General features: G+C 37.3%; 10 protein-coding genes and 1 long non-coding RNA gene across 13 annotated transcripts in view; 6 read left to right on the plus strand and 5 right to left on the minus strand.

Annotated features, from left to right (window-relative positions):
- LOC148909275 (uncharacterized) overlaps positions 1–1096 on the minus strand; it is a 3828-nt gene extending 2732 nt beyond the window's left edge. The window contains exons 1-2 of the mRNA XM_089034599.1: positions 1052–1096; positions 1–9 (exon numbers count right to left, since the gene is read on the minus strand). The exon at positions 1–9 is cut by the window's left edge and continues 2732 nt beyond it. The gene's annotated coding sequence lies outside the window, so the exon portion shown is untranslated. The remainder of the gene's footprint in view (positions 10–1051) is intronic.
- Positions 475–3919, plus strand: LOC148909276 (uncharacterized). Its single transcript, XM_089034600.1, has 5 exons — positions 475–2340; positions 2702–2775; positions 2879–2970; positions 3322–3431; positions 3517–3919. The coding sequence occupies exons 1-5, from the start codon at positions 1960–1962 to the stop codon at positions 3895–3897; spliced, it is 1038 nt and encodes a 345-aa protein (XP_088890726.1). The 5' UTR covers positions 475–1959; the 3' UTR covers positions 3898–3919.
- A 7442-nt stretch (positions 3920–11361) lies between these two features.
- Positions 11362–14951, plus strand: LOC116302476 (trafficking regulator of GLUT4 1). Of its 2 annotated transcripts, none has more exons than XM_031711773.2 (5): positions 11362–11738; positions 12303–12337; positions 13027–13247; positions 13865–13984; positions 14696–14951. In XM_031711773.2, the coding sequence occupies exons 2-5, from the start codon at positions 12322–12324 to the stop codon at positions 14831–14833; spliced, it is 495 nt and encodes a 164-aa protein (XP_031567633.1). In that variant the 5' UTR covers positions 11362–11738; positions 12303–12321; the 3' UTR covers positions 14834–14951. The 2 variants fall into 2 exon arrangements, with proteins under 2 accessions (XP_031567633.1, XP_031567634.1); XM_031711774.2 differs by having other exon boundaries at positions 11363–11738; positions 13042–13247.
- Positions 14952–16899: 1948 nt separating this feature from the next.
- On the plus strand, positions 16900–58660 carry LOC116302507 (DNA polymerase epsilon catalytic subunit A). Its single transcript, XM_089033968.1, has 64 exons — positions 16900–17090; positions 17506–17638; positions 18668–18748; positions 19331–19375; positions 20068–20160; positions 20247–20326; positions 20968–21108; positions 21660–21714; positions 22175–22252; positions 22780–22887; positions 23533–23643; positions 24042–24127; positions 24291–24410; positions 24559–24619; positions 25049–25120; positions 25696–25809; positions 26527–26619; positions 27185–27304; positions 27793–27900; positions 28594–28722; positions 28874–28976; positions 29834–29980; positions 30409–30554; positions 31012–31070; positions 31666–31755; positions 32359–32451; positions 33874–33943; positions 34046–34120; positions 34381–34470; positions 34709–34776; positions 35384–35579; positions 36246–36644; positions 37001–37123; positions 37569–37829; positions 38058–38264; positions 38536–38671; positions 39242–39338; positions 39650–39704; positions 41533–41616; positions 41734–41840; positions 42450–42495; positions 42646–42728; positions 42856–42943; positions 43299–43383; positions 43685–43757; positions 43837–43924; positions 44401–44576; positions 44985–45099; positions 45183–45248; positions 45351–45439; positions 45804–45893; positions 46471–46555; positions 46709–46791; positions 47502–47622; positions 47954–48073; positions 48410–48481; positions 48904–49103; positions 50044–50182; positions 51090–51136; positions 51310–51397; positions 57260–57342; positions 57522–57654; positions 57803–57912; positions 58117–58660. The coding sequence occupies exons 1-64, from the start codon at positions 17008–17010 to the stop codon at positions 58187–58189; spliced, it is 6870 nt and encodes a 2289-aa protein (XP_088890094.1). The 5' UTR covers positions 16900–17007; the 3' UTR covers positions 58190–58660.
- On the minus strand, positions 51393–52522 carry LOC116302514 (alpha-1A adrenergic receptor-like). Its single transcript, XM_031711830.2, has one exon. It carries the CDS (start codon positions 52441–52443, stop codon positions 51460–51462), a length of 984 nt encoding a protein of 327 aa, XP_031567690.2. The 5' UTR covers positions 52444–52522; the 3' UTR covers positions 51393–51459.
- Positions 58661–59561: 901 nt separating the features above from the next.
- On the minus strand, positions 59562–65957 carry LOC116302506 (uncharacterized). Its single transcript, XM_089034067.1, has 3 exons — positions 64562–65957; positions 61521–61726; positions 59562–61240 (listed from the first exon to the last, which is right to left on the minus strand). The coding sequence occupies exons 1-3, from the start codon at positions 65955–65957 to the stop codon at positions 59948–59950; spliced, it is 2895 nt and encodes a 964-aa protein (XP_088890193.1). The 3' UTR covers positions 59562–59947.
- Positions 65958–66835: 878 nt separating this feature from the next.
- Positions 66836–69970, plus strand: LOC148909277 (uncharacterized). The gene is made up of 3 exons (XM_089034068.1): positions 66836–66898; positions 67275–67328; positions 69440–69970. The coding sequence occupies exons 1-3, from the start codon at positions 66836–66838 to the stop codon at positions 69968–69970; spliced, it is 648 nt and encodes a 215-aa protein (XP_088890194.1).
- A 2011-nt stretch (positions 69971–71981) lies between these two features.
- On the minus strand, positions 71982–85553 carry LOC116302485 (uncharacterized). Its single transcript, XM_031711784.2, has 5 exons — positions 85156–85553; positions 75975–82085; positions 75632–75856; positions 74009–75411; positions 71982–73703 (listed from the first exon to the last, which is right to left on the minus strand). The coding sequence occupies exons 1-5, from the start codon at positions 85411–85413 to the stop codon at positions 73193–73195; spliced, it is 8508 nt and encodes a 2835-aa protein (XP_031567644.2). The 5' UTR covers positions 85414–85553; the 3' UTR covers positions 71982–73192.
- Positions 85554–91629: 6076 nt separating this feature from the next.
- On the minus strand, positions 91630–92662 carry LOC116302488 (uncharacterized). The gene is made up of 2 exons (XR_004197863.2): positions 92455–92662; positions 91630–92089 (listed from the first exon to the last, which is right to left on the minus strand). It is a non-coding gene; the product is annotated as an uncharacterized LOC116302488 (long non-coding RNA).
- LOC116302482 (uncharacterized) lies at positions 91846–112645 on the plus strand. The gene is made up of 5 exons (XM_031711782.2): positions 91846–92115; positions 99804–100313; positions 100684–109574; positions 110231–111273; positions 111478–112645. Exons 1-5 carry the CDS (start codon positions 91846–91848, stop codon positions 111573–111575), a joined length of 10812 nt encoding a protein of 3603 aa, XP_031567642.2. The 3' UTR covers positions 111576–112645.
- Positions 112646–124706: 12061 nt separating this feature from the next.
- Positions 124707–142864, plus strand: part of LOC116302483 (uncharacterized) — a 19693-nt gene continuing 1535 nt past the window's right edge. The window contains exons 1-8 of one of the 2 annotated variants that reach the window (XM_031711783.2): positions 124707–125057; positions 131391–131635; positions 131777–132044; positions 132762–133139; positions 133663–133986; positions 134060–134371; positions 134675–134866; positions 135602–142864. The exon at positions 135602–142864 is cut by the window's right edge and continues 1535 nt beyond it. In XM_031711783.2, coding sequence (XP_031567643.1) covers positions 124806–125057; positions 131391–131635; positions 131777–132044; positions 132762–133139; positions 133663–133986; positions 134060–134371; positions 134675–134866; positions 135602–142669 — 9039 coding nt within the window. In that variant the 5' untranslated portion in view covers positions 124707–124805 and the 3' untranslated portion in view covers positions 142670–142864. Of the gene's footprint in view, positions 125058–127838; positions 127987–131390; positions 131636–131776; positions 132045–132761; positions 133140–133662; positions 133987–134059; positions 134372–134674; positions 134867–135601 lie in introns of those variants that run through there. The other variant, XM_089033967.1, reaches the window with a different exon arrangement.

The following is a 142864-nucleotide window of genomic DNA, read 5'->3' on the forward strand; positions in this document are numbered from 1 at the left end:
TTCCGTCTCCTTTAAACATAAGCAAATACGATGTATTTTATTCATTCGGCATTGTATAACTGCAACATAGTATAAGATAAAGTGTGAAACCATTATAATACTAGAAAAAAAAATGTCAGTAAAAAAAACCTCATGGGCTAAGGGACCGGTCATTATTTAAGTTGGGGGGGGGGGGGGGGAGAAAAAATTGGGGGGGGGGGGGCCTGAAATTTTTGCTAGTGAAAGTCTTGAAATTTAAAAATGACTTTTAGGGAAAATTTTTAAATTTTTTACTACAATCCATGGGGGGTTTTCGATAAACGTGGATGCCTTCAAATGGGGGGCCTTGAAATTTTTTTGCGTCACTGACAATTTCTCCTCCACCCCCCCCCCCCCCCCTACCTCCAACTTAAATAATGACCGGTCCCTAAATGTATAATTTTGACCCAAATTTTGCTCTGAAAATAAATGATTTCCATTGAAAATAAAATATAAATTTCTAAGTCAGCAAAACAACAATTTATAATTCGTGAAAGAAAAATGATAAATCGAAAATAAAAAACCCAAGAGACATATTAAATAAATTACTTATAATTGTATTTCTCTAACTTGACAAACATGTTTTGCCGGATACCATGCTATCTCAGGATGACCACAGTCATGAATTGATTTGGAGACAAAAATGTACAGCAATATCCATTTGAACATAGTAAATTCTTTTTGGCGTTTTAAATGAGTTATCTCTAGCTATGATTTTATAAACTCTTTGAATGAACCTTTCTGAATGAACACTGAGGTTTTAATGGCAACCATAAGCCGATTACTTAATAATGCACCCTTCTTAAAAGTAACGGTGAAAACGAGGCTAAGATAGAAATAGAAAAGAATCATTTGTACCTCTAACTTAATCTCGCTTCAATAACACTAATGCTTGGTAGTAAATCCAATAGGGGAGCTAGATCATGTGCAAATCAGCCGCTTGTTAAAGATTCAGTCTTTTATCTATGCAGTTTGACTTTAACATTTAAAGATTATATAATCTAATCATCAAATAAACGTATAACATCAATACCTTTTTGTGAAGTAGCTGGTAAGAATTCGTCACTTGATGGTTGGTTTGTATTTGGCACATCAGAGGAGTCTTGATCAGTTTGGTCCAAAACGTTTATCTCGCTGTAGTCATTAGAAGAAGTGTCGTTCTGGCCGTCAATCTCGTGAGTGAAAATACTATCATTTGAGTCTTCGTCGTCATTCCGCTGTAATTGCCATTGATTTGTTAAAGGATCATAAAATTCTTCTTTGTGACGGCAAAATACTCTGTAATGTAAATCTTCGTTACAATGAAAGCAATGATAACGCTTTGACATCGCAGAAGACATTTTGTTTTCCAGAACTATATAATTAAAAAGACGGTGTGTATCATTGGGATAATTACTCAAAATCCAAGCATTTTGAATGGCTAACAGCCATATTCCAGCGTAATAAAGTTCCACGTCCATCAACCACATGCCACTGGACAAAAGCACGCCGGATCTTTATTACCGCGCCCTTTTCCTTAGAGCTGTCACTGTTGGCGGCAGATAATGGTACGATGGTTTTAGAGCTAGAAGCTAATCAAGTTTATTGCAATGATATTTCGTGAATCTAGGCTTTAGAAAAAATTTCATAACTTTATAAAATGGAGCAAATAGCTTTAAGATAATAAATATATTACTTAACATGAATCCTGGATACAACTTCAGCATTTTTATAAGACAGTTATTCCTTTTTTTATTATTAGACTTCATTATATGAACGTATATGTCATCACAAGTCACGTGATACGCCGTGATAGATAGGGGGTAGATTTGTTCGGTGGATGTGCTTATTCGTTCATTCGCCTTTTGGTCACAAACAGGTAACAAACTCTGTCGGTCATCTAGTTTCCCGCACATTCTATATCTTTGCTTATAAATTGCGTTCATTCGTCGCGATCAAAAAATGGGAAGAACATCTACACCTTTACCAGGACGCCCAATGCCAATCCATTCTGTTACTGCAACTACCAGTACAAGCAGTACCAGTAGACATACTGAAAATGGCGCCAATTCTCAAAGGCTTAACATACTTATTCCCTCTGTCCCTGGTGGTAACGAGGATGTGCTAAGAGAACACAGAAATCGCCTATTGCAAGCAACAAGCGAGAATGAGAACGTTGACCCCGACAGCGAAAAAGAAGAAATTTCTTCAAATTTCGAAACGATTGTGAAACAGCTTAAAGAACTGCAAGCACAAAACCGCCAAATACTAGCCGCCTTAAAAGAAAGCCAGCAGAACAAGGACAACAGCAAGACCAAGATTACTGTCTCAAAGGCTGTTGCAGTAAGTAAAGTGGCAATATTTAAAAAAGCAAGCTATTTTTATTGATAATTTTACTGGGAATTCTTGGCGCGAAGAGTAGTTGGTATAATTATGCAGCGGTATAATTTATGCAATGCTAAAATTGGCGGGAAACCCGCCATGGTAGTGGTTAATGCTACCAAACTTTACTATTGATTTCCAATAACAAGACACTGAATGATAATGATAATTTCCTTTTTTGTAAAGGAATTGATTTGATTTCGATTTTTTTCCCAATATTATACAATCACAGCCATACAAATAATGAAAACATTATTACTATGTCTAAGAATAACTTAAGGTACATCTTATGATTTTAATGAATTATATTATGTTATTACAGTCTGAAGTACGCTTGGTAGCAAAGAAATTACGGGACAGGGAAGAAAACCCTCTTATATGGGATTTTACTAAAGCGTAAGTATGAAAATTTAATAAAAATGATCTTGTCTGAATCATCCATAGTTTCTTTCCATATTAAGTTTCCACTTACCACTCAAATATGGCATTTCCTAATTAGTTTCAGAGATGACGTCAACGAACATATTAATAACGCAATAAGGGATAGAGTTCTGAATGTTCATAAGGATGTCTCTGCCGTCGAGTTAGAAGGTATTTATGTATTTTATATTACGAAGTGCGAAAGGCCTTATGCACCTATCAAAGTTAACCCGGGGGGGAGGGGTGAGGACAAAGGGTGGTGGTGGTCCGGGGGGGGGGGGAGGGGGTAACGAAATCCTTTTAGAAATATTCAAATGCCGAAGGGAGGGGAAGCAGTTTGAAATAAAATAACATGGAAAAAAAAAAAAAAAAAAAAAAAAAAAAAAAAAAGAAAAAAAACGAAACAAAACAAAACAAAGCAAAAACAAATGGATGCTAAAGGAGTAATTGTCGGCCAAATGCCAAAATTTCTAACAAATTTTGTCTCAAGTTTTAATATATGGGTACTTGATATAATTTCAGCTGCCCTTAAAAGTCACTTTCTGACGAGAAGAAAGAGAAACAAAAGAGAGCGTTCAGGGGCCCTTGGAAGGCATCAAAAGATGCAGCGGAAAACACAAAGAAAACAAAATGTGAGTAAACTGAATTTGCAACGATTATGACTTTGTTTAATAAGAAACTTTGACTGACGGTGGTTTTTTTTCTTTTTTCTTTTAGCTCCTAAAATCCAGATCCAAGGCAGCGGACTTGTCAACCTCGCTATCACCAGGGGACAAAGAGAAAGTCAAGGCAATTATGAAACTGGAGTATATGTCATCAGAGGAGTCGATGTCAGAGGCGGATGACCAGGCTGATGACGATACAGCGGACAGTGGCTCTAATAACGAAGGGGGCCCTACTAAGCAGAGTAAAGTTTTAATAAAACACCCTCTGCCATGGAGAAGCCCCCTAGCTAATCAGTTCATGGAAAGCATGGACCGAAAGGCAAAAAGGAGGCTGTCAGAGCGCAGTCTCACCATGCTTTTGAAGCGGAAAATCGGGGAGCCGTCAAGACGCCCAAGGCCATCTGGAGGTCCCGAATGGGCATTGAGAGCCTAAAGGTTTTTATCAAATCAAGGGCACTGGGACACCAAACGTGGTTGGGGTTTCTACGAGTTTTATGAATTAAATCTTGTGTCACTGTTCCTCCGTTCCTTTGGCCTGATTTCTAGGGTTTTCGTTCTTCTTTCGATTACTTGAACGTTATACTCGTTTACTTGAAGAAATCCAAAGGTCAAACGGTATAGCAGCGGCTATTTAAGCCTATTGACCTTTGGATTTCTTAAAGTAAACAAGTATAATGTTCAAATAATCGAAAGAAGAAGGAAAACCCTAGAAATCAGGCCAAAGGAACGGAGGAACAGTGACACAAGATTTAATTCATAAAACTCGTAGAAACCCAACCACGTTCGGTGTCCTTAATTAAGTTTTTGCAGTTATAAATGAAGTGTACTACTACAGAATATCTAAAAAGAATCGTACATAAGCCACAGATCGATTGACAACTAAATATATTATGATCTCCTTTCACAAATTCTGTCACAAGATGAAACAAACACCTGTAATTAATTTACAGAACTAGCATTTTCAATTAGTTGTAGTTAACAAATTGTTCATAGTTAATCAGTCGTCAAGAAAAGGAAATTCACAATAAAAATGTTTCAGTATGATTTATGTCTTTTTTCCAGCTTCTTAGTATAGGTTAGCTATGTTTAAAGTATGAGGTGGTTGTCACGACATATATCGTTTCTATTTTTTTTGGCCTGCCATAAGTGACAATAGCTGAAGACTGATAATATAGTTAAATTTAGCAAATATGATGAGCATAATTCAACTGAGCAAATATGGCTAAGACGCGCTGGTACATCTGAGGCATTAAGGGGGCATTAATCACATATACGGTCAGAGCATATCGCATGGTATATGTAAGGCATAAATCACATATACGGCCTGGAAAAATACAGGGTATATGTAAGGCATTAATCACATATACCGCCTGGGCAAAGACAGGGTATATGTAAGGCATTAATCACATATACGACCTGGGCAAAGACAGGGTATACGTAAGGCATTAATCACATATACGGCCTGGGCAAACACAGGTTATATGTAAGGCATAAATCACATATACGGCCTGGGGAAACACAGGGTATATGTAAGGCATAAATCACATATACGGCCTGGGCAAATACAGGGTATATGTAAGGCATAAATCACATATACGGCCTGGGCAAAGACAGGGTATATGTAAGGCATTAATCACATATACGGCCTGGGAAAATACAGGGTATATGTAAGGCATTAATCACATATACGGCCTGGGCAAAGACAGGGTAAATGTAAGGCATTAATCACATATACGGCCTGGGAAAATACAGGGTATATGTAAGGCATGAATCACATATACGGCCTGGGGAAACACAGGGTATACGTAAGACATAAAACACATATACGGGCTGGGCAAATACGTGCACATATCAAATGAGCATTCACATTTACTACCGGGTAAATGTATGGATGATATGATATCTGCTATATATTTGCCGTTTGGGATTTTACTGGGCCATACGGACTTTGCCATCTGTGCCCATGGGATAAATGTGTAGGTACATATCATATACAGTCATTGGGCAAATATTGTTTACTATTAGTCAAATATGATATTTGCCCATATATTTGTCTATATGTTTGCCTACATGACAAATCCATTTTTTCGTCGAGTGACGTATATTGTTTGTCTATGGTGTTTCCTTCCACTGAAAGGGCAATTCCCAAGTATTTATCCCGGCTACCAATAGGAGCGATATCATTGCAAAAAGGTCAGAATAATCGTCTTTCACGCTATAGCAACTGAATATTCTAAAAGAAATCAGAATAAAGCTTTCCTGACTTTTATTTTTGATATTCAGGAATTAAAGAAATCAAAAAAGAAAGTACAAAAAGCTTGCTGAGGTTATGGCTGAACGTAAGTAATTACATTTTTGATGTCATTTAATACTAATTTAAAATACATAATACTTTGAAATATAATATATACCACATTGCAGAATTCGAAAGCTCTTAAGAGATTTTAAGATTCTCGTTTACGGCAAACGTGAAACGTCAGTTGACCATTGAAATATTCTTTATAATTAGTGAAAGGGAATCGCAAAAGTCTCCAAGTAGTAGATAAACAAAAGAATACTTGTCTTTGTCGAGAAATTTTGCAAAAAGTAAAGTAAAATGTAGGGAAACAATGAAAACGTGGTCACGTTTGCCGTTTGCGGGAAGGAAAAACGGGAATCTTAAGCATCCTATTGAGAAGGAAGGCGGGTTTTCCTTGTATAGGGTATCAAGAAACATACATTAACATAATTTTCTTGAAGATTTTCGTAAAAGAATTCCGTAGTCTTTGAAGTGCGTATCAAGTCTTATAAAATAAAGGATGGCCTCTATCTCTTTGACATCTCTTGTTGTTGATGAGACACTTAAATATAGAAATCACTAATCATCAATGACGGCAATCCAGGATCTTTTTTACTTTCTCTTTGATGTCTCTTCTCATTGCTGAGATATTTTTAGAATACAAAAATCACGAAATCATGACGTCAACCTAGGATACTCGTAAAAAGTATAATCAACAAATAAAGAATAAACTCTGTCAGAATTAGCACAGTCAAAATGCCTGAATCTTATGCTGGTTATCTAACAAACGAAACAGTTTTTTTCTCCGTTCATAACTATAATGCACGCCGGAAGTGACGTAAGCACGAAAGAGGTGTAAGGAGAAGCACGAGCTTGCGGCTTCGGTATTGAATTTATTTACGCAATGAACAAGAAAGACGGTAGCAGCACTAATAAAACACAGTTTTCGACCAATCAGCGCGCGAGTACTATTCTAACTATGTAATAAATTGCACTATGACCATAAAAAATTCACTCACTATTTTATAAGGGCTATGAAATCAAGAAGAGATCATGTAGGAGATCATGTAGGCTTGATAGGCACTTTCACTTAAACTATACAATGTGGCTTCAGCTTCGTGCTATCTCATAAAATTGGCACCTTACAATAATCATCTGTTATATATATCTGTTAAGAAAACGAATGCTTTGAGTTTTATTTTTGTGTCTTATCCGATCAGTTCAGTGACACGATCACTGATATCCCGGCTAAGGCACCTTCAAGATATATTTTTATTCGTAAAAGCATAATTGACTCTTTGATGCGTGTACGAGTCCTTTCTGATCCAAACTCATTATATGATGCATGAAACGCATACCTTCGCTTTCCAGTGACAACGCAGTTTACTACGTCTTCTCGTGTAGACGCCCTAAGCTAATACTTTCAAAATCGATTCTAAAACCCTGCATAACAATGTCTTATAGTCCAGTCCCTCATATTGAGTAGGTATCCGAGGTGAGGAATAGTTGTATATCGTGTTAGATATAAGGCTTATTCAGTCGAACTTGCACAGATTGCACGTATACAAGTTTATATTGCGGGTGTATTGAACATCCAGACGAACTATTATATTTGAAGGAGGCTTAACCTGAAAAGGGGCTGTAAAACGACTGTCTAAAAGACAACGATAAATTCTTCGACTTGCATTTATTTCTCACATCTAGAAGAATCTCTACTTCATCATTGATTGTTTTTATCTCTTGATCCATTTGATTTTTTGGGTTCGCTGGCTCAAATCTTATGCGCATGCGTATATGTTTTCAATTATTTTATAATTGTTTTAGCGTTATATAACGTGTGGATGGTCGAAAACGATTCGTAAGCGATGACCGTTTACGTGTAGGACGACAGGACTCTTTCACAAAAGCAGGGATGTGCATGTTTACGAATGAAAACATGTAGGCGTTGGTGGGATTTCAGTTTTTTGGGCAATTTTCGACTTTCACATCCCCATAATCCTTTGCGTCTTTGGGGGGTAACCAGAGGGTAAAAACCCACTTATTTTGCTGAAGGCTGATCAGACAATGTTGAAATTACCTTGTTTGGTATCCAAAGATAAAATGAAGAAGTAAAAACCAGAAAAAGATAGAAGCTTGAAGACGTTTAAGGTAAATTTTAAACATTTTTCAAGTCAATACATTTTCTGTAAGACCAAAACTCTTCATGATCTGTACACGCAAAAATAACTTGGAATAAACTGATAATTAGTATTGTACAGATAAAAGCAGCTATACAAATTCAATTAAGAAACCTTTCAATTTGGGACAGTTTTTTTTGATTAATTGGTTACCCCACAAAAACGCAAGGCATTATGGGGATGTGAAAGTCGAAAATAGATACAGGAAATAGAAGTTCGTTTACTGCTTTTGAAATTTTGCTTTGAGCATCATGCTTTCATAATTCGTGTTTTCCGGTAACGCTGTAACGTTTGGAACCGCGTTACATGCGTTTATCGAAAACACGGCTGCCGAGTGTAAGGTAACAACATTTATTTTTGAAGCGGAGGGCTCTTTTACTACAAAATATTTTAGAACGGGTTTAAAAAGGGTTAGCTCACAGGCTGCCCAGGCCATTACTCTGTGATTTGAAAGAAATGATATTTTTACATATTTTGGCATAAAAAGTTTCAGTATGAGGGTACGTGCTAAATGCTCAGTCATTCGTGACAGGCGGTAAGAATAATTTTAATTTAGCACTTAGCATCATATACTGAAACCTTTGTGCGTGACAAACGAAGCATATCTCGGAAGTGAGCTATTTTAAAGTGTTGTATTGTTGAAGTTGCGTAGTCTTTAATTACCTTAATTACCCTGCTTAAATAAAGGTTTTCATTCTTACTGCTGTTATATATTTTTTTGATTTTGTAAATTGGAATGATTCTAAACCCGGAGTAAATGAGCCTGTAATCGAGGAACACAGCGGTATGCGCCGGCTAATTCGAAAATAGCACATTTTAGTTCAAAAACTGTGGCCGCCCGACGTACATGACCTATTGTAGCCAGCATTTAGAATAAATAATGTGGTTTGTTATTTATATATTGATCTGTCTAGGACAAACTGGAGTTTATACTAATAGAGTGGAGTTTGTTTAAGAATTTTTAAAAGTGTTGGTAGCGGTGCTGAAAATGGGCACCAAAGTCCTAAAGCTATTCGTGGTATAAAAACTCATTTTAAAATATTTTAGTAAAAATACACAGGTGATTATTGAAAATCTCGCACACTGATTGGTCGAAAAACTCACACTATCACACGACAATCACCTCCAGCGATAATCCAAAATGGCGCGGCCAGCCGCTTTGTTGCAGTTACAGGAAAAAATGTCTTTAATCTTCTTCTTCTTCTTCTTCTTCTTCTTCTTCTTCTTCTTCTTCTTCTTCTTCTTCTTCTTCTTCTTCTCCTTCGGCGAATAATTGTTAAGTAACCCTACGGTGAATGGCGATTAAAAATCATGTCCAACCCCCTCCACCCGTTAAATAATGAATGGTCCTCAATGGGCTTATAATTAGAGAATAAAGAGTAAATATATAGTAACAGCAAGGATAAACTTTTGCTTCTAGCCATCCAATCCCAACCTGGATATCCACCACAAGGACAACCCGGGTATCCACCACAAGGACAGCCCGGGTATCCACCACAAGGGCAGCCCGGGTATCCACCCCAAGGACAGCCCGTATCACATACTGTCACAGTTGTGGTGAGTTTGAAAATGGACATTTGTTTTCATGCATTTCCAAATGTAATTTTGCCACACGTTTATTGTGACATATGGACATACTTTCCTTGTTTCAGTCCCCTTTGCATTCCATTTTACTGGGAAAAAACATTTTCCTTATTATGAACCTTGTGAGGGGCAACGCTTCCTTTACCCCTCCCCCCTCCCCCTCCTTCCTCCGCACATATCAAAACAACACGTGACACCAAGACAATTTATCTGATGAAAATAGACAATAGACACAAATGCCAATCTCGTCATGAGATTTGTCGCTGCATCAAGCGTAAAATCCTGGCACAAATAAAGTTTTCCACTTGTGGAAAACTCCTGGACCCGCATTTCAACACCACTTGATGTTATCTTTGTACGTTTTAGCAAACTGCACCTGCCATGTACCCCCCGGATCACTGTGTACTTTCATGGTTTGCTTGTTTGTGCTGCTTCTGGCCCGTTGGAATTTGTGCCATCATCAACTCGAGCAACGTAAGCATATACCATAATACTTTTTTTCCGTCTTTCAATAGATCAGTTATACGGCGCTGTTGGGCTTGATCGTAATGTTTTCCCATTTCAGACCACGTGTTATTCTCCTGAGAATATAATTCCTTGTTTAAGTTGTTTTCATACCTATTTGTCTTCTCTTCCACGACCGTAAAAAAAATGATACTCAAGGGAATGGCCTGAAATGGGAAAACATCACCATTTCGTCCAAGCCGAAAACGGTCTTTTGAAATGAGTGGATTTTCTAATGTTGGGACTTGCTTCCCTCTTACATGTCTACTGTCAACAATGCATCGTTCGTAGAACCCCATAGCACATGATAGTAAAGCAAAAAGGTTAAACTGATAACAATGACTCTACCCGTGAAACAGTGCACGCGCGGGATGAAAAGAACAAGAAAAAGTATCAAAATCACGAGTCTGCTGTTGCGCCTGTAAATCTTAATTTAAAAAATCGTAGACTATATTTCCGATATTTTCCTATAATAGCATATGCTTTATATGAGGTCTGTCATGGATATGTTAGCTATTTTACATAATATAATGGTAACTAATTATTTTCTCTCTAGGCACGTGACGCCATAAACCGTGGGGACCTGGCTTCAGCCAACAACTACAGCCAAACGGCAAAGAAATATGCCATGATAGCCATTGTAGTTGGAATCTGCGTCATTCTGCTTTCTATAATCTTGCGCGTTGCTTTGGTTTCCAGTTCTTCTTCTTCTTCTTCTTCCTATAATTAAACTTGTTTTTATTACTTAAAGCGTAAATTCCCTTTAATATGTAAATAAAAACTAGGTCAGTAATGAGAACATCAACCTTACTCATTGACCTTGTTTCTGGTTTCGAAGTTGAATTAAAGATGCAAAGTTGCATACTAGTTTACCGGTGATTGCAAATCCTCCGCTGGCCCTACTGATAACCTCGAATTATTTTAGATTTTTTTTAGTGAAAAGTTTGAAAAGTATTGATGGACGATGGAAGAAAAATTTACTTACATTTACTCTACCATCTAAATCACGCAACACCTATGAGGGGTTCTAAACGACAGAAAACATTCACTGGGCTGCTGTGTTTTGAAAGTAGTCTTCCTCAGGTGACCCAGTAATATGATTAAAAATACCAATCTTATTCAAATTGGTCGCCATATCAGTTTCGATTCGGTGTATACGGGTAAACTATATATCGCGAAATACTGTTACTGATTACTTGAACCTGATCCATTCAGTAATGATGAAAAGGTAAATTATACACCGTGAAAAGATGAAAAAACTTACTGACGTTTCGGACGCTAGTCCTTCGTCGGAGTAAACTACTACGAAGGACTAGCGTCCGAAACGTCAGTAAGTTTTTTCATCTTTTCACGGTGTATAATTTACCTTTTCATCATTACTGTTTCATTAGATACACCGACGCAGCTCACACTAGTTTTTAGCTAGTTATATCTCCTGATCCATTCAGTTATCAGCAAAAATGTAGTTGTGTTTCCGCCGGTGGATGCAGGGTGGATGATAGCTTTAAATTAATTCATTTTACTTTGTCTGAATGTTTTTTGTCGTTAGAGCTTTGCTGAGCTTGGTGACGTCACTGTTTCACCCCGAAGTCTGTTTCGATTCCATCGTGTACGACATAATATATTGGGCTTTGATTTGGCAGTTCGAGCTTGAGTTTGTTTGAATTCTCTATAGTATATGATTATATAACTTCCTTCCTGCTAATTACAACCTCAACATCCTTATCCAAGGTAAGAATCTGAAAAATCTTTACTCTTTTTAACCGTTTCTTGATGACCAGTGCCGCTCTCTGGGCGATCGAAACAGAAATAATAAGAAATAAAGCAGTCTGAGCTTCTTGCATTTTTAATGTACTGAAAGTAAAGGCTTGAATTTATCAAGTCAAAATGACATTTTATCACGTGTGATGAAAGAGCTACGCTCTGAAAACGTTTATTTTCGCGTATTGTGTGAACTTTTACATTTCTTCGCACTTCTTAACTGACTTATGAAGACAAATAAGAAAATGTTTCTGCAACAAAACGTCATGAAAACGGTTTTAATAACTTCGTACAATTAGCTTAATATTCTCTAAACCGAATCAAGAATGAAAGCTTTTGAGTTTAAGACCTTAGTCGTATTCACTTATAGGCTTCGGTAATGATCTGAAACAGGATTCTGCGGGGGAAATTTTTTTCTTTTCTCACATGTGCTGAAGGACTTGAAAATACATGTTTTGAAACAAACGAACCATACAACGCACACAACTTAAAATTGACTGTTTACTATTATTGATTGATATTAAATTTTTTCAGTTCATTTGTAATCAGAGAGATGTATGCGCAACCAGGTTAGTTTTTACCTGACTGATATATAATAGAAGTTTGTAAATTTAACGTAAATGAAGTGTGGGTATTGTAATAATAATAATAATCTAATAAATATCAGGGGAGGAGGGTTCTAAATCCAGAGGGGGTGCATGGAGAGAGCATAAAGTAAAATCAAGAGAATATGAACTAGGAATCCTACGTATATAGCCTTGTAACCATCATGTGCACAGTTTGATGCTATTTTTAGCTTGGAGATATTTTGAGCGAAGAACCTGATTGGTTGATTTCTTGAGGGTAGGCGGCTTCCAGTCTTGCAGTAAACAAAGCCTGTGTTTTTGTCGTGGACGTAGCGCTTTTCGTGTTCTAAAACGAAGCATTAAAGGGAAGCATAATTATCGCGCGGGCATGGTAACGAGTTAAAAATAGCATCAATGATTCTAAAAATAGCATCAAAGTGTGCACATGATGGGGCACGGGGATTCCTTCTCTTAGTTCATTTTCTTTTGGTAAAATTAAAAGTGTAGGAGGCTTAAATGTTGTTTTTTTCTTCACCAAGGTGTATTAAGTTCTTTTTACATCTCAAAGGGGTGGGCAAGAAGTTTTTTGGTTCATTTTTTTGGTTATTATTTAAACTCGGTGAGTTACAGCCAATATTTATTCAAGCAAACTCGATCGTTCATAGTTGCGCCATTTTCTCAACATATTCTAGCCATTTCTTCCACAGTTCGTGTTTCGTTTGCAAATCCATCTCACCGAAATACGGACAATCAAGGACTGTTGGTATACCGAGATAACCCCTCATACGGCTGCATCATACCAGTACCACCAGCCTTCAATCCCACTTACAGTAATCCCGCACTAACTGCACAACCTGGTTTCCAAGACAACCAACGGCTAATTGGAACGTCTGCCCGCCGTGTTACCGTTGTCGTAAGTACCGCCGTTTAAATTCTGTACAGTCATGTGGTGAAAAAACAATACGGCTTTTTCTCTCGTTTAGTATATAATTTTCTTCAATGTATTTATTACTGTATTTTAGCTTTGATCTGTTTGTGTGTAGTTTTAGATATTTTATCTTAATAATTTGTATAGAAAGTATAGCTTTTTATTTAAGCTTATTTTCTTTCATTAATTTAATCGAGGTTCTTTTTGAAAATTATTTCAATGAAAGTTTCTCCAATAAAAGTTATTAGTATTTTTACACAAGTGAATGCAATAAATCAGGCGCGCTCATTGGTCACAATTTACGTCTTATGCTGCTATATTCACGATTTGTGCCGCTTGCAAAGATAAATAAAATTCAAAAAGGCAAAAAAGCTCTCTCTACGTTATTTATTAAAATCTAAAATCTAAAAAATACTAAAACCGTTATTCTCCTCAGGCTCAGTGAATATTAGGGAATATTCACCAAGCCGCTCGAAAACTCGCGTCGCGGTAAATATTCCCCGATATTCACTTCGCCTTCGGTGAATAATTGCTAATCATTCTTATGTTAATCCATGACCAACAGCATGCAGTTCAATAATTACTTTCCTATCTTTCAATAGCAACCAGCACCTGTTGTGGTACATGGCATATTTCCTCCTGATTACTGGGGCCTCTCACTGTTTTCTCTACTGTGCTGTAGTTTGCCACTTGGAATATTAGCCTTCATATACTCTAGACGGGTAAATAATGACTAAGACTGCTTTTATTTGGTTTTGTTTTCTTTCATATTTGTTCCCTTCAGTTTCCCAAAGCCCAATACTATTTAGTCGTTAATCAAGAGTCCAAGAATTTTTTTTCTTTTATAGTACACTCAACAAAATTACTCGACTCTGATTAATCGTACTCCGTAAAAGTACCGAATTAAGTCGATATGGAAACACGGCCAAAACAATGTCAACAGGGGCAAAAAAAAAAAAAAAAGGCCGTAAAAACTAATAAGAACTAATCTTTTTTATGCATTTCAGTTGCGCGATGAACTGAAAATTGGCCGACAAATAGACAAAGATGAACGGCGTCGCTTCGCTTTTTTTACTTTTGTTGAGTGAACTGTAAACAAAAAATCGCACGATCTTCTCGTACAATTTGGAATCGTGCAATTACAAGAACTTTCAAAACATTACTCGTGTCTATTAATTTCCAAACTGTACTCGAGATCGTATGATTTCCTATACAAATTGTACTCGAGATCGTGTGATTTCCTATACAAATTGTACTCGAGATCGTGTGATTTCCTATACAAATCATAAACAAACAAGTTTATGTATGCTGAACTTAGAAACCACACCCTGTAAGGGCAGGAATGCTTGTGGCCCGCGGGCTACAGAACTGACTGGAAGTATATATTATCTTAATTACTTTTAACCTCATATGCGTTTTTTTTCCTTTTCTAGACACGTGATGCCACCCTAAATGGTGATTTTATCACAGCAGAGTATTACAGCAAGAAGTCAAAAATAATTTCAATTTGCTCCATCGTTCTTGGCCTGTTTTGTATCGTAGTAGCCACCACTATTGTTCTTGTACTTTAAATTTTCTAAAGAACGAGAAGAATAGCTTTGTTTTATGAGGGTGACAATCGGGGTACCCAATTGTCAATTAACTACAAATTTTTTGGCCGAATGGCAGTAAACTGTAATAATTTTACAAGCACTTCGACCATAATATTAACTAAAAAAATGAAATATCAGTTAACTGTTAACTACCTAGATTTATTTTTTAGTTAACTACTATTTTTTTGGTCAATTAACAGTTAACTACTAACCCCATTGGCATCCTGTTTTATAAGTCCACCCAAGTCTCATCTAATTAACAGGCAGGTCCCGCGGGGGGTGGGGTTGCGCAGATCATTTTCCAATCGCCATGCAATACATGGAATTAGTTTCAGGCACTACAAGAAAGGGTTATAGACCCTCGCTTTTTGTTAAATGACCTTTCATTTTTCATCGGTTGGGCGGGGGGAAGAGGGAGGGGGCGGGGTGGAGGGGATATGCGCTCGGATTGAATGAATGTATGAATTAATTGAATTAATTAATTTAAATTTAAATTAATAAATTTTTATCTACGGTAAACGACTCAGTAACACTGCTTTTCAGGCGTGCCGTGCTAAAATTCATAAAGCAGCAAATACAAATAAAGAATATAAAACTACCAATTTTTATTATATCATGTAGATATCGATGAAATACCAGGTTTTCTCTAGTGTCGAAAACTTGATATCTTTCACCAGTGGAAGATACCATATCTTTCACACGTGAAGATATCGCTGTTGACATAGTAACGTATTTTAATAAAGAATTTTTGAGCTTTTGTTTTATTTAAGTTTCATCGATATCTATAATAATAATAAACAGAACATTACATGGCCGCTTGGAGATACGAATTTTATCTTCTCGTGTTCAATTTAGATATCTCACTCGTTCGCTGCGTTCACTCGTGAGATATCAGTTGAACACTCGAAGATAAAATTCGTATCTCCGCGCACCCATGTAATATTCTCTCTCTCTATATATAACAATATATAATTATATATGCTATCTACCTATACTAATGTCTACCTACCTATCTATCTACCTATGCTAATAATGTATCCTAATTACATGTAAAAAACATGTTCATTTATAGAACTAATTATTTAAGGGTGCTATTGCATAGTGTTTTTCGCTGCAGAGCTCTTTTGAAGGATTCCAATTTATCGAGCTCTCGCATTTCGTTGGGCAACTCATTCCAGGCAATAGAACCACGGTAGGGAGAAGGAGCGTTTTTTCATAATATTGGTTTTTGGCATTGGAAGCTGAAAATCAAACTCGCTTCCTCTCAAATTGTAGCTATGAATATCAGATGTCATTTTAAACAGGCTTTGTAGATGGTTTGATTAGCTTAGTAACCCCATCTCTCTGTTGTTGCTTATAAAATGCCCCCTCCTAGTCTTTCATTCCGTTTATTGTAAAGTTATTTCATGTGTTCCCCTCTTATTTTTTAAACCCCCCCCACCCCCCCCCCCCCCGACAAAAAGGATGGATGTCACGATAATCTTTGGAAGGTAGACAAACTAATTGTACTATTCGGAATTTCCTTAGCTTCCTTAGTGTTCATCAGTCATGCCACGGGCTTACTCAGGGCAGGTACCTTTTTTATTGGGGGGTGGGGGAGGGGGGCGGTGTGTGGTGTGTGGTGGAGGCTTCAAAGGGGAGGGACATCTGCTTTGACCATTTGCCGCAAAATTCCAATAAAATATTATATTTTATTGGTTATAAACTCCAATGTCAATTCATGGAGCAAATAAAATACGTTGTTGGAGGGTCTCGAAATTAAGGGGGTTACAACCAATTTTAAATAGTTAAATGCAAATCCCCAGCCCTCCCCCTTCCTACGAAAAGGACATGCATGAGTTTTATTCTTTTGTAATAATATTTTAGATACAGAGCCGTTACAAGAAATGGTAATATTTAATAAAATAAAAATGTGTGGGTATCCTGTGTTGCAAAGTTTCGGTTATTTTTTGGGGTCCCTGTGTTGGCCAGCGGAGATATTCAAAATAAAAGCGTGCGCAAGTATTTTCCCGCCAAAAATAAAAATACATTTCGATCGAAGAGTCTTTCAAGCAAAATATTCATTTGAATTATTACTAAAAACCTAATTCTCGTGGTGATGGTAAACTGATCGCTGTTAGAAGATAAGAAGTTCGTGTACTGGTTCATTAGCCATGGTTTTGTTGAATACTGGGAAGAGAAAAGGAGAAGATGGCAGTACGAGCAAAGATCAAGGATCGAAGAAAAACTACTCCAAGTAAGAATCCACTTCTACCTAACTTTGTTTTTGTACTTTCCACAGCTGAAATCACGGTATGAGTCCTCAGGTTCAATGTTAGGATTCACACAAATGGCTATTGGGGTTAGATTTTGTGTGGTGAACCTCGGGCCCTAAAAGCGACTGTTGTCTACTATACAAATGTAATTCTTAAATCCATAGAGATTCGCATGTTTAATTTGTGAATACGTTTACTACTGTATCTTCTAAAGCAAAACCATCATCATACAATTTAGCACTTTCATTTTATTTTAAAGCATTTTATTGCCCAAATTTTATTTAGTTTTTTTCAAATGAGCATCAGGTTTTCCATAAACATCGAAGCAGTTGCATTAAAAAACGATCTGTGAAGTGAATTGTCGTTACGAAACCTTCTTTATCTATATCACACTAGATATGATGAAAGTCAATCAGCAGAGTCTAGAATGGTCAGGATCCAGACTCAAGAAGCGATGGACATCAAGTATGGCTTTGAAAAACATAAAGAGTCAAGTGAACGACTTGGCTGGCTCATCAACATGCATCCTGTAAGTCTTAACAATCTTGTTCAATGCAAGTACTGTATTTATTAATTTTGTTGGAATCAAGGTTGGTTTTGGTGTTCACTCAATCATCACCTATGGGGTATACTCCCATTTCGAGTTCACCTCTGCTCAGTCTTAGCCTGGATTATGTACAAATGTGTTCTTTTCTTTTATTAATGTACATTGTGTAGTAAGGAATGTACGAACTATGTTGGAAAAATACAAGTTGATTAAAGACCCATTGCCACTTACCGTGATGCATCACAATTTGTTTACATTTTGAATCGTGTCACCACTGAAAAAATAATTCCAACATTTTGAATGAACTCTTAAATAGTCCCTAAAGCTGTAAAATAATGTAAAGGAATAATTATTGTGCCTTAGTGCTATGCCGGAAAAGGAATTAATATGACGTTATTATTCGATATATGAATCTTTGAATTTCATAGACCACGAAATTCATCTGTGACCGCGGTGCATCACGGTAAGTGGCAATGGGTCTTTAAAATACTACAGGTTTTGTTTGAATAGCTGAATATTATAACGTACAACCGAGACTAAGGCTGAGCAAAGAGAACTCAAAATTAGAGTATTCTTGGGATGCAAGTTACGTCATAGCTGCCATGTTGATAATAAAGCATTCTTCATTAGATTTTTTTTGGTAGATCAACCAACATGGCTGTTGTTTCATTGATTTAAGTCATTTGGTTGTAACCCAATAATTGGATTTGGTTCCTACATGTAGATTGGTATTTTCTTGTGAGTGGAGTTTCATATTGTGTGACTTCGTTGAATGAAAGAATTTTCTCTGGTTCTCTTTGTTGTTGTAGTTTTTTAAATTTCAAAATAAATCTTGTTTTGCCTGTGATTGTTGGAATTTACCATTAACAGGGCCTCGCTGTTTGTAATTCATTAGAGTCTGTAGTTTGTGGCTTGTCAGTATTTACCACTAACAAAGCCAGTCCCTAAAACACAATACTTGCTTCAAGGGTTGATGAAATGATGTTGAGAAAAGCTATATATTTGTTTCAGACTGAAGTTCTTGATGATGATAAGAAGCTGATTAGTGCAGTGGATTTGTACTTTATACAAGAAGATGGTGATCGCTTTAGGGTAGGTATAAGTTTTTGCTTTTTCAAAGCATAGTTCAGTCAAAATTACACATCGCACCAAAATTCCTTCACATAGTCTAATACCTAACACATCCACACCATTGCCCTCTGTTCAGCTATACAAGACTATCCATTTTAAAACACTTTTTATGAAGGATCTTTAAATCTCCATTCTTACGTCCAGAAGCCATGCAACCGATATTAACTGTCGATACAAATGTTCGCGTACTCTCCCCCTCAGGTCAACATCCGTTGCATGGCTGCTAGTCGTGAGAACGGAGAATCTTTTTTCTAGATTTAAAAATACTCCTCAAAATACTGTAATGCTTTTTGAGTAATTTCAGTTTCAGTAGAGATCCTATAACTGACTACATTTATTTGCCAAATTAGTCATGCTCTAAAGCAACACCTTATTTAGTAATGTTAGAATATTAGGTAGAAGGATCAGTACGAAAAGTTTCACATAAACAGGTTAAAGCCAAAGAAAACAATAATAAGCTTGCAAAGGCACTTAGGATACTAGTGAATCCTCCTCTGATGTAACGCTATACATTATATGCTAAGTTTTAATTTTTCTTTCCAGATTGCCTTACCTTTTAAGCCTTATTTCTACATACTTGCTAAGAAGGTAAATTGTACAAGTTTTTGTTCTTTTTGATTATTACCACTTGCTGTTAATTTTGTTTTAATATTTCATGATTGTATGTATTAAAGGTCACATTGACAAAATTCATAATGCTGGTTTTCAAACATGAGTGGCATTGGGAGTAAATATATTTTGATGGCTGCCAATCCAAGTATTTTAACAAAGTCGTTAAGTGCATGTGCTTATAGGATGAAAATTAATCATTGTGTGAAACTTAGCAAAAAACACAAAAGACTTACTAAAAATTTACTTACAACAGGGTTCGTGCTACTCCTTAAACGCCTTAAAAACTCCTTGAATTTTTGCTTCGATCGATCATAACTTGCATGGTTCTGAAATAGATCTAGTCAGAAAGATCTGAAAGTCTGCCATGTGTAACCACCATGTAAAACCTTGGCATAGTTAGCTGAACATACTCCTTGAAAATTCATTTTTTGGATCCTTGTATACTCCTTGAATAGTCCTTGAATTATAAGTGGCTACCTCAGCACGAACCCTGTTACAATAAACCTTGCTCATTTTTAAGTAGAAACATACTTGTTTTTAGGTGTGCCTATGTTGTTGCAAAGTAAACATTACAATAAAATAGCTAGTGCATGGTTAAAGGTATTAAGTAAATCAATCTTGTTTGGAAAAGTTGGTAAAAATGTTAAAATACTTAAATTGTCTTAAAGGACACTGACAGAGAAGTAGCAACATACCTTAATAGAAAATATGGAGGAACAATTGCAAAAATAGAAAATGTTCAGAAAGAAGACCTTGATTTGGTAAGTGAAAGAAATACAAGCTAAAATTTATTTGATTTTCAACAAAACCTTTAATTTGACCCAATAATTACTGTTTGTTCCAACAGGCCAACCACCTGGTAGGACTCAAAAGAAACTACATCAAGCTTTCTTTTCACAATGTAAATGACCTCATGAAAGTGAAACGGTAAGTGGATTTTCTCAAGCTTCCCTAAATAAAGTTGTCATTCACCATCCTATTTACATATGTATAATAGCATAAGAGAGAGGTCTTTGTTAATATACCTTAAATATATTTGTAAATATATACATGAATTATATTAATGCATAGATATAGAATTTTTTAAATATTGAATGATAATTTAATTTACTTAATGTAATTCTGTACTTTTTCGACCTTTATAATTATATATTTATAAGCTAATTATCTATTAATTATTGGTTAACCCTTAACTTTCAAAATATTGTAGCAATGTAGGTGCAAATAAAACTATTGTCATTGTCATTGTTGTTGCCACTGTCAACAATCACGGAAAATATGGTCATTAGCTAGAAATACCAAGCAATTTCTTTACATTACTGGTGAAAAAGTGCGCAATTTGGTTTTAATATCTAAAAATATTCGCTTTTGGAATTTTGAGAAAAATTTCACATTTATTTTGGCTCAGGATGCCATCATGTGCATGTTTTCAGCCAAAACCACCACAGGGAGACCAATATTAAGATGGTGATCAAAATAAATGTTTTCTTGAACAAGTGGTCATGAACTTTTTATGGGTACCACTCTAGTTGTATATGTTTGTTGATAATGTTCTATTTAATATTCAGTGAAATCATGCCTGCAGTGCGCAAGAATAAAGAGCAAGAGAAGGCCAATGCTACCTACAATGTTATGTCAGCACTTAGTGATATTGACATGGAAACTAACAAGAAGATAGCCGACCAGAAAGAAAATATCATAGATATAAGGTGACTACGATTAAAAAATATAAAACACATTCACAGTGCTGCATACTAGCTGCTACTGTAGTTAAGCTCAATCAACTATCTGCTGTGACTGTAATTGACCATTTAAAAGTGTATTAAGGTGTGTCAGATAATGTCATACCCATTCTTGTATTAAAACCCTATGTACAGAGGCATAGTAAGGATTTTCCAAAAGGGAGACCCAAATTCAAAAATCTGCCATTTTGTTTGAGCCCTGAAGGGAAAAAGGGAAAAAACAAGCATTGGGATGTTTGTTTTTCTCTCTCAAAAGTTAAGAAAGTAAATTTAGAATCATCATATAAATTCTAAAAAGCTGCTATTTTGTTGCCACAAAGTGGGTGGGGATCATGGCAACTTGCCCCCCTCCCCCTTGCCTACCCCCCTGGAATTATGCAATGTCCATCATATGTTAATATTTTTTTGAATGATGGCATTGAAAAACCCAGACGACTTACTTGTGTTGTGTTTGTGATGTAATGGTTCTCAATGATGATATTTTGGTTGACCCATTGTTTATTTTGTTTCTCTTAAAGAGAGTTTGATGTCCCATACCACGTGCGTGTAGCTATTGACCTGAAGATCCATGTAGTAAGTGCACATTTAATCACATAATAATTATTATATATCTTCCCTTTTAATTATATATTCAGATACAATAAAAATGCATTGTATGGTGTAGCTGGCACAATAAACTCCAAGGCATGACAAACGATTAGTTGTTTCCAGGGATGATCTGTAATAAGTCAAGGCATGCTTACCTCAGTTAATATGTGTATATTGAATTGCAATTCAGCAAAATAAACAATTATTCATTGATAACTGTAGTCCAATTTTTGATGCACGCTTGAACACGCTAATTAACCAATCAGAGTGTGTATTATGCTGTGGCTATGATGGGTTTTAAAGGGGAAGGAACATTAATGAACAGTCCTACAACTCTATCCACACTACAGTACAATGTGATGATCAGTTTTCTTGTGACACCAGAGGTAAAAGGTGAGCATACTGACCTTGAAATGATGCACATTTGTTGTCATTTACCATTCAGGGTCACTGGTACAATGTGAAGGTACGAGGTGGTATGTTCCCAGAGCTGAACCGAAGAGATGACCTACTGGACAGACCTGTAAGTACACTGCACTTGATAATCTTGATTAGAGCACTTTTTGCGTGAAAAGGAAACAACAAGACAAAGTCCTAGTCATTTTCATAGCCATACCATATTTCCTTTTATTGTAGCTATCAGCATAAACCTTGTAAATTAATGTAGCTAAAGAATACAATGGGAAGCCATTTCAGTGTCACACATCCGGTATCTCCATATGGAATATTTCTCACTGACCAAAAGTTCCCCTAAGCATAAGAGTAATTGTGTATTTTGTTAACAGCTAACATTGTTGTCAGGCCTCTCGTTGATGTTGCATTCACTTGTAGTGCATTAGTGCATTTTAATTAATGGCTTGATATGTAACATGCAACAAAATATTTGCCTTTTTTTCTTCTTCCCCCTTTTTTATTGAAATAGCTGTATATCAGAAGTTTCTTCTGGTGTTACTGGTTCTTTACATTTTCTCTATTGAGTGGCTCACACTCTGTACTGCATACTGTAAGTAACACTAATTATTTTTTGTAAATCATTGATTGTTTATTTAGGATCCTGTTGTATTGGCATTTGATATTGAAACAACCAAGCTTCCCTTGAAATTTCCTGATTCAGCTACAGACTCTATAATGATGATATCATACATGATTGATGCACAGGTTGGTATGGAAAAACACTGGAAAATGAAATCACACATTTACTGTCGGAACTGGTGCCATCTCCCTCTTTCCTAATACAGGGCTGGTCATTTTGACCAGTAACGTTGAGCCATAAACGAAGTATGACTGAGCTAAAACTAATGTTGTTGTCGTTATTTTAAGCCCTGTAATAGCCTTGCATGGAAGATAATTTTGGAAGGGTTAATTGGTTATTGATTACACACCACTTCATTGCCATTAGTTTGTTACTTGATAACTATCATCCTACTGACAAACCACCTTGCTGATCAGGATTCTGTGGTTTCTTCTTTATCGTACATAATAGTACTTTTAGTAGTGTCTTTTTTCTCAAGAGGATAGTGCAGTTACCTGCTAACTGGCTATGGATAGTTGATTTGCTTCTTTTTTAATTGCAAGGTGTCAATAGACCTATCCCGAATTCGCTTGAATGAAACAAAACAATAATTTGAAGTTGAGACTGAACTGAATTCTTATATTCATCAAGCTCAACCTCGACTTCAGACCATTGTTTCGTGATCAGTCTAGCGAATTCGGGAAAGGCTATACCTGTTTTTGTCTACTCATAATTTTACTTTGGAGCTAGTGATGGTACTGTTATATTATGTTATTTGTATATTTTTCTAGGGTTACCTAATAATCAATCGTGAGATAGTTTCAGAAGATATTGAGGATTTTGAATACACACCTAAGCCTGAGTATGAAGGGCAGTTCACAGTCCTCAATGAGCCTGATGAGGTCAGTTTGCTGCAGTTATGTCATTATTATACATGTATCACTTATAATTCTCCTATGATTGAATTGGAAATGGATGGATGGATAGATGGACTAAGCTGACCTATGCTTAGGAGAGTAGAATTGATGGAAAAAGGGGAGTAAGAGAGATAAAAGAAGGGAGGGATTGAATGGATGGAAGGACAAATTTATAATATGGACTGTGTCCGGAGGGAAAGATGAATGGGCCCAGATGCATGGATGGAGAGGATAATATTGATAATTACTGTCTTCATGCACAAAGCAATTTTGACAATTATGTGTACAATGACAATCGTTTTTGAAAATTACCAATATATTTTTGTGAGGAGTAAGGTTCATGCACATGATTGATTATAACATATGTCTTCTCTGTTTCACAGGCTTCATTGATACAAAGATTTTTTGAACACATACTTGAAGTAAAGCCAAATATCTTTGTCACATACAATGGAGATTCCTTTGATTGGTGAGTGTAATTTTCTCATAGTTTTTTTTTGACCAGTAATGTAGAAGCTGTCAAGTGGTTAATTTAAGGACAAAGATTTCTTAATTGTGCACCATAATTACCTGTCTAATTATTGACAATGGTTTTGAACTTGCATGTTTTTTTAATTTGTTCTATTTGTTAGGCCTTTTGTAGAGGCTCGCGCAGCCCATCATGGCATAAACATGCTGGATGAGATTGGATTTAGTGCGGACTCTCAAGGAGAGTATAAATCAAGGCCTGCAATACACATGGATGCATTTAGGTAAATCTACTGGAATACCCAGGAACATCATCAATTACTGATGTGCTTGTTTTCAAACATATTACCATATTATGCCATTTAGAAATTTAATTTAATTTTTCTCTCTTTTTATTCTTTCCTTTTCCCCCCCATTTTTTAATTCTTTAAGGTGGGTGAAAAGAGACAGTTATCTCCCAGTTGGAAGCCAGAACCTAAAAGCAACAACAAAGGTATCACCAACACACTATTCATTATTAATCAAACCATCAATCATTACATTGCATACACGTGCATACTGCTTCCTAAATTATGACATTGAGCAGCTTTAAAAGTGACGGAAATTCCTCAAAAGTGCCAAGTTTGAATTAAAGATATGAAATATAGCAAGTTCAGAAAAATAAGTTTGCTTGTTGTACAGTCATATTGACTTAAAACTTGTGTGAATCAACCGTTGAATTGGTTTGAATATGCAAAACAACTTGAAAGTTGAAATGACCAGTAGTCTCTCTAGCAGATGCATGTATTGCATTGAGACAGAACAACTCTATTAAAAAAATGCTTCCAGGGGCACCATTTTGTGTAGACAGTGGGTCCCGCAACTCAGGTTGAAAAATCCATACACCATCCCTGGTTACTTTTGATTACTATTATTGTTCTAGGCTAAGCTAAGGTATGATCCTATTGAGCTAGATCCTGAAGAGATGTGTCGTATGGCAAGTGAACAGCCTCAGGTATGTATGACATTGAAATTATTGTACTTTATGACCAGCTGACAGCCAACTGGTTGCAATTACTAATAGCATACAAAAGATTAAAATGCATGTCTTAGCCAATCACCAGATTAAGAGTTTTTGATTCACAAATACTAGAGTAAGTGTTGGTGATGTGTCGGGCAAGAGCTGGACAAGTGTCAGCTGATCATTGGCCAACTGATTGTCAGGGGACACGTATTGGTTGATCATAAAGTACATAATTACCTGATGCATTCCCCAGTATGATAATTACCAGTATAGACAATTAAAACTTATGAACCAACTTACCATAAAATGAGTAAGACACTACTGTACATATATCCACTTGATAAATTCTAGGGCTTAAAATAGTGGCTTGTCAGTCACTGGTCATGATCACCAGCCAAATTAGTTTTATCTTCTGGTCATACTGTACCACATAACCAAAGTTACTGGAAAAAGTTCCAATTCTGGCAAGATATTGTCCTAAGACCTAAATTCTCCTTTACCTAACCAGTCTGCGTTTGTTTATAATTTTGAATACTGATTTAATCATCTTTCTTCTCTGTTTGCAGGAGCTTGCCAACTACTCTGTGTCTGATGCTGTGGCTACATATTACTTGTACATGAAATATGTCCATCCGTTCATCTTTGCTCTTTGTACTATCATCCCACTGGAACCTGATGAGGTTGGTATATAATAGCAGTAGTTTCTTTATTTAATGGGTAGCATGAGTGGTGTACACCACTACAGGTCATCCTACATGTCAAGGTTCAGGTCACCTGTTCAAGCCCTGCAGATATCAAATGTGAATTGAGTTTCTTTGATGTATTGTTCTTTCCCATGCTGTGAGGGTTTTCTCCGGGTTCTCAGGTTTCTTCTGTCCATAAAAATTCAACCTGAGAGTTTTGCATTATGTGCATAAAATATTGAATGTAGAGGTGATGTGTCTAAGTGGAAAAGTGTTGCCAAATAGTGCGAAGGTGCTAGAACAACCAGACACTTAAATAAAGTTTTTTTTTAATTTTTTTATTTTTGAGGTGATTAGAATATTGTGTAGAAATTAATGTAAGGTGGATCAAGAATTTTGGGTTACAAAACAGATCTAATGGTAAATGTTATTCCTTGCAGGGATGTATTAGATAATTTATATAGTTGTATTTCTGATTCTAAGATCTTTGCCAGCTTCTTTTCGTTACTGAAACACCAAAAAACTCCCCTTAGTTCCTAACCTCCCTCCCCTCACTCCCCCCAGGATATCAGAATAGAGTAGCTACTAATTCTTGGTTGGCTAACTCAGTCAAAACAAACACCAAAAAGTAAGACACTGCAGGGAAGATAAAAGACTACTCAGAGTCTGTGTTAATATGTATGAAGTCCTGTCTTACTTAGTCTTTATTTTCAGGTGCTGAGAAAAGGTTCTGGTACTCTGTGTGAGGCACTACTAATGGTACAGGCATTCCATGTCAATATTATCTTCCCAAACAAACAAGAGCAGGTAAGGTCTTTTGCTTTGTACACTAATTTAAAAATTCCATGAATTCTTGCCATGGTAAATATTTCTTGGAAGCCACAAAACACTTGGGCTACAATTTAGACTAGTAAGAGATCTCTTGTTACTGATAACCCATAAGTTACTTATCTTATCGCATATGCCATAATGGCCTATTACAGTTATATTCTCTTTCAATTCCAGAAAAAAGAGCTTTGAAATTAATATTATAAAATAACTGTTATAAATTTCGCATTCTGATTGGTTGGGAGCGCATGCTTTATGAGAGCACACAGCATGCATGCGCCCTTTGCATTTTATGAAAGAAATAAAAAACTTGCTTGTTGGCTGTGTTGAGTAATAAAGCACTTGGAGATTGGCAGAAACCTCGAGAAGTGTTGAGAAGCACTCCGCAACACGTCATGCTTCTCCTAATACTTCTCTTGTGTTCTGCCTACCCCTCGTGTTTTATAACTGCACACAGCATGCGCACATGTTTTCTATTTCTTCAAAAGCAAAGACCTAGCACTTTTTGAAAAATATATATTCTTAGGGTGTTTCTGTCTTGTAGGTATTCAATAAACTGTCTGATGATGGCCATGTGTTGGATTCAGAGACCTATGTTGGTGGACATGTTGAAGCTATTGAATCTGGTGTATTCAGAAGTGATATTCCCTGTAGATTCAGATTAGTAAGTACAGATTTAGCATTTCATTTAAATTAACCTTCTTGAATCAGGGATTCTATTATTTTATTGGGATATGTTGTCCTCCAGGGGGGTGGGGGGGGGGTACTCCCATATATGGACTATACCGGGATGATCCGCTGAACAGGGTATGGTTTTTTGAGCTTCTTGTCATTAGCAGGGTATGCAATTTTACTCAAGTTCCAAGTTCTAATCCTGAGTTTCCTGTCGTATTCAGGGTTTCTACTTTCACATTGACCAAAACTGGTTATTATGGTCGTCAAAAAAAAAAAAAAAAAACAATACGCAAGCTGACAATCATGATAATTGAAACAGGAACTCAGTGCAATAAATTATAACTTTTGTCATAAACAGGGTCTACAATTTTGAGTTTTTTGTCATAAACAAGGTACCTCTTTCAGAATCCCAGCAGAACACCCCCAGGGAATGTCCTTATGTCCTTTTACTGTAATTTCTCTTTCTTCATTGCCAAGGTTCCTGAAGCATTCCAGAGACTGATTGATAATGTAGAGAAAACAATGAGGCACACAATTGAAGGAGAAGAGAAAATTCCTATGGACACTGTGACCAACTTTGATGAGGTACTGTTGTTACTGCTGCTGCTGATGTTATTGAATCAGCAGAACACATTCTCATGACATCCAATATAACGGTTCAAAAAGCCTAGTATATCTTATATTGCAAATGGACAATAAATGTATAAAAATGTGCACCTGCTATAGAATGCTTGCATGCCTATTAAAATGACCTTGCATTCAGACGAAAAGAATTGCTTCAGGGCTGTAACCAAGGGGGAGCACAGAGTGCACGTGCCACCCCCCCCCCCCCCCCATAAAAGCTTAAGGTCCGCTCATCTATCTCCTTTTGCTTTAAAATTGCATGTAAATGTTTTTCGAGTAAATGAAGACCACTTTCCATCTATATTGTAGCTTTTTTTTTCTTTTTTTGGTTGTGGTTTGACTTTCTTTGTTTCCCTTATTATATATATTTTTTATTGGTTCTGCTTTTCCTTTGTTTCCTTTTTTTTTTTTTTTTTTTTTTTCCTTTTTTTATTTTTTATTATTGTTATTTTTTGGTTGTGCGTTTAATTTGGTAAGGTTTTTTTTTGGTTTCTGCAAATCACTGCCTGTGCACCTCCCCTGCAAGATCCTTGGTTACGCCACTGTGCACCATGCAAAATATAGTGAGATGCATTGATTGAGTTTTATTAGTAGAATCACCAATCGGCATGCTATGCAATTGTTGTTATCTAGCTCTTGTACATTTTCACTTAGACATGTGATGATATCAAAGGAAAATTAGCAGCCCTCAGAGACACTCCAGCACGTCTTGAGAATCCCATGGTCTACCATCTTGACGTGGGTGCTATGTACCCTAACATTATCCTCACTAACAGATTACAGGTATTTTTACATGTATAATCGAATTGATGATTATATATTTTAGAGACGGCATCCATGATTCAAAAATGAGTGAGTAGGTGGCTGGAGACTTTAAAGGAGGTCCAGCAGTTTTTGTCAAGATATAATTTTTTTCAATTTGATTTTGTTTTAGCCGTCAGCCATGGTTGATGAAGCAACATGTGCGGCCTGTGATTTTAACAAACCTGGAGCCAGGTGTCAGAGAAAAATGATGTGGTCCTGGAGAGGAGAAGTCAGTGAGTAGACCAGGCTTGACAGTCCTTTGTAATATAATTCGATGATTTGAATACCTCATTACATGAATTTACCGTATTTCACCAAACATTAATGTTGTGATTGTTAAAAATTCGAATTGTACTGTTGCGAAAATATAATGACGCAAAAATTAAGAGGCCGTTAACTATTAAGAAAATATTTATAAGAATTTATAAAATATCTGCTCTAAATCTCGCGTACTGATTGGTTGGAAGCGCGTGCTTTATGAGAGCACACAGCACGCGCGCGCACTTTCAGTTTCGTTATTAATGTAAATTGTATTTTATAAAAGAAATAAAAAACTTGCTTGCTGTGCTGTATGGAGTGATAAAGCACTTGAGGATTGGCAGATCACTCGAGAAGTGTCAAGAAGCACTCCGCTACGCGTCGTGCTTCTCCTAACTCTTCTCTCGTGTTCTGCCAACCCCCGCGTGCTTTATGACAGCACACAGCACGCGCGCGCGTTTTCTATTTCTTCGTTAATGTCCATTAAATAGTAGGGATAAAAGATAATGTTACTGATAGCAAAGCATTATCACCTCCTAATCCAGATCAGCGCTGAGTAATACCAGTATTCATTATCAGTATTCAATATACTCAAAACCAAGAAACTGTTCCTTTTTTCTTGATTTTTTAATGTCAAAACGTGGTTTTGTTCAGGGAGTGGCAATATTTGGGAGTAACTTATACATGATTTATTCAAAAAAGTCTCACAATTAAACTGTCGCAAAATAAGCGAACTACAGGATCGGGATTACAGGATGTAAGCTCCTGTAAAAGCTCCTGTAATATCTAGCCTTCGTTAATAGTCTCGATGAAATTTTCATCTTGTTTTCAGTGCCTGCTTCACGAAGTGAATACCAAACAATAAAACAACAACTGGAAGTTGAAAAAATCCCTGGCTTGAAACCAGGAGATCCCTACCGTACATTCCATTCACTTACTCCTGCTGAACAAGCACAGTTAGAAAAGAAAAGACTAGGAGGTACGTGGGATTTAGTTGAAGTGCGACCCGCGACGTTTGATGTCTCGTTCGCCGAACAGACGAACAATACGTCAACATACGTCAATCAAAAAACTGCAATAATAATTAAAAAAAACAATATCTCGGCTCATTGATAGAGATTTTGGACAGACTATTAAGTTTTGAATCTCCCTCTACTTATTGTTTCGGGTTTTTTTTCAAGTAATTGACGTTGGCTGCAATGGTAGTCGGCGAACTAGACAAACTTAGTGGGTCGCACTTCAATGATAATGGTAGTAATGTGGAGGAAATGATGAAAACTATTGATTTCAATGATTTAAATACTCTTTAGGGCCACACGAACAGGTTTATTAGCATGGTTTTTGCTATTTAGTGCTACCCTCGCTAAATATAGGATTTATTAACATATTCTTCTTTAAACGTTATAGATTACTGCCACAAAGCTTACGGCCGAACCCGTGTCACAAAACTAGAGGAACGACAGACTACTATCTGTCAGCGTGAAAACTCTTTTTATGTTGACACTGTCAGAGCATTCAGAGACCGAAGATATGAGTTTAAAGGTCTTCTCAAGGTATGGGAATCTAAGATTTTTTAAAACTTTAAGCTCGAATAGAAGGAATTCAAAAACGGGAAAAACAATGGGGTAGTTTGAGGTAAAATGTGGAAAAGTAGTTCAAAGTAGCGATAATTTTTGTGTTCCAGTTTGGGATTCGTAGTAAATCAAGTCAAGTGGTGGGACGCATGTTATTTCAAAAGTGCGGGAGGTTTCTCCTTGAGCTTTTAAAAACGGATTCCTGCTGATGAAAGCTAATGCGAGGCAATTAACATATTATTACACATCGATTCTCATGTTCGAAACCATAGATAGTGCAGTTAAATATGTCAAAACGGATAAGAATCAGAATAATTTCTCAGACTATATATTCGTGACTCCCCTCAAAGCATTGATCAGTCTTGGGAAGTTTTAAACTGAAATGAAGTTTGTGTGTTTAATGATTGAATCATCTGTAGCTTCTTGCTTTCTTCAGGTATGGAAACGAAAGCTTGGTACAGCAACCCAGAATGGCGATCCTGAAGAAATCAAAAGGTGTTGTTCTGCGCATGCCCAACTCAGTCCGCTAACTAAATCATTTTTCCATTTATTGTTTCAGGGTTCGTGCAGGTCCTTGAACTCCTTAAAAAGTGCTGGAATTTAAAATGCATTTTCAAGGGCACTTGAAACTCCTTGAAAATAGAAAAAAAGTAGAAATGTCCTTGAATACTCCTTGAAAAAAATTGTCCATGAAAAAATGTCAGTAAAACTTTCAAGATGTGTAAACCGTGAGTCGTTGTCATTGGTTAAAAATAGAGATTTTCATTACGTCTCGGGAGAAGTGTCTTTTTTTAATAATTTTTTGCTTTCCAGAACTTAGTAGCTCAATGTGTCGTGGATATCACGTGACAAATTTGCACATCTCGATTAGTATTGACATTTTCTTCATATTTTTTACGGATACCGAAATAAAACCCTCTTAAGAGTTACTCCTTGAAAAATGTCATTTTGGTCCTTGAATACTCCTTGAAAACTCCTTGAATAATTTCTTGGGAACCTAGCACGAACCCTGTGTTTATAGTACTATAAAATTTAGAAAAACTGAAAACATCAAGCCCTTCGTATTCTGATATTTCTTTTTTTTTTTTAGCTGTAAAGCCAAAGAAGTTCTATATGATTCACTACAACTTGCTCATAAATGTATCCTCAATTCATTTTATGGTTACGTCATGAGAAAAGGGTTAGTTATTGTATTATTGATTATTATTATTATTACTATTATTATTATTACTATTATTACTATTATTATTATAATAATACAGCTTCTCATTAATCCCATATAGGTAACCGTCCAATTATTTTCTTAATTGGACAGGTCTTGTTGATATGGGATTAATTAGGCAGCTATATAATTAATAGGTAATGGGATTTCATTCTCCCCAATCAAGAAATAATCAGACTCGAAAAATTCCTCTGACTGCCAAATTGGACTCGGCCTACGGCCTCATCCAATTTTGGAAGTCCTTGGAATTTTCCTCGTCCAATTATTTCTTAATTGGACAGCATGGAGTCCTATTACATATACTTATTATTATTATCATTATTATTATTATTATTATTACTATTATTGATTATTACTATTATTATTATCATTATTATTATTATTATTACTATTATTGATTATTATTATTATTATCATCATTATTATTACTATTATTGATTATTATTATTATTATTATTATTCGCCGCAATAAATGAATATTCTATGCAAAATGGAAGCTGACCTGAGCAACAGAGATTTGTAACCAGAAGTATTAAAATATGTTGCTATTTTTTCCACTAGGGCCCGATGGTATTCCATGGAGATGGCAGGAATCGTGTGTTACACTGGTGCCAACATTATCACACAAGCAAGGGAGATTGTAGAACAAATAGGGTGGGTATTAGATACACTTGCTTTCGCTGTTTTATTGCATTGTCGCAAAGCTATGGCTCTGTTTCAAAATAACGACACGGTTCCATGTGCATGAAAAATGGTAGGAAATGATACAGAAGCGTTTACACGAAAACAGAATGACCTATTCTTATTTTCAGGCCACCATTTTCAAAACGGAGTCCTTCTAAACGATAAAAATAGCAAGGTTTTCGTAACAGGATCGTCTTTTTTAAAACTTAACGGTTTGATTACATATTTAATCGTTGTCGTCATCATCATCATCAGTTCCACCTTTTGAATCAGTAGTATCCTCGGGGTAATCCTGTATGGAAACCCATGTCCAGCAGTCGCCTTAAGTCTGATTTCGACATCGTGCGTCTCATCTGTTGAGAATCTAGTCCTAGTAGATTCTCAAAAATCTCGTTCACATCACTCTACTAGATTGAATGTCAAACAGAGTCTGCTTCAGCTGTTTATCATGTTCGTCGCGTAAACGCTAGGCGTAACTGAGTAGAAAATGACACGGTTACAAATGAAACCGGGTCTATTTAAACGGTGCCAAATTACCCCGTTCCCTCAGAGGGGGGCGACAATATTAAGAAATTGTGGGTACAAGGGTTAAAAATTATTTAATGCCCTAAAATCGTTTTCATCGGTTCTCTCTAGCTTTACATCTTTATGATTGCTATTGGCGTTCTTTAACAGATATATACACTGAATCGAAATTTGGCGACCAACTATTGTTCTGCACCGACTAGCGACTGACTAGTAAACTCTTTTAACGGTTTACACGTGAACACGAGGCTAGTCAGTCGCTAGTCAATGCAGAACAATAGATCGTTTCTCAAGTTTGCGTGCGCATCCAAATTGACGGGCCACAAAATTGAGAAGACAGTTTTATATTCAAAGAGGAGAATAATCGATTTTATTTAATTCATAGCAATGCATGATAATACTCGTGTTCTGGTATCGTGGCCCGTCAAGTTCCTTAAATTTGGATGCGCACCCAACCTTGAGAAAACGGCCTATAGTTATTCAAATTGGTCACCATATTTCGATTCTATGTATAATGCAGGAGAAACAAACGTTAGAGGAAGGAAACTGAGGGGAACTTTCTTTTCCATAGTTTTCCTTTATTCCAATACAGGTACTCCCATTTCGAGTTCGCCTTTTCTCAGTCTTAGCCTCGATTATGTACAAATGTGTTCTTTTCTTTTATTAAAGTCCATTGTATAGTAAGGAATGTACGCACTACGGAACAAAACTAGTTGATTAAAATGCCACGGGTTTTGGTTTAATAGCTGGATATTTTAACGCACAACCGAGTCTAAGGCTGAGCAAAGAGAACTAGAAACTGGAGTATTACTAGCACGCCAGGATAAAATTGAAGGACAATTGTCTTAGTATCTTTACTCCTTTTAGGCGTCCTCTTGAGTTGGATACTGATGGTATATGGTGTATTTTACCAGCGAGTTTCCCAGAGAACTACCAGGTACGTGTTGACATGCAGTTGACATTTAACCCTTTAAATTTAGTTTTTGCATGAGCAAACTCAATGTAAATCAAGATCATCTCATATCTTTGTTATTTTTAGGTTAAGACGACTAATCCAAAGAAGAGCAAAGTCACCGTTTCTTATCCTGGTGCCATGCTAAATATCATGGTTAAGGTCAGACGCATGACGCCATTAATATAACTCGGCTCTGGTTTTTTTTTTGTTTTTGTTTTTGTTTTGTTTTGTTTCGTTTTGTTTTGTTTCGTTTTGTTTGTTTTGTTTTGATTCGTTTCGTTTTGTTTCGTTTCGTTTTGTTTCGCTTTGCTTCGTTTCGTTTTGTTTTGTTTCGTTTTATTTTTATTTTGTTTTGTTGTTTTCTTGGATGACACTTACCTCACAATCTGTCTAAACTTGTCCTTCGTTGATGTTTCCAGAACCACTTTACCAATGACCAGTATCACGAACTAACAGATACAGCTAATCTTACTTATGACGTCAGGAGCGAAAACTCAATCTTTTTTGAGGTAAGTAGAGGTTGATGGAAGTATACACGAGAAGTAATGACCCATTACAAGCAACAATGTAAGCAAGAGTGTTATGCCAATTGATTCCTGCATTGCCGATGAGATGCTTCTTGTGACCACCTGGGTTGCGACAAAATGACCACTAATAAAACTGTCTGTTTAAAAAATGAAATTAAACATTTTATTATCTGTGTCAGGATATATGACGACTGAGCAAAACATGTTTGTCTCCTTACAGGTGGATGGTCCATACCGAGCCATGATTTTACCCGCTTCAAAGGAAGAAGGGAAAAAACTGAAGAAAAGGTGAGACAACATATATATGGAACAAAATATGATGATAATTGCTAATAAAGTAATCCTACTGGGGAAGGGGTGGGATCAACATATATATGGAACAAAATATGATGATAATTGCTAATAAAGTAATCCTACTGGGGAAGGGGTGGGATCAACGTATATATGGAACAAAATATGATGATAATTGCTAATAAAGTAATCCTACTGGGGAAGGGGTGAGACAACATATATATGGAACAAAATATGATGATAATTGCTAATAAAGTAATCCTACTGGGGAAGGGGTGGGATCAACATATATATGGAACAAAATATGATGATAATTGCTAATAAAGTAATCCTACTGGGGAAGGGGTGGGATCAACGTATATATGGAACAAAATATGATGATAATTGCTAATAAAGTAATCCTACTGGGGAAGGGGTCAACTCCTCGCGGCAGTCTTACTCTCGCCTGTTATCTCTATAGTACTTGGTGTGTTTTTTGCTTGTAGCGGCACCTACGACAAAGCCCTACTACTAAATTTAATGTTCAGTTGTAAAAACACATGCATTAAATATATCCTAGTAATGACGCTGTATGTTTCTTATTTCATGACATAATTATCTTCAGATATGCTGTGTTCAATGATGACGGCTCTCTGGCAGAGTTGAAAGGTTTTGAGGTGAAGCGCAGAGGAGAGCTACAGCTGATCAAGAATTTCCAGTCATCAGTGTTTGAACAGTTTCTTCAGGGTAGCAATCTGGAGGAAGTGTATAATTCAGTAGCGAAGGTAGCAAACTTCTGGCTTGACGTACTCTACAGTAAGGTAATGTAACGATTCTGTTATTTTAAATGTACAAAACATTTTGCTTTATTTTATTCCGGTCCAGTACCCTAAAAATATTGCTTTCTGATTGGCTGCGCAAGCGGAAGGTATTTTTATCTTTGCCAGACCGCGGTCCGGTATCCTGGGATAACGGATTGTTAATTCAAACAAAAACAAGTTAAGGAGTCAATAGGGAGAAATCATTTACCGTACTTTAGTCAGTCCAAATAAGGAAAAACTCTGTCCGATCTTTGTATTAAATCCTCTAAATATCACTGTGAGAAACTCATGCTATGGCTGTGCCGTTACGCGACTGTGATGGTGCCATGTAAAAGGCAACCACACGCAATAGCGCGCTCTCGGTAACTGGATTAGCCGATACGTCAATACTGTAACCGCTCTGGTGACCGCTGTCAGTGCCATGATTTCTCTTCCCTCGGTTGTTTGCCCACTTTTGCTCAGCTACAAGAAATCAAAATGAAATCGGCTCCATCCAAAAGCAAAAAAAAAAAAAAGTTTTAAGTGTAAAAAATCCTAGTATTAATATCTTAATTTCTTCCCTTCCCTTCCCTTCCCTTCCCTTCCCTTCTCTTCTCTTCTCTTCTCTTCCCTTGCCTTCCTTTTATTTCAGAACCCAATATATTCATTTTGTGTTATTCCCCTCAGGCCTCAAACATGCCAGACTGCGAGCTGTTCGAACTCATCTCAGAGAATCGAAGTATGTCTAAAACACTGGAAGAATACGGATCACAAAAGTCTACATCCATCAGTACCGCCAAGAGACTTGCTGAATTCCTCGGTGACCAGATGGTCAAAGACAAAGGCATTAGCTGTAGATTTGTCATATCAAGAAAGCCCGAAGGATCTCCAGTAACAGAAAGAGCCATTCCGTTAGCCATATTCCAAACTGAAGACGGCGTGAAGAAGTATTATCTGCGGCGATGGTTGAAGGATGCCGCGATGGTTGACTTCGATATCAGGGAGATCCTTGATTGGCAGTATTATATCGAGAGGCTAAACAGCGCTATACAGAAGATTATTACTATACCTGCTGCTTTGCAAGGGGTAAGCTAAGGACGCAGTTCACTTGATGTAGATTTGTTTTTCTTTCTAGCTTCCTAGCTATCAAAATATTTATCTTTAATATTGATCATTTCCTGAAAGAACACAACAAATATCTGTTTAAGAGTCTAGTATGTTTGCTTTCCAACTATCAAATATGAGGATTCAGTTCTTCCCTGGCAGCACCCTTTTTGCAACTTTTTTCTATTATTATTTGTTTGCAAAAAAAGTTATAAATAAATGAAATATTTAACTTTAATATTGATCATTTCCTTGAAAATGCTAGAAAAGATAATATACTGAAGGATAAAACTATTAAACTAAGCTGAGAAAGGTCTATTGTGATTGCTGTTTTTCAGGTTAGTAATCCAGTTCCTCGCTGTGCTCACCCCCCTTGGTTACACAAGAGACTGCTGGAAAAGAACGATGTATTCAAGCAGCAGAAGATTAGTGAAATGTTTACCAGGCTCCCCAAACAGAAGGTAAACAGCATGTAGTATTACAGTCGCTGTCATTGTGATGATTATATAGTGGTTTGTATTTCCAATAGAAGAGATAAAGACGCACGTAGACGTAGACATAGATGTAAATATAGGAATATGCAGACCTTCGCGTCATTAAAGATCTTAGTTTGTTTAAGCGCCATCTTAAAACCCACGTTTTTAACTCAGCATTTTGATAGTTTTTTCAGTATATGTCAATATATATATATTTCATTTTTTTGTAAATAGTTATATAGTTATATTATATTATTATTGTGATGCGCGCATGATCATTGTATGGAATGCGCGCACAATAAGTGATTAAATTATTATTATTATTATTATTATTATTAGGAATAGAAATGGAGATAGACAGATATGGAGTTTCATTTAAATATTAGGACGATACATATGCATTTCTTTTACTTTTTCTTCCAATGAGCAGCAACACGAAGAGATAGATGATGGATCTAGCCCCACACCTAGTCCCGGTCAAATTACTGACATCGAAGACATGGGGTCTGGCACTAGACCCAATGGTTCATTGAGACCAATGGCCACCAAACGAAAACGTTGTCAAATGGAGGCGGAAGTTGATACCAGCCAGAATCAGTCTACTTCAAGCAAGAAGACTACTAATGATGTGGATCTCAGCAAATCATGGAGGGAGGTTCTTGGTGAACAACCCGAGTGGGGACCATCCAAGGTTCGTACCTTATTAAAACCATGTTAAGAATATGGAAGCGTACCCTTATGTCTGGAACAAGGAAGATTTGACAGAATAAATGAAATTGCAGTTAAAACTCTGAACAAGAAAAATTCAGGGTTTTATCAATATTCCACCCCTTCCCTCTAATCGCGGTATCCTGGCTTTGTTTTTGTTGTTGCGAATTTGCAACTAGAAACGTAATTTTGAAAACAATTTTTTTTTCAGGAAGAAAAAGATGCTTGGGTGTCCTTCCATAAGAAGAAATGGGAATATCAATCGAAACAAAGAGCAGAACGTAAACGATTACGTCAGGAAGCCAACAACATGGGAATGTCATTAGGTGTACGTGGCGGAGGGTCCAAGACAGGAATGACGTCATTCATCAGACAGCAGGCCAGGTCACTTTTGAATACTCCTTGGCAGATTGTACAGGTAAGTTCGTATTTACTATTATATGCGGATTATTTTACTAATTTTAATTTTTGTTATGTATCGGGTCCTAGGCAGCTTCATTTCATCCAGAGTTTAATTTGTTTGTTGCCGAGGGCCAGATAAATGTTGCGCGCACATCCCCATTGATTCTCCCGCCTTTACTCAAGATTATAAGGTCCTCTTAAAGAGGCTTGACTTGGTTTGTGCTCTTTAGATCTCACATCAAGACAACTGTCTTTGTTCCTCCTGATATCGTTTATGATTGCGTTAGATTGCAGAAACTTCATCTCCTGGTGTTTTCAAGGTCTGGGCTCTGATTGGTTCAGACCTTCACACTGTTAAAGTCAACGTGCCTAGAATATTTTATGTCAACAGCAGATGCGCAAAGGAAGAAGAAGAGGGAACTAGTAAGTCAAGTTTGATTTGAAACTTTGATCTGATGTTCATGATTTGGTACAAATATACCAATCAAAGGCTGTTCCAAGGTCGAGGAAATAACTGAGCCAAACTTGCAATGCCGTGCTTAGGGACAATACAATGCAAGTTTTCTGCTCAACCTCGGAATGGCTAGCATCGAAAACTGTTTACCCTGCTATCTTCGTAACTTTCGACAGTTACTTACAGTAGCATTGTGAGACAAGTTTCGGGCGGTCTGTTTGCGGCGAAAGTACTCGTGTAACTTTCTTGCGAGAAAACTTTTACAAGGCTTGTATGTTTACGCTTGAGGCTTGTAGCAGAAACTTGTGTCGCATTCCTATGGTATAATAAAAGTGTCAGTATGTAATAGTCAATTATTTATACATTTTGCTGATATCACTTTTTATAATGTATTCACTATATATTGGCATAGATATCTTCAGATACATCCCTTATGATCAGTATTTATTTCTGTCTTTATTTATTTTCCAGTCTACATAAATATTTACCTTATTTTTCTTTCTTTCAATTTTTTTTTTCTTTTTTACTTTTTTTTCCAGTCTGGCGGCGTGTGTCCAAGACGTTACCCAGGTCACACCCTGCTATCAATCTGTACCGGTACTTGGTATCAGAAGACATTTATAGAGAGCATTCAAGGTAACTACATCACGCCTGCTACGCCTGATAGTTTAAATATTATACTGTTACAAATTATCGTTTGCCTGGGTGAAGATTTCTTTTACGACCATTCATGAAAGGGTTTTATAACTTCTCGTATTTGGTACTCTCACGGCTAAGATTAAGATTAAGGGACAATCCTTTTTTAATATTTATATTTTAAAACTAAGGTTCGTTGATTTTTAAAGTAGGCAAATACCGAATTAACGGGTTGATGTGCAGTACTTTATTTTTGAGCTTAGTTTATTTATTTAAATCTAATTGTTATATCATTCTTGTTTTGGTATTAGCGAACTTTTTACAGATTTGTCTTCCCCAGACATCGAAGGAATCTACGAGTCACAGGTACTGTTAATGTTTCTTGCATTTCATCTTGTCTTCAAAGTAACTATTGGTAGAATTGATTGATATTCCCGCCATTTGTAGATTTGCGAGTTGGGGTGATGTCAGGCTCTCAGCATGTAGAGCATGTGATAATCTGATATTTTACACATGTATTGTAAGAGCATTGTATAAATAAAAATTATTATTATCATTATTATCATTATTATTTTCATCATCATTATTATTATCATCATCATCATCATTATTATTATCATCATCATCATTATTATTATTATCATTATCATTATTATTATTATCATCATCATCATCATCATTATTATTATTATTATTATTATTATCCATTTGGTCATTTTTGGGTTTCATTACTCCTAGAATCCATGAAAACATTTCGTCTTTTAACACATCATAGACAATTATCACTAATAAATAATGGTAATTGAACTGAGTGGAGTGCAATTTGTATAGGAAATCGCACGATCTCGAGTACAATTTGGAAATTAATAGACACGAGTAATGTTTTGAAAGTTCTTGTAATTGCATGAGCCTTTAGGCAAGTACAATTAAAGAACTTTCAAAACATTACGAGTGTCTATTAATTACAAATTGTACGAGAAGATCGTGCGATTTTTTGTTTATAGTTCACTCAACAAAATTTCAGTAAAAAATGCGAAGCGACGCCGTTCATATTTGGCGGCCGATTTTCAGTCCATCGCGCAACTGAAATGCCTAAAAAAGATTAGTTCTTACGGCTTTATAATTTTATTTATGTTTTTTAACTAAAAAATGATAGAAAATAATTGTTTTGACATTGTTTTGGCCGTGTTGCCATAGTGACTTAATTCGGTACTCCTACGGAGTACAATTAACGCTATAATTGTACTCCTCTCGACCAATCAGAGTCGAGTAATTTTGTTGAGTGTACTATAAGTATAGGAAATCGCACGATCTCGAGTACAATTTGGAAATTAATAGACACGAGTAATGTTTTGAAAGTTCTTGTAATTGCACGAGCCTTTAGGCGAGTACAATTAAAGAACTTTCAAAACATTACGAGTGTCTATTAATTACAAATTGTACGAGAAGATTGTGCGATTTTTTGTTTATAGTTCACTCAACAAAATTTCAGTAAAAAATGCGAAGCGACGCCATTCATCTTTGTCTATTTGGCGGCCGATTTCCAGTCCATCGTGCAACTGAAATGCATAAAAAAGATTAGTTCCTACTCCTTTAAAATCTTATTTATGCTTTTTAAGTACAAAATGATAGAAAATAATTGTTTTGACATTGTTTTGGCCGTGTTGCCATAGCGACTTAATTCGGTACTCCTACGGAGTACAATTAACGCTATAATTGTACTCCTCTCGACCAATCAGAGTCGAGTAATTTTGTTGAGTGTACTATAAGGACCAAAATCATACGAGTGATTACAAAATTGCACGACCGCGTAGCGGGAGTGCAATTTGTTAATCACAAGTATGATTTTGGTCCAAAATTGCATGACACGAAGTTCAGTTACCACTTAATCATATCCTTTTTGTAATCATACACAAGAAAAAGACACAATAAAGAGTGCAGAATAATCAATTTAATGTAGAAGAAGATCTAAATGCGAACAAAAAAAGGCATCTAAAAAAATGTTTTTTGTTGATTTTTTTGTTTTATTTTGTTGTTTACAAAAAAAATTTTTAGGATGCGATTAAGAGCTAAGGATGCGATTTGGGAATTAATCGCACTCCTTTGAACCAATCAGATTGCAGGATTTGGTAGTGATTACAAAAAGGATATGATTAATGAAGATATTTGATATTTATCTGATCATGATTTTTAGGTTCCTTTGATTACAAGGGCTTTGGTAAAGCTCGGATGTGTGAGTGCTGCTAATAAAACGTTTGCCAGGATCAGCGATGGACGGGTAAGACACTAATATATACATTAATGGACTTGCTAAAATCATAAAGTCTTTACGTCTAAAGTCACCAATTATCTTAAACTTGTCTTCTCTTGTTTGCTTCTTGTTTGTTTTGCGCAGGACTTAGACGTCTTCGAGCTTGATCAGCTTGAATTCAAGACTCTAGCAGAGTGCTCATACCTTGAAAACTATAGTCTGAAGACCATCTACCTCTACCAAAGCCAATCGTAAGTTTTTCCAACACCTCTCCCGCACCCTCAGTGTCCGTTGCTAAGTTCTACAAGTTTAAGGATTAGTACAACTGCTTTAGTGCTCTATATAGTGTTTGCACTCTGATTCTGTTCTATTATAACAGCTCATATTAGAGTTACGCTCTATTGCCTTCTAGCAAACGTCGTTTTTGGGTCAATTTCTATACATTTTATTGTATTGACCCAAATACCTCGACTTAAAACAATTTTTTGAAGGCAATAGATTGTATATTCTAATATCTGCAATGCATTTGTTTATTATGATATAAAAGAGACTTTAAGGATTTTACTTTAAAACATGACGTTTCGACTGCAGCTGTGGCAGTCTTCTTCAGAATGAATACCTCTCGCTAAAGTCAAAAATATATTATCGGTCTTTAACTTAATTCCCGGTACCGCTGCCAGAGAACAGTAGAACCTCTCAGCTCCACACCATCACCGCCCACACTTCATTATAATCACTGCATTTCACAGCTGCTTTTCAAATTCAATATCATTCCGAAGAAGGCTATCATCAGCATGGCCGAAACTTCAAGTCATCTTTTCTATTACGTGTTTTTCAATGTGATTGTTATTTACTTGTAGTGACAATCGAGCCATGATTGGGGTCTTCATCCCAGGATCCAAGAAGGTACAGCATTGTTTCCTCGTCTTCCTTCCCTTACCATTCATCCTGATTCCTTTTCTGCTATCATCGTAGTTGTTTTCTATTATTAGATTCTTTAGTATTGAGTAAGTTCTGGTTTTTTTTTTTTTAACTTTTGTTACTGCCATTTTTCAGGCATCGGTTTTTGTACTGGACTCAGTTCGTAACAATCAAATGCCGAATCTATCATCGATGTATAATACTGAAAGATCCGCAAAGTAAGTCAATTACCCATATATTAACCCTCGTTGCTGGTTATCGTTAAAATTAAATTGTAAATAGAGGGTCACCTATAACCAGATGCTACCCTATAGTAAATACTATTCTCTTTCGTTTTTTGAACAGAGAGAAGAACACTGAAGAAGGGGAACCTCTTTCATTACCTCCAGAGAACCACACCTTTGAGATACGAGTCGACACCAACCCCAGACAGGTAATAGATAGTTTGTTGTAGTATAAAGATATCTTCCTTCTGGCATGCTTGTCTGCTTGACGAAGAGAAAAGTAAAAGTAATCCCCCTCCTGGAATGCTACAAAATTTTTAAACATTTCAGTCAAATGTTCATCAATGAATGTGGCTCTTTCTTGATGTTGCAAGGCACCTGAAGCTTGAAGACAAGGAAGCAATAGCCGAGAACAATGAGTTTGGAGCTAACAATATCCTGCAAAACCCTAACCCAGAATGCGAAACACCAAGAAAGACCCATATAAATATAAACGATTACAAAAATCGTCTTCATGAAAACCAAAGGACCCAGACAAATCTATCAATTGACTTTGTTTTGTAGGCTTACAGAGCAGTACAGCGGTTGTTGGTTGGATACAAAGAAGAGAAAAGCGGTCCAACTATGATTCTGGTCCAGTCCGCGATGGGTAAAAATATATATGACTATAATCAATGCTTGCGATCATAACATGTACAGCCTTGGATTTCATTTTGAAAGCTATCATTATCATAAATGATCTTCGAGGCTGGGAGAGACGGTGTTACAACAGTATTCATCTCTCTAATAACATTCGGATCCTCTCTCAACTTTGGTATCGTGTGACTGCATATCAGTTCTGTTCACGGCCTATGACAGCTTATTCAGTACCCTAGTCTAAATGTTGCTTATCTGATAGGCTACTTTATTTTGCTAAACAAATTTGGCGTTTTGTTTGTTTTATTCAACAGATTTAAATCACCTTACGTCTTCCATTCCAATCTTGAATGACTTCCCATTGGTTCCTCTGCCTTATAGTGACAGGTACTGTAATCTGTTGGTCAAGTTTATGATTGCCTTGATATAAGTCCGTCTGACGTCATTTATTTATCGGTTTCTATAGTGATACACGTTACAATGTTCTTGACTGGCAGCGACATGCATCAAGACGAATGATCAAGCATTATTTAGAAGTGGACCTATTCTTCCAGGTTGGTACATTTCCTTGTGTTCACCTTTTACAAACAAGCTCCCTACAAACAACACCATATAAGGCATGATAAACAAAATATATTTGTAAGTCAAATGTCATCACTAGTCACTGCTCTTATTCTGGAATAATATTAGCCATCAGGTTGGCTCACTGGAGCGCCTTTGTCAACCGCGTGTGAACTTGAAGGGAATGAGGACTACCTTTTGTATAGCCTCATTTCCCTAGCATATCGTTCGGCCTAAGCATAGGATCATTACAAAGACAGCATGGTGTCACGCTTACAAATAAACCATGTGCTTATGTGGCGCATACTACGCATGCGTATAGAACTTGAACGCAACTGCGATTTGTGACAGAACGCAAAGAAAGCCCAATTTATACCTCGGGCATTTCTTTGAAAGCCCGAGTGAAAAGCGTCTCCTAGCACAGATCAGTGGCGCCATTATTTAATAAGTTGTTTCAAAATATTTTCAGGCTCAGTTAGAGAACGCACGTTACTTCCACGTCCCTGTTGGCAACATCCCCATGGATGCCACTCTGTTTGCCGCCGATCTGTTTTATGCACGTCACTTACAGAAACATGGACACTTGTTGTGGATGTCTCCAACAGACAGACCAGACTTGGGAGGAAAAGAAGAGGATGATAATAGGTACGTCAGTAAACACTCTGTACACGCTAGTCAGGAAAACTTGTCATCGCTAATAACCATCGCATGTACAGCTGACACAGCTGAACTGGGTCGAACTGAAGGCGCCTCTGGCACCCGCTAAACAGCCGCTAAATACTCACGACCCCAGAGTTAAGCTCTAATCAGTTTGAATTAGTTATGGTAATTGTTTTAAGGGGAGTATGGAAAAACTGGAGGGCCGAAAAAACCCTCGAGTTCAGAAAGAGAACCAACCAAATACAAGGGCGTACAAAACGTTATCGAAGAACAAGAAGACTTGGAGACGTAACTGGAAGAGGAGGGAAGATAGAGACAACCTGTTCCGCTAGGTTGTCAAAAAAAGCTGTCCACTGTTCGATATTTAAGTTATTCTCAATGCCTATCTTGTAGACTCAGTCTCCTAACCGACGAAGCAGAATCCATGGAATTTAACAGTCCCGGATGTTACCCAACTGTCTGTGTAGAACTGTCTATTGATGGTCTGGCTGTCAATACTATTTTACAGGTAAATACTTATACTGATTTCTCTTAAACGTTAAATAAATTGTTCGTTTTTAACCAGAGGTTATGTGTTTCTATTTATCGTAGTCCGCACATATCAATGATTTTGAAGGTGCTTCAGGTACAGGAATAAGCTTCGATAACATCCCACAGGTATGCATCTAGATTTCGTTTTCTTTTTTCGTCATTCATAATAACCCCTACCAGAGATCAAATCATGTTTTCAATCCCGTATCATCTAATGCACTTGTGTAGGCGTCGTTAGAGGAGCTGGTACAAGGAGGTCAGGCAGCTGCAGGACTAACCACATACGATGAAGCTGCTCTGTGTTCTAGTGCTTTTAGGTAAGTTTTCAGTGGCCTTCAAAGATTTAATTTGCATTATTCATATTTGCATATAATTGGAGCCGTCGAGCAGTCAAATTCCCATTGCCTACCCTCGCTAAAAGCAAAATATTCCTTTTGCAAAACTGTAAAATATAACAGTTTTATGGAACCCCGAGAAAGCTTTTGGCCTGATCTCTGTTATGTAACGGTTTGAATAGTGACGTGTTAAATTTTGCGGATGAAAACAGGATCAAGCGCGAAATCAAAAGGGCGAAAAGCCAGTGTATTACCGCTACGCCATCTCATAACCATAGCACGACATGTTATAATATGATTAGACATAGCCAAGCACTTTTAAGGTTGATTTACCCTGTCTTTCTAGGATTCTGAAAGGGATGATTCATAGCTGGCTGCATGAAGTATCTGCTTACCAGAACCAGTACGCAGATGCACAACTGATGCACTTCTACAGGTCAGTTGACTCAACTACTGGGTCTTATTCAGAGTCGCGTAATGTATATATACACATAAGTATAGGCTAAGGATCGTTATCCTTGATCTTACTCTTGCGTCCATAGTTAAAGCCCAGTGACGGAAATTGTTTGTATTTACCCTTAGCGTTGGTGAGAACCACCAGACTTTAGACTTAGTTGATAGCAGTGATATCTATGTCCTAGTCTTGTCTACGTAACCAATGTTAAGGGACCATGAGGCTATTGCTTGATAACCTACCCAGAGGCAGGGAAGTCTTCTTTTCCAGGTTGCTCCTGGGTGCGCAGCGTTCTAGGAAAAAGCGAAACCCGAAGCGCTCGTCGTATGCTCTAGAACTTAAGGGTTTTATATTATGTGGTTTCACGCAGCTTTCTAGGATAAAGCGAAACCCGAAGCGCTAGCCGTATCCTCTAGAACTTAAGGGTTTTATATTATGCGGTTTCACGCAGCTTTCTAGGAAAAAGCGAAACCCGAAGCTCTAGTTGTAGAACTCAAGTGTTTAGTACGCGGTTTTACAAAGTAACCCTTTCATGCTAAGCTTTTTGCTGTGCTTCCAGATGGCTTTCTTCACCTTCCTCTCTCCTGTACGACCCAGCTCTATGTCGAATGGTCCAAAGAATGATGAAAAAAATGTTCTTACAGGTAAACCGATTGGTGGAAATACTTTTTATTTTCTGTTCCTGTCCTAGATTATGACCTTATTTATTGGCATTTTAGAAAACGATTTTGATATTCAATTAATATAACATTGCTGACTGAAAAACAAACTGCCTTTTGACTGGCCCTTTATTTTAGCTGGTTGGTGAGTTCAAACGTCTTGGTTCTACCATGGTTTACGCTAGCTTCAGCAAGATCATTATTTGTACCAAAAAGAGAAGGTAAGATAATTTGTACATTCTTTTTAGAATTGTTTTTTTTTTTTTAGAATTTTCTTTAACATTTTGATTGTTTCGTAACGATCGTTTACACGGGCGATTCAGTTTTGCGGACATTCGAGGTACAATCGTTACAGCTATTTTTAATGAAAATGCCATTCTTGATTAAACCAAAATCGCCGCAAAAATCGCACCTCTAATCGCCGCAAAAATCGTTCTTGTAAACAGGCCTATATGTTGTTCGTGGGTTTCTAGTTTACGCATTGTACTGGGCTAGCTATGGTACCATGCGAAGTATAACATGACAATAGCAATGAACTACTTCGACGCGGATACGCCATCTTGGAAGGCAAGGCATTATGGGGCATCCATAAGACGGCACATCAATCACCTTATATTTTCCGTCATCTTTGTTTTGTTTTGACTCCTGGCAAGATGACCGCCATATCTTCGAAGAAGTCAATAGTCCCTTTCACAGTTCCCAGCGCCATCTTGAAAGGTAGCCATGCCTTTGCATCGAAGCGAGACGAACGGTGAGCTTGCAATGATAGAGACCTTTTTCAACACCTTGGACAATTATTCAGATATCTCTATCATTGCGAGATCACTGTTCGTCTCCCTTCGATGCAAAGGCACGGCTATCTTTCAAGATGGCGCTGGGAACTGAGAAATGGACTATTGTATGTAAAGTCTGTTGTGATCGTCATTTTCAGTGTTTCTGATGCTCTTGCCTACGTTGAGTTCATCCTAAAGAGCATCCAATCAAAAGACCTGTTCCATAGTATCGACATCGTCCCTACGTCATGCTGGGAGTTTCTCATGTGGCTCGATCAGGTATTTAACATTGATTAAACGTTTGGGCTAACTGTGGTACTTACTTACTACCGTACAAGTCCCCAGCATCTAATAAGCTCCCCTTCTGATAAACCCCCTTCTGATAAGCCTCCTTCTAATAAGCCCCCTTCTAATAAGCCCCCTTCTAATAAGCCCCCTTCTAATAAGCCCCCTTCTAATAAGCCCCCTTCTAATAAGCCCCACTCTAATAAGCCCCCAGTCCAAAAGAAAAGAATAAGTTCTCTGTGGGCTGAATAAACGGAAATATGGTAAGCTAACCATGATAGGTAACAAAGGATGTGGAGTACTTATTTGTGTACATTCATTGTAGGCTAATCATGGCGGGGTGCGTGGTAAACTACCAACAGGTGCGGAGGAGAATGGTGATACAGGTGGCGATAGCGAAGATGAGATACAAGGAACTCCTGAAAATAACAATGTTCACGAAGAGGTAAGTATATGAAGTAGTCTCGTGATCATGTGAGTCTGTGACGTTAATTTGGTCGAGAAGCTATTTACCAACGCATCAGTAGAGGAAACTAGTACAAATTGACCATTTATAGTGCCCCGTGAATTTAAAAAAATGTGTATCACCTTATGCATATTCCAAATACTCTACGGTTATATGGGTCCGGTATAGTGTTGCAGACCGTCACTAGCGCGCCTGCAATTCCCCTTCTCATTGACAGTTTAATTTTCCCCTCTTGGGGGACAAAGAGACAGTTTTTTGGGGGATACCCATTATTATCGATACATATGAATATTGCGTCTTTTTCTCTAATTTCAGCCCCAGATTGAAATGAACTGGAACATCGGTAAATACCTTCCTTCCGGTGCGTCGTGTCAGAATTTCTTTCAGGTAATGCTGTTCGTCGTTTTCCTTCACTTAAAGAATTATTGACGTTGTGTAAAAAAGCGTTTTTTTCCTCCGATTTTTAACACATTGTCAGTACTATTAGTAGGGCGCTTTCCCTCGTTCTCAGTGTAGTTTATTTTATAAACATTAGGACCTAATGCTCCTGGAATTGGAATTTGATGTCTAAAAATGAACTGCTGTTTTAACTGAAAATGGACCCTTCTTAAAAACAATCTTGGATGCAAGGTTACCATGGAAATGCAAAAGAAATGCCACAAATTCCATCGAAAAGGAGTATAGTTTCTTTTGTATTTCTATCTTAGCCTCGGATCCAAGGTAATTTTGAGAAGGATCCATTCCTGCAATAACTTATCTAGCAGGGAAATCACAAAAACCACTCAAAAAAACGTTGTCTTTTTTTTAAGATTGTTATAGCTGGTCATATCCATGCCATGTATAAGCATTCATCGGAGGAACGCCGTACTGTTCAGCCAGGTACCACACCAATACGTCGAAGAGGAGGAAGCAGTCAATCGCAGAAAACTGTGCAATCATCTGCCACACCTAGCCTTGTAACGTTCGCACAGGAACGAATCCAGGGGGAACTGACGCAACAACTCTTCTCGTGAGTATAGGCTTCCTCGTATAGTGTAATTTTCGTACGACTGTGAAAAATTCACGGCTCGAACACGGCCATGACACGGCAAGCGATACGCCAGACCAATCACATTGCACGAGAAACTCTCATCCAATCAAATACCCGGAACACGGCATAAACACGGCGCGGACACGGTCACGCCAAGGTCACGGCAATGCCAGTCCAATCACATTGCTCGTGAAAAAATCAGCCAATTGAAATTCTAGAAAGCATCACGGTCACGGCACGTCACGCTTACGGCACTGAGCTTTTCACAGTCATACGAAAACTGCACTATTACTTGTAGTAGTGAGTGTAGCGTAATTGAAGTTTTGGGGGAGACTTGGAATACCAAATTTATTAAAGACGTCAGACTTTATTCGGTTGTTTTATTGGAATGTTCTTTTTTTTTGTTGTTTCTGTTTGCCTGTTGTTTTTTTTAAGATCATATTGTCTTTTTGTGGTTTTGTAATTAAGACAGAGTCTTTTGAGTAATCGGCGTACAGTAAAACCCCGCATATAAGAACCTAAAATTTAAGAACATAAAGTCAATCTGTTTTATTTTGTTGTAAATATCAAAATGCAGTACTCTGTATGTTAGAGTGTTTACACTGTGTCCATGAAATAAGATCTAATTTACGCTCTTTTAATGTTTGCACTCTATATTCCATGTAGCTAGCATGAAAATTTGTGAATCATTTAATGTATAAAATGTCACGCCCACCAATACAAGTACTTTTTTCCTTACCAAAAATTAAGAACACATTTTTAGATAAAAGAACCTAGATAGCCTGATTTCAAGTTAAGCACCATTTATATAAGAACCTGTTCAGGCTGACTTGGAAAAATCTAGGTTCAGCATACGCGGGGTTCTACTGTATTATCACAACATACTTTCTAATATATAGTTCGTATGTTTGTTTTGTAGGATAACTCAGAAGATCCAGCATACCTTATCTGGAGACAGATCATCCAATAAGGACCCTAGTTCAGAGTTTCCTGTTTTACCTGGCTCGTATTTACCTCTCAATAACCCTGCACTTGAGTTTGTCAAGTACATATGTAAGGTATGTATGAGCAATTATTTCATCAATGAAAAATTCATTTTTTTATTTGCATTTATATTTCTAGAGTTAATTAGAGTTAATTAGAATTAATTAGAGTTAATTTGCAATCTTACTGGACACATAAATATGGATACTACTTAAACAAAGAATCTTATTCTCAAGAGAATAACATGCTCACAATGCATACTACGATTATATTTTACCAAAACCATTGTATTAAAGCTTTATTAAAGCGAGTTGGGAGTTGAAAATTACCCAGAATGCACCCGATATATCAATATATTGAAATATATGCAGCGATATGCAGAAATTATGATACTTTTGTATATGCATAAAAGTATATCAAAATTTTATTAGAAATTATGGGATACCATCTCTGATATTTTTTAGAAAGCCCTAGTGATAGGCAACCCGAAAAAAATATCGATGATATCCCATAATTTCTGATATACTTTCGATGTGCTTGTATGTGTGTACGAAAGGATCAGAAACTCATATATATATGTGTGTGTGTGTATGCATAAGCAAGTCATTTTTTTTTTCAATTCAGTTAACATGACGTCCCAAAATACAAAGAGAGAAATGTCACTATGCTATCGACACAGCTTATAACAATTATGCATTGACATTGATCATGTTTCCTGATGGTATTGCTTGTGTCGCCTGACCAGATATTTCCCGTGCACAATATCATAGTCTATACGTCCTTACATTTTTGTTTGATAATTAGTGGGGTTTTTTTTGTATGTGTTTTTCGTTGTTGTTTTGTTGTTTGTTGTTGTTGTTGTTGTTTGTTTGTTTATTATTTGTTTATATGTTTTTGTTTCTGGTTTTTTTTTTTTTTTTTTTTCTTTTTTTTTTCGTTTGTTTTTTTTTCTCGGTAACTGTTATTTTTTTTATAATGTAGGTACTATCATTAGATCCCAATACACTACATCAAGTCAATAAACTAAGGTAAGCATTTTTTGCAAATCATTCCAAACCAATGTTAAAATGTTAAAACATGATGCACCAAGTCATCACGTATAGAAATAATTTGTAATTCGGTATTGGTAATATGATAATTGGTAATACAGTTTTTCTTATGTTATTGATTTTAACGGCTATTTAATGGTTTTGTTGAAAAGGCGTGATCTGCTCAAGTTGATTGGTGTCGGTGAATTCTCAGAAGAAGCCGCCTTCAAAGATCCATGCCTTTCCTTTGTTTTACCAGAGGTGAGTTAAATGTACTGCAAACATTACCACATATGCTTCTAGTTATGTTCCTCTTGCCTGGGCTAAATTGGTCTGTTCGTAAGTTCTAATTTTTCTACTGTCCTTCGATAATTCTCTCGCGAAACGGAATGGACTTCAGGTGATCTCCGAACCAGATGCTTGAGTGCAGCTCTGTACTCTTTGGCTCGATAGAAATATATTATTGAGTTAAAAGCTGAGCTTGAAAGGGCAAGAAGTTCAGACACTTTGAACCAAAGTTTGTCATGATTTCTTGCGAAAAAGCGAAAAAAAACAAAGGGAATCCAAGTGATTGTGAAAAGACCGATAATGAGTGCTACAGTCAAGGCCACGCGTCTGTCTGTGTTATCTTGATGACTGGGTGCGAGGTTCCGCCTATCGTACGTCATTCTGATTGATTTGATAAGGATAATCACATAGCACAGGGCAATAATGATGTAGCAGAGTGCCATACCGGTAAACGATACTAAAGTGAATACCTTGTATACGAGATTTGAATGAGTATGGACGTCTGTAGCTATAATGATACCATAAATACTCGATATGATCCAAGATAGTGCTATGGTAACGCAGAGTCGTTGCTTAGTTATGATATTCCTGTATTTAAGTGGCCATACTATAACAACAAGCCGCTCAATGCTTATAGCACAAAGTGTCAGCAAAGATACGACTATTGAAATATTGAGGTTGAAGCCTTTGAGCCTCGATATGATAATGACGCAAGACCTTTCCATCTCCCCCAGTGTATAGACTGCATAGATCGGCATGCCAAATGCCGTCAGCACCAAATCTCCAAAAGCAAGGTTTAATATCAGGTAGTTTTTCCTCTTCCTTAAGCTTGGGTTTCTCAAGATAGTCACACACACGAGTGTATTTGCCAGTGTACCAGCTACTGCTAGAATGCCAGTAACGGTCACCAGGCTGTATCCTGGGACAGATGGGAAGAAACACGCCGGAGAGCAGGACACCAGTGAGGAACTCCTTGTAATACAATCTTCTGTTTCGTTTCTATGGCTTGTGTTGGTCATCTTGCTGACAGTCTTGAATCAAACTAGCGCATCTTTATCTTTTCTTTTTTTTTTTTTTTGCTTTTACCTTGGTAAACCAAATATTAAGTTAAGATGCTGACTCTTTAGTCAAAAGTTGTTTCTTTAATTGGCTCTGTTTTGAATAAGGATGGAATATAGAAAAACGATTTGAGACAGTGTTTGACATCTAGGTCACTTCACTAATAAAAACCCTTCATATTCTGGCACGCACAAAAAAAAAAACAAATAGTGAAAGTAATAAAAAAATCGTTTCTCGATTTTCTTTGACACTAGTAAAAAAATACTCATACTCTTCTTCAAAAAGAATAGCGTGAAACAGAAATGAAAAACCCTTCTTGGTAGAGTTGAATCAATATGAGACTATTTGATCCGCTTACCTGGTCAATGTCCCTCAGTATTTTTTGGTTGAATAGAATAACTGCTTGCGTGCACATCAGCTATCTTACTGGAAAAAAAGAAATGAAAGCTGACTCATCTAGCTTTACAATAGATGTACATTGTATGTTATTAGACTTGACGTACTGCTTGTCAGTTAAATGGCGCTGATACCTACTATACAGTGCCTGAGGAGTGATTTCTTAATGAATAAATGAGTACAACTTATTTCTGTTAATAAATCAATTATTAAGTTAGTTAGCTTTTACTCCGACGAAGGACTAGCGTCTGAAACGTCAGTAAGTTTTTTCATCTTTTCACGGTGTATAATTTACCCTTTTATCATTACATTCACTAAGCTAGTGAAGTCCCACAATTCGTGCAAGTTTTGCATAGCTCATTTTCCCTTCTTGTGGGTTGATCGTCATATTTTCCTTCTTCCAAAAAGAAATTTCGATCATGGCGGAGGGCCAATTAACCACAATCTCTCAAGAGTTTTTTGATTTAAAGTGTATTTGTGTCCAAGAAGAATCTTGTTGCTTGTAAAAATAGTTCACTGTAAAATACTTAGCCTAACAATGTTGTCGTTAAAGAGCTTTGTTTTAACTTAATTGATCTTACCTCTTGCAAACGGCGCTTTGATAAATCCGCAAAATATCTTGTCTTTAAAATATCTTCTTTCAAGATTTTGTGCTTTGCGTTTCCTCCTCCCTACTCGTAAATGCTATCAGTTCTACGAGCAATAAATCCTTCCTTTCTTAAATACCTTAGTAATCAAAATCTGATATCTAAAGACTGGTAGATAGGCCGCCTATTTCCCAAAACTTACAGTCATCGAGAAAAATCCTCAACCACTTTACATTTGCTAGAGTCCCAACAGGATGAATTAATGGATCTTGTTTCATCGGCGTCTAACTTTGTAACGCTCGATACCACAGTGTTCTCGGCCACTAATCCAGTCTACGTACAGGTGTTTCAAGTCTGAGGCAATTTGAACACAAAGATTTTGGAAGCTCATATGCCATCAAACTCAATGTTTTCTAATCTCCAGTCAAATTTCCTGTGAGACAGTTCTCTCACATACAAACGCTTTAACTTTTATTACGAATGAATAAGATTTTTTTCGCTGGCTTTTCGTTTTATCATAAATGTTGGATACTGAGCCTGGTTGGACTGAGGCGTGGAAAAGTGAAACAGCTGAAATATCGCACTGGTAATTATGAATGTAACGAAGACCAAAATCACACCAAACTGACACTCTAAAATAAACAAAAAAGTAAGGGGTTATTTAATTAATTTTTCAGGCTCAAAGCCAGTTTACAATTTTGTAAATAAAAAAACTGGATAACACGCAGTATTATGGACGGATCGGTTTATTCTTTCTTTTGATAGGAGAAAAATGTCTAATTAAAAGAAAAACTCTTCGTTCTTGTAAATAATTTGGGTATGATCGTCATTACGTTTCTTGTTAATGTTTACCTGCTTTAGAATAACAGGAACCGACCTATTACCTTACAAGCTATCTTCCTCCAAGTAAAGATTATTGCATTACTTGATATTTCAACAGTATTTTTGGCATCATAAATTGTGGTATCTTGATAAGTCGTGGTCATTTTGAGTGGATATTTTTCGGCTTGTTAAAGCCAAGTTACACTAAAACGCCATTTCTTGAATGCTCAAAGAAGATTTAAAGATGTCAAAAACGGTTTTGCAAAACTAGCTTTTGTGAAGGTTTAATGCGTTCTCGTACAAGCGGCCATTTCGCATTACAATAAAGTCTCGTTTTACTATGGAATGGAATCGTGTTTCGTGTATCAATGACTGATTTTTTTAATGGTTTTCGTTTTCCTAGGGTAGCAAGCTCTTGGTTTTCATTTCATGATTATATTAGAGCTGTTTCAAAGTGCGTTTTATGAAGAAAGCCGGGGAAGGGAGAGGGGGGGAGGGGGAGGGGAGACACGGAGCACAAGAAACAGCTTCAACTCCACCATGTACACTATGGCGCGTTTTCGGGTTCAAAATTAGATATGTGTAGCTTGTGCCAATTACTTTTGAATTCATATCTTTTTACCGCTTATTACTTACGAAAACATGTTTGTTTCACTCAAATTACCTTTGAAAACATGTAACCTAGAAGACAACTGACTTTTGAAACTATTCTTGTGTAAATTATTTTTGAATTCATATCTTTCACCACCATGTATTACTTGCAGAAACACGGATTACTTTTGAAACACGTCTTTCGGCATCACTACTTTGAAAACACTGCTCTTTGCAGCATTATTTATCAAAGACCTTCCTTTCACTAAATGACTTTAACAAAACGAATCCGGTTTGTGCCCATTTAATACTATCGAAGCTAACACCTCGCTTACGTCTAATACGACGATCCTTTTCAATTAATTCTTCACATTCCAACATAGCGACTTCCGCTTTGGCTTTCATTCATTACTTGCGAACAGTGATCGCATTACTTGCAAACACAAATTACTTTTGAAACATTTTTGAGCCAGGCGTTCCTGGTCAACTCTGAGCCTGATCATGTGACAAGAGATTAGGAGGAGCGAACTTACACCTTGTAGTATATTTATTTATGTAGTTCTTTATCAAATTTAATATAAATTTAGTCAACCAGTATTAATATATAATTGCATGTGTTCAAATGTTCCTGAAGAACAGTTGAGGCTTCTGTCATCCCTTCGTCATGTGTTGCTCGATCTCTCTAGATTTAGCTTAAATCAAGATTCAAGCGAGGAGTTAGTGGACTATGTAGTCTTTCGACTTCAACAAATAACGCAGCACATTCGACTAATTTCCTCGAATACACCAGTATTTGCAGACGTACAGAGCTCCCTAGCGGTTGTTTCCTCTCTTTTGTCAGAGGCAGAACGATCTCTCAGGGTCGCAGTCACAAATTTCTGATCGGTTCGGTTTTAAAGTAAAGTAAAGTACCTATATTCCCTATATTTAACGTCGGTAGTTCCTTCAGTTGAAATTCACTGAACTGCTATCAGTGGAAGCCGACGGTGCGCACTTTACCCCCTCTCTCCATCACTGTTCTGTATGAAAGAGTATTTAAAGCTGAAGCTACACGGATTAGAGAGAAGTCGAAACAGACGTGGAGATCCTAAAGATCGTACCGTGGACCTCAACTCCGAAGGTCGCGCACTAACCAACTGAGCTACGCCTGCTCCTAGTTTTCTTATATTTTTTCCCGAACTTTGGTTCGGTTGAAACCGGACCAACCGTACCGGTGGCTACGGCCCTGTCTCTGGAAAGTGTGTGTCCAAGTGTGTAATTCTGGGTAGGTTGGTCGCACGCGATTCGAAATACCGAGGGAACAGTTGCAGTATCTTATAGATTGGGATTTAACTTCAACAGATATTGCTCTCAAAGGATCTACAGAATTGGAAAGTTCGTGGAAATGGATTGCTTCTAGAGGATTTGGTGTCTCTGGTACTTCCACCCTGTCTCCCCAAGGCCCCCCAAAACCCACAAGGAACGCCTGGCTACGCAGGCTAGCTCCTCCTAGTCTCTTGTCATGATCAGCCTCAGAGTTGACCAGGAACGCCTGGCTCAAAAATGTTTCAAAAGTAATTTGTGTTTGCAAGTAATGCGATCACTGTTCGCAAGTAATGAATGAAAGCCAAAGCGGAAGTCGCTATGTTGGAATGTGAAGAATTAATTGAAAAGGATCGTCGTATTAGACGTAAGCGAGGTGTTAGCTTCGATAGTATTAAATGGGCACAAACCGGATTCGTTTTGTTAAAGTCATTTAGTGAAAGGAAGGTCTTTGATAAATAATGCTGCAAAGAGCAGTGTTTTCAAAGTAGTGATGCCGAAAGACGTGTTTCAAAAGTAATCCGTGTTTCTGCAAGTAATACATGGTGGTGAAAGATATGAATTCAAAAATAATTTACACAAGAATAGTTTCAAAAGTCAGTTGTCTTCTAGGTTACATGTTTTCAAAGGTAATTTGAGTGAAACAAACATGTTTTCGTAAGTAATAAGCGGTAAAAAGATATGAATTCAAAAGTAATTGGCACAAGCTACACATATCTAATTTTGAACCCGAAAACGCGCCATAGTACACTGCAAAATCTGGCTTCACGAATTTGCAACGTCTCCTGTGATTGGTTAGGTTTAGGGGCGGGGTTGGGGAAAGGTCATTGTTTTCTATTGTTCTACACATGTGTGCCCTCCAATAGGATCACATCTTGCAAATTCATGAAGGACGACCCTGAATATCGATTTTTTTTTCGGCTTTCTGCACAGTAGACATATCATTTATCCACAGAAAACCCAAGCTTTGTCTCTTAGGTGTTATAGACCTAGTGTTCTGGGCTGGATGGGACATTGGACGGGTATATCTATATCATTATAAGTAATATCACTTAGTATTGTGTTTGCTTGGTTACAGGTAATATGTCAGTTTTGCAATGCTTGTCGTGATCTGGACCTTTGTCGGGATCCTTATATCGTACCAGCCGATGGAAATAACTCGTGAGTATTAATGGCAGCTACAACCAATAGACAGGCTTGACCCTTTCTTTTGTGCTCCGTTAATAACGCCACCTCTAAGGGAGGCACAAAACTAATACACTCTACTATTTTGTCGTTTCTTTTTCAGAACTGTCACAAAAATACTAAAATGTGGGTTTTTTTGTTTGTTTTTTTTTCAGTGCCTCGTGTCACTGTCCAAACTGTCAAAATGAATATGACATGGACGCTATCGAGCACCAGTTAATCTCTGCAGTACAGAAAAGATCAATGGCGTACGTGTTACAAGACCTAAAGTGCGCCAAGTGTAAAGGGGTAAATAATTGTTTTTGTAACATTCAGAAAAGCTTTCTCATGAGTTTGATATGCCATTGCAGAACATTCTACATCTCGCGTGATTCAAATATTGCGACCTGTTGGAATATCGCCGTCATCTAATATCATCCTCACTTTGTCATTTCAGATTAAAGACGCCAATATGTCAAAATATTGTAAATGTGCTGGAGGATTCACCTTAACTTTGCCATTTGCCGAATTTACTGAGAAAATGAAGACCTTTAAAAACATAGCAAGGTAACATCAGTAGACTCCGGCCCTCTTCCCAGATTTTGAAATGTTTTTGATTGAAGTATCATCTTGTTCATATTCATAAATAAGCGCTGGTATTAATATCATCATCATCATCATCATTATCATCATGCATCAATTTGATATTTTTTTCGTAAACTAGGGGAATGTCACATGTATTGAGTCTTTCCTGTTTTATTAAACTTACAGGCACTACAACATGACACTTCTGCAAGATACTGTTGAATGGATTATCAGTGGAAACCCTCAAATGGGGCATTGAAAGAAAATGCAAACAAAAAAATGAATAGCAAATCAGACAAGTTATTATTGAAAAGGGATAACCCGCAGAACAATGTATTTATCATGGAAGGTACAAAGAAAACCCATTGAAAAATGACGATCAAGAATGAAAAGCCGGTTATGAATGCAGATAATAGAAGAGCTGTTTTGGAAGTGTGTGACAGACAGACAAATAGACAGACAAGAGCGGAGGGATCCTAGTGTACAATGGCTGAACACTGGAAGTTCACTGGTTTTAAAACATGAATTTCAGTATATTTTGGTTGATCGCCAGCAATTTATTGCAGATGTGTTCTTGTACACAATTTCTAATGTTTAAAATTATAATCAACTGGTAAAAATATGCCGGGTTCACAAAGAATTACTAAAACCTTTATTCTTCGACGTCTATTAATAACTTTTGACAAATAGCAGTGATGTATATAAGTAACATTTTTTTTGTCAATAAAATCCTAGTAATCTTTTCGGTGTCTAAGTAGATTTAATTAATTAATGTACAGATTTTCTTATAATTTGATGCTGCAAAATTGTCGAGTTCCTGAATGTCAGAAAAAAAGGACGGCAACAAGTGAACATAGTTAATGGAGCGAAATGGTTGGGAAACCTATTCTGTTTTTGTTCGACTTTATCCATTGTTATATGACGTTGACAGTGCACAGTGAAGGAAAAGTTTCTCCATTTGTTCATAGTATTCGAGAATATAAAAGTTTTTAACCCTAAAAAACGTTCTAAAATACTTATTATGTACTGTTTAATAAACGAGTAGGAGTGTTTTATCAGGTATGAAAGCACGAGGCGTAGCCGAGTGCTTTTATACCTGATAAAACACGATCTACGAGTTTTTTGAACTGGTTAAAACACTCATGAAGAATTTATAAGATTTTGGTTCAACTGGAGTCACCATACACGTCACGAACATGGATTTTTATACTTCGATAGAGATTTGACGTCACGGGCATGCGAAACCAGATTCAATATAAGCTCCCACACGTTGGATATTGCGTGCCAAGGCAAAGACAGGCACGTTAGTCAAAGATCATTAGGGTTGACTATGACCTTGATGAAGCTCTAAGTCTTCATCTAAACTTGGATGCATACTTCATCCCTGATGAAGTCATCCTCATAGTATTCGAGTGGTCTTTATATAAACATCACGTGTCTTTATATAAAGACACATGTGTCTATATAAAATCACTTGAATACTAATGAAGAGGACTTTATCGGGTATAAAGGTTCATGCACGTGACGTGTATGGTGGCTCGAATTGGACCATAAGCTTATGATTTATTAATGAGTGTTTTAATTGTTAGTTAATCCTATATGATTAATACAAATTGTTATTGAAAAGGAAATTGCCTTTTTTCATGTTTTCTTATTTATCATCTAGTAACTTAACTGTATCTGCGCGGAAATATTTATTCGCATGGTTTTTGGTCATCGAATGAAAGTTTTCACTTTCAAAATGTTCATACATGAAAATAATAAGGAAATGAGTATTTTCAGCCATACTTGCTTTGGTCCATAGTGCAGGGTCAGTATCACGTGATGGTACGTTTCAACATCAAACGCAAAACAATAGCTTTGTTTTATGGAGTTTCCAAACCATTCTGCTCCGCTCCATTCACTATGAAGTGAACAAGTGTATACTTTGCATTGACACCATATTATTCCTTTGCATTTGGCCCTTAATGGTGCAAAACTATTAAACTATTAGCTACATTAGGCACCTGTTTTGCTTCTAAACTTTTTTAGACATTCTCCGATCATTTTTGTGCTTCGTTTCTGGTTTTTGCCACATTCCTTGTATCGACACAAACTCACTATAATCAATCTCACCATCATCGTCCACATCTAAAGCTTCAATCATTTTCTCGACTTCGAATGTAGTGAGCCCAACATCAGAGTTCCTCAGACCCTCCACGAATTCCCGGACACTAACCTGCATACTCTGATCGCGGTCTAGCTTCCTAAACAAGTCAACTATTCGTACGTGTTCCTTAGCTAGATAGTTTCTCAAAAGGGTGCTCGGGTCTGGTGTTTCTGATCTTGGTCGAGATTCTGGGGCATGATCGGTTACTATAGTAACATTGCGCTCTTGGTTTTCAAACTCTTCTAATATTTGATGAAATTCGTCGTTAATCCTCGCACCGGTCAGGTCTAACTTTGCAATCTTTGAATCTGAACTGTTCATTACTGCACGGAGAAGAGCGCATGCGCCATCTTCTTGGATGTTATTTTTTCCAAGATTTAAAATCTCTAGAGAATTATTAACTAGAAGTGTCCGCACCAAAGCTTTAGCACCATGATCAGTGATTCTGTTGCTACCCAGGTCTAGTTCTGTTAATACTCTGTTGTCTATTAAAGCTTTAGCAAAGGCTGTTGCACCATCATCAATGATGCCATTCCATGCCAGCTTCAACGTCTTCAACATCATGTTACCTCGTACACCTCGGGCAAGTATCTGTGCGCCCGCAACCTGAATATGATTCCAACTCAAATCAATAAATGTGATAGTACAGTTTTCATCTAAGAGTTTCCCAAACCATTCACATGACTTGTTTGAGAGTTTGTTGTTGCTTAAATCAAGGTACGTGATGGTTGAATTAGTCATAATAGCGTGTAACAGAATCTCGGCTTCCTTGTCCTGTAAGTTGTTCCCAGCCATGCTAAGTTTCGTGAGAGTATCGTTGATTTTTAGTGTCTCCGCCATCTCGTAACATCCACCAAGCTCTATCTGGTTCTCAGATATGTCCAGTTCAGTTATATAATAATTTTCTCGTAGTAATTTTGCTATCGTTTCCCCTCCAGTATCTCCTATTCCGTTATCTCGAATGTTAAGGCTGGTAATGGTGGTGTTGTACACCAATGCCAGTGCAATAGCGTGGATTCCTGCAGGACCCAGGCCGTGATGCATCATGGTCATGTCAGGTTGTATCATGTGACGCACAAAGTAGGACGCTGGCACAATCCCTAGTTTATCGCAGGCTCTTAAGTACATGGTTCTCCCTGTTGTGTCGTATTCGTTCTTGGGCTGCAAACACGAAACATTCAAATTTAATGACTGCATAACTAGATTTCTTACAAATTCATTTAATTCTAGATACCAAACATTTAAAAGGATGTTAACACGTCATTTTTTTTTTCTTTTTCTTTCTCTTTTTTTTTCTTTTTTTTTCTTTTTTTTTTCTTTTTTTCTCTCTCTCTCTCTCTCTCTCTCCTCTTGAAACATAGCTCTACTTATGGCCAATAAGATATTCTTCCAAGAAAAATCAAAAAACCATTTAAAATCAACTGGGTGATCGTTTGCTTACCCCTTCACTCTCTAAATCAGTGTCCCATCCATCGTCACTGCTGTCACTATCGCACCTGCCGGATATACTAGAAGCTAATGAACTCCGCCCAATATGTCCTTTCAAACTCCCCGAGTTCAAAACCCGTAGAGTTTTATCGACTCGTTTGATAGTTTCACTTCTTTCTCGAGAGAAGTTGCTCTTTGGTGTGCTTAGTGCCATCACGTCTGCTTACGAGAATTCACAACTGACATCTGAAGGTGCTTGAACATAAATCAACAAATTAGTCAGGTACCACACTCAGTAGCAGAGGGCGTTCACATATCAGATTAGAGAATATAAGACCCACTCTAGTTTTTCTAATACACACCGCGTTGAAAATAAAAGCAAGCAAAATCAAATGCGAATTACTTTTCTTTAATATCCTATATGTACTAAATTAGAAATCAAATCGAAATGCGAAACAAAACCTGAAGACCTTGATATAGTACGGTACCCGAGGTTCTTGTTGTGACCGAGAGTATTACAAATCATGCAACGACAAACATGAATTTTCTAGAAGAACTATTAGTAAGCAGAACCTGCAATATTGGGTCAGTTGTGACTGTAAAAACTGGATTGTGAACCACAGTTTCACTGATAATACATGAAAAAAGTGTTTAAAAAGTTGTGCAAGTTCAAGCCTTAACATTCGTCTTTTTTTTTTTTTTTTTTTTTTTTTTTTTTTTTTTTGTTGTCTTCTTTTATTTTGTAAATGAAAAAGAGTCATTTTGTATGTATTTAGTTTTGCTGGAGGGGATTTTAATATTCAAGACTGGTTTCCAAGGAAGCATAAATGCCTGCCTGCTTTCAACATGTGAATGGAATCCTCTACAATCTTGTCTTGACCTTTGACAATAATTCGAATAGTTGTCAAGACTAGAAATTAACGAATATTTTGATCGCATTTCAGATCCGAAGGAAAACCTCAAAAGGTATACCTAACATTCGACTGACTGACAAATTCATGAGTAGAACGAGAACAAAAAAAGGCTGAATTTGAGCCACAATGTGGGTAACTTTTAACATGTACTGATTTAAAACTAACACTCTTTGTCAAAAGCCTTGTAAGGTAAACATGGTCTACATTGCAAACAATCACACCAAGATTATTCATTTGCCTTACTAAACTCTAGCTCTTCAAGCGGATATGTTTGATTATTCGTATTGGTATCAAGATATTGTTCATCTGATCAAGTAAAGGTTTCAAAATGTCTTAAATTTATGGAATAGAATAGGATAAGACACTGAATGATATAATCCGTGCACATATGCATAGCAGTGTTGAACATCTTTTCAACGATCTTGTATCAGTACCGGTTTACGAGTGCATTTGGCCATTTAACCTGATTCATTCGTAAAGTGTTTTAATTCACTTACCTTTAAGCCTTTCTTTTAGTTGGACTTGGTGTCATTTGTTTCCCTAATGGATAATCCTAAGGGATGAACAATCTTCCCAAATAATTCACCCTCAAGGATATCAACACACAAAGCATGACCTAAAAGGTTATAAATCTACATCTTAGAATGTTGGGTAAATTAATGTTCAACTGTTTCCATGCCAACGTACGTCAAGATGTATAATCCTTGTCGGCGATAGTAAATACGTCTATAAAACGACTTGAAAGCAACATTAAAATAGGGAGGAAATATTAGCTTTAGATTAATGGTACTGATATTCCCGCAGTGATGTTTTGTTCTTGCGGGGTGTTTTAGTTTTCTCGGCATTAGAATAAACAGAACTGATTCTTTTCCTAGTAGCTGAATTTATTTACCATATGACGTTAAACCATCAAACCATGGTCAAACACAGCTGTTGGGTAAAAAAAAAAATCAGCCTTCCCTCCCTCGGCTCTCAGTTAATAACCTTGGTGGGCGCATAGCGGGGGAAAAAAATATTTCAAAAGTAGTTCTATAGGAAATCCTTTAAATATAGCGATTTCCAACCAAATATCTAATATTACTCACACTGTACACTAAGATTATGTTTGACCAAAAAGTTGTATTAAACCTTAATTTATTAAAGCCTTTTTTTGAGTTGAAAATTACCCAGAATGCACCGGCATATTGATTTTTCTCTATTTCATTTGCTGAATTTTTGCAAAGCCCTAGCCTGTTTCAGTAGCGGACGAAATAGACGCCATCTCGAATATGTGCCCCTAAATATTTCAAAAAGGTTGTCATAGCCAATGGAAATAGGCGATAGTTTATTTAAAGACAAAAATGAATTATGGGGCACACATCTAAACACAAATACTCGAGGTTTTACAAATCTCAACCCTTACCTCGGGCGTGTTCAGTAATGACGAAATTAAGAAGCATGCACAGATACAACACAAGTTATTCCAGGGATTCTTTGATCTTGGAATGACCTATCAGTCCCTATTCCCCTTTATCGCCTTTAAAAAAAGAAAATAGGTGTACCGATACCGGGTTTTACCTGATTTTTAGTCTTGTTCACTGAAGAGAAATAAAAGGTTCAGAGAGCATGGCAAAATAATAAAGCCTACCTGAACCTGTATACCTATCCTCCTCGCGCCTAAATATATGGCAGGCACATAGGGCCTAATAGAGCTAAACAACGTGAGTTGAATCTGGACAAACATCATCAGTGCACTCGTATTACAACGTATAAGTATAACGTTTTGATTTCGGGCTGAATGTCGCGAATTGAATTTCTCCTATCACTGCTCAGTGATAGGTGGTATCCAAAAATCATGTGCGAGTCGTAACTGTTCTGCACATTTTGAAAGAAAAAATTTCTATAACTATTTTGGGTTGAAACCAAATTAAAATTCCCTACTAATGACAAGGACGTTTATCGTATATGTCGAGATTTTAGTGTCTTGGTGTAGAATATTGGGCATTTCAATTTCCCAAAAATCAAATCAAAGGAATATGGCTATTTCAATGTACTGCTGCAAATTCTTGATAATCGATTTCGCCATTGCAGTTTTTGTCCAGCAGTTCAATAAACTTGTGTATCTGTGCATCGCTCAGTGGCACTTGGGCTTGTTTCAAACCTTTGAACATTTCATCTGGCTCGATTGCTTTTGATTTGTCTTTGTCCATACTGTTAAACAAGTCGACAGCTCTGAGGCGTTTTTCTATCAAATAATTCTTTACGATTTGAAGCAGCGCATGTTTCGTCTTCTTCTTCTTGTTTTCACCATCTTCTATTCCTCGCAGGCTTTTTTCTAAGGGAGTATTTTCAAAAGCAATCTGAAATTCTTGATTGTTGATTTCGAAGTCTTCAGGTAAATCTGTTGGGTCTTTTCCAAGAATAACGTTGTTTACGTGCAGCTCTTCGCTCTCTGTTTCAGCATTGTTTTTCATTGCGCGAAGTAGAGCAAATGATCCAGCTCTTTCCAGAAAATTGAAACCCATTCTAAGAAGACGAAGAGTGTTATTCTTCTCCAGTCCCTTTGCGAGTTCCAAGGCTCCTCGTTTAGTTATTCGATTGTGGCTGAGATCAAGTTCAGTCAGGGTGTTGTTCTTCTTAAGAGCTTGTCCCATAGCTGCGGCACCTTCGTCTGCGAAGCCATTCCATGACAAATCTAGAGACGCTAATGATATGTTTTCTCCAATTGCCTTGCAAATAGCTATCGCGCCTTTCAGTCTTAAATGATTCCAACTCAAATCCAAGGTTTCCAGTGAGTCGTTGTCTTCAATCCCCTTAGCTAAGATTTCTCCCCCGGTTTCACAAAAAGAATTGTGGCTGAGCCTTAGATGTTTTAGGGTTGCGGTCTTCTTTAGTCCATAGGCTAATGAAGTCGCGTCTCTGTCATTGAATTCGTTAAAAGATAAATCCAGTCTTCTCAGGTAGATGTTTTCGGTCATCACGTTACTCATAGCAACTGCACCACGAGAATTGAGTGCGTTTCCCGCCAAGTTTAGCTCGGTTATGTAACAATTTTCTTTTAACATTACAGCAAAATACTCTGCTCCTTGATCCTGAATACCATTCTCTTCCAAGTTCAACTTCTCGACCGTAGTGCTCTTTGCTAATGCCTTCGCCAAAGCTTTCGCTCCTTGTGGTCCAATACCATGATGGGCTAGAAAAATTTCCTTATTTTCCATATTTTGAAGTAAAGAAGAGATCGGTGTAACATTCAGTTTTCTACAGGCTCGAAGATACGCTGCTTTCCCGGCCAAGTCAAAACTTTGTCTTCTTGGTCTCTGCTTTTCTTCTATTTCAGAAGGACATTCAAGGTCTGTATCCCAACCGCCGTCGCTGTCATCCTCGTTTGAACTATTGCCTTCGTCTTCCTTTTGCTTTATCCTGTGTATAAATGCTGTATCTTGCTCTTTGTCTTTCAGAATCTTTGCCATCCTTATTTCTCTTAAAGTTTCATTGACTCGCTCTAGCGTCTTTCTAATGCTAGATTGACTACTCGTATTTTCTTCAATGCTTGCCATGGCTTATATTATGCTTAGATTCTCTACCTAAAGGCAATACAAGTGAGATGCCAGGTAATTACTTTTTAAGTATCCACTCGCCACGCTGTTGCGTTTGTTTGGTAGTCCTGTTTATTCCATGCTCTACTGGATCCTATTCTTTCAATCCAAATAAAGGATTTCAAAACTAATTAACTATTTATCATCATTATCAATCCCACTAAAAATGAACCAAAAGCAAGTGTCTCTCTAGCTTTTCATTCATTCAAAATCTGTACAGGTAAACCATGGAAATAGTAAAAATAGTGTTTGCTTTTTCGTTGATTCTATTAGGGCTGCAATGATATATATATGCCAATATTTATAAAGACTTTCTATTAACAAGGGTCTAATTAACGTTCCACTTACTAATGAAGTGACAATAGTCTTGAAAAATAAAAAGGTCTGCGCAAAATGCGATGTTATATACCTTGGATTAACGCATTGTTTTGTTAACAATGAGGTATAGGATTTGCATAAAAAGTCTTGATAAAACAACAATTTGTTTCTCATTTTACAGTTAATTTTATTTTTTTCCGAATCATGCATTCTTTACTTTACCGTTGGTGTTTTTAATTATTTTCAATGTGAAATGAGGCTTAAAGTGCCTATAACCTTTATAGGATTATGATCAATTTTGATTTTCTGTGTGTTGGAGATGAATAAACAAAAAAAAATTTTCGATTGACTAAATATTCTCGGAGATATAACGCCATAAAGTACGCAGTTTTGCCACGCCCCATCAATTTGGACGGGATAAAGGGAAACTGGGACCGAGCAGAGTCTCGCTGAGTGGTGACGTCACAACAAGAACGAATGTTTTGATAAGCAAAGATTCTTACTAGTTCTTCGGTCAGAATATGAGAAAATGCCGACTAGATGTGTTGTTGCTGGGTGCTCAAACACCCCAGATTTTACGAAAGGTATATACTTGCATAAGATCCCATTTCATAACGACAATCGCCCAGAAGCAAAGATGGATTGATTTTGTGCGGAGAAAGCAAGCAAATTTCAACCCCTCGGCTACCTCCGTCATATTTTCTACACACTTCCTACCAGATGATTATAATCAGAGATTTGATTTTATCTCGTAAAATCGTCCTCAGTTAGTAAAAGATGAGGTTGGGGCTGTTGCCATCCCAAGGATTTATGTCTGCAACCATGAAGAGCAAACCAAACTGTCGGATCGTAATCGCCGAAAAGTGTCGCTGGTCAAATCTCCAGGAATGTTTACTGGTTCGATAGGTCTAATTCCCTGATTTTATTTTTCAAACTGTTTAAATTATCTATTTTCCAAAGGTTTTAAAAGATGCAATTGCCTCCGTGTCTTCACCTAAAGAGGTTGAGTTGCCGGTGCGAGAAGTAGTCGAACAACAACAATAATTTTAATCTAATACATTTGGTGGCTAGTTGTAGGGAAAAGTATTCTTTACTTAAACATAACATATACTTTATTTGTTGTATCTAAATTGTGTCAGTAACAGGTTTTATTGAGCAAAATATTGACTAGTTTTATTATTGCATGCATCTTTCGTAATATCTACAACATAGAATGATAATAAAGTCAAACTTTATAACCCAAATTTACAAAACACTTCTTGAGGGTTTTTTTGGAGGATGGGTGTTGATTCAGTAAGTCATATTTTTAAGTAACTATAAAACTGGGGCCAGCTATAACAATGAAAGAAACTAGCATGGAACTATTTGACAGGATAAAACCCAAGTGTCATAAACTTCTTCATCAGAATATTCCTGTTCGCCGGGATATCCATGAACGGCTTCGTCTAATTCTTCGTCCTCGAGGTCGTAAATACTCTCATTCTCGTCGCTTGAATCAAAGTATTCATCAGTATTATCAATGGATTTCATCTTACTGCCTTTCTTTGACAACTGGTTAATTTCAAAGATACAAAGAGGCAAATAAAGCGACCAAAACAGGTAAAAACACTGGAAGGAGCAGCCTAGCTCTACTTTGTTTTACTTATTGGAAGCCGAGTCGTTCTGGTTGTGACGTCATTCGACGCCAACTAGGTACCAGACCTCGCGATCCCGTCCAAATTGATGGGGCGTGGCAAAACTGCGTACTTTAGGGCGTTATATCTCCGAGAATATTTAGTCAAATGAAAAAAATTTTTTGGTTTATTCATCTCCAATACACAGAAAATCAAAATTGATCATAATCCTATAAAGGTTATAGGCACTTTAACCTGCACGAGTAAATAGTCTGTAATCAAAGAAATGCAGCATTCTTTTACGAATTCAAAGTGAAGCCCTAAATTGTATGTGTGGGTATTTTCTCCCTACTTTTTTCGGGTTTTCTTTTTTCTTTTTTTTTTTTTTTTCTTTTGTTTTTTGTTGTTTTTTGTTTGTTTGTTTGTTTGTTTGTTTGTTTGTGTGTTTATGTGTTTATTTTCTCTCTTTAAGACAAAATTATAGATGAACAATAGAGATAAGTTACATAGTTTTGGGTGCCTCACTTCAAAAAGTCAATCACTTTGATGGTAGGAGCATCTTTACAAGGAGGTAGGGTAACCCTAGTACTAGGGCTACAGTAGCTACAGTACATTTTCTTTTAACACCTTTACAAACGCACCCGGATTACCCTAGTGCTAAGGTTATCCTGTCTGTTTTAAAGGGAAACCCTTCTGCCCGGAATTATATTAAATCTCTTGTTTCGTACAAATAATTTAATAACTATCACAACCCAGCAAATGTCTGTCTGTTGTATTGCAATATTAACTGGTAAAATAGATTTTAAAGTCAAAGTTACTGCTAATATCTTGTGATATACCGTTTCGTTTGATTACATTTCTATCGTAAAGTTACCCCAGGCACTAGGGTTACCCTACGTTTTTTTCCTTGTAAAGCCGAGCTATCTAGTGACCCAAGCTGGTGGGTTAACTCTAGTACTAGGTTTACCGCTACCTGCTTGTAAAGCGGGCTAAGGGGGTCCTGACCTGATTATAGTCAAATATTATCATAATCAAAGCAATTAATCAATCAATCATGATCATTGCAGTACGAGGATCAAGTGAAAAAATTATTTAACTAAGTTTCATATAGTAATACCGTGATCACCTCGAAATCCTTAGTTTCAAGAGGAACGTTTATTGACGAAAATCGTCATTCATGAATAGAATGAGGGAATATTAGAACTAAACCTCCCTCATTAATGAAACATGTGATCAGGGACATTTAGTTACTAAATCTCTCTCATTCAGTAAAGAAACATGAAGTAGAGTGAGGGCATTTTACCCGTGAAATAAAAAATACTAATCAACGTGTAATAGTCAAATAGACACGAAAGAAAACAATGGAATTAAGACTATTTTTGTTTTCTTTTTGTGGTCGACGGTGTTGCATCTTCCTGGGCTCCAGTCGCCTCCGGAGTACCTCAAGGCAGCATTTTGGGTCCTCTTCTTTTTGTTTTGTTTATAAACGATCTTCCTGATGTCATTCCCAAGGAAACTACGGCTGCTATGTACGCTGACGAAACCAAGATATTTCATAAAGTTACTTCCCATCGCGACTGCGAAGACCTTGAGAATGCGCTGTCTAGGCTTAATGTTTGGAGCTTCAACAACAACATCAAATTTAATGGTTCCAAATGTAAGCTGCTGACAGTGACACGCAAGAAAAGTCCAATCTTGCATGATTACCACCTTGCCGGAAACGTAATCCAACGTACACAAGAGGAAAAAGATCTCGGAGTCACCATCACAAGTAACCTTAACTGGGACGAGCATATTAGAACCATCACAGCTAAAGCTAACAAGCTTCTTGGTATGCTTAAGAGGACATGCCCTCAACTGACAGATATAAGATGCAGAAGAACACTATACCTAGCACATGTAAAATCTCAGCTAGTGACTGCTTCTGAGGTATGGTCACCGAGCCTATCTAAACTAAAAGAACAGATCGAAAGAGCACAGCGACGTGCCACCAGATGTATCCTCAGGACCAAGATTGGGGAAACTACTTATGAGAAAGACTAAAGGACTTGAACTTGCTCCCTCTCTGCTATGATAGATTAAGGATCTAATGTTCTTTCATAAATCATTATATGGACAGACAAATGTTAATGTTCATGATTTTGTCAAATTCTCCAAACATAGACGTACTCGTCTTACTCAAAATCCTGGTATGGTTCTTGAAACATCTTTTTGTAAAACCACTACTTTTAAAGCATCTTACTTTAATAGGATAGTTTGCCTTTGGAACACCGTCTGTAAAGAGGCGCCAACTAGTGTTTTTTCTAGTCGCTCTCAATTTAAATTGTTTCTAAGGCATAGGTACTTTTCTTTGCTTGAGGACACATTTGATGTTGATCTGACATGTACTTGGTCATTAGTTCGTAAGTGTTCTTGTCATCGTACTCGATGATAACTGAACCTCAGATGCTTTTATTTGTTTGAACTCCATTGATTATTTTTTTGGCCGTTCTCGGTTCACTAGTTATCAATTTTTACTACTATAACTGTATTAATTTTCCAAGACAATTCTCTATTGATTTATATCGCTAGTCAAAAGGAAATGCCTAGCATGGGACCTAGAGTCCCGTTCGCACTTTCCGCTTTGGGTAGCATGTTGGTTCTGTAATTTTCCTTCCTGATTGACACCCAATAAAAGTTGTAAATTAAAACACGAATGCAAGTTAACCTTTTTTGATATGACTTTTAAAACCCACTCATAACCTAAAGTAAAAAATGTACTGTATTTTTTCATAACATTAGTTCATTTACTTTTTGAAAAAAGATTTTCAAGTTTTTAATGTCAGTGAATGGAATGTAAAAGAACAATATACATTGTTTTTCTTCGAAGAAAAAAGTTTCATAAACATTGAAGATATCTTGATTGTAAAGAAAGAAGCATTGGAATGCCACATTTGATTCGTTTTTAAATCCTGAATTGGAGCGCTTACGCGTCATTTTAAACATGAAGCGCTTTAGGAAACTTTCAAACTATTAAAGAGCAAAGGGAAATATTAGAAAATGCCGTACCTTTAAATGCAAACACTTTACTAAGTGGGCAAAAAAGACAGATCAAACAAAGATTCACTTGAACACCTCAATGCACAGTCGCTCAATTTGTTAAGTATTATTTTAGTACACGCTTGCATTTTCCCAATCAGAACTCCAGTGATGGCTGAAAATTAGTTCAATTGTTATTTGCGAAAAAGTGTTTGCACGCTGTTTTGGTGCTTTAGCAAAATTCGGAGAAATGATATGCATTCGATTCAGAGAACAGTGCGTTGCAGTGTTCCTTAAGCCTCTGCTAGCAGGAAAGTTTCAGTATGCTAGAAAAACGATAGCGGACAGCGAAGAAGAATTTTATATTACTCCGAACTGCTTTTTAGGAACTCTGCCTAGTTTAGACCTCACGAACATTGAAAAGTTTTTACTACACATGGATTGGAAATGGCCAGTGATTGCACACAAGCTTTTAAGGGACTGTGCAATAATTATCAGGGGGGGCTGAAAAATGAGATATATCAAGCAAAAGATTAGGCAGTACCCCTCCTTAAAAACAAAAATTTTAGTTCTTAATCAAATCTTTAAGTTATAAAACTTTTGAATAAACATTAGAATCATAAACATTACATTTTATACCTCGAAACTCTTTGGAAGCCTCTTGGGAACTCCTTTTCACTGTCACATTCCCTATTTCTGCGTTTACATTACCGTGGAACTGGCACAGTAAATAAATTAGAAAGCGCCGTTTAAATTCAATGTTCTAGGAAAAAAGATACATTACATTCTTTGGTCAAGGTCCCCTGGTACTTTAAAACACTTTAAAGGTTTCTGTATACACTTTTTAAAAAATAGGCTCCGCTTAGGTCTGACAATAAAATATTAGCCAAGGATAATGGATTTGGAGCTAAACAATACCTGCAAAACAAAAATCCTAACCCAGAATAGAGCCTCTAGTGCTACATAAAGAGAAAGACCCAAATAATCATATCATGATTAATTATATATCATCATCATCAATAACAACAACAGCATATGACTCGCAAAAATCTTTAATTTAAATGGATGGCATTTGTTATTATCTAGAACTTAAGAATAACATCCTAATATGAGATCCGATGCAAAACAAATTAAACCTAGTCCCTTGGTTTTGTTAACTACAATACTCGGGCAAAGGACCTACATATCACTGATGTTTATTAAGACTTAGTTTTTTAATGCCCCTCCAAACATATATTGTCCTACTTAACATTTTCTTGCCTGTTGGTGCATGCGTAGCATTTTTCTTGGGGACACTGTCACATCTATATTCGATAACAGCGACGTTTTGCTTGAAATTAGTTCCATTCATGATCACGAGCTTCCCTTTTTTTTCTTTCAAAAAGAATCACCGTCTCTATAAGTCTTCAGTGACAGCATACCCAAGAACAAACTACTGCAAGACTGGCTAAATTATCATTGAAAAACAATCGTTAAAGCAAACGTGTATTGCTAGTGCACATCTTCAAAATGCTATTCCAAAAATATTTGACCAATTTTTTGTTGCATTCAACCAATGCAACTTGGTCTTAACATAATCATTTAGCAATTTAAAACTCATTCTATTTATTTTCCTTAAAGAACACTGCAAAAAAGATGAAAATTACCATGATATTTAATTTATCAAGTTAAATTGCCCTAATTTTATCTTGTAAAACCAAATGTGTCGCGATCTGCCGCGATCCAAATTTCATCTACAGGGAAGGGTTTGTTGGGAGAGCAAAATCCGAAATCAAAATATTCATTCAGGGGCATTCAGGGAACTATGGTGCGTTGTCATGGAGATAAATGGCAATGTAAAAACTTTGGTATACACCAAATTCAAAAATTGTTGTCAGCTTGAAAAAGCTATATTATCAAAGCTAAGACCGAGGGTATTTCTGGGTAGTTGATATCCGGGGCATTCGGAGAGTGTTTGCATACAGACACTTGCATAAAGAGTGAGAAAAGGTTTTTTTCGGTAACTTGAATTTATGTGCAATAGCAGCAAAATTATTATCCCAATCCACTCTTTACCCAATAGACCTTTCGACCTCAGCTTCTATGATTTAATCTTTTTAACCCGACAAAAACTTTTGAATTTGGTGTACTGCACTTGGTGCTAGTTTTTATTATTTAATTGCTAATTATGCTAAATCAATTTGTCCAAAAGGAGAAACTGGAGAAACAGTGTTCATTACAGTATATTCTCTTAGCTTGCAAGTGCTTTTACTTCTTAGCGGTCCTTGCTGACTTGACCACTACCCTCTTGGTAGTCACCTCGGGTTCGTCGTCGTCATCATCACTAAATTCCAAGCCAGTTGATTCTTCCTTTGGAGTATCACTGCTAAAGAAATCTTGCAGAGATTTCTCAGTAGAACCGCTTACATCACCCCCTCCTGATCCTGCTCCCTTGGCTTCCGTCCTAGTAGTGTAGGATGTTCTAGAAGGTGAGCCACCACTAGAATCTGTTGCGATGTACTTTCGTCTTGTGACAGTCACTTGAGGGGAACTCATTGTGGTACTTACACTAGAGGACTGGATACTGGACATGGTCAATTGTCGTTGGAGATTATCCACTTGATAGCGGTAACTTTCACAGCGACTCTTGCAGTCCTTCAATTGGTTCAAAAGGTCCTCCACTTGGGCATCGGCTTTACTTCTGAGCATCGAGATCTGAGAAAGCTGGGATTCTTTACCACGGTTACAGTCTTCGAGAGCTGTTTCCACGCGACTCAGCCTGAAAAGTTGTGATTGATATTTATTAAATACTGACTAGCTAAATAGATAACTCATTAGAAATGGATTGTTTAGGGAACCAAATAGGACTGACGACATCCTTAAACAGGATAGTGGTGGTAGTAATGAGAATATCCTCAAAAGGCTATGATTCAGGCTTAACCTTGAAACATAACCCCAATTTCTTTGTCCCCCCCCCCCCCCCCGCCCTGTTTTTTACGGTACATTGTGCCTTAGAGATAGGGATAGTTAAAAAACGGTTCTTTTCATACTGTTGTATAAACACTTGTGCTAAATGATACTTACTTGTTTTGCAATTTTGTGATTTCAACTTGGTACTCGGCTTTGCCTTGTTGATTGAACTTGTTGTCGTTGTCAATCTCACCCATGCGATGCTGCAAAACTGTAAGCTCATCCTCAAGTTCCTCGTTTCTCTCTCGAGTAAGATCGTACTTCTCTTCAATTTCGGATAACTTCTTCTGCAAAGTGATGATATCATCCTTCAAGGCATCACTCTTTAAGATCAAATTCTTGTTTTTGATTTCAAGTGCAGCAAACTTCTCATGCAATGTCTTGTTTTCGTTGTCCAGTTTAGCGTTCATCTTGTAGGCATTCAGAAGCTCAGCCTGAAGTTCATTCTCTCGTTCTTGAGAGCGCTTGTAAGCTGCTTGGAGAACGGCATACGATGAGGAGTCATCGTAGTCTTCGATGTTTGATTTGGATTGAATGTCGATTTCCGCTTCCAGCTGTGCCACACGCTTTAGAAGAACATCGTTTTCAGCCTGAAGTTGGTCCTTGCCGAATCGACAGTTATCAAGGTCGTTCTGTAAGTCGCTAATCTTTCTCTTTGAAGTTTCAAAGTCGTGGAACAGCTTGTTCTTGTCATTAGAAAGACCTTGGTTGGTGTTTTCGAGGTGGTTGATAGTCTTCTGCATGGTGGCAAGTCTTTCCTCTAGTCTTTGCTTCTCTATGCTGATGTCATCGAAATTCTTCTGCAGAGTGTTGAACTTGTTCTGCCAGGAAGTTGCATCAGAAGCTAGACGATCTTTCTCAGCACGTAATCCATCTACATCATCATCCATACTGGCAAACATGTCTACTCCAGATTCAAGCTGTCCGCCGGCAGCTTCACGGATAACAGTTTCGGTCTCGACTTTCTCGTAGCGGCTTCTTGCTTCTTGTAATTGATTCCTCAGTGTCTCTATCTCAATTTTCAATCTCGAGTTTTCATCGCGAGAGTTGTGTAGCTGAGTCGTAAGGTCAGTTATTTGTGGTTCAGCCCTCAACAAATCACCCTGCAAGTCGCGTTTTTCTGACATCAGATTTTCCAATTCGTTCCTTAGCATTGCAATTTCTTTCCTCTGCTTGTCGTTGTCTGCCAAAAGATTCTTGATTTCATCTTCCAAGCGATCAACAGTGTATTTTCTTTCAGCATGTTCAGCAACTTGAGCATCAAAGTTTTGCTGTAGGTCACGAAGCTTCTGTTGCAGCTTGGCAATTTCAGCCTTTAGGGCTTCGTTCCTGGTTTTATTCTGGTCAAGGATTCCACGGAGCTGAGCTTGAGTTTTAGCTTCATTTTGAAGTTCGTCCTCCAGAGCATTGATCTTGTTCTGCAGATTTTGCTTATCGCGTTGAAGTTCTCCCTTTGCATTTTGGGCACTTTGTAATGCTGCTTCCAGTTCAGCTATCTTCTTATAGGCATCTAAAAGCTGTTGGTTTACAACCACAACGAAAAATGACATGTATTTTATAATTGCCATTTATATGAAAATGAAAAAAGGTTTAATTTTTTAGCGAGAGGGCGTTCAAGATTGAAAGCTTATGGGGCAATGTTTTGGCTAGAGAACAGGTGTGAATGCAAGTGGGGCTAAAAGATTGGAGGATATGCGAAAAGTTTGTATTTAAAATTTTCAAAAGTCTAAGTCTTACCTCTTTTTGCTGGGCTTCGATATTACGCTGAGCTTCGTCGCTCTGGGCTTCAAGCTGTGCTATTTTGTGCCTGGCGTTCACAATTTCATCAGTCAGATCTTTAATTTTGTTCTCAAAGGTCTCGTTGTAGGTCTCCAAACGTGTCACTTTGTTCTTAAGATTTTGCACCTCTTGCTCAAGTTGGGCATTCCTCTTCTTCCATTCTAAAGCTTCGTCAGCATCAACCTTAAAATACAAAAAGTAATATTTAAAAAAAACAAACAAAGGGAATAGTAATTAAAACAAACGGAATGTAGAATCCCTTAAACACCAAAAACCATGAAAAATTAACAGTTATACATACCCTATCCTTGGATTGCAATTCATTCAGAGCTTCTTCCATTTCTTTGATTCTCTTGTCTTTCCAGGCACTCTGGCCATCGAGGATGTTCTTCTCGCGGTTGGCATTTGATAGATCGTTCTCTGTCTTTGTAAGTCTCTTTCGCAGTGAAACCATCTCATTGTCCAAAAGTTCCTTGCTCATTTTTAACTTCTTGTAGGCGCCATCCAAATCTTTGTATCTCTTGGAGGTTGAGATGTCGATGTCGATAGACATGCCTGAAGGTGGTGCTGATTGCACTTCACTGGCTTGGTTAGATACAATCACTAAATCACCATGAAGTCTGTCTTTCTCTTGGCGGTGGGTTTCGATCTCGATTCTCAGTTGGGAAATTGTTTTCTTAAGACTGTTGATCTCCATCTTGAAGCGGTTCTTGTCAGCTTCGAGCGTCTTCACGCGGTTTTCCAAGTAGAATATTTTCTGGTTCTTGACATTAAGCTCGTTCTGGAGCCTCTCAATGTCCTTTAGAGCATTTAGGTACTTGTTCTTGAAATCTGTGGCATTTGCATTGGCTGTGGCCAACTCCTTTCTAAGCCGATCGTTTTCATCACGAGCAAGATTTAGGAAATGCTCGAGCTCAGCAATCTTCGTCTCTTTTTCGTGGACTTTGGTATTTAGCAAAGTTACTTGATCAGCATACTCATCAATTCTTTCTTGAAGTTTGGCAATCTTTTGCTTCAAATCAAATATTTCGTTCTGTAGTTGCTTTTCGTTGTTTTCATGCCACTGAAGTTGGTTGTTTTTGTCAGCAATCTCCCTCCTTAATGCATCAACTTGCAAAGCCAAATCACTTGCAGCTCGTTGTGCTTCAAACATGTCTTCCTTTGCCCTTGAAAGTTGAACACGAGTTTCATCTAGCTCACCACGGAGTTTGGCAATTTCTTGCATAGACCTGTGATAGTCTTCCTCCAAGCTGGCAATCTTTTTCTGTGCATTTATCAACTCGGCGTTGAGGTTATCATTCTCGGTTATTGTGATTTGGAGTTTAAGTTTAACATCCCCCAATTCTCTCCTGAGCTTTTGAAGTTCGGCTTCAAGATCATCTTTTCGTTTCTTGGACTCTACTAACTGTGCGCGTAGTGAGTTCAGTTCTTGAATATGCATATTGTTATCACGCTCTAAGTTATTTTTCTGGGTTCTCAAGGAGGCTATGATTCCAGGAGCATCTGTTTGATCTCCCATCTGAGCCAGTTTGGTTTTCAATTCTTGGATCACCCGCTTGAGGTCTAAGATCTCGTCTTCTAGGCCCTTTATTTTCTTGTCTCTGTTACCGAGCTCTGCTTGTAGCTTGGCATTAGCGTCTGTTAGGCTCTTGTTTTGTCTCTCAAGTTTGTTGTACTTAGTCTTAAGAGATTCAAGGTCAGATCTCAGCATCTCTACTTCCATATCGTCTTGAGAAGACTCCACAACTACTTCTGACATCATTGTGATTCCTGATTCGACAGGTCTTTGGCTTTCTATGTTTATGATTTGCTCATTTGCTTGGCTCAGTTTTTGTTGCAGATCAAATTCTTTTTCGCTGCTCACCTTGTTTGCAATGTCCATTTCGGCAACTCTTCTCTTAAGGTTGATGTTCTCCTCTTCAAGGCGTCTAGCCTTATCACGATGACCATCACCTGCATTTTCGATGATTGTGAGACGATCAGTAACCGACGAATGAGACTTTTCAAGATCACGAATCTTCTGTTGCGCAGCCTCGTAGTCTGCTTCCAGGCGTCGCATATTCTTCTTTAAGGAATCAAGTTCCCTCTCTAGCTCATCGCACCTATTTTTCATCTCCTCGATTGTGCGATCCCTGCCATCGATCTCTTTGATGTAATAATCAATTTTACTCTTGAGATCGTTCAACTCTCGCTCAATAAGGTTCTTCTCTTCTCTAAGGGCATTGAGCTGCCTTTTCAAATCCTCTATCTTGTCATTTAATCCTTCTTTGTCCTTTTGGAGATCACGAATTTGTTGTTCAAGAATATTAATCTTGTTCGCGCTGGTTCTAAGATCCTCCAGAAGGCGATCTCTTTCCCCAGAAATTCTTGCAAGGAGGTTTTCAAGCTCATTGATCTTATTTGTCAAGTCAAGAATTTCTTGCTGGAGACTTGCTTTTTCTTCTTTCAGATTATCGTTCTCATCCTTCATGGCAGCCAGCTGTTTCTTGAGACTATCTAGCTGTCCCTCTATGTACTCTTTGCTAGCGGTAAGACTGTTAATGGTGTTATCTTTTTCAGTTGCTTCTCTTTCCAAGGCCTCAACCTCCATCTTAAGCTCTACGTTCTTCTGTTGCAAGTCAAGATTATCGTTTCGAGCTTTCTCGAGCCGGTCTTGTGCATCCTGGAGCTGATTATTCAGGGATTCGTTTTCTTTCATGGTGCTATCCATTTGAACTTCCAAGTCGGCAAGTTCATTATTTACCTTAAGTAACTCTGCTTTCAGGGCTTGCTTCTCCTTTTCTATGCGATTTTTAAAAGCTTCAAGGTCTCGTATCTTCTTGTTGAGAGCATTGACCATGGCTCGAAGGTCGACATTTTCTTTTTGAAGTTTTTGGTAGTCGGCTTCCAACCTCTCATAGCGGTTTTTGTATGACTGCAGCTCCTGTTTAAACCTGTTTTCACGGTCCTGGCTTGCTTTATAGAGAGTCTCGATTTCATAATAGCGAGTGTCGTGGGTGGAACTTACAGAATCTCTCTCTTGCCTTTCCTTGTTCAAATTGCTGATTGTGATTTCAAGTTTGCTAAGATTGAGGTTGGTGTTCTTGTAGGTTTCCTCCAATGTTTTCAGTTTGCTCAAGGTGCTTTCCAATTCATTTTTGGTGTTCATCAATTCTTTTCTCAGTTTTGCTAGTTCTTCATCAGAAGCTGCTTTCCCATTTCTGAGTCTTTCAATCATTACGTCTTTCTCCTTTATTATCTTGTCCTTGGATTCCACCTCTCTTTCTCTTGCCTTCAAGTCACTTAATACAGTGAGATAGTCTTCCTTCAGCTTTCGGAAGGCTGCATTTAGGTTGTCGAGCTCGATTTTCAGGTTATCTCGCTCTTTCCTCACGCTTGCAAGTTGTCCCTCCAAAAGAGCTAGCTTGTGATTCTTGCTGCTGAGTTCATTGTCAAGAGCATTTCTTTGTTCCTTCAGATCTTTAATTTCTCTTTCTAACTGCTCGATACGGTCAGCTAGAACTTTGTTCTTGCGCTCAAGCTCCTTCTTTTCCTCTCTGGCCGCGTCGGCACTTACATTGGCAGCTAAGACATCACGTTTGGCGTCTTCCAAATCCTTCTGAAGCTTCTTAATCTTGTTGTTTAACTCACTGATCACTTTGTCTTTCTTGGTGATGACGTTATTCAAGGCATCATTTTGTTTCTTTTGCTGAGTGTTTTCTGCTTCCAAAATGGCAATACGTTCCTTTGCTGGAACAAGCTTATTGTTGGCATCTTTCAGTTGATCTTTGAGCTGTTGATTTTGTTTTCTTAATGTGTCTATTTGATTCTCCAGCTTACCTATCTTTGTCTGCAAGTCGTACAAGTCATCCTCTGCCTTCTTTCTGTCTTCCACTGCAGCTTCAAGGTCACTTTCGAGCTCATTAACTTTGCTTTGAGCGACAAGCAAATTTCTGTTGATTTCGTCTTTTTCTCCTTCAAGCCGCTGAACTTCTTTCAAGAGATCTGCAATTTTCTCATCGGCTGCTTCCAATTCGGCTTTGAGTCTATCAATTTCTTTTTGCTTGAGAGCGTCTCGTTCATCAAAGCTTTGAACTTTGTTCCTGAGTCCCAAGAGTTCCTTCTCCAACAGGGCCACCTTTTCCTTTTCACTTTCCAAGAGGCCTTCCATTCCAGACGAGGAATCCATGAAATCAGTATAGCTACTTTGGACATTTTCGATCTGGCTGTTCACGACCATGCATTCCCCTTCAAGAACGTTGATTCTCTGTGTGTGTTTTTCTATGTCAGTTATCAAACGGTTGCATTCTTCTTCTTTTTTCTTTAGTTCTATCAACAACTTCCTTTTCTCGTCTTCACTGGATTGAAGCAACGACTTCGTATGTATCAGATCAGCTCTTAGTTCTTCAACTTCTTTTCCCAGGGCACTAATTTGATTCTTAAGGTCTTCAATGATTGCATCTTTTTCGAGAGAATCTTTCGTGGCCTCATCAGCTCGGCGGACTGCGTCATTCAGTTTGTTTTTCAAACGATCGACTTCGTCTTGAAGCTTGTCGACCACCGACTGGTGATTCTTAGCATCTTCCTCAAGAACAGCGTTTTTATTGAGAGCATCTTGGAGTTCTTTTTCAAGGCGGTTAACTTTCTGGTTGAGAGCCAATACTTGCTGTTCGAAGTCCCGCTTTTCTTTTTCAGCTGTGTCGTAGGCGGACTCAAGTTCTGAAATCTGCTTGTCTCTATCTTGAAGCTCTTTGTTAAGGCGTTCCACTTCATCTTCTAAGTGCTTGGCTTCATCTTCGGCTATTTGAGCTCTCTTGTTTGCATCATTCAAGTCACCTTGCATTTCTTTTGCCTGTTCTTCAAGAATGTCATTCTTAGTATTCACTTCTTGGACTTCATTATCAAGAGCATTGATCCTGTCTTCGAGTTGACGGATGGTGTTTTTGAGGTCATCAATGGTTTTCTTCTTACGGTCGTTGTCGTTTTTGTACTTTTCAGCAGTCCTCTGGGCATCAGCAAGAGCTGCTTGAAGATCCACGATTTCTTTTCTCAGCTTAGACACTCTATCCTTTTCGGCATCAAGGTCGGATTTAAGCTGAACTTTGGCTTTTTGAGCTGCCTCAAGCATTGCCTCGAGGTTTGTGTTTTTGCTTCTCAGTGCATCCACTTGTCTTTCCAGATCATCTCTTGTATTCTCGCTTCTTTCCAGGGCAATCTTCAGGTCTGAAATTCTCTTTTCCAAAGGCGCAATGTTCTGCTTCAGTTCATCTCTTTCTTTGGCAGTTATCTCGTACAATGACTCCAAGTCATTAACTTTTGCTGAGGTTCCACCAAGCCTAGAAAGAAGACCGTCAACTTCAGAGACAGACGACTCATAAGTTGATTGAAGTTGTACGTGCGTGCTGGAGAGATTTTCAATCTCTGTCTCAAGCTCACGTACACGCGATCGATAACGAGTCACTTCAACCTCCAGCTGCTTAATTCTGCTGGTTGCTTTAGATAGCTCGGTCTCTGCTGCTGCAAGTTTCTTCAAGGTAATTGAAAGCTCACGCTGCAAGTCCCCGTTCTCCGTCTTCAAGCTTTCAACAGTGGCTTCCAGTTCTGCAACTTTCTTTTCGGCATTTCGAAGATCACGCTCCATATTCTGCCTTGTCTTCGTTTCTATCTCAGCTTTCATTTGAGCTTGACTCAATTCCTGCCGAAGCTGCTCAAGCCGGTCCTCTAGATCTGTATTTTTCTTCTCCAGAGATCGTATCTGCTTGTCCTTAGATCCAACCTCGTCACGAAGTCTGTCAGCCGCCTTCTTGTTGTTTAAAGCGTCAGTACGATATTCGTTGATAGATTCCTTGGTCCTCTTCAGCTCATCTCTCAGCCTCTCAAGCTTGTCCTTCAAATCGTCGCGCTGTCTTTGTGCATTCTGAAGGGAAGCTTCGTACTTTCTCGCCTTCAAGTCAGAATCCCTCTTTGATGCCTCTAGGTCTCTCATGGCCTTGTCATAATCTCCCTGGAGCCGAGAAAGCCTTGCTGAAAGTGACGCAATTTCATCGCGCAGTGCCTCCTTCTCTTCGCTTGAACTCTTGATTGTTGTTTCGTACGCTGAAATCTCCTGATGAGCAAGGTACAAATCGTCTTCATCTGGCGCAGATTGAACAATGGTTGTTGAATCGCTGCTGATGATCATTTCTTGACTCATGCTTTCGATTCTCTTTTGGAGATCAAGTTTATCAGCTCGGAGACTAGCAATTTCGTTGTTCTTTTTGCTTAGCTCCCGTTTTAGCATTTCGTTCTCGGTTTCCTTGTCCATTAGCCTGCGTCGAACCATGGCCAGTTCATCGCTCAGTTTCTTGTTATCTCCTTTGGACTCTCGCAACTGATCTTCAAGGACGCGCTTTTGCCTTTTGAGATTTTCAATTTCCAACTGCAATTTGCGCACCTGTTGGTTTTAAAATGAAATGTCAATTTTGTCATTCTTTCGTCCGTCTGTCCGTCCGTCCATCCGTCTGTCTGTCTGTCTGTCTGTCTGTCTGTCTGTTATATTTCACTCGTATTTAAGAAGGCGAAAACACAAATAAAAGGAAAGATAGTATTTTATCTTCAAGCGGGGACTTACTATTGTATCGCTATTCAAAAAAAAATTACAACAAAATAACAACAAGGCATCTAAATCCTATAAATGACACAAAATATGACATGTTTTAACAGTTTTTGATACGCTTCTATTCCGAATATTTCACATTGATGTACACCATTTACATGCCGAAGGTTATTTACGGAACACTGAATCCTTCAGTTTTCGTATTTTGTTTCAGCGTCCTTGGTCTTGTGGTCAAATACTTCCTATGACCCTATATTAAGCTTAGCAGACGCCGTACGTAACTTAACCGGCTTGTCCAAAAAACCTGCCATCGATGACTTTAGGTGAATAGGATCCAAGCTTAGATAAGAGGCTCTGACGCAAGTAGGAAGAAAAATTCTTACTACATATTCAAATGAAATGCACCAAATTGAGAAAATTCAAGCCCTGGTGCTCGCATCTTTTGAAAAATAAATTCGAGGATCAAGTTGCTTGACATTTTCGTCGATACAGAGCAACGTCACTAAAGATGTTTCCGGGAACCTTTTAGCCATAGACTGAAAAAAGGAATGATTGAAAGCCGATAATAACAGCATTTGAATAAGCACATCGGCTCTGTAAATAAAATAGATTAATCCGAAGACATAATAGGAGACGTTCTAGCCAAAGAAAAAGCTTATGAGACGATGTCTGGGAATTTTATGATTGACTGATTATTTTTTTCCTTTGACCTCAAAATATAATTCACAGATAAAGAGTGTATTTTATTACTTTTGGCTTGGACAGGTTGAACTTTGGCTACGGCAATAATTTGAAAAGAAAATTGCTTTCACTAATTTAATATAAAGAATGAATTAGAATTTGTACACTTCCTATCAAATTCCAAAAAAATGAAATTAAAATGATGAATTTAAAAAAAATTACTTTGGCTCTCTTGATATTAACATAAAATACATAAAGCAATCAGTCATAACCACATAAAAACGGAATTTTTTTTATTGAAAAGGTGCTAGATTTTTACTTATATTACAAAAATAATATAAATCTTTCTTAATAATAAGCCGCCAGAAACAGTGATTTTTTTTTTTTTGTTTTCGTCTTGGTTTTTTTTTGTTTTGTTTTTTTTTTTGTTGTTTTTTGTTTGTTTTGTTTTTCCCTTTCTTTTGTACAAAATCAAGCTCCGTTTGAGACTAAAACAAAAGGTTAATCCTAAAATTTGTACAATTTTTTGGAGCCGCGAATTGTTTATATATGATGGCAATTTTGTTTCATGGCCTCAGATGGTATGGCCTCAAATAACCGATCCGAATATAAGAATATCCAAACCATTTTAGCGTGACTAATGGCAAGTAATGTAAATAAAGCCTATGGACTTATATACTTATATATACGCATATGGTATACAGTTTTGAATTATTTGGCCATACTGGGCTGTGTCTATGAAAAAATTCAAATACCTAGATAGAGCCGAGAAACCTATTTTCTGTTTTTATCTGTGTAGCTTTCAGCCTCTTAACCAATATTTGAAACCTTTTAAAATCTTCATCGGAATTGCTTATGTTTAGATGTTTTTGGTTTTGCTTACTACCGATTTTGTTCATGAATGTTTCTGCCAGCAGCTTTTTACTGAACTTGATCAGTTAATTCGAAAATAGCAACTTAAGTTCCAGCCCATGACCGGCTTGCAATGAATTATTCTTTTTTTAAAAACAGTATTTTTGGCAGTTCATTTCACTGCAATAAAACAAACAAACCGATACCTTTTGTGTTGTTTTATTTATATGCCATTTATTAGGATGGCATGGCTTTAATCTTCGATTGACAATATGTTTTTATAAAACCATATTCTATTTTTTTTTTGTTTCTCCGTTCCAACAACCGGGTTTAATCAAGATCCCAAAAATATTTCTATGACCTGACCTCTCATTGACCTAAACTTGATTTTATCGTCGATATGCAAATTTCCTCTGAGTTAGGCTTAGTTACGCTTCGTTGAAATACAAGCCTACACTATTGGAATCACAAGAGCAAGCTTTGAAGACCTTATGATCAGCTGAGAAACTTTGTCCATAGTCCAAATGCTTAGAAAAATCATTTAAATATTTTCGGTAAGGAGAGGGAAATAAATACATGCAATTCTTTAAGCTCATTCAGTGTTAGAATGTCTTATTTTTTTACAGACAAAACAGCCAGCAACTTCCTTTGTTTTAATGACAATTGAGGCTCTAAGATTTAGTGATGCTGCGACCGTGAGAAACCACCCCAATAGCTAGTGTTTTTCTTGTCAAAGATGAGGGTGTAGCGTTTTAATACAGGGGTTTAAAGAATCTTCGATAGAATTCGTCTATTCGGTTCGATTTCTATACCGAGTCGCGGCAAGCAAGAAAACCAAATTGTTTAGCATTTAATTTCTTAATGAGTAATTTAAAAGATTTTTGAATAATAATTGAACTTCATTGGGAATTTTAAAAGCGATTGTTTTATTATTTGTGAGAAAAAGCAATGTAGTAAAATTGTACTTCAAGCCTCAGACGTTTTTCTGCCGAGTGTCAAACTTGTCACAATTTGAAAAATACAGAACGTCTATAATCACATATTTGTCATACAGTGAAAAAAGTGAGTTTGAATTTTAATTAATTAAAGCGATGGCTTAAGTTGGGGCAGTTAATTATACTTCTTGTTGATCAAAGAAGGAAAAGATCGCTATAAGTTTTACAGAAGCAAGCAAGCGTGCAGCGTTGATATGGGCGTTTTCTTGATAGCAGTAATAGTATTAGAGATGGTAACCTTACACAGAACCTATCGAGTTACTCTATGCACAAATCATTGGAGAGCGTTCGTAAATAATCTACCAGTAACGAAAACCAAATACTAAGGGACTTAAAAATATTTTTTGCAAGGCATTGAAATAGAACCAGATTTGACTTACCTCGATAGCATGTTCCTTCCTCACTTCTTCGATTTCATATTTAAAGCGCCTGTATGCTGCTTCCATATCTCCAAAAACTTCCTTTGCTTCGGAAATTTGCTGGAGTGTAATGTCACCAGCACCATGACCACCAGCCCTGCTCGAGTACGTTTTGAGGGACTTGTAGTACGAGCTTGAGCCCGATCCAGCTCCGTAGTTGGTGGACGAAGTTTCCATCCGAGAAGACGACTTACTGCTTGATAACTCGGAATCATTCATGGTTGATTCCTTGCATGCAAACCTCGTCGATCTGTTTTCAGATTTTCGAGTTTGGGACGCGATTTAAAAATCACAATTGATTTTGTGGAACTATGTCTGACAAATTTCTGATGTCGCTCGATCTACACACCCAACGTATCTTTCTCCGAGTCTGCAGAGAACTTTTCTGTCAAAAAGACCCAAGGGACTAGCATTAGTCTCATGGAACCAAGCGTTTTTGTAGGGCTACTGTCATTTACATAGTTAGGACCGCCTATGAAAGTACGCCCTAGTCATCAAGATTTTGACACGCACAAATGTTCACTGACCCAGTCCAGAAATTTCCGTATTTGTAGTGACCACACTGATCCTATGTATATTGTCCTTTGTTAGGCTTGAGTTATTAAGTCGCGTCCTTATCATAAATTATAGGGTTCACGCTCCTCTTGTCGGCACAAAATTCCTTCTTCGATACGTCAAGCTCCGCAACCTTCTTCTACCTAACCAAAAGCGATTTTACGCAACGGTAAGTGAGTGTCCGCTAGATGGACTCCTGTTTTGTCCCAATAAAGACCTAAAGAAATAGCCTGTGTGCTTTTAGGAGAGTTATCCAGCATGTCTTAGCAAGCCAGCGTTTATAGTCTTATATCTTCTGCACCCCGGGTGACATGAGTAACCATGCTTTAAATAGGACCGAGAGTGACATCAGTTTGAAAGGTTTTAAAGCAGGATTTTGTCGAAAATTTATAGTTATAAACTTTCTATATATCATCAGAAAGAGAGCGTAGGGAATGGGAGAGGTCTCTAAAAGGATAAACAACAGAAACTCATATCTACGCTGACAGCGCCTAGATTTTGTTATGCGTCTTGGCGAAAATTAAGTATGCTTGACCCAACGTAGCGAATATTCAAGACGGATGGTGTGACATCGATATGCAAATTCGGACAGCCAAGAGCTGACAGTAAATTGTAAACACAGGATAAGTTAGGATGAGATAGGCTCTAGTGCATTCTAGAGCATTAAACCCTTTATCGGAGTAAATCTTTTCTTTAAAGACGAAATTGGGGAAAAAATTAGTAGAATATCATCAAAATTTTGCTTCAAAAACTCAGAAAAATCATTTTTCTTTTCTTTCTCCTTGACTAGCTAGACGGCAGACTCCAAAAAAAAAGCGTTTGATCGACTCTAGATCAATATTGATAAATGAGAAAACTGAATTACAATAGGTCTGCTATTACCACAAAAAAAAGTCCCTAAAAAAATTACAAAAAAATATGACATGCATACGTGATATGAAGATAGTTTTGCATAAGTCACAGAATCTAATATTTTGATAAATCGTTAAATTAAAAAAAACCAAAGGTCTTAAAGGTCTAGGAAAGAACTTATGGTTTGTTTATTCGAAGTTCCGCTAGATTAGAGACCGTGGGAATTCGAATTGCATCTTGAATTGCATAAGAAATCAAAGCACATGAGGTTCAATTTCAAACTTAGACTTTATAATGCAAATTCTTTTTGGCACTAATTTTCATAACCTCATCTTCTACAAGAGCTAGGAAAGAAACCTCTTTAAATCTAGCTCATTATCTCATGGGTTAAGTTACTTTCGTGGAGTGCATTTACTTTTTGGGACATTCTTAGACAATTTGACGCGGTTTTGTTGGTATATTGAATGCTTCTTGCGAACTTTCTACATAATTAAGGCAACGCTAAAATCCTGTGCAAAAGATTGCACTTTGATAAGTGATAGTGTTTTATACCGAACTCATCATAAATTATGAAAACTTCGACGGATATTGCTATATTTGAATTTAATTAATAGGCATCGATTATATCTATATATGGAAAGTATCTGGTCCACACAATGACTAATGTCTTTGCTTGACTTTTACCGAAAAACACTGATACACAATAAAGTAGTTCCTTTAGTGGAAAATACTTATTAATTTATAAATTAATATGCGTAAAGATACGCAAAAAGTTTTACTAAGTAATGATAATGGCTTAGTAGTTTAGTCCGAATTTCTTCACGAAAATTTTTGAAATGCGTAAAATAAGCCAAAAAGTTTCGTAGACTTAGAAAACCTTAATAAATTTTCGTTGTTGGAAGTTTTTATTCCAGAAGGTACTGAACAAGACTAAATGCTAAATTTCTAATATTTTGTTACAATTTATATAGCTTAAACTATTTGTCTCCTCTTACTGTAATATAAAGGGAATCATGTGTAACCTTGCTTACTAGGGATTTTTTTGCAACAACCATTCAAAGTAGTAAAAGAGAAAAGTTCGGGAATATGGATATATTAATCTGAGTGTAGTAGCCAGACCTTTGGTCAAACGTTTGAGACAGTTAGTACATTAGTACTAAGTTGTTATTGCAAACTATGCTCACCGGAGACATAGCAGTTCCACCTTTCGAAAAAAAGCAAAACAAAAAACAAACTGAATGACATTTAAAAAAATTCTTAAATACAACTTCACCTTCGTGTGAGTTTAATCTAGCATTTTTACTCTACTGTGCACTTTAATTTTAAAAGTTTAAGTAATATACATCCCAGACTCAACGCCATATTTATCTGCCAAAGAAACAAACTCTTCTGTGATACTTTTAACTATCTTGTGATTAATGGTGTCGAAGTCCTAAACTTAATGACTGGAATTTATCTTCATAGATCAAAGCAAATTGATTTGGTATAGATTGATGATTAGCTGCACAGCTTTAATGGCGGGCCAAGTGGTGTCACGGCCGACCTGTCAGTGATTAACCAGTTCAAGCAGTTAAAAACATCTATTACTATAGAAAAGAAGCTCAGCATCACATGGCATTGTTCAGTACTGGGAGTGATCTTAACACCATGCATGACTGATGTACTATAACTGGCACTAGAGTTTGTCATAAATCAGCAACTGAGTATTGATTCGCGCCTCTAGGCACGATCATTTTCAATCTTGAACTCTTAGTGTGCTCAAAAAAATCAATCATTTTGACGTATCCAAGATATATTGGCGATGTTGCATACTTGATTTCTTGCAATATAGGCCAACTCCCTCTGTTATCCTTTCTGTGGAGTTGCACAAACAATTTTCATTGCGTGAGCAAAATATTTGGATTTCAACAAAACAAAACACGAGGGTCTAAAGCTTCGCAGTTTGATATCTTCCGAAAAAAAACTTAACATAGACAGAAAAAAATAGTATAACTCAAACTAGCTAAAGTTTGAAAAACAAATAAATAGCATTTGGAATTCTGTCTCTTTTTTTTTTTTTTTTTTTTTTTTTCTTTTAGGCGTTGACTATCAAAAAACCATTTTTGGGGTTTTGACAGCTTGTTAAAGGATCGTATGAAGTGTCATCATTAAGTTTCGTAACCACAACGTTTAATTATTTCGATAAAATATTGCGAAACGCTTTAAACTAAAAGAGATAAATTAAAGAGCAAACTATAACCACAGATTAAGTTGAAAATTGCTCAAAAACAAATTCAAAGTCCAAAAACATTTTATTAAAGTGACCATCAACTTTTTAATTGGTGTCACATGATAAGAAATGAGTCCTTTGGAAATTAATATGAATATAATATTGGGAATATAATTAATGGTCTCTTGATTTGATCAATTAAACCTAATGAGATTATTCTTAAATCAATCATTTTTGTTCTTACAGTTGAAAGTTAGTCATGGAGGGGTCTAAAGCTAAAGGCCTTTATTGTGGGTCTCATGCCCAATATCTTCATTTAAATCCTCAATATAGTAACAATATTCTGATTTAACGAGATTTATTTAATTGTTTCTGTAGCTTTGTCCCAAACGCCTACATACTCTTATGAATAGAGCTTTGCGTGTATTTTCGAAAGAAAAGAATTAGAAGATTAATTGCTTCCAAAGATAATGCTATATATTTGTTGGTTGAATAATTTTGAACATGCAATAATGCCAAAGCCCATAATAGGACTTTTTTAACTTTTTCAGCAACCAATTTGTCTCATGAGTGTCATTTAAATGTATTTATTAATCCATATTACTATCATTAAGAAGTGATAAATAATATATAACGAGATGGATTGACAACTGTGACAGGTAGTAAATCATTACTGTCATTTGAATTGCATCACTTTACTCTATAAAAGTAGTCCTTAAAAGTTGATATATCTTTCAGTGCAATTAATGCATTCATATATTTTACCGTCCAATAGAACAAATGATAATGAAAGTTAAGAAAGATATTCTGATCTAAGTGCAATTAGTCATTTTGAGTTTTTCCACTCTCTTTGGCTATTTTTACGTCGTTATTTTAACCTTTTATTTTTCTCAGATTGCATCACAAATCTAGTAAACATCTTTTTGGAAATTGAAAACCAAATTGATATGACAAGTGTGGTTTTTATTTCAAATAACCATTAGGCTTTTGTATGATAATTGGTAATTTGATTGTGTTTATAGTATGAAACGTGGCTTCATTTTCTTGTAAGAAAGAAATGGAGCCATAAGTTCAAAACGATAAGACAGGTCAGCATTTGCAAGTATAATTTTCCATGGTCCCTTGTGTGTAGTACTAAAATGTCATACTTATGGCTTCAGGGTGCTTTTATAACGAGCTATGAGTTTACACTGTCTGGGTTAAAAAGTTTCTGATTTAACTCCAACTTTAGATGATTTATGTTTTAACTTGAGATGGTTGGTGTTAAATATTCTTCAATGCATTCTTCTGTAACAAACAAACTAATTTTACAAAGTTCATTAAATATAAATTGAAATTGCCTATATAGGCATGGAATAATCGTTGAGGCACGTCCACTAGTGAATAGGTACCATTTATCTTCGACAAAGAGATTTTTTGTTTTGTTTTGTTTTGGTTTTTTTTTTTTTTTTGTTTTTTGGTTGTTTTTTTGTTTTGTTTTTACAAAGGGGCGTTCAAAACCACAGGAGCATTTTAACGGCAAGAAAAAATTTTAAGTCAGTTTTCCATGCTTGTTATTAAGAGCAATAAACAGAATCGCCAGCAGCAATTTGCTTTCCGCTGTCTACAGAGTATCCACTGATACAGTAGAATTTCATAGACAAGTCTCATAAGTTCATTCTTGGATGTGTAAAAGTTAGGACTCATACAGTGTTTCAATATAAAGCATTCTATCTGTTCCATAAACTTAAGCGAGTGCACTTAAATCCTTATGTTTCTGAATAAACTCGGCTCGACAAAGAATATATATTTTTAAACGAGGTGGTAAAAAAATCAAAGAATAGTAGTTGTTGTGTCTAAGATTCATATGTAGATTATACCGATAGATGTTTTCGATGACACACCTTGATTGTGAACATTTTTAAAATGGTCATGGGAATGCCTTTTTGCTGAAACCTTTCGGATAGCTGAAAGCATTTTCTAATTTCAATTTACAAGCCAAAGCTTCATAGCTTGCATACAAAATATCTGGCGCCCAAAAACGCTCAATATTCAAAAATATGCTATCTTCATTATGCTTGGAATCAAGTAACTATGAAGGCCGTTACGTCTGGACCTCTTTTAGCCATGGTGTTGGATTTGTGAAACCTTTCGGATAGCTGAAAGCAATTTCTAATTTCAATTTACAAGCCAAAGCTTTATAGCTTGCATACCCAATATCTGGCCAAAAACGCTCAATATTCAAAAATATGCTATTTTCATCATGCTTGGAATCAAGTAGCTATGAAGGTCGTCACGTCTGGACCTCTTTTAGCCATGGTGTTTGATTTGTGAAACCTTTCTGATAGCTGAAAGCAATTTCTAATTTCAATTTACAAGCCAAAGCTTGCATACCCAATATCTGGCCCCCAAAAACGCTCAATATTCAAAAATATGCTCTCTTCATTATGCTTGGATTTGTGAATGCTGAAATGAATGTGAATGTAGATTTGATTTTGTCACAACCTTTTTTATAGCTAGCTACAGCCCTCTGGTGCCTGGTTGATGAAAACAAATACCAGGAATGATAAAATTGGCGTGAAGAGGTTATCATCGAAACATTGATGACCTCAGTCTTCTTTTGAACGAGGCAAGGTAAGTGAATTTTTTTATAAGCCTAAGGTAGAAATTAAGGTACAAGTTAGACCATCGGGAACAAAAATAAGGGCGTTGACTAATTAGTTATGTGAGGTAAAGCTAATATCTGTGCTTTGTGTTAACTGTACGCAAGATTTAATTGGCTAAAGGAGGCTTATTATTTTCAGTTATTGCCAGAAAAGGCTGCCAAGCCCACTACGATCAGCCATGCGAACTCTTTATTGACAGCAACTCAATTTACATAACTCGGTATACATTTGATCCTGACCAAAAGCGACTATGTTGACGAATAAATTATCTGCAAGGTTAAACTCTGCAAAATCTTGTAATGTTTTTTCAGGGTTGGTTTGATCGTGGGTCGTAGATCCGTTCCCTTTTACTCAATAAAGAAATTCCGTTAAAAACCTAACGGGACGACCATGAGTAAAAATACAGTCCTGCAAGAGTCTTCCGGCTCTTCGTTTCAAATGTACCAAAGTGGGATTTCTGATGCACGAAGCAAAGACACTTTAAGTGACGATACCGTAGCGTACACAAGAGTACAGAGAACTTCTAGGGGGTTGTACGACGACTCTGATTTGACGCTCAAAAGATATGATTCTGCCAAGGATACTTTCATAGATCTGGAAGCCGCGTACAAGAGATTCCAGCTTCAGCTGCAGACTGAAAGAGACAGCCATAAATTAGAGGTAAAGTACAGTAACATACAAGTGTAACTCCAATTTCACATGAGGCTAATTCCAATCAAAATACTGTATAAACATAGCTTTGGTGGAGTTTTTGGTAACCATTTAAAAACCACGGCATAAAAGCGCTGAACAACAATAACTTTACGAATGTAATCTGGGAATAATTGGTGCATTAAGGCCGTCGTAACCGCAACGTGAATTAAGGTTCTCAAGCCAGAAAAACATTTGAATTGGAAATAGTGTGCAACAACATTGATTTCCTATCATCCTCAGCACTTTAAACACTTTTTCTTGGCGACCAAGATAGTTTGTCTTATTTAATGACTTAAAATAACCTACTTATCTGAAACATCACTCCACATATGTGTCAGTCTGTCACGAAATCCGAAACATTCCCTCTGCGAAAAATCTAAGATATCATTTATATTCGAAACGAAGCTACTATAGGTACAATCCAAAATAATAGTAACATTTTTGATGCTTTTCTTTCTGGTTTAGTTTTCTTGAAACTTAGTTGGAATACATAGGAATTTAAGATAACTACTATACTGACCTAGACTAACCTAGACTATTATGGCGTGGTCTGTTTGACAAAGGTGCGTTATGATCGGACGGCGTCCGTCACGTAACGAGTCCTGCATTAAGGACGCGAGTGTTGCCTTAAAAGAAAAAACCTTATAACCACTAACATGCGTCTTAACCTCCCCGGCGAGCTCCTGTGTCAATAACTTTTTCGTTTCTTCTATTTTTACTGATGTGTTTGTTTTAGTAAATTCGTTAAAAATAGATTAACATGCTCTTTATCAAATATGGTGAAAAAGAAATGATGTCTTTACACTATTATTGCTTCAGAGTCAAGGCCATTTTAAAATTATTTATTGTACTTTGGTCAGTTTATCATACTTACACTCACTCATAATGCCGTACTGAACTCTTAAAGTGGAAAATAAATTCAGTCAATTTAAATATCACTTTTTCTTTTAAAAAAATTATTTTATCTATTTTTATTATTATTGATTTGTCTAAATACTTATGAATATTTCTGCTTACCTAAATGTACCTGCATTGCACATCAATACAGGAGGGGCAATATCGTAAAAATGTATGATCAAAGACTATTGTCTTCCATTTTTGGGCATATTTCTTCATCCGTTGCGATACGAGTTTCGAGAACATTTCCTCCAACTATTTCACAATTTAACAAGTGTACCAAAACCTGTATTTCTAAGCATAAATAACAATAGACGGGATCGTTTCCCTTCCTGTCATACTGTGTCATACAGTGAAATATTAATCGAAGTAGAATTCCAATTTAAATAAACAACGGAGAAAAATAGCTTCACAGCTATAAACATTGGTGTTGAATCCATAAGGCCAGTGCTGGGCCAAGATGAGATGTCTGACGTTTTGCCCTTTGTTCTTAGTATGTTCTGGGTATTCCATATCAGAATGTGAGGAAAATGTCATAGTGAACTTTAAATAACGAATTTATTATTGTTCTTCAAGTGTTGATTTTAGTGTATTTCGTGAGTTGGAGGGTTTTAAAATCTGAGGCGGTACAAGAAAAGAACTAGATATCTTGGATTCTATCATGAATTCTATAGTACCCATATGATTGACAGCTCAGATCATTCTAGAAAAGCAACGAATAAACCTTTTTAAATATTTAATGACTTTGTAGTAAGCTCTTAAGCTGCTACTCCAAAAGGTTCTCTTAGCTTCTCTTTTAATCTTCTTATGAAAATGACTGATATAATGTCATTCAGTGAGATTATATGACAATACTACTCAGGAAAAACGATTTCCTTTGGACCAATAGAACCTTCAGTTCGCTCACTTCGCTAATTTATGAGCCATTCTTTAATCAATAAGGGTCTAATGCATATAGATATGACATAGACGCGAATCTTCATATTCGCAAAATTTGAAACGTTTGAAGAATTGGAAAATGATAAAAGTTAATTGACAAAAGAATTCGAGTTCCCTGCTAGCAGTCTCTTTCGTTGGCTGTTCTTGGCAGCGAAAATGGGAAGAATTCTTGTGAAGAGACTTTGAGAAAATACCTCTTAGCTAGAACTATCCAGTGTTTCGGTATATATCAAATCACAAAAGTTTGGTGCTTCTAATTTCTGTTTTTCTGGTTTATATTCAATATTTTTTCAAAATCAAAACACTCTTTAATCTGTTACATAAATATAGAAGAGTTTTTCTGTCTCATGTTAAATTCAATTTTGTTATGGCGCCAACTTGAGTCATGCGGGCATAATGAATGGCTTGATTGCATACAGTGTTCATATGAATACACTCGATTGCAGAAACGTTGTAGTATTCATTTATGCATTTATACAAATATTTAATGAGATGCATAATGCAAAATAACCATTTTTAATGCTTAAAACCAATTGATTTATAATCTGTAGGATGTAAAACACGAGAATAAAATATTTTGACGTTCATTGAATGAAACAAATAATAAATAAAGCGAGTTTTCTGTTTTGCATATCATTAAATATACTGAATGAATTAGGTATTTGTATAAAAGTATACTACAACCTTTCTGCAATCAAGTGTAAATTATAATTATGAATATAAAACAATTCCCTTTCTGCTATACGAGTAATTTTATATTGTTTAAATTCCATATTATTTTTCATACTGGGATTTTATATCTCTTTTTCTAACCGTGTGTTATAATATTTCTATCATTCATTCAGCTTCACGAATACTTTATAATAGCAAAATTTACTTTCGGATATTGTATTTTGATTTTTATTGTGGAAAATATTTCAATGGAAAAACAACAATAGATTTTTAATGCAAAATGGAAGTACATAAACTCGTTGAATACGACGTTATGCCTTCCAATATTCTTATAATTGACATCTGCATTGCATTTTGCTTATCTATTTGCAATGATCCGTAGACGATTAGCAGATTTTGCAAGTCTTTTCATTATCGATCACGAATCTTTCTTGATGAACAATCTAGAGAAACCTAGTTTGCATTTCAGTTGTGACCTCATAACCTAACTAAAGTGGTATCATTTCCTCCGCGTCGCGTTGGCTGTGCTGTTGACACCATCATATACATATTACAACATTTCCAAAGCAAATAATCTTTACATTCAGTATGGCCAATCAAACGTTATAAGATCACCTTTTGATAAAAACATAAGAAAACTACATTCCTTTGCGTGCAGACTCTTTAATAAATGGCTTCCATAGAAACAGACATTAAATTGCAATACAATACTACGAACCGTTCCGTTATATCTACTAAGGAAATATATATAACAATTCCAAGTATTATGTGCATTATGTAAAGGTTTCCATGGAAATCACGATTGTAGTGCAAGAAGATTTCAATACCACTGCAAAGCATCGTACATTGACCATCAAACTTGAGCTTGCCCCAATAATCGGGAGTAACTAGTACTTGGGTAAGGGAAATTAGTGATTAAATATCCCCGAATAACGAGGGAAAATTCATAAAAGTCCCGAGGGCGCAGCCCGACTTTGTAATACCATGATCACCGAGGAAATAAGGGAAAAAAATGCGGTTTTAGATGTTCGGGTTTCTAGGTCACGGAAGCGTAAACAACGAAAGCATTCACAAACTCTCATAAGCATGCATGAAATGAAAATGTGGTTTACAAGTAATACCATGGCACGAGGGAAATTAGTGATTAAACTCCCCCGAATAACGAGGGAAAATTTGTGGAATAAAACAAAAATAGAATCTAAAAACAAGTTGTCATTTCCAATTTATCTTATGATTGAGCATGCGCAGATTTGAGAACGCGTCCCACATGGAAACCGCAGGGGCATAGAGTTGTCCCTGAGGGAGACGAGGCATTGTCTTCTAAATTTCCCTCATGCATTGAACATAAGGGAAATTTAGAAGAAATCCTTTGTATTTTACTAAATTTCCCTACATTTAATATATGCGACAAAAGAATCCGAGGTGATCATGGCATTACACAATGATAACTTTCGCATCCATATATGGATGTAAGGGATATTGTATCTACATTTTCTGTAAAGTAAAGTTCCCGTTAAAATGAAGGTTACGATTTAAGGTGTGAAGCGCCTCACAAAGCTAAAGTCAAACATAAATATCTATAAAAAGAGGAAGGAACAGCCTTTGTTGAAAGAGATTGAAGCTTTCTGCATGAATATAGAAATTAACTAGCCCGTGAAACACGTTCATGATGGCTTCATTGACCTCTACCAGACTCCCTTGCACACTTTCTTTTGTTCAGTTAATTAGCACCAATTGTGTTACCATTTTCATAAGGAAATACAACTTTAAATAAGAAAAAAAATCGCGAAGCATCTTGGTAGTGGTAGTGTCCTATTGACAGCTGCCACTTAACATTTTCGTCTTTCGGGATCCCTTTGCGCTAAACCATCCATGAACACAATGTTCATAGCAGTAACAAAGTATTTCATACTGGTTTTGGTCTAGATTTTCAGGAAATATTGATTTGAGAAAAATCAATATGTCGTTACGCGTTCACACATTGATAACATTTTTCTTCAGCATCTTTCAAGTAAAAGAAATAAAATTTTGCACCGGTTAGTTTGTACTGAGTTATCACTTGAAAACACAGACAGCATACGCGGGCAAGGCTAAGCCAAAACCTAGCAGAGTCTGAATAATACTGTTTTGATAGACTGACAGCAGGCATCAATAAACATAGCAGGTCAGTTCAGGCCAGTTTCTACGCAGGGTTACGTAATCGTCGCTTTGGCCACATGAGGTGTCTAAGCGCATGCGTATTTTTCTGATTCAGTGCCTTTCAGTCTCCTTACAAATGAATATTTTGATTCAAACATCAAATATTTAGTTTTGTATAAATTACGTCTGAAGAGCTAATGGACTAAGACCTTCAGGGCGCGGCTTCCAATGGCATCGCTGGGCTTGTACATAATACTACCGACCACCTGCCTTTCTCAGTTAACCGAGAAAAGAGACCCACTGTGCATCTCAACATGAGGCCATTTTTTCTCGCTTTAATTAAAATAACATAGTAGACAGCTTATTGGGTTAAGAGCCGCCGCTTTTTAACCATCACTTATTCATCGTAATCTTTTTAAACCCAAAGAAATAGGTTGTTAATTCATGTATGCATTTCATTGTGCACTGAAAAGTTTCCTCGGTCCTAATAGGACGCTTGATAAAGCTCGATCAATGAGCTCACGCCACCTTGCCTTTCCAGCCCGTTGGTTCTTTTACAATAGGAATGCAATTCAACTGCCTAACATTTCTACCAGAGTCTCGTAGTTTTCAGGTTTTTTTCCAGCCTATAATCGAAAGACAACTAAAAATATAAATTTTGAAAGCTTTCTTTAAAGTTCAAGAGTTAGCCTGTAGTGCTGCATTGAGTAGAAAGCTTTAGTTTCAATAATAATTTGTCCTAATTGTTACGTGTTTAGTTTAAGGTCAAATTGTCTTTGAAAAGCAAGTACCGCACAAAATATCACATTGTTAAGGGATTCAAATGAATGGATTCTTGTCCCACCTCTAAATTCAAAGATCACCATAGTAACGACTTCACCTGACTAGGGCGTTCCCATAGAGAATATTCCAGCTGCCTATTACATGTGCTTAGCCTATTTATTCTATGTTTATCGACTATAATGACTGTCAAAACATAAAGATGAATATTCTAGTGGAAGATTCTGTTCATTGGCTGTCATATTGAATCTGGCACTACCTGCTGATAGAAGTGTACCACAATGATGAACCTAGAACTTTCGTCTAATCCCTAATACTGTACAATCAGCCTGTTATTGGTCTCAAAATATAATATAATCATCTAAGCCTGCCATATTTTTGAAGTTTAGCAGCTGTATATTACGAAGGTTGAATCAGCTAGCACTGCGGGATAGAGGTTCACTTATTAGATTTTTTTGTTGTCGGGTTTTTTGTGCACAAAATTGTGTCTAGAATACTGCACTTGTTTTGACTATACAGTAAGTATTTTATTTGTCTTTGCTACCCGATTTATTGAACGGTTAAACCAGAGTCTACAACTGTAAAATATGCAAAACTCGAGACTGTTGTGTATTGGGGAAAATCAAAAGATGACTGACGCGCTACATGAGACATGTTTAAGCAACTATACCGCATGACTTTAAGATAAGGAATGAGTCAAAGGCGTTTAAACCATTCCTGAATTTTTACTTTACTTCAACCTGCATACCACATATAACTTACAAAATCGTACTACTTACGTGCAAAGTTTCGTAGATGTATATTCTACTGAACTTACTGATTTGTGCAAAATTGTGCAATTTCTTACAAAGTTTCTGACGGATATAAGCATAGTATGCACTCTATATACAAGTAGTATTTGGAATGTAGTTAGTTAACTATGCATTATACAAATAACAAGACTTTCTAGTAGTTAATTTGTGTTGTTTTTTGTTGTTTTTTTTTTTGTTTTTTTGTTTTTTTGTTTTTTTGTTTTGTTTTGTTATTGTTGTAGTTGTTGTTGTTTTTGCCATTAACAGTGTGTAATAAGATGAATGGTTCTTCTTGACCACCTTACAAAGTTGCGCATTACTAGAAGCCTCCAGAAAGAAAGTTTTGTGATTCACACATATTCATAAACCTTATGATGAATCTCGTTTACGCCAGAGCTTCAGATTTACAGATAAGATATCAAGAAATAGCTAACCACTTTTTTCCTATGCAACCGGTTAATTGTTCATAATTAGAGAGACAGGGCTGAAAAACGGCTTTTCGCCATAAGTACAGCTTTACGTATTTAAGCTCAATATTTTGTAATTCCGTTCTTTTGAGCCAAATAGCAAAATGTCAAATGCGAGCAAAATTTATTGAATGCGTATTTGAGATATAAAGCCGTGTACTTTGGGAGAGGTGATATTTTGATCAGCAGAAAAACTGACATTTTTGTGAATACTGATAAATAGCCTTTACTCTAATAGACCTATCCCGAATTAGCTTGACTGACCACGAAATAATGGTTTGAAGTCGAGATTGAACTTGATTCTTTTATTCGTCAAGTTCAACCTCCACTTGAAACCATTGTTTCGTGATCAGTCAAGCGAATTCAGGATAGTTCTATTCGGCAAAATTTCGTCACAAGTTTCGAGCCGCAGTGACACAAATGAAACGCTTAAAAATTTGGAGTATTAAACTCAGTGAAATAAAAAAAATCGTGAAAGTAGCGTGCTTGTCGTTTTTCTGCTCTGTCAGTTGGATATGCTTTTATGATCAAAACTCATGTAATTGAGTTTTAGGTCAGTTTTTATTTTATATAAACAATTCCAAACTATGTCGCTTAGAATCGGAATATTCGTCTTTTGGTCGCAAAACCATCAAACTTCTTTTTTGAAGCTTAATAGCAACCGCTTTATATAAACAAACTTTGAAATATAACATTTCCCTCCCCTTGCTTAGCTTATTAAAAGACGTAATCCTCCCCTTGAGTCTACAATGACTAATGACCCTCCCCTCGCTGAGGCCCCAACCCTCCCACACCCCCCTTCCCCCCTTTTGTTTTTTACATTTACTGTAAATGCTTTCGTACACACCATAAATACATTTCTTGGGCTGCCTGCGGTTTAACGAGAACTTTACGTTATGTTATCTTATAGGTAAAGTTTTGAGATTTGCAAATGGGATAATATAAATTTATACAAAATTTGCAATTTCAGGTTGGCAAACTCACTTCTCGTATAGACTCGCTTACAGAGCAGAATAGAAAACTCAACGAGCAGATAAGTACTTTTAAGTATGATTGCAAGAAACATCAGGAGGAGCTTATGGCTGCGCAGCGTAAACTGCGAGACAAGGACTGGGAAATCGAGTCCCTCAAGAGAGATCTCGGCTTCCGAGAAAATACCATCGAGAAAATTCGTTCAGAGAAAGTTGCTCTTGAGCTCGAGCTAAACACACTACGAGATGAGATGTCGATGCAGGTCATGCAAGCCCCCGTGGTTGAGTCAGCGGTCGATGAAACGGAATTTTATTTGCTACGTGACCAAGTATCGCAATGGGAGAGTGACTACAACTTAATAGTGGATGAGAGGGACACTTTGCTGAATGACTTATCGGTTTTGCAAGCAAAGGTCTCAGGCTTAGAAAGTGACGTCGACAAGTATAAGAGGCAGGCCCAGTCTTCTGGAAAAAATGAGACCCAGATTATTTCAAAGTATGAGGTTCAGGTATGCAAATATTTTTAGATAAAGGGAAATTTTATATCGTCGTGACCTTCGTTGACTCACAAAGCCCATCGCGCATTTCGGGCTCGTTATGCAACATTCAATTTGCAGCATATTGCTAGCAACATATACCCTATTCAAACCTTTGTAACGAGTGGGTGACCAAAATACAATTGCTACAATATAATATATATAATGCGCTTTTAAAAAATCGCAATAGCTTTTAAAATCCACATGTCTCTTTTCTAACTTCATTGGTCTAGTAATAGTGTCCTCATTTAAGGAGTCTAAATAGAATGCTCAAGGTATGTGTACCTCGAGGCCATCGAGAAAACCGTGCCATATTGAAATCTTAATAAACGTTTTCGTTTAGATCCAAAACTTTAACAAAAAGAGGGATATTCTTCGTGGCCAGTATGACAACTTGAAGGAAGAGCTAAAACGATGTCGCGAAACTATCGCTCGAATGGAGGCCGAGGCAATGGAGAACCAAGTCATTACGAACAAACTCAAAGAAGACAATTCCATGAAAGCTCACAAGATAGACAACTTAAATGCAACCAACGCTGAACTTCAAGATAAACTGGACAAGTTGAGAGCGCAGCTCTCAAAGACCGAGGCGGAGCTTGAGTTCTTACGCAGGCAGTCATCAACTCGAGAAGATATGTTTAAGAGTTACGAGAAAAAACTACATGACCTTGAGGAAACACTAGCAAGACTCCAGTCCGAGCGAGATGCATTTGAGAGCGACCTTACTGTAGCAAACATGAAAGTTGACGAGTTTGAAAAGTCTAACCTAAAATGGAGAGATCGAGTACACGAATGGGAGTCTGTGGAGGTGATGCTGAAGAAACAGATAGGTGATCTTACGTCCGAGCTGGAAACTACCAAGGAGAAGTTATCAGAGCAGGTGGACGGCGAGGTGATCAATCGTTTACGTGAACTCCAATCACAGCTGGACGCATCGGTAACAACCATCAACGACCTGAGATCTGAGTATGACTTGATTATAAGAGAAAGAAATGACCTTAGAAAGGAATTCGACGGACTGACGACAAAGATGTCGGGTTTGCAAGAAACAATAAGATTACGAGAGACGGAGAAGACGGGTCTTGGAAGACTGGTTACTGACTACAAGAATAAGCTTTCACGACTTGAAAGCCAAATCCAAACACTGACCAATCTACGAGACAAGTTGAAAAAAGATCTTGAGAGTGAAAAAGCTAGATCCGGAGAAATAAAGAAAGACCTTTTGAGAGTCGAAAACGAGCTAGCAGAAGCCAGACGAAATGCAGATCGCCTGAAAGCAGAGATAGCTAAAAATAAAAAGACCATAGAAGAATTAAAATCAAAGATAGCAACACTGGAAGATAAAGTTGATAGTTATAGAGAGGAAGCAGAGAACCTCGAGAAGAAGATTGAATTTTTGGAGCGCGAGAAAGAAGATCTTCATGACCAGTTGTTGGAGATGCAAAAGCACCTACAAGACGTAGAGTCTAACTACAGAGTGGTGTCGACCGAACGCGACCGAATCAACAGCGAATTGCAAAGCTGCTACAAACAAATCGCTGACCTACAGTCCAAATACAATGTCTGCGAAGAGCAAAAGAATGACTACGAGCAAAAGGTCATCATGCTAACGCAAAAGGTGGGAAGACTGGAGGATGACCTTGACAAAGCTAGAAGAGATAACACAGTGCTTGAAGCAGAGGCTAAAGACCTTACAACCTGGAAAGAGAATGCTACCCATGAAATCGACACACTTCAGAAACAACTCAGGGATGAAAAGAGGCTTTCTGAGTCGTTTCAGAAAGAGATAGAGCAGAGGGACACTACAATCGATGATTTAAAGGCAAAAATTAGCAAACTAACAAATGAAAATGAGGCCCTTACTGACGAGCTGACATCTTTAAAGGCTCTTTTCAAGACCATTGAAAACGAGAACAAGGGATTGCAGGACAAATTAGATGCTGCAAATGATGAAATTGCCAGGCTGACAGCGTTGTACGAATCTACAACACAGAACAAAGACCAACTTGTCAGCGAAGCAACTGTCGTACAGATGAAGGCTAGCGAAGTGGAATCGTCATATATGGATAGCGTGCAAAGAGAAAAAGACGTCGCAGCTCAACTAGAGGAAGAACGAGACAAAAACAGATTTTTGGAAATGGACATTGAGGAACTGAAAAAGACCGTTGTTAATTTAAATGAACAAATCAGTGTTCGCCAAAGAGATTTTGACAAGCTTGAAAACGACATGGACGTAGCTGAGGAAAAAATAATCTCTTTGAACCTTGAAATTGAAAAGATAACAAATGAAAGAGCATTAGAGTACAATCGCCTCATCTCTGCTGAAGCCAGGCTAGCTGAAATCGAGAAAGAACTCGAAACAACCCGAAGTGAAAAAGAAACAGCTGAGAAGGAGTTGTACGATCTGCAGACTAAGACTTCCAAGCTTGAGACACAGTTGGAAACGAGTAAAAAGCTAGTGGCACAACTGAGGGAACAACTAAATAATTTGAATGCTCAACTTCTAGACTACAAGGAAAGGCTTATGCAGATTGAGAGCAAGTCTGTTCAAAGCGAGAAATTTAGTGAAACTTTAAATTCAGTGATAAGCAGAAAGGACAAGACCATCCAGGAGCTAAACAATAAGAATCGTGTGCTGCAAGACGAGTTGGATAAAATCAAACGACAACTGAATAAGGCAAATGGTGACAATGAAACCTTGGCAGTTTTAAAAGAAGAGTTACAGAACAAACTAAAAAACGCCATCAACAAATCAAGAGATCTAGAAGACGAAATCAGAGGTCTGAAAGAAAAGCGCAACAATCTTGAGCATGATTTGAATTCTAAAGATCACGAGATGCAAAAGCTTGAAATGCAAATTCCGCCACTGAAAAAAGAGCGCGACCAACTAAAAGACGAAATCAACAGCATAAGACAAGATTACAAGCATGTTAAGGAAACCTTGTTGAATGCTCAGAATCTTATCAACGACCGCGACAGGACAAACAGCACCCTCAACAAACAAATCAAGGAAAACCTCAAGATCATTGAAAACCTAAAGAGTTCAAAAGCTGCTTTAGGTGAAGAAATCGCAAACCTCAAGACAGAGCTAGAAACTGTCCGATACAATAGCCAGGAGAAAATCAGAGAACTTCAGGACAAGCTAAATAGTGCGAGCCTGCATGTCTCCAAATACGAAACCGTGCTATCCACGTCAGTGCGCGAGAAAGATCTCCACCAAAAAGAGCGGCAAGACTTTGAAAGCAGGAACTTTGAACTAGAAAACCTTTACAGAGCTAGTCAAGATAGAGAAGCAGATCTTAAGAACGAGGTACATGCTCTCAAGGCAAAACTGAATCAGATAGACGCAGAGTACAAAAAGTCGCAGAAACGCATTATTGAGTTGCAGCACCAGGTTTCGCAGCTAGAGAGAAAAGTTACTGATTTAGAAGGCGCCAATGAAAGGGTAACTCGAGACAAGAAAGACCTAAAAGACTCGTTGGTTTCTGCGAATTCAAAGATCACAGAACTTGAGCTCAAAACAGAGTACGATGACAAGGAAATAGCATCGCTAAAAAAGCAGCTGCAAGATGCTCTGAACAGAAGTGCAGCAAGTCGTGAAGAATTATTGCGACTGGAGCAGCAGTTGATTGAAATGAGGCTTATTGCAGACTCGGCACAAGAAAAGCTGAACGAAAAGGATAACATCATCCACCAACTGGAATCATCAAAAAATCATCTAATAGATGAGATCGAGAATTATAAGCTCACAGTTTCAGCGACTGAGAAGGAGAGAGACAAGCTAAAAGAGGAAATAGATCAATTAAAGGAAGACAATATAGAGCTTAGCAGATCGATCCAAGAAATTGAAGGAGAAATGCGTCGTCTGACAATGGAGCGAGATCGCCTTAAAGCTGATTATGATTCAAGCGTGAAAAAGGTGTCGTCTCTTGAAGAGCAAATTGTTATCCTGTCACGAAATGAAGAAGGAAACAAGGATAAGGCTAACGAGCTAAGGAACCTACTTAACAGCCATAGAGATGAGAGAATGACAATGGAGAAAAACCTCAACGAGCTGCAAAGTAAGGTTGATGTCTATGTTGTTGACTTACAGAAGAAGGATCAAGCTATAGAAGATCTGAAAAATGAACGCGATAACCTAGCAAGAGATTTCGACAACATGAAAAAAGATTTTAGACGTCTTGAAGCTGAACATGACAGGCTGGTCAAAGAAAAGGCAGAGATTGAAAAGAATTACAAGATTATTGAAGAAAAGTATATCTTTATTGAAAACAGCTTCGAAAATGGTAAAAGTGAAACAAACGATCTTAAAGACGAGGTCGTGGGACTACGGAAACGTTTCCAAGACATAGAAAACGCTAACAAACTATTAAACGACAAAGACAAGGAAATGCGAGAAAAGATCGCTACCTATGAAAGTGACATTTCAAGGCTGGAATCTACCAATCAGATAAACAATGAGCGCATCATGGAATTAGAACACGAGTTGAAGGCAGCCAACGATGAACTAAAACCTCTCTATGGAGATCGTGATCGGGCTGTGCACGACCATGAAAGCATAACCGAAGAGTTAGAGCAAGTCAAAACGTATGTGAAGAAACTAGAAAGACAGTTAGATGATACGAACAAAGAGAAGAAAGCACTTGAGGTTCAGCTGGAAGAAAGTATAGGAAGCATTCAATCAAATGAGACGCAGCTCATGAATGCTGAACGGGAACTGCAAGAAGTTCTTATGAGTAAAGACAATACTGACGCGGCTGATGCTTTAGAAACTGTGAAAAAGGAAAGGGACGCACTAAGTAGGGATGTTCAAACTCTCAGAGAGGAGATAACAACAATGAAGTCGACACTAAATACTACATTGATGAAGAAAGATGATCTCGAAAAGGAGGCCTTTACTTTAAGAAGACAAGTCGCTGACTATATGACAAAGATTAAAAGCCTGGAACAAGAAAATGAAGACCTTAACCGAGAGCTGATCAAAAACCAGAAAAAGCTGTCTGATTTTGAGGAGCAAATCCATCGCCTTGTAACAGAAAAAAGCAACCTCAAAGATGAGCTTGATGACGCACGAAGCAAACTTGATAAGCAAAAAGAAATCAATTTGAATCTGGAACGATTGATCATGGAGTTACAATCTAAAGTGGATGCCATGGAGCGGACAATCGAAGATGGCAACAACCAGATAGAGTGGTATCGCAATACCCAAAAAACCCTGGAAGATGAAATTGTTAATCTTAAGAAAAAACTTTCAACTTACAGAACCGAGTCGGATAGGCTCTCGCAAGATAACACTGCCCTAAATATGAAGGTTCACGAGCTAGAGTCTAAAATAGCCGACCTCACGCATCAAGTGGAAACTTTGGAAGGAGAAAGGAACAAGCTTCGACAAGAAAACATCTCCATAACAACGTCGATGAATGAGTACAAAAATAATTACAACACTGCCAAGAAGGATGTCGACCGCCTTCAAAATGAAATCACTTCTTTGAACAGAAAAGTAGTTTACCTGGAAACACGTAACAATGGTCTCGAGGTGGATAAAGATCGCATAAAGAAGGAACTAGCCAACGTTAAGAAGGAAAACGCTGAGTTAAGTGCACGGATTGAAGCTTTGTTGGGAGAAAAGAATAGGCTCCAAAACGAGATTTCCGTCGTCCAGAAGAAATATACAGAGATTCGAACTTCATATGATGACAAGCGAGACAAGAAAAAGCCAGATCCCAATCTGCAAAAGAAATATAATGATTTGCAAGACACATATCAAAAGACACTGAAGGATAAGGAAGACGCTGAAAGAAAGTACCTCGAGATCAGCCGGCAGTACTCTAAATTGGAACTAGAACATGGAGACTGTGGAAGAACAATAGATTCTCTAAACCACGATCTTAGTCTAAAAATAAAAAGAATAGACGAGCTTCAAGACACTCTCTCACTTCTTCAAGGAAAGGATGTTGTTGATTCTGGTGATTACAAGAATCTAAGAAAAAAGGTAGTAAACCTAGAACAAGAGTTGCAAGGTGCTAATAACAAGATCTATCGTCTGGAGGCTTATAAAACGTCTTACGAAGAAAAATTCCAAAAGATGCAAGAGGACCTTGTGGCAGCTCAGCAACGTGCTTCTCAGTCAGATAACACTCTTCAGGAAGCTTATGAGGAAATAAACATCTTAAAGAAGGACTTAATGGACCTCAAGAAAAAGAATTCTGATCTAGAAACAGCAAACCAAGCTCTTAATAATGCTAAGAATGAATTAAGGCGTACCATCCAGGAATACCAAAACAAGATTACCACTTTGGAAGACGAGCTTCAAGTAGAACTAAAGCAGCAAGCTCACCTAAAGGGAATCCTCGAACAAACTAAAATGCGAAATGAAAAACTGAAGGAAGATGTCACCAAGCTACAAAAGAGGCTCATTGACCAACAGAAGTATTATGAGGACCAACTAAAAGATTTGACAGAAATGAGAGCAATTATTGGAAGACTTCGAGATGACAACCATTCTTTAGAAAATGAGAACGAAACCCTTAAGAAAGAACTGGAAATGGTCCGTCATGAAGCAGATGAGGCCACTCAAGAATTACGTGAGGTTAAGTATGACCTACAGAAGCTCCAAATTCAGTATACAGAGCTTGAGAGCACTATTCGTCTTTTGAGAGATGAAAATGAGAAGCTCAAAATCGAGCTTGAATCTGTCAAGAGGCTGTATGATGAACTTAGAGTGACCTATGAGGAGAGCGTTATCATCAAATCATCAAATGTGGAAGAAGTTGAAGCAATGCCTGAGATGCCTGAAGATTATGAATCAATGAAGCTGGATAACGACAGACTAACAAGTGAGAATTCTGCATTGAAAGGAAAGATTGATTCATTTGAGAATACCATAAACGTTTTGAAAGAAGAAAGAAAGAAACTACAAGATAAGATCTTAGAGCTTCAAAAGGCAGCATCTGACAAAGCCCTTGAGTTACAGACGATGAGCGGAGACAAGAATAAACTAACTGTAACTGTTGAAACCCTTGAAAGAAAAATAGCCGATATGAAACAGGAGGAAGACGAGCTTCTTGAGGAAAGAGAAGCCCTGTTGAAGGAGCTTGACACCATGGAGCGCAAGCTTCATGATCTTGTTATCGAGAGTCAGAAGTCTAAACAAGCTGAAGTATCATCTGAACAAATATTTTCTGTGATTGAGGCCGATTACAAGAAGCTGCAAGAACGGGAAGCTGAGCTACAGGTTGAGCTTTTAGAAGCGCTTAAGAAAGTTTCGCAACTCGAGCATGATGTTAAAGCAGAGCGAGATCGCTCCAGTGGCGCAACTGATTCCAATAAGTTGCTGGAGGATCAGGTAGCAACACTAAGGAAAGAAATTGTGACATATCAAGAAAAGATGTCTAGAGTAGAAGCAGATAGAGAAATCGGACAGGGCAAAGTCAAAGATCTACAGAGTGAAATAAGCGAATTGGAAGATAAAATCAAGGACTTGAAAAAGTCCAACGAACTTACTCAACGGGGTAAAACAGATCTGGAAAATGAAATAATTTTCCTCAGAAACAAAATGAAGAAGCTAGAGATTACTATTGACGACGAAAGAAAAGCAAAAGAATCACTGAAAACTCAGCTAGAAGACTACAGGAAAAAAGGGGACGACCAGTCTAAAGATTTTGGAACAAGGGTCACCGAGATCCAAATGGAGATGGAAACCTACCGAACAGAGATCGCTGAAAAAGATCGTGTTATTTCGACACTCCAAGCAAAGCAAGTAGACCTTGAAAGTGATATTTCCAAACTAAAACGAGACTTAAGTAACCAGCGACTGGAATGTACAGAGCACACTAGAGATCTCGAGAATGCTAACAAGGAAAGATCAGAGTTGGAAGTTCAAGTCAATGGACTTAGAGGTCAAGTTCGAAACTTCCAGCTATTAATTGAAGAAGGAGGAAAAGACAAGTCAGAGCTGTCAGTTCAACTTGAAGACTTCAAGAGAAAGAACGAAAACGTTAAACGTGAGCATACTACTCAAGTAAGCGAGTTGAAAGTCCAAATTGAAGACTACCGCAAAGATATTGGTGCAAAGGAAAGAAAAATAAAAGAAGTGTCAGAAAAGCTACACACAGTTGAGCATGAACTTACTACAGTGAAAAAGGAACTCGTCAAAAAGGAAGAGGATAATGTTCATCTTGCCAAGGCTGTCGAAGAAAGCAAACGCTACCGAACAGAACTGGAAATTGAAGTTGGATCCCTTAAAAACCAAGTGGCTACATTGGAAGTTAAAATTGAGTCTGCTAAGAAAGAGGTTTCAAGTCTACAGATCCAACTCGTGGAGACGAAGACACATGGAGAAAAAGATTCCGAACAGCATGTTACTTTCGTGAGTGAGCTCCAAACAAACCTAGAGGGGGTGAAGAAAGAGGTGGTCACAAAGGAAGAGGAAATTGAGCATTTGAAGAGTGAGAATGAGCTTGTCAGACGCGATTTGTACACCAAACAAGCTGAATGCTCTAGTACAATTGAAAAGATTGAGAAAATCCAGAATGAAAAGACAGAGCTAACTATACAAATAATGGATTTGCGCGAAAAGGTAATCTTCCTCGAGAGTGAAGTTCAGAAAGAGAGAATAGAAAAGGAAAGTTTTCAACAATCAGTTGTTGACATGAAAAGAAAAGGAGACACTGACAGCGAAGCAATGAGCAGGGAACTAACGGATGTTAGCACACGATTGGAGAGTCTAAAGAAGGAAGTCGTTGAAAAAGATACCGTCATTGAAAAATTGAAGTTCCATAACAACGATTACGAAAAGGAGAATGCCAAATTAAAGCGGGACTTCTCGAACAAGAAAAATGAATGTGAAGGTTACATTCGTGAGATCGAAAAACTGAACAATGAGAAATCGGAGGAGGAAATTGTGATTGAGCAACTGAAAAGCAAAGTCAATAAACTTGAAAGGCAATTGGAAGATTTGAGACGAGACAAAGAGATAGTTGTGACTCAAGTTGAGGATTTGAGAAGCAGAGGCGACAGTGAAACAAGTGTCCTTAACGAGCAGATCACGGAGATACAGACAAGAGTTGAAGAATACCGCACTGAAATAATCGAAAAAGAAACAGTGATTGAGCGTCTACGAATGATGGTTTCTAATAATGATGCAGAACTAGATCGGCTGAGACGCGAACTGGAAACTAAAGAAGCTGAATGTGAAGGATATATCAAGGAGATCGAGAGATTAAATCAAGAAAGGTATATTAATCAATGATGAAACTTACATTCATTTTATTGATTTATAAAATTTGAAGGAACAAAAGGTATGAAAGGATCGAGGCCAAGGGTGGAGAAGTCAAGGGGGATGCAGGTAGAAAGGGAGGGGGAAGGACGGCAAGGGAGAAGAAAATGGAAGGGACGAAGAAGAAAAATAGCCCGAGCAGAAAGTCCAACAAGGAGTTTTATTGCTTAATTTGTCAAAAACATTCCCACTTGATAATAGTCGTTTTGAAAATGTTTTGTTTCATTAACTTAAGGAAGTAGCCAGTGCAGGGGGCCAGGGCCCCTTCTCCCCTCTCGTGACAGCAAAATGGCGACTTCTTTAGATTTGATACGGTTATTTTAATTTTTTTCACAACAATAAAGCGTGAAATGTAATGCCGGTTTTTTTTTTTTTTTTTTTGTTTTTGTTTGTTTGTTTGTTTGTTTTTATGTTGTTTTTTTGTTTGTTTGTTTTCGTTTTTGTTTGTTTTTTGTTTGTTTGTTTTTTTTAGTTCTACGTTTTGGGAGCGCAAACAAAATGGAGGATATTTTAATTTGTCCTCCCCCCTCCCCCCCAAAAAAAATCCTGGCTACGCCCCTGTAATCCGTGCATGATGTATGGAATTCAAACTATTTAAACTATATATTTTCAGGTACGACCTTCAAGCAGAGATTTCCACAGTTCGCAACGAGTATAATATCATTATCAAACAATTGGAAGAATCCAAAGCTGACAACGAACTGACTGAGGGTGAGACAGCGCTTCTGAACGACAAACTCTCCGAGATAGAGACAAGAGTCGAGACATACAAAACTGAAATCATAGAAAAGGAGACCCTTATTGAGAGGCTGAGGATTCTGAACAATTCTAACGAGCAAGAGGTCGAAAAACTAAAGCGAGATTATGAAAACTGCATGACAGAATGCAAGGGTTATATCGCCGAGATCCAAAAACTCAATAACGAGAAGGCGGATTTAGACGTTGAGTTGAATCATCGAAATAGCATGGTCGTAAAACTAGAGGGTCAGATTGAGAACTACAAGAAAAACAACGACAGCCAGTATAAAGAAATTATTACAACCTTGGAATCAGACATTGAAAAATTGAAGCGCCAAATAAAGACACAGAGCGATGAGTGCGAAGGCTACATTAAAGAGATAGAAATCCTTAACCAAGAGATATTTAGACTGAAAGGTCTAATCGACACGGATCCTAATCGTTATCATACGGAATTCGTTATCGGACAAAAAGAAAAGAAAGTGGAACACCAGGTGATTGTTAAGGAGCCATCAGTATCCACTACAGAAGTTTCCCGTTATGAGATGAGTCCCAAAAAGTTAGTTACAGTGAGATCGCCATTTGAGAGAAAGGATGAAGATCAGGGATCTTCTCATGTGTCTTCCAAGTACACCCGAATTCAAAGAAGTGGAAGCCCAATGATCAAAGTCAAAGTCGATCCAAGTGAAGAAACCACGACAGCTACTGCCACTTCAGACAACGGCCAGAAAGTGTATACGAAAAAAGTCGTAAAAACATACCGAAGTGAAAGCCCTGGAGCAATGAAAGTCAGGATTGACTCCCCAACAACAACTGTGACAGAAGTGAGGAGTGGTTCAGCATTCCAGGAAATTGCTCCTCATAAGATTACTGTCGATTCTGACGGCAGCAGCAAGTATAGCTTTGAACCTGTCAGAGGTAACGATCATTATTTTTATAGTCTTTTCGTTTCCTTTTTCTTCTAATCTGTCTTTCCTTTTCTCCTTTCCTTCCCTCTCCTTCCCTCTCCCTTTTTTACTTTTACTTCCTTCTCTTTTCATGCATCAATGCAAAGGAAACCTTAAAAAACGGTAATATTTTTTGATAATATGAATATTAAAAGTTCTTTTCCTCTTTCCTCAGATGGACGGAGCTCAGCAGAGACGGTTACCAAAATTACAAAAGTAAAAAAGTCTTACACCAAAGGATCGTCTCTCGGTAGAGATTCCGCGCCACTGTAAAAAAGATAATATTAAATCCGTGAAATCTGTCGTCAGGTTCACAGGTAATACGCATAGCGCGTAAGTTAATTTTGAATTGTATCATGAAGGACATTCAATGCATGTATGCTGTCCTCATAGTAGACTCGACGTAGGGTCATTTTTTAAATGGAATTTATTTTTTTGCTATATTTTCATTTTCTACTGATACAAATAGAACAAGATATACTCTACAAGCTACCTTGCATTGTTTGTCCTTAATGAAACCTAGCTAGGCAGTCGTGCAAATAAGTAATATTATATGAATTTCAAATGAGTCTGGGATTATAAATCTCAAATGACTTAACGTACGAGAATTAAGAAACTATGCCATGGCATATTCATATAGTGTATTGAATCCGAGGTAAATTTTCAGTTACTTAGAACGTGCCTGATCCTAAATGTACTCAGAGATAAAATAGTTATTTCCAACTAAGTAAGTAATTAACCTCATTTGTTTTCGAGCCAGCAAACAAGTAATAAGAGTAAGTAGCGGTTACCTAAAAAACTCAATCAAGAATATTTTCCACGAATGAATTAATTACATTTCAGTCTGAGTGATTAAAGTAAAATGATTTGATAAAATTTCGAAAGAGGAAATCAAAAAAACTCTACTAATTAAATTATAAAAATCATCCCCGCATGGCGCGTTAAAAGGAAGTGTATACTTTATATAGATGGCCGAACCTTTTCGATTTGGGCCCAAATTATGTCTCATAACCCTTTGCAGGGTAAGGCAAGTCGCATGGGAAAGTTGAAGCCATAATTTCGATATAAAAAAATTATATTTTTGTTACTTCCTATTTGTTACCTTTTTGTTACTTTAGATGCTCGAAAAGATTTGATAGAAAATATCTGTTAGTAAAGTACAACCGGTCTAAAATAGCTGGCATGACGACTGAAACGTAATAAGTTAATAGGCTTAATAGTAAATCAAATAAAATAAAATGAATTATGGAACTGTTACGTTAAAAAAAGAATTAATTACGGGAATAAGGATTTGTTGTCAGTCGTGAATTAATGATAATATCAAATAAAGAACATTGATTGATTATGGTCCGAACGTTTTTTTCTTCTACTGAAATAGGGACGAAAAATAGCAGATTGGGGACAGATTGGGTCAACTGGGACAATGTTGTATCGTATTGATGGGAGTATTCAAAGGCAAGGGTGGTGCCAGTGAAGCCAAGCCGGTAATGTTGCAGGTTTAAAACGCCTTTAGAATCTGTTTAAGAAATATTTTTGCAAAATCGTGGTCTGTAGAGGTTTTATTCCATCACGTGATGGCAGCCATGAGGAGTTAACAATTTTTCTAAATCACATCTGAATCCCGTGCCATTTTATTTTTTGCAATTTTCAATTTTTCTCTATTTTCGTGCGATGAAAACTTTGATTTTAATAAAATATACATTAGTACAAACTTCAAACCAAGAGCAACAACTGGTATAAATTCAAAAATGATCCAGCAAACAGAACATTGTCAACGCGACGATTGAAATTCGGTTTGGTGATCATGGATCTTTATCAAAACACCTTAAAACCAAGATTGATGGAGGTGGGTGGGGGGAGGGGGGGAAGGGAAATACATCAAAAACACTCGCCAAAACATATTGCACCGCAACCACACAAACAAGGGTCGGTGGCGAATAGTTCAGGGTTGGGATAGGAAAACAGAAACGCCATTGTAAAGAAGGAAAATCCACCAGTAGATGGTCGTCACCAGCGTCTTCATTGGATCTTTTACGTCCGCTTTATACAAGGTCATATAGTGAAGACAGACGGGGCCTACGGTTTTAAGTTCTTGTCCGAGAAGACTTGAAGGTCTAACCATTTGCAGATATAATTACAAAGCCAGCACCTTCTCCTCAGTTATTTTAAGACCCTGAGTGCTGATCTGGCCGAGGCTTGAACCACGACCTCCCGCACAGCAGACCGACGTTCTTAACAACTGAGCTAACCGGGTGGCGGTTAAAAATATAACAGGAAACTCAGGAATAACTTGGAACTTGAAAGAAATGGCATACCCTGTTTATGACAAGAAGCTCGGAAAAACCATACCCTGTTCAGCGAATCATCCCCGCATAGTCCACATATGGGAGTACCCCCCCCCCCCCCCCCCCCCCTCCTTTCCCCCGCTCGGGGTTGTAATTCAGAATGCAATTCCTTAACTCTGAGTTGAGAAACCGTCAAATTCATAGTTTGGGTATCTATAGGCCCTTCGCAGCTAAGCAATCACGTGCTGATTAATTCACTGAGAGCAAATGAATGAACATTTTGATTCCCAAGGGTGAAATTTACTGGACTGCAAACAAACTTTCTACAACCTGTCTCGAGAGATCGTAATTAAACTGCATTTTGTAACACACTGGTTGCACATCGTTTCATTCAGTTCTTTACGAGTAGCTATAAAGAATCACCAATTTAATATAAAAACAAAAATTTCGCATTCCAGTACAGACACGTGACCGTTAACTGCAAAGGGCCTATTCTAAATGCTAAGAATAATAGCGAGTATTTACATAACAATAGATATCCCATCATGCATTGCTATGCATATATTAGCGTGAACACTCCCTTTAATTCCCAAGTTTAACTTGGCCATTGAGACTTGTTGAGGTCTACCGCTCAAAGTGTACCAAATTCTGTTAGAAGTTTAACTTGGCCATTGAGCCTTGTTGAGGCCTACCGCTCAAAGTGCACCAAATTCTGTTGGAAGTTTATCTTGACTATTGAGCCGGATTGAGGTCTAACGCTCTAAGTGTAACAAATGCTGTTGGAAGTTTAACTTGCCATTGAACCGGGTTGAGGTCTAACGCTCAAAGTGTACCAAATTCTTATAAAAGTTTGACTTGACCATTGAGTCGGATTGAGGTCTAACGCTCAAAGTGTACCAAATTCTGTTGGAAGTTTAACTTGACTATTGAGCCGGGTTGCGGTCTACCGCTCAAAGTGTACCAAATACTGTTAAAAGTTTAACTTGATCATTGAGCCGGGTTGAGGTCTACCGCTCTAGGTGTAAAAATTTCTGTTAGAAGTTTATCTTGATCATTGAGCCTGGTTGAGGTCTACCGCCCTTTTACTATCAAAGTTTATCGTTATCCATACATGTTTGCATATTTTTTCCTCTCCTTTCTTTGTTTGATTTAAAAGTTCAAAATGCAAATTTCTCTTGGAATTTCGTCCTTATGAGCGTGTTTTATTGTATAATTACCCAAGGGTAATGCTTCCACACCTCCAGGTTTGTTTTTTTTTTTTTTCTCCTGTATTTGAATAAAATTTTTTTTGCTTTCCATTTTAGCCTGTTCTTTTTCCTGTGTCTTGGTTCTCCTTCTGCTAGGATGGTATCGGCCCGAAACAGGAGCAAAATCCCTCCCCCCAGTTTTACTGGGTCAGGCTGTCATACCCTTCTTCCAGGAGGCTCGGGTCTCGCAGTTATTGACATATCCGCGTTTCGTTATTGAAGGAGTTATGTTTTCTTATAAGTGGAACCTTTTGTTCGTTTTAAGCTCATACCCGCCGGTTTTCCTTTTGTCTATCCCTAGCCTTTAGAGGAAACTAGCCCATTTGATCCGTTCCTGTGTATCCATGCTCAAAAACCAAGAACAACGACTTGGGTAACTATGGACCTAAGCCCGCTGGAGGCGATGGAGGGTGTGACAGCCCCAGAATGCGATTGCAATTTATTGATGCTATAGCACACAGGTCCCAGGCACCTGGTATAGCAGACCTCACTTTCCGTGACCCTAACAATTTTCTGCCTGGTCAGCTTCATCTACATGCCCTTTTGCTCAACCCTGTAGAATGGGAGGAAGAGACTACCCCAGGATACCCTCTGTTAACCTATACAGTAATAACCCGCGTATAAGAACCTGGGGTTTAAGAACCTGTTAGGCTAAAATTTTCATTTTATGCACCATCCATATAAGAACCTATTTAGAGTAAAATTTTGTAAGGTTCTTATTTGTGGGGTTGTTGTAAAGCGTAATGTAGAAACTGCTGAATTAAGATATTTTTTGTCTTCAGCTTTTTAAAGCTTAAGTTTGTGTTAACAACACAATTTTTCCCCCAAGTATTTAACAGTTTGCCTGGGTTGCTCAAAGGTGGTTTAGATTAAACCTAGGGTTAATTACAGTACTCTATTAAAACAAAACTATTTAGTTACTAATCCACTTTTAAGCAACCAGCTACTATGTACTGTATGCTGCACCTGCACAGGACTGCCTATACACATCCCTGTATGGTAAGAAATTATTGATTTATATTGTATTATGAGATGATATTGATATATTTATGATATATGTAATATATTTAAATGGAATTGATATAAAAATATAAGAACCTATTTTAAACACCTATTTAGGCTAAATTTGCTTTAAGTACCATTTGTATAAGAACCTATTTAGGCTAATTCGAAAATTTCAGGTTCTTATATGCGGGTTATTACTGTATTCACTTTCTGGAGGTGTGAGCGCCCCACACTGGGATATTTGGACCATTTTCATGCCTTTCCATATTTAAATATGTATACTCGCGTGTATTGTTAGCATGTGAATATGTTACTTTTCTAAGTCTAAGAATAGAATAGCGAGTATTTACATAACAATAGATATCCCATCATGCATTGCTATGCAAATATTAAGGTGAACACTCCCTTTTGTGTCACTCTCATCTACGACGCCGAACAACTGGTTCTAAACTCCCCACCGCCCCACCCTGCCTAACGCGTTGTAAAACGTTTCCCCACAAACGCGAGTATACCGCTGTCCACTCCTGTGAACAGCTACCCATTTTCATGCATTTCCATATCTAAATATGTATACTCGTGTGTATTGTTAGCAAGTGAATATATTACTATTTCAATACCTAATCATAACATACTGTGAGAAGGTGGAATATCCTTAGCTGCAGATACGACTAAACCCAGCTCATCAAACAATCTATTCATAAGCTGAAATGAAGTTCGTGAATGATCTGGCATGTCAGCGCCGTAAAAATCATCAATATAAACATCGACCAAGATTCCTAGTTGTCGAAGGATATTGCTGAACACGTGACAGCCACGGCCTAGGCGGTTTACAAAAGAAACGCGAGGCGATCAATGCCTCGTATAAACTGAATCTGAATTCGTATGGTTCGTTTAGATAGCTATCACTGGGTATGCCATTGTTAACAAATGTCAAGTGGGGAAGACTCATATTGTGTACTACGCGAAAGTCTGAAGAGTCCCGTTAGGGAACGCATAACAAAGGATATATAACACAGTTGTTTTTGAATGGGTGACAGTGGTATGGTCCGATAATTACTTTGCATTCTAGTTCTTTATGTACATAGGAAATTAGATAATCAATGTTCTTGGCTGCGGAGGGATAATCGATAAGTGTTGAAGAAGGAAGAGTTCCAGAATGGTTGGTTGACCATCCATAACGCAAGAAGTCCATAATAATTTTGTCCTGGTAACGGTTCGAGAAATAAAGACCATTTAGATACATTAAAATTTGAGATCACAGTTTGGCGCCCATGTCATTATGTTCCCAAAAATCACGGACGTTGTCAGCTAAAACGACAGAAGATAGTAAAATGTTAGTGTCGCTGTTAAACCTGAAGCTGGAACGGTTAAATGACGTTTAAAACAATGTAACATCGGGTGTGAACCTTCGCATACGCGGCAAAGGTGGCTGGTCTTGTATGAAGCATCCGTAGGGCTGCAGTAGCACTTACCGCTGTGTAGTGCCAATCTTTGCAGTACGTCGAGAGTTGCCTGCACCAGAACCATGAGTGGGTGACCGTGGATGGGGCGCTAGCTGTGCCGGAACGCAGATCCGCGTGCGTAAAATATGTTTGTGATCGCTCACGACAAACGCCCAGCCTCGACCGCAGAAATTACCGAGGATTGAAAAGACCGGGCATAAGTCGATGTACGGTTCCAATATAATTTGTAGATATAGCAAAATATGTTGGCGGCAGGGTTCTGGCCGTCCTTTTAAGCATTCAAGGAAGCCACTGACAAAATCTGCGACATCTAGTGTGTCATATTCAAGTTAACCTTTTAAAATAGAGAGGTAATCCTGAGGTGCAATGCCTTCGTGTCCATTTTTTGAAAAACGTTGGTCGTAACTGTTTTAAGGTTTGCACATCTCCAAGCAGGTCTGTAGATAGTATAGGATTGCAAAGCATTAGACAACAAACCAGGAGTAGACGGCCTATCAATGCTGTCTTGGGCGATCGGACGTGAGTTTGATGTGGAGTTTAGTGTTGTTAATTCTAACTGCGCTGGTGTAATCTCGAGTTGAAATTCCAGATTTCCGGTGTTATAGTGGATAATTGTATGAAAGTGGAATCGAGATAATTCTTACAGATTGAGATTTTGAGTTAAGGGACCGTGCAATAATTATCGGGAGGGGGGGGGGGGTTCTAAAATTAATAGGGGGGTCAAAAGTTAAATTGGAGTGTAGGGTAGGGGGGTTAGAAGCTAATTGCTTAAATATGGAGAGGGGGGGTCATAAGTCAATTTGGGATTTTGTTCACTATAAAATTGAAAAGATTGAAAAGATACATATAAATGTACTGTTTAAAATAAACATTTATTGTTATATTTTTTACTGTATAAAGAACACAACTTGTCACAGGTGCAACCTCAATACCATATGTGTTGAAATATAATGCATAAGCTGAGTATCCTTTGTAATAAAAACAGTACAAAAAACAGTAACTAAAAACAGTACAAGTCACAACTTTCTATACTGTACTGTGGTAAAGTTATGCCACATTGATTGACTGTATATAAGACAACTGACTATGTCATGTCTTTTTTGTTTTGCTTTGTAATAATTCTTCTAGCTTTATGTTCACGATATTTAGTGGTATGTCAAGGGTAAAAACAGAATCTCCTTTGGCTTCCCCAACAAAAAGATATCAAAGAAAGAAGATCCATCAGGGGCAGGATTTGTCAGTTTGAGATGCAAATATTAGTAGAGTGTCCTCATCAATATTGTCAAGTTGTCGGATGCCATATATCTCAGGGCTGTATTCTATTGCTGAAGGATTTCCTCCTAAGGAATTGAATATAACACATGCCCTTTTCTTCCTATGTTCTGTTGCCGAGAGGCGTTGGTGGCGATGTATGGGGGGGGGGGGGGGGGATAGTTATTTCATTTCGAAAGGTGGAAGGGTGAGAAGTTATTTTACGTTTAGCACAGGGGGGTTTAGCTTCAATTTAAGCCCAATTTGGAGGATTTTAGAACCCCCCCTCCCGATAATTATTGCACAGTCCCTAATGTCAAAGCCTCGATGATCAAACTCCAAAGACGCTGGTTTATTTCTGTATACAGGTCTTTCAATTTCCCGAAGGGCTTCACATTTATCCCGTAAACGGGCTGAATTATTTCACAATTGTGCTTAAATGTCCTCAAAAGAGGCTCAGTTATTCTCAAAAGAGGCTGGTACTTTCCCTTGAATGGCTTTTGTCAGATGTGTAACCAGGGGTCTTGCAGGGTGGGTGCACAGGAAATGGAAATTAAACAATGTGGAAACTAACAGCCGTCTTGAGAAATGGTATAACATTCCAAGGATTTGCAGAATCAAAAAAATAAAGTCCAATAATGGGTGAGCAATAGTTAAAATGCTACGATTTGCGGATGAAAAGGGGGTAAGAAAAATGATCAATGAGTCAACGGAGCTTTTGCGCAGGGGGAGGGGGTGCACGTGCACATAATGTAGCCCCCTTCGTTACGCCCTTGAGTCTTATTATGACGAAAAGTTGAATACTATTTCTTAACGAATTTTTACGAAACACCCGCTCATTTATCAGTGTAATAGTTTCTAAGTGAATACAATGCATAGGAATAAGTCGGAGCACTAGTGAAATCAGATCAAATTTTCTAGCTTTGATGCACGTTCCGTTTAGTTTTATTAAACGCATCCCGCATGGAAAGGAAAGGATATGAGTTAAAAAGCAAGTACCATCGCAATCAAACTTTTAAGTTTATTTGCTGGTCATAGCAAGAGGTTAATCACCCATGGTCTAGGGGCTGACTAACCTTTTCCTTAGGCTTCGGCCGAGCTTCCTGATCAATCTGTAAATTTTCGGATAGCGCGGTGTCGTGGCCGAATTCTCCGGCGTAGCCGTTTAATAAATTGACATCAGATTTTTATGTGTCTGTCCTCTTATTGACAATAAATTGCGTCATCACATTCATTTGTCAAGGTAGTGTGGATCCACGAGGCGTAGCCTCATGGATCCGCATATTACTTTGACAATGTGATGGCGAAATTTATTGTCAATAAGAGGACAGACACATAAAAATCTGATGTCAATTTGTTTTTTACAATAACAAAAACAATAAAAACTTCTCATTTTTAGCGATCAAAACAACCAACGGATAGAGCGCGCGCTGGTTGACGACAGCTTTATCTGTCTGTCCTCTTATTGATGATAAAAAATAACCAATCAGCGCGCGAGAAATTTGTAAGTTATTGTAAAAAAAATGCTTCGCGCAGCCATACGACGGTTCAGCACTCGATGTCTGGCGGAAGTATGGTCCTAGTTTGATAAATCAAAAACTAAAAATCCTAGAATTATGATTCCATAGCAGATGAACTTTGCAATAGATCAATTCAGGACTGTAGCCAGGGGTCTTGCAGGGTGGATGTACAGGTAATGGAAGTGAACTATGTCTTAACTAACATACAGCTGTCTTGAGAAGTGGCATATAACCAAAGATCTGCAGAACCCCCCCCAAAAATTAAAAAGTTTGAATGATCGATCGCCGACAATAACCAACTTAGAATTTGCAGAAGCAACGGAAAGAAGTTAAAATTCCAATAGTGTTTGAGCGATAGTTAAAATACTACGATTTGCCGAGATGGAAAAAGCTAAGGGTAAAAACATCTTGCATAGCCTTTCATTTCACCGTTTAGTAAGAACAAATGAAAGTTGTGACAAAAAGTATTAATGAATTGTCTGTAAATAAAGTTTACTTACTTGAACTCTAAGTCTAGCACGCCCTTGCACGGTAATATAAGATTTGTTTATTAAAGCTATGCCCCAAAGTTTATTTATTGTCCGAGAGATGAATCTCCGCGTTACTACTGATTGGTGTGGTTTCAAAGTTTATATATTAGGTATTTTGGGGCTTCCTGTGCACTATTTCGGACATTCACAACACGATGACAAAGTGGCTACGCCTTCATTAGGAGGCAATAACCACAAAAAAATAAACCTTTTTTTGTTAAAACTAAATATTTAAAAGTCATATTTAGCTTGCTTTTCTTTTGGTAATGATAAAAGAGTAAATTATACACCGTGAAAAGATGAAAAAACTTACTGACGTTTCGGACGCTAGTCCTTCGTCGGAGTAAAAGAAAAAGAGGTGGTAGAAAGGAGTGTTCATATAATGAGTTCTGAAATTGTCCGCGCCTGTTATCGCTAGGCCGTTAATGACGATCTTTAATGCCGCAATTAACTCGCAGTTATTTCCCGATGAATGGAAAATGGCCAGAGTGGACCTATTTCCATATTGCCTGTTGTCAGCAAAATTCTGGAAAAGATTGTATATGAACAGCTTGCGAACTATTTAAGATCTAAAAATATACTCTCAGATCATCAGTTTGGCTTCAGACAATCCCACTCAACTGCACAAATGAATGGTTTGTACGTAAACATGGACTGTGGCCTATACAATTTGGTTGTATTTTTAGATCTTAAAAAAGCATTCGACACCTTAGATCATCAAATCCTGGTTAACAAACTTGAGGCCTATACACGACTTTCATAACTGGCTGCTGCTAATTTGCATAAACATTAAAAATCAATGTTTTTGGAGTGAAAATCCTTTTAAATCATTGATCTTGTTGATTTAGATAAGGCGTGTGAGTTTCTACTTAAATTAATAAATCCTTTACAAGTTGTGAGCATTTGAAGTTTTTAAAATGCGCCAAAACGAGGCCACCAATGCTTCCAGTGATAAATACATACAAAACTCTCTATTTTCGTTCTTTCATAACTTCTTTGGTATGCAGTCAAATTCTACAAAATTTTCTGGAAATAGTTTTCGTGAAGTATTTTCTCAGATATCATTAATAGTTTCTGGTAAAAAGGCTTCATTTTCTCTATCTGAAAAAACTGAGTTATGAAAGTCGTCTATGGTCTCACAGATAGTGCTCTGAAATTATTGAGTTCGTATTTAACAACTGGAAAACAGAAATGTCGGGTAAATGGTATACTCTTGAGTTCTAGGCAAATTTACTGCGGAGTCCCCCAAGGGTCCATTCCTGGACCTCTTCTCTTTCTTATCTACATAAACATCGCATGGTGTGCGAATTGATGATTGCCCCACTTGGGATAAGCATACAGATGATATTGCCAAAAAAGTCTCGTGTGCAATAGGCGCTATGAAGAGGCTCAAAGACTTTGCTGACCGTAGCACACTCATTTCTGCTTTAATGGTCTAGTTCAACACCACTTCGGCTACTGTTGTGAAGTCTGGGATTCGCTTGGGAATGGTCTTGCCCAAAGACTGCAACGTCTACAAAACAGATGCGCTAAATTGATCACGAACTGCAAGAATGAAGCGGGTCAATCAGAGATCGCAATGCGCAAACTTGGCTGGACCACCCTTTCGGAACAAAGAGACCAAGTAAAGGCTAAATTAATGTTTAATGTAACAGTAACTGCATGTTGAGAAACACAACAAACAAATTTTCTGTTCCTTCTGTACCCATAACGGAATTCTTGAAAAACAGTTTTAGTTATAGTGGTGCTAAGTTATGGAATGCACTACCAGAGGAAATACGAAGCTGCAAATCGCTTACATCCTTTAAACGGAAAATCACTTCTTTGGCCTTTACTATCATTTGTTTTTCTTTAAACATTTTAAATCTAATATATCATACTTACATTAGTTTTTTATGTATATTTTTTAAAGCGTTTCTATTGCGGCACGCCCCTAATAGAAACCAGCATTTGTTGATTTACGCTAGCGTGTGTAAATAAAGTTGACCTTATTACCTTACCTTAAAATAAGACAAAAGAAACCAAAGAGAACAAGGTGGGCAAGGAAACGAAAGAAAAACAATCAAAAGACAAAAGAAAAGGTTAGTTAAAAGCAAAGCCTTTATTAATCCCGTTGGGACTAAGAGTGCCCAATAGGTGAATAAGCCACATTTTGTTGTTTTTTTTTTCCTCAAGTAGAGTCTTTGTAGCCTCCTCAGAAATTAAAAGTTAAACAAAGCGGTCGGCTATTTTGAACTTTCTCGACTAATGGTATATCAGCTGAAAGCCTAATCAATCAATCAATTATATTTGTACTTCAAAGTTACATTGATATAATTAAATGATAGCCTGGTAGTAGGGTAGCCAGCAGAGCGCACGATTTTTATATAACAAGGATTTGCGCACGATGTTAATCAGTCCACTTTTCGATTTTCCCACGGTCGGTGAAAAAAAATATCATGAACAAATTCTTTATATCTTACCTTGACAATAAGAGGATTAGCGCTTAGAACCAAAACAACTTTATTATTGAACAGGCCATAAAAAGAGCCATTTGTACAAGAATTCCTTAAATTTACATCATACATTACTTTCCTTTCAGTTTACTCAACCATAAGCCCTTCAGATATTCTTTATTTATACGAAAAAGCCAAAAAAAAAAAAAAACAAAAAAAAAAACAAAAAAAGCCACCTCTCAAATAAATGTTTAGTCTTAAAACAGGAGCTCCTAGATGAATGACGTTTTCTTACATAACCTTCTCTATCCCCCAATCGAGACTTAATAATCATCTCATGCGCAACTCCACTGATTCAATTTGGAATTACTATTTTCCCTAACTTTTGAAAGTTTGTTTGGTACCCGCAGCCTTCCCCAACGGATCTATTAGACTGAATTGATTAGTTCATATCAAAGTGATATCTATCATAAAAAGACATTTATAGAATACTGGTTGTCAAGATGCTCATGATAAATTATTGCAGTTTTTTTGAAGTAGCTTTATATTTTTACTAACTATCCTTTACTCTTTCGAAAAGGGAAAAGTTTAGTTCATAAGTCCTCAGGAAATGTTCCACTGGATGCATCAGTTGTATTACTGTATAAATTATTAAATAAGAACAGTAAAGATTAGCACTTAGAAAGCCTTAATACTAAATTATCATATGACAACTGATTTAACGCCAGCTATATCTTTTCACACGGGAAAAACTTTTTATTTTGTGTTTTGCAGTGTTGTAGTGGGCATTCCAAGCTCTTACCTTATCTAGGAAGCCATTCACTTATTTTGTCTATGCAAGATAATAGTTTACCATCATAAAAACATCCACAACGGATATGCAACGATATAACGGATAACTATAGTTTCATTTGAATAACCTTTGTCATGTTTTCATGTACCTTTTTGTACTTGTCGGTTATTTTCTTTCCTTCTGCGTTGTAAATTGCATTTTACTTCTAACTATAAGTAAGCTAAGGTTTCTATGGGATCATCGGCTTTAGGTTTGGCAAATTAAAATAGATCGTATCGATGAGTTGTTTAGAAGTGAAAAACGATAGAAGTTTGCTCCTAGGATATAATTTCTAGTAATAATGTGTTTGCTATCACATCTCATGACTGTATTATCATCAGACAATGATTTTATTTATCATACGTACATTTTAGGTTTTGTCTTGATTAATAATATTTTAACAATGATTAACCGTTCCTCGATAGCACGTTACGTCAACAAGGCCATATTGGTATTATTTAACAAAAGAATTATCATTAGCATCCATTGTTGACCGCACCAAGATGGCCGCCATTCTTTTGTCTTTTTACTTTGTTGAAAATTCTTGCAACCATCAATTGTCAAATTTAAAATATTTCAATCTAAGATTATTATAGCAATGATGGCGTTGCTGTTTAATTCCTGTTGGTGTAAAATGTTATTGTTAAAAGGTACGAAGGCCTTTGAAAATAGTAATAGCTGCTGGCTCATGGCACCCTCCCACACGGATTGATTTATGTGATTAAAACTGATTAATGTACTTCATTGTGTGTTAAGCGATGCGAATTATGTCACGACAGATTTGCTAACAATGTAACGGGCTCTGTCATCATTGGTTTTGTTTATCTTGAACGGGAAAGGAAGGTAAAACACCGATAAACTCCGCACTGTCAAAGTCAAACTATTTAAAAATTTACTTCTAAAGACTTTTTGGTGTAATTAATAATTTGAACAAAATGACGGAGGAAAACCTGGAACCTAAGATGAATGGCGGCGATCCAGATCACGACATTACTTCTAAGCCCGCTGTCACTGTGCGAAAACATTACCGCTCGGCTCCTATTCGATCATCTCAATTTTACTATTCTGATCTAGAAGCTGACAAGCGTTTGGTAAAAGCGAGGGACTCCTTGTCTGGGATTGGTGATACCGCCTACAAACATTTTAAAGATGTCTTGGACTCGTTAGCCGATAAACACAGTATAGAGGTAAGATTTCTAAAGTATGCAAAGTTCCTAGGAAGGTGGCAGACAGTGACTTACTGTGCTTTTCTTCTGACATTCCTGAGACATTAAGTATTTCTAATAAATGTCTGATCACACAAGGATGAGCCTTAGCCATTCACAGCTTACCTATAATCGCTATTAAAACATTACACCAACTTTAATACAAACACATTGAGATGTAAATCCACCTAATTAAATCCTTCGGCGTTCTTAGAAGGAGAGACTCCTTTGTACAACATAAGGTAGGCACTGACTGAGGTTACCAGTTTTTTTCTAGTTTCTTCCAAAGCTTGCAGACACAGTTCATTTCAATATACTTTTTCATTTGATTGACCTAAACTTCTTTGAACTCATTACGACTTCAGACTTACAGTCTAACATTTTTGCATATTTAACCATCAAAAATGCTATTGAAAATGTACCCTGAAAAATGTTGTACATTCTTCGCAATTTCATTAGATTTTGTACACAAATTTAGACGTCATTGATAAAGATATCTCTTCAATATCTCTTCATATAGTTTTTATGCCAAGATACGAGGCACAATAATTGAGTACTGATTTGAATTCCGTTGTCAATTAATACACCGACTGGACACGGAGCGTGATGCTCTGACTTTTACGAACAATTGAAACATTTTGTTTGATGTTCATTTCTTTATACTACACTAGATCAAATGTTGTTTCAATCAATACAACAAGTGTTAGATTTAGTGATTCTCTATTTTCCTCGAAAATGCTTTTATCGATTTTTTAAATAATTTTTTATTCTTATTATTTATTTTTATTTAGAATCTTATAATTGATATTGAATCAATTGTGTCTTATACAGTTTTCATTCCTTTAGAGATGTTATCGAAACAAAAATTGCCCTACTTCGAAACTAACTTTTATCTTTGCATAAGCAATCGTAAAAAAATAAAAAATAATAAAATTTACCAAATATTCTTCAGAGACTAGCAAGTGATGGTAGAGCAACTTGATAAGATAAAGCACTTTCGTAAGAGAAGTCAAGCATTGTGTTTAATCTTACGAGTCTAAATATGGATAAAAATCTGCTAGTCTTCTAGTTCAGTTCCTCACTTAGTCACTGTTGAGTTCATTGGCTAAGTTGCGTTATTTCCGACTCATTATTAAGGTATGTGATCTCCCAATGCGTGTTTTAGCCGAGTCTCAAATCTACTTCGCTTCATTGCTTTACTAGTCCTTGTTGTTTGACAATCTTTAGCAATTACCAAGACTAGAAGCGTCATCAAGAAGGATGATATTGGCAAATGAGTAACACAACTTCTTTCCAGAATATACATCATATCCAGTCCAGCATCTCTTTTACAGTTGAGGTTATATTTAATTCTTTCAAGAAGATTGATGTAGGCGGAATTATCAAAAAACCGTTAATCGAATCCTCTTTTCTTCTTCTTCTTCTTTTTTTTTTTTTTTTTTTTTTTTTTTTTTTTTTTAATCTAAGAAATTAGATTTAAAAAATTAAATTGATGCTTTTAAAAAGATGGATGTCACTGTTGCCAACACTAGACCCAACTAAATTCATTTTCTAGTTGTTGTATTCGATTATTAAAAATGAATAATTCAGAAGAAAAAAAAAAGCTTCTGCTACTAATGAGAATTTGGATTCAAAAAAAATATTCTGTTCATAAAATAAAATTCCTAATTTTTCCTCTCGATTCACCCTAAATAATTTTAATGTTATTTGCATATATCGATATCAATCCGGTGCCAGTATCGTTCCTGCACAAGTTCTATTCATCATGCATATAATCTATATTTGGTAAAGTCACTTAAGGATGTTTAAAAAATCGATTATTTATGACTTTAGCTGAAGTCTCAATTTTTTGTCGCATATGTTTCGAGGGTACGTAATTTATTCTCGTAACGTAAAAGCACCTATTAAACCTATGTCAAGTTAAGTTAAATTGAATAAACTTAAAACTGCAGTCCTTTCGAAATGCTCTAGTTTTCAATTATGTGAATTCATTCGATTCGAACCATAATTTGCATTTTCCAAAATAGAAAATACACAAAACATTTTCCTGGTTTGCAAGGAAAGACCTTTATGAACTGTCAGTGTTTATTACCCTTAAAAGTTATTTTTTTAATTATGACTAGTATCTCTGTGGGCGGTTGTTGAGTTAGTTATAAAAAGCCGATAATTTCAATGAGGTTAATATTTATGGCTGATAAACTTGAATGGGTTGGTGTACGTGTCCTTGGCGCATAAATCGACTGGTATCGGATGACTTCACTTTAAAGCTTTGGGCATTCTAAGAATGCAAAGTCTTTCTTTTAAACTGACTTTGTTTTTTTTAATAATCAAACTCATTTATAGTGATAAAACGATTAGACACTTATTACTAAAAGCAAAATAGCAATGTGATAAAGAGTACTTGACAATAATAACAACCAAAGAGTTATGTAAACATACGAATGCTGGCTGAAGCAGACTAAATGTTTTTACAACAAAAAAATGAGATTAATAGTTGTATCAACCGAAAGTTGTCTTGTTTTCAAGTGACCGCTTCTTCTTTGAAGCTTTTTAATAATTAAGATTTTTTGCGTATTCGGTTCCCGTCTGATTTCTATATTCAAAATCTAAACTATGCAAAGTATGACATAAAAGTTATACAGGGTCGATCTGCTAAAATCCTATTGGACAAAACCATATGTAATTATTGCTAGTCATTGTCTTATTATTTTGCATGAAATCTTTAAGAGGTCATTGGTCATTTTCTCATGCGTATCCCTCTATGTGATTTGGAGTTTGAGTTGTCAAACAGAGGTTGTGTTCATTCCGAGTTCATCTCTGGAATAGACGGACATTCGTGACGTCTTCTCTCTCGATACGACTCGATAAAACATTCCTTCTTTTTTTAGACTACGACAATCAATTTAACCAGGTAAGTCACCCCTAGAATTGAGCTTGGATCTTAGCATGTTTGTGGGAAAATTTGATCAAAGTTTTGGCTTTAGCCGAGGGGCGTGGAAGCGCAGTTCATTTCACTCGCACAAAAAGCGAGAAAAAAGCTTGGGCAATGTAGACTGTACTTTAATTTAGTTTAAAATTTTAGCCGTAAAAACTTTTTTTAAATTTGGGGTCAAAAAATAAATAAAACAAAAAAACAAGTTGCTACAAGCTGTAGCTAAATAAATATGTCCACTCGTCAAAGTATTTGCTACAGCAGGGCTGAATGGTGAAACCTGCATTATCGAGTGTTAGTATGGTAGACCCTAATTACAATGTGCATTTATCAATTCGTATCGATCTATCTTATTCCTTAATCTTTAATCATTTCTAATAAACTAGCCTTATCTGTAGTAACTTTAGGGAAATGTTTGTATATGTAAACATAAGTAAGCAAACAAGCTGATTATCATGGTTTCCCGGATAGCGACAACTGTCCTTGTGAAAAGTTGTTAATGCAATAATACTTGCCTACTAATATATCTTTATTCACTTTAATCCCAAATGAATTAACGCGAATTGTACAAAAAAAAGTTCAGCAGGCAATTTTCGTTTAGACGAATGACTGGCGTGTATTGCAATTAGCATAATTTAAGGCAAACTAACTCGAGTATTTCGCTCTATTTATTTACTTAAAAGAGTTGACGAGCACTGCTGTTATTTTTTCCAAGCTCCTTGTCAATTTTAAATGTAAACCTATGCTTGCGTTTCAGACAAAGCAAATTAATGTTGTTTGATTTTAAATATGTTTGTTCGTCTCGGCTAGTTGAATTTGGAACTATAGAAATTTAAATTGCATAACGTAAGAAAGACCCTATAAAAAGCTTTTAAGCCGTTAATTCTCTTTTTTTCACCGAATATGTACATTTGAATTGCACTTTTAAGTACAATTAAGTACAATCAATGGGAAACTTGGAATAAGCTAATTTAATGTAATTTTATATACAACGTTTAAATGTGTGTATGTATATTGTAAAATTTAAATATCTAGAATTGTTGGTAAAAGTTTTGAAACGTAACTTTAAAAAAAAAAAAAGGTTTTCAGAATGCAGGCATCTAATTCGACTTCCAAACATCTTCTCAGTCTTGTACGCTTTCGAAAGACCTATAATGGCTTTTAAGCCGGCAATGTTTTTATTTAGACCAAAAGAACAATAGTGTGAATATGTATTTATTATCTATAGAACAATGTATTGTGATTTCTAATCTTGCGTAGCTTCTGGATACCAATTTGCAATACTTAACTTCAGTGCCTTGCTCAAAATATGGAACAAACAAATTTCTATTCGCGCTTGGGGGGAAAAATGTAATTCAAAATGTATGACACCCCTGCGCTAAATAAGTGAATTGCTTATTCCTGATTCAAATATTTATTCAAATATACAGTATAATAATAATTATATACATTTTTTTTTTTTCAATCTTAAAGGCAATGACAACGATTTTCATTTCCTTGTCATGCAGTTTGAAGAAAAACACTATATCTTATGAACGTGGCCTGTAATAAGTTTTGGCTCAGTTTTTATGAACTTCTTCAATAAAAAGCAATAAATATGGATTAATGGTACTTTCTTCCCTTTTCAACTGAGAGACATTGGTTATGAGCTGTTGTGCAAAATACTACAACGTCTGTCCTTTTCTACTGCTTTATCTCTGTCATTTAGCACTAATTCACTAATTAGCACAAACGGAATTTTACACTATACATTTTATTGATAATTAAAACAGTCGACACAATCCAAGCTAGTGTGTGAGATATCAATTATGGGGAAATATCATCTTTAAAAAAGATTAAACTTTAAACGCCACGTTTCTTAGTCGAAGATTTTTCAAACAAAAAAGTAGCTAAAATAAAAAGAACTGAGCTCACTTCATTTCAATCAAATGGCCTGACAACTGTAATTTTTGCACTCGCCTAAAACAACACCAAACAAAAGAGTTCACAGGGTGTTTACAAGGGTCCCCTTTAAAAAGAAATTAAGTTGCTAATACTTTTATTACCTTTCTAATGTTTTTTATTTGCATTTATGGAGCAATGACCTTTTTCTACATTGGAATCTGTTTTATGAGAAAAATATTTGCATTTTGATATGGTTAAACATTCTAGGAATTCATTCACAATGCATGACTTACTATTTACTCATACATATTAATCGTAAAAGCTAGAAAACTTAATGATGCGTGCACCCTATAAATAACATTCTTAAGGGATAAGTTGTCTTTTTCTTCTTCTTCTTCTTCTTCTTCTTCTTCTTCTTCTTCTTCTTCTTCTTCTTCTTCTTCTTCTTCTTCTTCTTCTTCTTCTTTTTTGGAAAACCAAAATTTTGACCAATTCGTTTCGTCATTGCCTTGTCTAACTTCTCTCGCCTGAAAATGTTTCCAGAGATGCTGCATTTCTTAATGTTATTATTTTCATTTTCTTTACCGGTACTTAAGGAATCAAACAAAGCTTTCATATAGAAATGTGTGGTATTTGTTCATGTTTATCTGAATCATTATCGGATTGTCCTTCTAGTTCTTTCTAAATCAACCTGAGTATAAAGCCCAAGGGAGGGGGAGGGGTTATTTCAAAATAGCAACTCCAAGCCATATCATTATAGGATTAACAGGCTTCGTAAGAAAAATCACAATTCAGTGATAATAGAGGGATAACAGAGTAGGGCTGTTACATAACTAAAATGAGGTCATCAATTCATTCCAAGCGTGAATGTTATTGGAGTTGCCATAAGTCGCCAAGACGCTGGTTCAGTTAACCAATAAGCCACAAGAACAATTCAAAAGAGCACCACGCAGACTCAGTTGTGTATTTCTCACCATCAACATTGGTTATTTTCTTACCGCACTACGTAAAAGCTGTCTCGGTGTTGCAAATTAGATATATGCACACTCGAAATATCAAGATTAGTTAGATTTTCCGCCAATTAATTATTTACAAACGTCCGCAACGTATTACAGTTGACACTACAGAAAAACGTTTGCGCATGCGTGCATTTCAGCACGTTTTCTATGAACTTTGAAGAGTTCGAGTGAGAAAATAAATGTTTGTTTTCTCCAAGTATACAAAAACTTTCGCAAGTATACTTTTGTCAGACCACGATACTGTATTAAATAAAACAATATGAAAGAATTAGCCTTAAGTTTCAAGCATGGACACTAAGTTTTGGCATTTTGTGAAGTCCAATTTATGAGGCATGTTTGAAAGTCAAATTCACATATGATTTGACTCATTTGCATAAGGATTTAGAGCATGCGCAGACGTTTTTCACTCGTGTCATTACAGTTTGTAAGGTTTAATCCAATGCCATACTAACATTAATGCTTTTTATCCCGACATCGCAGATTCGAAATCTTCAGTTTCAAATCGAGGAACTCTTGCGACAAAAGAACAGCTTAGACGACAAGTGTCGGACTTCCAAGCGCGAAAGCAGGAAGTTTCAAGAGGAGAACGCTTCCTCCAAGAGACTTATTGTTGAGAGAGACTGGAGGCTTGAAGCGCAAACCAAGGAAATGGAGAGCAAAGACAGGGTCATTGCGCAACTCAGAAAGGATAAACTAACTCTTGAAAGAGAGATAGATGACCTGAAGTGAGTAGTACAGAAAACAAATCTGGTAATAACGTAACACGTATGATGCCAAATACCGTGTTCGCATTATTAAGAGGCGTACGCACTCTCAAAACCAAAAGAGCAGCAAAAAAGCCTTATCGTTTTTTTTTTTGTTTTTAGGCATGAGCTAAATTCTCATCAAGCAAAGTTTGACATCAGGACTTTGCAAGGCCATGGTGATGACGAATACACCGTCACACGTGATGAGATGCTCAAAGTCGAGGCTAGTTATAATCACATGTCCGCTGAAAAAGAAGAATTACATAATGATTACATCGAGCTACAAGCCAAGCTTGAGGGTCTTCTATCTGAGAATGAGAGGTTGCAGAAAGAGCTGGAAACACAAAAGAAAACTAATCAGTTGAAGACAGCTAAATACGAGGCTCAGGTATAGTCCTTTCTTACTTTGTGATACTTGTATTTACATCATCAGTAGCGTGCTTTCAAACAACGTCCATCCCATTTCGTAAGTAATATTTCACCAACTAGTGCGAGTTTTTCATTAGGGTTTCCAAACACGAGAAAACATTTGAAAGCGCCGCGAGGTCGTAGGCCAAGCAAGCATCGGTATGCTTAGTTCATGTTCAAGCATCGGTATGATCAAGTTAGAATAGATAAATAAATAATAGGCTTGTCAAGTAGGAAGTTATAAGAGAGACAGACATAGGTAAGGATGGGGAGGGAGGGGTAGAAAGTTGCCATGGAATTCTAGCCCTTTTGAGACCCAATCAATATGTAGATTAAGAAATGTTTTCAGCACTAGTGCTAAAAATATTTCAAACACTAGCGGTTTCAACTTGCGAAAATTTATTTGTCCTTTTTTTGCGTACGTAGAAAAGATAATTCAAGTTAGGGATTTATACCTAACGAAAACAACTTACTATAACTTGTTTCATTTGGTTTCAAAACCAATCCACCTGACCAAATCTAGATGATCTGGTTGGCCAATTAGCTCATGAATTATTGAGTTTGAGAATGCTATATAAACATTAAGAAGAATGAGCAAAGGAATATTACAATCTTGTTATATTCCATAGTTTTAGTCTTAACTTTATTTCCCCATGAATTCAGTAACAACTTATTGAAACTAATAATTTAATTCCAGATTGATAACTTGAACAAGCAAAAGACCGAACTGAAAGACAAGGTGGAAAAACTTCGTCTTGAGCTGAAGAAGTTAAAGGAGCTGTACGGAAACTCTCAAAGGGATTTGATCGAGAGCCAGAATAAAGCAGACGCCAGGAAAGAAGAGCTCATTTCCAAAAATAACCAAATTGGAAAAATGGAAAACAGGATCATCTCTTTAGAAGGAAAGGTTGACGGACTCCGACAGGAATTGTCAAAAAGCCAAACTGCATTGGAAATCTCTCAAAAGCAGAAGGAAAACTTTCAGCATGAGTTGGTTGCAGTACAAAAGAGCAATGACGATCTGCAGGACGCTCTCGAGGGAATGAAAACAGAAAGAGACAGCCTTCAAAACCAGGTACTTTTTTGGAATTTTACTGATTTTTTCAAGACTTTACTTGCTCCACAGTTAACTTACTCATTTTGTTGGTTACCACTAGATCTAGATAAGGTTTGAATTACACTCAAATATGAATCGCAATAAGCCAAATTTCTGGGCTTAACTGAACATGGTTGTAACATAATTACGTGGCATGTCGGCTGGTTTAATTTGTTTTTCATGGGATGGGTTTCTGTGTATCTTTTATTGGGATTTGACCGTCTGTGTATCTTTTATTGGGATTTGACCGCCTGTGTATCTTTTTTCATGGGATTTGTTCCTGGACGTTTCCTTAAGAGTACCCGGAAATCGGTCCCGAAACATGGGAAATATCCCAGGGAATTTCCCAAGGAAACTGAAAACCAATGTTTTCCTTGCAACCCAAAGAAAATACTGCGGGTATTCGGTAAAGAAAATACTTGCTATCAATAGAGATTATAAACACAATGTTCCTTTGTAATCAAGTTGAAGATTAATCCAATAAAAAATAACATTGCTGTAGGTCTTCCTTCTTCAACGCAAGCTTCGCAGTGCAGAAGACGCCTACGAAAAGTCTCAGAACAAAATTACAAACTTGCTTCAGAACGAAAGAACTTTGAAGCAGAAGATCAGTGACCTTGAGGCTGAGCTTGCAGCATCCAGAAGCAGGAATATGCAGCTTGAAAATGAGCTTGAGCTTGCTAAGTCTAGACCTGTTGAGAGTAAACTTGATGTCATTACCATCGAAAACGTTCAAGCAGTTGAGTCTGGCCCACCAGATGGCTTTGGATTTGATTCGGAAGAACTTGAGCAGGCAAATCAGGACAAGATGGCATTGACACAGAAGGTTAGATCCTATTTGATCCCAAGAAATATTAACAGGATTCCGACGTCTAACTCACTTTAATTTTACTTTTAAGGTGACTGAGTTGGAGAGTTTGATACATCGTTTAGAGTACGAAAACGCCGAGCTCCAAAACAATTACAGTCATGCTAAAGGTCAAGTGACAAAACTAGAATGCCAAGTAGAAAGCTTTGGAAGGCAGAAGAGCGAGATTCTTGCTGAACTGGAGAATGAGAAAGGAAAGTATGCAAAATTGAAGAATGAACTAACAATGTTACAACAAAAACTTTCTGAAACGGAGAAGATGCTTGAACAAAAGACGAAGGAATGTGCCAAAAAGACCAAGCAGATTGAAGAGTTGAAGGCCAAGATTGCTGATTTGCAAAAGGTAAATTTTTTGCTCCTCAAAAATTTTATTTTTAAATTTCTTTTCAGTTTTTGTTGAGTTCTTCTTAAAGCCATTGAACCCTCTCAAACGTGTGAAGAAACGGATACTATTTGAATATTAGACATGGTCTGGAATCACAAAAGGGAATGTGAGGAAGGGTTCATCTTAGCTGGGCACGTAACAATTGACTTCTCAGAATCCATAGTTAATCAGAAATGTCAGTTAGAGAAAGCCTGGGGGACTGAGTCTTTGTAATTTTATGCTAAAATATATATAATGAAGGTACGACTGGTTGCTTTGCAGGCATTAGATGATCGTAACGAAGAGATGTACAAGCTCGAAGGAAAACTTGAGGCACTCATTCTTGAAAATGAAAAACTGCACGAAGAATCCTTAGACCACAAGAGGGCACTCGGTGACTTGGAAAGTGATCACAAGAGTGCTATTGATGAAAGAAACAACGCTCACTATGAACTGAAAAGCCATACTCGCAAGGTACTTAATAGCAAAAATCCGTTAAGAAGAATTAGATTAGGTAACCCCTTTTGGGTGCCACAGAGTTTTCTGATTTAGCGGCTTTGGCACTAATAGTAACACACACTAATAAGCATAAGCGTGAGTAACCTCAGCATTTGCGCGTGGACTGCAGCAGTTGATTTCGTTTGCATTTTGGTTTACAGAAGTGAAGAGTAGGAAAATAATAGAGATATTTATAACTTCGTTTAAGCCCTCAGTAATAGGACGTTCGCATGATTGCGTCATTGACCTCTACTACCAGGACTCCTTTGCACACTTTCTTTTGTTCAGTTAATAATCACCAATTTTCTTACTATTCTCAAGATTTAAATAAGAAAGAAAATTCGCAAAGCATTATGGTAGTGGGAGTCAACTATACATGCTCACACAAACGACTACAAGGCAATTAATTTATATTCTTATTGTTAAAAAACTTTTTCCGCAGCTAGAATAGTTAGATGCATCAGTAGCTTTTAGATTTATGGTTTAGACTAGCGTGCCTGAAGATTGATCGCTTCGAAAGAGCAGGCAAGCTATGTGTAACGACTGATGAGTTAGCTTGCATCCAATGTTACGTAACATCGTTGAGATTTGATAAGTCAGTGTGCATCGTTATATGCAGCCCAGTAAAATGCCTATACTGATATAAAATGCCTATACTGATATAAAATGCAATTTTATATATTTTTTATCAAACAAACTTTCTTTTGACAGGTTTCAGAGCTGGAATCGAAGTTAGCAGAGTCCGAAAAAGCACGTAACGATTTGCATGCACAAGTATTGGCTCTGCAGCAGAAGTTGAATGTTCTCGAGGACGAGCTCGACAACACACACAAAGAGAGAGCTGTCTATGAAAGTGAAGCCAATGATTTGTCTATGAGCTCCAATAAGTTACGAGACGATGCCGCAATTTCAAAGAAGCAAGCAATGGAGTACCAAGGAATAATTGATAGCTTGAAGAAAGAGATAGGCGATAAAGACCAAACCATTGACCACCTCAGAAACAAGGTGCGAGATCTGACCGAGGATATCGACGACTGCAAAGCAGACCTTTCCGAAGCGCAAGCTCAGTGCGACGCAAAGGAAGAAGATATCAAAACTTTTGAAAGGAAGTGCGATGAGAAGGATTCAGAGATCGAAAGACTGAATGCAATACTTGATCGCACTACCAAGGAGAGAAATGATGCAGAGGTACAAGTGGCGGGACTCTTGGAGAAATTGAAAAACCTTGAAGGTGTGAGAAAGGAATTCAAAGGAGAGAAGGCACCCCAAAGTATCGACATTAACATCTTTAAGGTTCAAGAACTTGAGAAGGACTTATCTACTCTGCGACAGAAGGTTTATAAGCTTGAAAAAGACAATGATGCTTTGAGGAAGGATAACGCTTTGCTAGACAGCGAAATCAAAGATAAAAATGACAAGATTGACGCACTGATGCGAGAATTGGAAGGAAAAGACGAGGACAGCACAGAGATCAGAAAAGAACTCATCAATCTCAAGAAAAAATGTGCCACTCTGGAAAAGGAAAACGATGAGCTTGCTGATGACAAAAGTGAACTAGCTGAGCTTTTGGCTGACTTGAGACCAAAAGTTTCTAAACTCCAGGATAACGTCGACTTGCTGACGAAGCAAAGAGATGATCTCAAAAACAGTCTGGGTGATGCCAACAGGACCATCATTGATCTAAAAGAAGACAAAAACAAGTCAGAAATGAAAGCATCGCATGAAGAGAAGGCGAATGTCAGTCTTGGAAAAATAGTTAAGAAACACGAAGGATCTCTTGAAGATCTTAGCTCCAAACTTAGAGCTGCTGAATCTGACTTAGAATCACTTCGACGTGAACTTGTTTCGGCCAACGCCAAGAATGACTCTCTCGTTCAAGAAAAGAAAGACTCCGCTAAAAAGCTTACTGACGCACGAAACAGAATAGCTGAACTTGAAGCAGCTATCCATGACCTAAAGGATGTAAGAGAATTATTGGAACAAGATATCAGTTCCTTGACCTACAAGCTCAGTAACCTTGAAACAAAGGTTAGTAATCTCGAGAAAGAGAAAGCCTATTACCAGCATGAAAGTGAGGAGTTGCAGACCAAAAATCGTAAAATGAAAAACGACCTGGTACAAGCTCAAAACCAACTGAAAGACAAAGATCGACTATGCGAAGATCTTACTGCAGAGCTTAAAGATAAAGAAGCCAGCAATAATGCTTTGAAGAGGCAAAAGAAGGCTCTGGAAGATGAGATCAATTCCCTGCGCAAACAGCTAGAAGCCAGCAAGCATGCAAATGATATCAACAAGGAAAAGATTCGGGAACTCTTAGCACAGTTAGAGCGAGCTTCATTGAACGCAGTAACTCCCGTCAGCGTAAGTGTCGTTGAGTCCTCTATTCCTATGAGCTTCGAGGACAATCTTCAATCGGCCCCAGACGACGGCAGGGTTTATGAACTAGAGGCCTTATTAAAAGCGGGAGAAGATCGAGAAAACGCACTAAGAAAAGAACTTGAGAATTACCGCGGCAAGTTTAATAAATCCGAAGCTGAAAACAAGCACATTCACGAACAACTGGTAGACCTGCAACACGAAAATGCCGCACTGCAAAGGAAACTTAGAGAAGCAGAGCTTGCTCTGAGTCGATTGAACAGAGAGAACGATGATCTGAAAAAAGACCTCGCTGAAAAGACCAGCAAATTGTCCGCGATTGAAACACAAGCAGAATCAGATGAAGCTGAAATAAGGTCTCTAAAAAATCAGCTGCGTAATGTTAGTGACAGAGTGAACAAGCACCAAGATGAGCTGTTGAGCATGGACCAGGAGCTGGTGGAGCATAGATTAGCTGTAGACAAGCATAACCAAGAAAACAATCATCGTGAATCTTTGATAAAAAAGCTCAAGGCTGCAAAAGAGTATCTAGAAGACCAAGTTGAATCACTGAAGGCAAGTTTGGAAACAGCCAGGGATTCCAATGATGATTTGAAAGCAGAACAAGCGAAGATGTTAGAGGATATCATGTCTTTGAAGAACACGATCAATCAGCTGAAAGCTGCAAATCAGAAGCTGGCCTCTGAAAGGGAACGTGCAGTTGAGGATGCTAAAGATGCTTTTGATAAAATAAAAGACCTTGAATATCGATTGCAAGAAGCAATTGCAAAGAGAAAAGAAACGGAGGAGGAAAACGACGACCTTGAGGCCGAAATAAGGAAGCTAAAAGATGAGCTTGCCGAGAGTAAACGTCTCTACAACAACTTGCAGGATAAACTGCACGCACTTGAAGACGAACTAGATAAAAACGAAAAAGACATAGATGACCTTAGGGACAACAAGAAAGCTCTAGAATCAGAAATTGCTGACCTCAAAGCACAATTAGCGTCCATGGATAAATTACCCGTAATCCAACCACTTCAAGTAGAACAGGTCCAGGCTACATACGAGTCCAACCCTAACTTTGACTTTGGCGATGCTGATGAAATAAAACGACTTCAAGATGAAAATCAGGACTTAAAAAGAAGGCTTAAAGAGCTTGAAGCTGACCACAGACTACTGGATGACAAAAAGCGATCTTTGAATGACCAGCTTGTTGACTCGCATGGACATAAGTCCAAGCTTGAGGCCTCACTGGACCATACCAACAGCAGAAACCTTGCCCTCGAGAAAGAATTAGAAGCAATAAAGCGAGACTATAAACCGTTGGAAGATAAATATGACGAAGCAGTCAGAGAGCTAGATATCTTAAAAAAGAGTGCTGATGACGCTAACAGTCGACTTAGTGACGTCGAGATCCAGCTTGACACTGAAAGTAATAAGCGAAAGCAGCTACAAGGCGAATTGGAAGATGCTCTAGAAGATATTCAAGTCAAAGAAGAAGAGCTCAACAAAGCTCGACGAAAGATCCAAGAATATATGAAAATATTAGAAAACGGAGGACAGGATTCAAATGTCAAAGATGAACTCATTGAAAATTTGAAAAAGGAGATAGAAACACAGGAAAGAGAGATTAGAAAACTAAGAGAAAATGTGTTGTCAGCCAATAACGCACTAGACAAATCCCATGCAAAGCGAGACGAGTTAGACAAAGCGCTCTTTGTGGCCAAACAACATTTGGCTGACGATGAGATGACGATTAGGGCGAAAATTCAAGATAACGATTTCCTTAATGAACACCTTCAAGACGCTCAAGAAAGAATTGTAGAGCTTGAACGTGAGCTTCAGAATGCCAAAAAGAACAACGCACAGATGAGGTCGGACTTAGACGACGCAAAAATAGAACTCAGAAAAGCAAAGGAAGAGAAAAACATGCTGCAACAAAAAATTGCAGAATTACAGGCTTTGATTGAAGCTCTTAAGAAGGATCTTATGGATAGAGACAGCATAATTGACCAACTGAGATCTGGCAGTAATAACGTGGGCGCTGAAATATCGGCCTTGAAAAAGAAAGTGGCCAAATATCGAGATGATTACCAAAAGAGTCAAGATGAGGTTGCACGACTTCAACTTCTTTTGAGGGAAAGGGCGGACAACGTAACGCCGAGGGGCAATGCTCTGGTTGCATACAAGAATGACAATGACAAGCTTAAGAGCGACATCTTGACTCTACAGAGTACAATTAGCGACTTAAAGAACAACTACCAAAATGCTCAGAGAGAGATCGAAAAATTACAACTCGAGCTTATGACGGCGTCTCAAAAGTTCCACCAGGCTGAAGCACGAAATGAGGCCCTGGAAGCAGAGAGGGACCGTCTGAAAAAAGAACACGCTGCGCATCTAAAAGAAATCTCGAACTTGAAGATCCAGTTGGATTCATTGAGACATGAAAACAACAAGCTGAAAAATGATCTCGCTATTTTACAGAAGAAGTACGATGGCCTTCAACAGCAACTTGCAAATGCAGACGCAAGAAAGGCCAAGAAAGGAAGGGAAGTCGTAACACAAAAGAAGATCGGTGAGCTCGAATCGTCCTTCCAAAGTGCTCTAAGAGAAAAAGAAGACGCAAAGAGTGATCTATTCATCTTGAAGAAGAAAATCGGAAAATTGGAAAATGAAATTGGCGAATACCAACGTGAGAAAGACTCGCTGGAGCACAGCTTGGACTGTCGCGATAACAGGATCGCTGAGCTCGAAGATAGTCTTAAGAGTGCTCAAGATAATCACAAAGCAGACAAAAATGAGCTTCTTCAATGGCGAAAGAAATATGCTGCTATTGAACAAGAACTGAAATCTCTGCAAAATATGATAACTCGCCTACAGAATCAAAACAAGCTGTCAGAACAGAAGATTGACGATTTGACGGATGATCTTGCTGAAGCAAATAATAGAATTGAAGTCTTGGAACAAGCACTTGCAGATCACGATGGACCAGATTCAAAATACAAGGACTATCTTGTGGCCGAGAGTAAGATATCCGAACTTGAAGCGGCTCTAAAAGCGGCACTTGAAGGAAAAGCTCAAGCGGAAAAAGAAAATCAGAAGTTAAAGAGCCAAGTGTGGGATCTTGAAGATGATGTCAAGATGATTCAGTTGAAGCTAGATCAATTGCAGAACCTCCTTGACGAAACGAACAAACTCAACGACAGACTGAAGAAGGAATTGGCAGACCTCAAGAGGCATTCCTATGATTCAACTCAAAATTACGACGCCGTGAACAAAGAGCTGAGTGACCACAAATACAAAATGGAACTTTCAGAGAAAGAACGCGATGATCTTGAAAACGAAATCAACACTCTTCGTCGAGAACTTTCAGATTTACGAGCTCAAAAAGAAAAGGTAAATGTGGAGAAGAGTGATCTGAAGGTCCAACTTCACAAGCTACAGACACAGTATGACTCATTGAATGCCGAAAACGAAGACTTAAGGGAGGAAAATGAAAGTCTGAGAAGAGACCTACAGCAAGCAAGAGACGAGATCATGCGTCTAAAAAGCCAGCTTGAAAACCAAGTGGCTCCAATACAGGTTGCTACGGTAGAAGCTGTTGAGAGTGAACCTTTTGACTTTGATGAACTAGACGGAGCAAAAAGAGATAGAGACCAGCTTCAATTAGAGAAAGATGCTGCAGAACAAAGGCTTAAAGATTTCGAACAAGATTTGCATGAAAAACACCTTCAAAAGGTAAAAGCAGAAGAGAGCCTCAATGACCTGAAGAAACACCTCACAAAACTTGAGATGGACAACAAGAATCTTGAAACAGCTAAAGACAAAGCCCTCTATGAGCTTGATCTCGCGAATAAGAAGTTTATTGAACAAAGAACGGAGAATGAATTACTAAAACAAGAAAAAGAATCTCTTGTCATTGAAATAAACGACCTTAAACAAGACATGGCTCAGAAAGACAGAGAGCTACAAGCAATCATAAAGAAACGAGCAGACTTGGAGAAGCAGCTAGCAAAAATAGACCAAAAAGATGGATCAGCTGATACCTTGAGAAGAAAATACCAGGACCGCGAAAACGAGCTTCAAAGGGAACTCGTAGACGTTCAGAGGAAGCTTGCTGATGCTGATTATCGTTTGAAGTCTGCAGAAGACAAGACAAACGAAGCTGAAGATTCCAAAGCAGATGTAGAAAGGCGCAATGCAATGCTTCGTGATGAAATGATCAACCTTCAGGCAACTATTTCTAAACTGGAGGTGAATCTTAAAAAAGAACAAGACACTGTCCAAGATCAGGAAGATGAAATAAAAGAGCTGATGCTTAAGCTTGGAGACACGGCCAACACAAGTCGCGCTGGTGGGAGGAACTTGTCTGAAATTGAAGCTGACCTGGATGCATTGAAGAAGAGAAATAGGAAATTGGAAGACCAGAATGCTTTCAAAGACAAAGAAATCGCTCGACTTCAAGAGCAACTTGAGGAATACAGAGATAGATTAGAGAAAGGAACAGGCGACCTTGAAATTCATTTGAAAAACATGGGTGACAAGAGTGAGATATACCGAAAAGATGCTCTTGATAAGGCTAATCATATTGAAAAGCTTCGCGCTGAAAAACTGCAAGATGAGATCGATATCCAGAACCTGCAAGCAGAGTTGGAGTCCCTCAAGAAAGAATTAGCTGAAAATGAAAATGACCTTGGCATAAAGGAATCAAACATCGGCGAACTTCATGAGGAGAAAATAAATCTGGAAAATAAAATCATCGAGCTTACCAATAACTACAAAATGAGTCTGGCTGAGCTTGAAAATGACAATGAGATAAGGAATAATAAGATCAAAAGTCTGGAAGATCTACTGAAAAAATACGAAAAACAAATTCAGGAGCTGCGAGAGAGCCAAGCAACTACTGACCCTTCTTCGTCTACAACGCTGATATTTGACGTCGACAGACGAACAAGAGTCCCATCCAGATACGTGTCATACGCAGAAAATCAGCTCCAACCTGAAAAGAGAAGCCTCTATAAGCTAAGCTCTGAAGGATCTGGGATCGACAGACCCTCTCCAGAAAGAAATGGATCAGTAAAGGAAGATCCTATTGAAATGACCGTATCCAAAAATCCCAAGGTACAGTCCCCCCCTCGTAGGACGTCAGGAAGAATAAGAGAAGGGATAGAGGTTCCATTCGATGACGAACAATACCAGAGAAAGCGCAACGGTCCACGCTACTCGAAGGACAGAGTTGATGAAAATATCGAGGCATCGGAAGCAAAGACAGCAGAATCAGAAATCAGCTTTGATGATGATGCTCCTATGAGTAGTACAAGATACGAAGACCGTAAACAATCTGAAGATCGTAATCCAAGAAATGACAGAAGAAGCTCAGGACGCTCGTCCAAAGACAAGGAACAGTGTAAACAGCAGTAAGCTGCACCAACCTTACAAATCAATATAGTAACTTTTGCACTAAACGTAATGATAATCCTATAATTAACTAATTTCATCTCATTCAATCTGATAATTTTAAATTTCCACAATGACGTCACTTTCCGAAGCGGGTTAACAAGTGCATTTTTTTAAAATCTTTACCAATTGGATGACGTTCGCGTTTTGTGTAATTAG

This window comes from Actinia tenebrosa, unplaced genomic scaffold (assembly GCF_029948245.1).
Source record: "Actinia tenebrosa isolate PJP-AT-01 unplaced genomic scaffold, QUT_ActTen_1.0 PGA_scaffold2__45_contigs__length_23673736, whole genome shotgun sequence".
NCBI lineage: Eukaryota > Metazoa > Cnidaria > Anthozoa > Actiniaria > Actiniidae > Actinia > Actinia tenebrosa.

What these genes read in the sequence shown, in the direction of transcription:
- LOC148909276 (XM_089034600.1), top strand. Translation starts at nt 1,960, where the DNA reads ATGGGAAGAACATCTACACCTTTACCAGGACGCCCAATGCCAATCCAT. An exon ending in CTCTGCCGTCGAGTTAGAAG is followed by an intron (nt 2,971 to 3,321) that starts GTATTTATGTAT and finishes ATATAATTTCAG; the next exon opens with CTGCCCTTAAAAGTCACTTT. An exon ending in AAACACAAAGAAAACAAAAT is followed by an intron (nt 3,432 to 3,516) that starts GTGAGTAAACTG and finishes TTTTTCTTTTAG; the next exon opens with CTCCTAAAATCCAGATCCAA.
- LOC116302476 (XM_031711773.2), top strand. An exon ending in CCCGCCGTGTTACCGTTGTC is followed by an intron (nt 13,248 to 13,864) that starts GTAAGTACCGCC and finishes ATCTTTCAATAG; the next exon opens with CAACCAGCACCTGTTGTGGT. An exon ending in CCTTCATATACTCTAGACGG is followed by an intron (nt 13,985 to 14,695) that starts GTAAATAATGAC and finishes TTCCTTTTCTAG; the next exon opens with ACACGTGATGCCACCCTAAA.
- LOC116302507 (XM_089033968.1), top strand. Translation starts at nt 17,008, where the DNA reads ATGGTTTTGTTGAATACTGGGAAGAGAAAAGGAGAAGATGGCAGTACG. An exon ending in GGCTCATCAACATGCATCCT is followed by an intron (nt 17,639 to 18,667) that starts GTAAGTCTTAAC and finishes TATTTGTTTCAG; the next exon opens with ACTGAAGTTCTTGATGATGA. An exon ending in AAGATGGTGATCGCTTTAGG is followed by an intron (nt 18,749 to 19,330) that starts GTAGGTATAAGT and finishes TTTTCTTTCCAG; the next exon opens with ATTGCCTTACCTTTTAAGCC.
- LOC116302514 (XM_031711830.2), bottom strand. Translation starts at nt 52,443, where the DNA reads ATGACCAACACAAGCCATAGAAACGAAACAGAAGATTGTATTACAAGG.
- LOC116302506 (XM_089034067.1), bottom strand. Translation starts at nt 65,957, where the DNA reads ATGGCAAGCATTGAAGAAAATACGAGTAGTCAATCTAGCATTAGAAAG. An exon ending in GCCAGATGAAATGTTCAAAG is followed by an intron (nt 61,727 to 64,561) that starts GTTTGAAACAAG and finishes TCTCGTAAGCAG; the next exon opens with ACGTGATGGCACTAAGCACA. An exon ending in CTGATTTAGAGAGTGAAGGG is followed by an intron (nt 61,241 to 61,520) that starts GTAAGCAAACGA and finishes TCGTGTTTGCAG; the next exon opens with CCCAAGAACGAATACGACAC.
- LOC148909277 (XM_089034068.1), top strand. Translation starts at nt 66,836, where the DNA reads ATGAGAAAATGCCGACTAGATGTGTTGTTGCTGGGTGCTCAAACACCC. An exon ending in CACCCCAGATTTTACGAAAG is followed by an intron (nt 66,899 to 67,274) that starts GTATATACTTGC and finishes TATTTTCCAAAG; the next exon opens with GTTTTAAAAGATGCAATTGC. An exon ending in CTAAAGAGGTTGAGTTGCCG is followed by an intron (nt 67,329 to 69,439) that starts GTGCGAGAAGTA and finishes GTCATTCCCAAG; the next exon opens with GAAACTACGGCTGCTATGTA.
- LOC116302485 (XM_031711784.2), bottom strand. Translation starts at nt 85,413, where the DNA reads ATGAATGATTCCGAGTTATCAAGCAGTAAGTCGTCTTCTCGGATGGAA. An exon ending in GGAAGGAACATGCTATCGAG is followed by an intron (nt 82,086 to 85,155) that starts GTAAGTCAAATC and finishes TAAAACCAACAG; the next exon opens with GTGCGCAAATTGCAGTTGGA. An exon ending in ATCACAAAATTGCAAAACAA is followed by an intron (nt 73,704 to 74,008) that starts GTAAGTATCATT and finishes ACAACTTTTCAG; the next exon opens with GCTGAGTCGCGTGGAAACAG.
- LOC116302482 (XM_031711782.2), top strand. Translation starts at nt 91,846, where the DNA reads ATGAGTAAAAATACAGTCCTGCAAGAGTCTTCCGGCTCTTCGTTTCAA. An exon ending in GAGACAGCCATAAATTAGAG is followed by an intron (nt 92,116 to 99,803) that starts GTAAAGTACAGT and finishes TTGCAATTTCAG; the next exon opens with GTTGGCAAACTCACTTCTCG. An exon ending in GAGAGATTAAATCAAGAAAG is followed by an intron (nt 109,575 to 110,230) that starts GTATATTAATCA and finishes ATATATTTTCAG; the next exon opens with GTACGACCTTCAAGCAGAGA.